The sequence below is a fragment of the Hermetia illucens genome, chromosome 5 (genome assembly GCF_905115235.1).
Source record: "Hermetia illucens chromosome 5, iHerIll2.2.curated.20191125, whole genome shotgun sequence".
Lineage (NCBI taxonomy): Eukaryota > Metazoa > Arthropoda > Insecta > Diptera > Stratiomyidae > Hermetia > Hermetia illucens.
The window spans coordinates 30,459,674-30,597,589 of NC_051853.1; the positions used below are offsets into that span (position 1 = coordinate 30,459,674).

General features: G+C 39.4%; 4 protein-coding genes and 2 long non-coding RNA genes across 8 annotated transcripts; 3 read left to right on the forward strand and 3 right to left on the reverse strand.

Annotated features, from left to right (window-relative positions):
* Positions 1-640: 640 nt before the first annotated feature.
* LOC119657084 lies at positions 641-11,986 on the reverse strand. Its single transcript, XR_005250117.1, has 4 exons — positions 11,960-11,986; positions 11,703-11,898; positions 1,176-1,233; positions 641-806 (listed from the first exon to the last, which is right to left on the reverse strand). It is a non-coding gene; the product is annotated as an uncharacterized LOC119657084 (long non-coding RNA).
* On the forward strand, positions 7,998-43,463 carry LOC119657082 (midnolin homolog). Its single transcript, XM_038063838.1, has 3 exons — positions 7,998-8,992; positions 30,189-30,276; positions 38,336-43,463. The coding sequence occupies exons 1-3, from the start codon at positions 8,712-8,714 to the stop codon at positions 40,622-40,624; spliced, it is 2,658 nt and encodes an 885-aa protein (XP_037919766.1). The 5' UTR covers positions 7,998-8,711; the 3' UTR covers positions 40,625-43,463.
* Positions 43,464-47,709: 4,246 nt separating this feature from the next.
* On the reverse strand, positions 47,710-51,771 carry LOC119656589. The gene is made up of 3 exons (XM_038062997.1): positions 51,612-51,771; positions 51,247-51,545; positions 47,710-47,999 (listed from the first exon to the last, which is right to left on the reverse strand). The coding sequence occupies exons 1-3, from the start codon at positions 51,667-51,669 to the stop codon at positions 47,919-47,921; spliced, it is 438 nt and encodes a 145-aa protein (XP_037918925.1). The 5' UTR covers positions 51,670-51,771; the 3' UTR covers positions 47,710-47,918.
* Positions 51,772-52,786: 1,015 nt separating this feature from the next.
* On the forward strand, positions 52,787-84,229 carry LOC119656588 (ATP-binding cassette sub-family D member 3). The gene is made up of 11 exons (XM_038062996.1): positions 52,787-52,929; positions 71,306-71,418; positions 78,857-79,047; positions 79,109-79,206; positions 79,267-79,447; positions 82,217-82,499; positions 82,563-82,657; positions 82,716-82,806; positions 82,870-83,089; positions 83,163-83,337; positions 83,400-84,229. The coding sequence occupies exons 1-11, from the start codon at positions 52,817-52,819 to the stop codon at positions 83,811-83,813; spliced, it is 1,974 nt and encodes a 657-aa protein (XP_037918924.1). The 5' UTR covers positions 52,787-52,816; the 3' UTR covers positions 83,814-84,229.
* An 11,045-nt stretch (positions 84,230-95,274) lies between these two features.
* On the reverse strand, positions 95,275-115,416 carry LOC119656723 (endoplasmic reticulum resident protein 44). 3 transcript variants are annotated; one of them, XM_038063251.1, is made up of 8 exons: positions 115,153-115,416; positions 114,662-114,737; positions 97,679-97,770; positions 97,230-97,623; positions 97,017-97,028; positions 96,696-96,962; positions 96,439-96,637; positions 95,275-96,347 (listed from the first exon to the last, which is right to left on the reverse strand). In XM_038063251.1, the coding sequence occupies exons 1-8, from the start codon at positions 115,198-115,200 to the stop codon at positions 96,197-96,199; spliced, it is 1,239 nt and encodes a 412-aa protein (XP_037919179.1). In that variant the 5' UTR covers positions 115,201-115,416; the 3' UTR covers positions 95,275-96,196. The 3 variants fall into 3 exon arrangements, with proteins under 3 accessions (XP_037919179.1, XP_037919178.1, XP_037919180.1); XM_038063250.1 differs by having other exon boundaries at positions 96,696-97,028; XM_038063252.1 differs by lacking the exon at positions 97,017-97,028 and having other exon boundaries at positions 115,153-115,414.
* LOC119656725 lies at positions 102,260-103,527 on the forward strand. Its single transcript, XR_005250085.1, has 2 exons — positions 102,260-102,378; positions 102,869-103,527. It is a non-coding gene; the product is annotated as an uncharacterized LOC119656725 (long non-coding RNA).
* Positions 115,417-137,916: the final 22,500 nt, after the last annotated feature.

Genomic DNA, 137,916 nt, shown 5'->3' on the forward strand with positions numbered 1-137,916 from the left:
ATCCGATGTTGAGTTGCTTCTAATTCCTACTGGCGACTACCGTAAGGCGCGCCTCTTGACCTGGGAGCCGATTTCTGACAGGATTTTGACTGCTAGATTCCAGTCCAGGTTAAGAAGAATCACTACTGCACAGTGCAATGCATACACCAACGGGGATTTTCGATATACTGGAAAATGATGCTTTCTATGAGCTATTATATACAGTTCAAGAGAGACTCCCTAGAGGTGACATTGTGATCCTGACGGGTGATTTGAACGCCAAGATGGGTTTGGCAGTATCTTTCTCGGACAAAAGATAGGAAAACATAGTTTTGGCGACGGTAACGATAATGATGGGAGTTTTGTGGAATTTTCCAACTTCCACCACCTTGCTGTTGGTAGCACATTATTCGAGCACAGAGCCTACCATAACTAAATAAATATCCGTAACAAAAAAGGCACTGGCATCGGCCTCACCATGTAATGTTCTCTTGCGTATTTTGTTGGGCGCTTCCCACAGGGCTAGTAGACTTGCAACCCCCCATTTCAACATCGACCGCTTATATGATCCAGCTGTCACTTGACAGTTATCGGACAGACACCTTGAGTAACTTACCTCAGAATATAGATAAGCACGTGGATGTCCTCAAAAATGTTTTTTCTTGGGTGCTAAGCAGGTTGTCGCCATAAGATCTTGCTAACAACGAAGTCGTTAGAACGGATCGTTGAACGTAAGGGGTTAAAGGCTCTATTGATCGTCGGGGGTGATAGCGAGCTCTGGAGCTCTGGTATCGTGCGAAATGCCAATAACTTCAACGTACTGTGCCCTGTAATAAAAGAGAACTTATTATTACGTTGGTCAAGGATGCAGAAGGTAGCGCAAATGGCAATGATTTCAAAACTGTATACCGCCTCAGGAAAGAGCCTGCATGTAGTGCATAGGACGTTAACGGTCGACTTTTCATCCATGGTGACCAGCACCTGAAGAGGTGGAAACTGGAAAGAATACCTCACCACGCTTCTTAACCATATCATATCCTTTAAAGTTCCGCATCTAAAGGATGAAATGGCTAGTTACCGTAACATGCGGATATGGACTGTTCCTCCAAACAGAAGAAAAATCATTTCAGCCATCAATGCACTCAAACAGAAAAAAAACCCTCTGGACTTAACGGTCTCCCCGCAGAGTTATTTACCTGCTGTCTCTATACATATGCTACTTCCACTCGTACGGAAATCCTGGGAATCCGCGACCTTTAACAAAGAGTCAAAAAAAGGATGATCATTAAAATTGAGATGAAAGCACCCATCTTGAGTGATATAACGGGAGAAGTGTTTGTCTGCTTCCTGCCGTTGAAAAGATAATAGCTAGAATAATCCTGGAGTGCATTAAGGAATATCACGAAAGCTTGATCGGCAGAGAACAGGTTGATTTCCGCTCTGGATCCTCCTGCATTTACCATATCAATACCCTACGGATCATTCTGCTTCACCTGCTGTTCATAGATTTCGAGAAGGCTTTCGATAACGTGAACATGCCATTATTATTTCAAGAATATTCACACCAAATTTCATAACGATCGGAACATTAGCTCCGCTATTGTAGTTATTTTTGACACGTTACCTCGCTCCAGCATAGCTGTGGATTAACTTTCAAATCTTCAACGCCATATATACTATATATTGCTTGTAGTTGCAATTGCAAAGGAAGATAGAATGGAATGTAGGTAGCGTCAAATCGATGTTTTGAAGTTTGTAGAAGGAATCCTGTATGATGATTCGATGTATAATAAGTAAATAATTTAATTTTAAAACTACAAATTTAAGACTTTGAAACCGTTTATCTCAGAATCTTGTACCATAGCAATGAAAAACTACTAGTCTAATCAACGCCAATTTTTTGCCACCTATTTATTATGATAACAACTAGTCGCTAAACGAAGGAAAATCGAAAATTTAACACCTGGAAAAAGTGAACACTTTGTTAAAACCTTCGGCAGTTTTTTTTCAAAATTAGATTTTTATAAATCTTTCGTTCAGTGGCATTCAGTACGTTATACCAACGAAATGTTTTTTGAAATTCTAATTTCGGATGAACCGTTATCGACTTATCGTGTCTACGGTACGCCATTCCCAAAAACACCCCTGGAAAGTGGCTGTAGATCCGGCATATTTAAATTTACAAGTGACCGCAATATGTACTAATCGATTTAGCAAAGATTTTATTAATAAAAATTTACTAAGTTGTTGAAAGAGTGTTCCTTTGACGTCATTGATTTCAGATTGATGTAAGTACAATGCTGATCATGCACTGAGGCTGGATGTAAAGCCCGCCTTCCGCGTTTAGTTCGGCCTGTCAGTTACGCGGAATGAGCCCGCAATACGCCCGGCCAACTCTGGACGTGAAAGACCTTGAGACGAGAGGTATTTTTGCGTGTGAGCATTTATCAAAAATGTTCGCCAGCCATAAAAATGCTCATAAAATTCTTGTTCATATCCTAAGCAAACAAGAAATCTTCGCTCACAGCTTCAGTTTCCAACACATTTTTTTAAAAAAGTGAATGAATTTTCTATTCATGCAAGCCAACTTCGGTGGTAAATCATTAAGATTTTAAAATCATTCCATGTTGCGCAGTTGGGAGTAATGATTTTGAAGTATAGAAACCGAATTTACATAAAATTCACTTAGCGAAAACGTTCCAAAATCTTCGCGGCAAAATAAACTCCTGTAAATAGTCCCATCATATGAAATGCTGTCCCAATATATATTCCAAGACATGAACACTTGGTACCCAATTTCACAACCCGGACCTGCACGTTTGAAAAAACGCTTCGGCCGTCATACAGTACGTCATGAACTATTCTTGGTATTTAATCAGCTGATTTGCGATTCCAATAAACAAATCGTCATAGCCTGGAGGGGAATGACAAAAAAGGGGTAACACCCCGAAGAGAGTCCAGAGCGAGAAGAGCGAATACGCCGCAAGAATGTAGGAGGGGTAATTGGAGTGAAATATAGTACAATGAACTGCATATAAAATTGTACCATCGGGAGAAGACGTTTTTGCTGAATGTGTTTAGTACCATAAAAGCCAACAGTTGAGGTGTAGCGGACAGAGTGCCATTTGGGATTCGTTGTATCTCGTTTTACCCAATCTCAACGAAATGGGAGAAACTTAAAATTCACAATATCTAATAACTTTTCTGGGACTGGAGTCATGATTTATCTATTTGAAACCAAACAAATTGACCCAGTTTAAAGGGTCAAATTCTACTGAAAAACCAAATTCAATAGACGGATACTGGTAGAGTTTAAGTTAAATCTCTATCAAAACAGCAAAACAGTAAGAGTTGTAGGGGAGTGTGTCTTCCCTTAAATTTATTCTTACAAAACTTATTTGAAGTTGATTAATTATGAATCTGGTGAAGAGAATACATTTTCTGACTATTTGTAGAAAGTAACTTAATTTAAATGGCGGTTCTATCCCATCTTTAGATTGATAATAGTTTAAAACCGCAAAATGATGTATCACTATACAACCAGGATTATTTGGCCAAAACTCATGACTCGCTAAAAGACCAAGCAGATGTCACTAAGGTCGCAGTGAACGCCTCCACATCCTGGTAACATGAAGTCACCATTAATAAGGATAAAAAGTGCCGCTGGTAAAAGTACACTTTGGATTTTCAATTCATCCGAGATTTTACATCAGGTCAGTGCGTGACGTTTTATGCCATCATATGTCGTTCTGATAATAGCAACTAATTTCTCTAAAGTGCCTTTCTTGAATAGAGTATTCCAAACCTTTGTTGACGCTATTAAAACCCCTCTCGGAATCGATGAAGAACAGATGAGGCTCGTCATCGATTTCGAGAAGGCTTTCAACACCTTGAACAGGGAGTGCATCAGGCGTGCTCTACGTATGGGGGGTATCATCAGAGTGACACACGATCCAGAAAATGTCAGAGGATTTTGAGGTCCAACGCGGAGTCTGCTAGGGTTGTATCTTGTTGCGATATTATTTCTTTTTGTTATCGGTGACGCATTTCTGGTATTTCCTCAAACACCTCGACTATGCGGATGACATCTGTTTGCTTTTTGACCAGGTGATGGACCTTCGTCAAATGGCTCTGAATCTGGAAAAGATTAGGAAACCTCTGCATCGAGATTTTGACTGAAAGGTATCCAACTGTGATTTGCGAAGAATCTTTGGTTTGACACTTTCCAGTTTTCCATCCTAAACGTCCCATTATCATTCGGTAGGATGATATCAGGGACCTCCTTCCAACCGCCATAATTTTCCGAGCTAGGGAAATGGAAAGTTGGTGTACTGCCCGGATTACACTGATAAGTTTGCATTGATAATAAAGTCAAAGAGAGACTCACTTCTTTCGTTAATTTCCGATTCCGATCCGTGCTGATAGCAATCCGCTAGCTCAGACTGTTTTGAACTTCCAAGTTAATGAAAAATGGCCTCAAGCGAAAAAATGATGTTTTAACATGCTAGACAGTGATTTGAAAATTTCTCGGCATTACACAGGCCAAGCTTTCGAGCAAGAGGAATGGTGATCCAAACAAACCGACTCTTCTACCGAACACTTAAAGCTAGAAAAGATTCACAACTGCGGCTGTTCTTCCTGCAAAAAACGGAATCATCTGACACGATTACCGTAGCATTTTTTTCCTGTGGTATTATGCCCAGCGGTTTTCAAATTTATTATTTTACCACTGTTTCCTTTGAAATTAACGACGAATAATAAATACCCTCCCTGTAGGAAGTAATTTTCTTTCAACATTATTAATCAACGCTTCATAAGTGTGACACGAGCATAAGTAGAAGGGAGCCCGAACCACTCACCGTTGCTGTTTCAAGAGCAATAAGTGGCCCTGATCGCTTTGTGTGGTAGCATCTATTTACAGCAGTGTATCTGGCACTCGAGTCGATTCACTCCGCGGCTATCACAGCGATGGTAATCGCTCTATATGGTAGTGCACTTAATTGTTGTACTTTTGAAGCCAGTTTTAGTTTTGGCATTTGTTCGGAAGACAAGGAGTGCAGGGCGTCGAAAATGATGATTTCTTTAACTGACCCATTCTCGGAAACTACCCAACCGAAAAATCTCAATAAATCATGAAGCTATCTCTATGTGGTATCCAGGCCTCAAAATACTCTCCATATTGATCTCTACTCAAATTAAGTTAATAATAGTATATTACTATGTTTTCAGGGAAATTGACTCTAAACCACTCTTAAGTTTATCCAAGAGCTACAAAAACTTGCAATAATATAGACTATAGTATAAACCATAAAATACTAAATATCAATATCACACTGAAGTGAGTAGTTTGACATATTGAATGTACATATACATTACGGGCTACGTACAAATGGGATATTTCTGCACTCAAATATACTTACATAAAAAACAAACAAAACCTTTCATACCTGAAGCGTCGTTTCAAGTTATTACTGGGAAAACCTATGGTAGTGAAAAACACACAATTTGGATTTGGTCATCGGGGATTAGAAATGTTTTTTTTTAGGCGTACAAACTGCCTTCAGCCAGTTTACGCAGGCGGCGCGAGATCTTAGGCTGCACATCAATGAAGGCAAGAAGAAGAAATATATGGTGACAATATCAGCACCAAAAATCAAACAACCAACAACATCAAATCTTACTGACTAAACAAGAATAATAAGGATAGGAGACTAAAACTTTGAGACCGTTGATGACTTCTCCTATCTAGAGTCGAAAATCATAAGCGATAACAGCCACGACGATGAAGTCCTCACACGATTGTTGGCAGCCAACAGAGCCTATTTCAACTTTCAAAAACTGCTCCGCTCAAAACGACTCACCATATGGTCAAAGCCCTTATTGTATAAGACAATGATCGTGCCAGTCCTCATGTATTCGTCGGAGGCTTGGGTTCGTAGCAGGAAATATTGCGAACTCTTGGCCGCGTTCGAGAGAAGAATCATCCGAAGAATTTTTATCTCCATACATGAGGGTGGACGATTCCGTGGCCTACATAACGAGAAAATCTATGAGCAATACCATGATCGAGTAGCTGTGGATAAAATCTGGCTCAATAGATTGCGATGGGCGGGTCACTTAATCTGAATGGATTCCAAGCTTAATTGATAATATACGGTTGCGTTAGAATTTTGTGTAGCTATTATTCAAATTCAAATCATGTCACAGAAGAGATATCGCAGAATATTCAAAGTGCCCACGGTTCAAATCCATTTTATTGCGCGCTATGAATCTTTCAGAAACGTACGTTTTATTGCCGTTTATGTGAAAATGTCAGAATTTGCTATATAGCTTGTTACCATTACTGCCAAAACGTAAAGTAACTTGCAACTCAGGCATTAATTTTCCACTTTCCTTTTAAAAACTGAATGATTATTTGAAAAGTAACAAATATTAAATCGGCTGCCTTCACGTAGATAAGATTTAAATCGCTCGATGGATGACGTCACCGCGTTTTCTTTTCCGCACTGTGAGAATTTAATTTTTAAACCATTATAATTAACAAATGAGCGTTCCGAATTGATTTTTTTAAATGATATGGTAGTTTGGCAGATGAAATTACTATTTCGGCGTAGAAAAACATATAGTCATTTTCTAACGTGGGGAGTCTATTTCCAAGCCATAACAAACAAAACTGACCGTTGATGTTAGAAACTCCAAAGTAGAGACAGCTATGGGTAGGTATTATTTCAATAGACAATTTTTTTGGCGCGATACGACCGGCTAGATATTCATTCTGTCCCGCGGTAACAACTTGACATTTGTCCGGTTTTTCCTTTGTATCTATGCAAACATTAAGTATTAGAATTTGCCACTTTGTGTGTATAATCTCAAATACATTAAGAATCGATTGACGCCAAAAAATTCGTAAAGCAAAGGAAAGTAAGGGAGCTTTTCACTCTCAGATTTTGTTCTTGCATTTTTTGTTTACTAATTCGATAGGATATAGTCTCAAGAATCATCCCTTCAAATCTCAAGTCTAACTCGCAGTAATTTCCTTTTGGTGAAAGTAAGTCAGGAAATTTCATACTAGACCGAATTAACAAGAAAACACAAAGCAGCACATTGCTCATACGAATTGTATTAGCACTATTTTATGACACCACGTTTTTCGGGGTATTCTTTAATATTGCTCGACGATTTATTATGCGATTTGCTTGATTCAGATCTGCTTTAACACTTAACAAGATTTTACATTTCAAATGGTCGTCAATATTTTCATTTTTCACAAGAACTACTGGATTTTAGAATTTTTTTTATCAAGATATACTCGTCTTTATAGTCCGAACTAGGATTTCCGAGTTTTGTTGGCGTTAAAACCCGCTTTTCAATATTTTAGACGAAAAAATGAGTGAGATTGTAAAATTTAATTTTTTATAAGTTGCCAAATTCTATTTTTCAATCAATCTTGTTAGTTCTAGTTCGGGCCATAACTACTTGCTCTAAACAAATCTGTATTTCCACTTTTTTCTTTGGGCTGACGGTTTGGTCAAAAACAAAAAATAAGTTGAGTCAAGTCCTGATAAAAAGTACAATTTCAACATCAAATACAAACCTGTGTACAAGACCCACCGGATATATTTTTTTTATTTTTCAATAAAAAAATCAAATTAATATGTTATTTCATTTCTGAGATATCACAGTTTTAAAAATACTCTTCTAATTGCGCCTTGAGTGTGGAAACTGCCCTTAAAGAGGAATCATTTTGAAAGTCCATCGTCATCGAGATATCATATCGTCTCCTAATCATACTAAAATTTTCCGTCATAAAATTGTACTGCTGCATATAAAATTGTACCACGGACGGAATTTGTCTCGCCGGGGAGCCAATCACATGTAATACGATCGTCTCTTTTATGTTGAAAGATTTTCGAATTCCCGTAGACTCAAAAAGGAGCTAGCTATTCAGTCGATATGCGCGTGAAGGGGATGGCAAGATACGCGGCGAAGTTAATCCCAATGGCGGCTCGCCGGGACCGATGCGAAGCTGCTCGGACTGTTCGCCATTGTCGCCGCAGTTGCTCATAATCAATCAGTTGACGAGCGCAGTGGGTTTGGAAAACGGAGCTGAGTGGCGGCGAGTAAGAAACGCTATTTGTACTGTATAAGTGCTGTGTGAAGTGAGTGAGAAACGCATTCGTGACGCCGTGTGAAAATGCTTGCACTTATATAACTCGCCCCGAGAAAAGCCCACGGAAATAGGAAAAGTCGCAGTGAAATTGGTGACTTTGCGTCCTCTTTGTAATCGCAGTGGAAATTTCGCGGACGACTCGGATTCGCGTGTACTTTGCAAGTGTAGCGTCAGCGGCTCGTGGGACTTCCCTGAGGAGCCGTACGGTAATTAACCCTCGAGTGCCCCGTGAGCGTGTGTGCATGTCGCAGGAGGGTAATCTGGAACGAGGCTCTAGTTTGTGATTTGGGCCGAGCCTCACGCTGGTCTTTTGTGCGGCGCTTTCGATCTCTCACCTTCTCCTGGCGTTTGTGCGTGGCTTTGTTCGGGCTGTGCGGTGCTGGTAACGGGTCGATCGATTTCGGCGATACTGAAGTTTTCGGTGCGTGCTGAAAAGAGGAGTTTCGAAAGGCACCGCGTCCACTTCCGCGTGGATTTTGTCCGGAGCGGCCGTTCGAACCCAGGTCGAGACGCTTGGGAGCTGACTGGTCCGTGCGAGCGTTTATCTCGAGATTCCAGGAAAATGGATAAATCGTCATCGTCGTCGACAGCCTCGTCGCCGGGGAGCAGCAGCAGTGGACGCGATATAAATGCTGCCCCTGGGTGTGGCTCCTCCGATTTAGGAACTATTCCGATGTCGACACCACCCCCTCCGCCCCCGATTAATCTGAATATCACAACAACAACCGGTGGAAGTTTCACAGTTCTCGTGGATGCACAAAACTCGGTGGAAAACCTGAAGAAGATCATCGCCAAGAAGCTGAAGGTGGCCAAGGACCGCATCTGCTTGCTACATCGCGAACGGTGCGTACATTAAACTTGCTAAGTAAATTCGCCTTTCCTCGTCCGTTTCCCAGGTGGATTTGTAAAATTCGAGAGGATTTGACTGAGGCCACATAGCCTCAAAACAGCCGTAGCTTGGGATAAGGGTGTATTTCGTGCAAACGTGTGACCACTGGTAGCGTCATAAGGTTATCATCTTTGTTGAAATGCCTGAATTCAAACGTAAAGTGCGGCCGCAAGTCGCATGGCGACGGCGAGCAGTAACTGTGGGAGCGATAGCGACGCCATAGCAGATTGCTACGTGGGTGCCAGTTCTGCCGTCTGCCTACTTGTGCCCGCTGCCATTTTTGTTCCGACGCTTTACTTTGCACACATCGTTGCGGCGGCGGCTTGTTGGCGCTTGGCGCTGGGTTGCAGACGACCCTACAACAGCTCCCACATCCGTGAACCTGCAGGAGTGGAGTAAACTCCCCTCAAGCCCGAAACCCTACAGTACCAACCCGTCACGTCATCCACATCCCTCTTCTGTTTATTTTTCCGAGCCGTGGCCAGCTGATTGGGGTGCAAGCTGGCTCGGCCATCTCCAAGTCCCCCAACAATGACGACATATCGATTCAAATCGCTCAAAAATTCCACACAGAACTCTACACGCTGAACAAAAAAATGACGACGACGAGTTCGATGATAGCAAAAAAGTCGATTTTGCGGTTGTCAAGTTACCAAGCTGCGAGCTCGGTAACAAGTTCCCGTGGTCTGTGCTGCTAACAAAGCAAATTTCGATGTGAGAAATGTCGAAAAAGCGAGTTGCTGCAGCCAGAGTTTATCAAATGAATTCGTCGATGCCTCCTCCGCGTGTCCATCAATTTCCGTCGCACAATATTCTTATCTCGATAATACAAGCAAGTGAAGTGGCCGCCTCATGTGAGAAATCCTCACGAAATGGCCGACGATCGAAATTCCAAGTTTCGAGGCGGAAATATTTGGAAAGTGCTCATTAGCGTTGGCGCTTCAGTAAAGTATGTGACGTCATTTGTTGATTTGTCGTCGCAGTTTGGAGAGTGGGCAATAATGGTTTGCAACGGCTTTGGTGAATGGTGCACGAGCCGCACGGTAGAAAACAAAAGACGGATCCGTGAAAATGGATAGTTGTCTATCTGCAGAGTAGATTCTTGCCAAACCGTGAAATCTTCAAGTCAGTGATTTTCACGCGCGTTGGGAAAAGCTGGCGCTGGTGAGTCACTGCTTCTTTGGGACGAATGGGATGGTTGCGCATTTGGGCTCCAATGTTGCTCATTTGTCTTCCGAAGTGCTTCATTATTTACCTTGAAAACGTGTTTTTCAGTGATTTCAATATCATTATCGTTCGTTAAAACCAAGGCAGTTTGCATAGGTAACATGCAGCCATGAGCCCTCCAGCTTACCCAAAAAGGTGTAGTGAAAGTGATTTGCTAAAACGGAAGTTCTCCATGATCCTGTAACTATGCGAGCCCTAGGATTGGTTCGAGATATGAGGGAAATGATCACTCATTGGGAAACAGGAGATCCACTTGTGGAATGCAACACAAATTGCTCTGGAACTTTACTCGTCGTGGGAAATTTGGGGGGAAACTTTAGGCAGTTGTAGACGAGATGTTTGCTTCTGTGAAATAATGCAAGCGTATGTGACGATTGGAGAAACAAGGAGCAATCAATGGACTGGAATCCCAATGAGATGGTCTTTCGCGCTTTATATTAAATTTGTAAAATTCAAAGTTCTTACTGTACAAGTTGCCAGTCCTCATGTATTCCTCGGTTCTTAGCAAGAAAAATTGCGAACTCTTGATCGTGTTGGAGAGAAAAATCCTCCAAAGAATTTTTGGCCCCCTGCATGAGGATGGACGATTCCGTAGCCTACATAACATCGAAACTTGTGAGCAATACCATGACCGTCAGGTTAGGATAAAATCAATAGGTTACGATGGGCGGCACTTAGTGCGTATGGATAAGGATGATTAAGCCCGGAAAGTCTATAAGGGCAATATCTATGGTAAAAAAGGAAGGCGAGGCAGACCTTTCCTGAGATGGAGCGATGGTGTAGGTCAGGACGCCAGAAAGCTTTTAGGGATATCGAATAAGTGGACCTCGGCACAAAGCCGGGATGTCTGGAGTTCCTTATTAAGGCAGGGTTAGACCGAAGCTCTTTTAGGCATAATTGATACTTATTTATCATCAGGTTCTGCACTCCACAACGTTCCAGTGTAGATTTTCCCCTTTTGTGAGACTGCTTCAGTTTCATTATCATCACGTTTAATTCTGTGCAAATGGTAGCCTACAGCAGCAAGTCAAGCACAAAAGTGGAAGACAAACGCATATGATGGCCGATAGAATAAAGTGGGGGGAAATGATAGATCTTTGAATTATTGGTTGAATATCTTTTCTCATGCTATAGCTGTTCCAGGGTACAACTGATCACATGCGCTAATAGAAACTTCCAGAATGTAAATAATTCGCACGTACTTATGTTTTAAGACTTTGTGTAGAATGTTAAAAATGTTAAAAATCGGTTGTTAGTGGAGAGCAATAATCAATTGGGGTTCCAAGGTGTGAACTTATTCAAGAGACTATTCACAGAAACTGTGAACACAGACCGAATCTCAAAGTTCAAACTTGACATCTTTTTTGTTGCCAGCTTTTGCCATTCACCTACTGATGGAAGATCCTTTTTCTAGGATTGTCATGGTCTTATGCTTACAATTAATTCGGAGAGCCAACAAAAGCAGCCCTTTTTCCTCGGTGCGCTGCCTATAAGTCCTACATTTTCGTATAATCCATCGGTGTAGGCATCTGATCTTCCCTCCGGAAACTTTGTTGGTCACATGTACCCCTTTTTATTCTCAGCTTTGATGCATATCTACCGCCTGCACGTGATTTAAACCTACGACAATCAGCTATTGCGAAGTTTTGAAAAGTTGTTAAAAGTAAGCGAAAGATTAAAAAAATTAAACTTACAAAAGTCACACTGGGTGAACTTCACACAATAATTTTTGACAGTGCATTTCCATCACAGGTTTGACGCATGTTTTGATGGTTTCCAAGCCATGTAAACTTATTAAGTTATAGAGGGTATCTCAGACTAACTAGGTTATTTTAAACAAATCAAATACTTTCTGAGGAGCTCTAAAGCCATTTTTCATGAAATTCACTCAATATGATCAAATATGGTTAACTCACCAGTTGTTGACAAGCTATATTCAACTCCCCAGTCTCAGCCAATTACATCGTCATGTATTATTCTCGTATACCCATCCACTCTCTCCCTTCGTCTATAAGTTTTGCTGATCTACTGCCAACTCCTAACAATAATCCTGCCATCTTTTCTGCACCTACATAACTTCCGTGTTTTCTTCCTTGACCACTTCATCCTCTACACCTCTTCTAACTGCAGACTGTTCCGAATCTCTGGCCATTCTTTTCCTTACGCCTACTTTGGTTTAGTTCCTCATTGGTAATCTTGACACCAATATCGGACCTGGCCCTGATGGGATTCGTAACCTCTTCCTTCTTAACTGTTGAAAACACATTTTCCTCCTCCTATATATAATTTACAACAAAAGTCTAGCTTCTTTGGAAAGGGCCCTTATCATCCATATCCTCAAGAGCGGAGACCATTCTCTTGCTGTGAACTATCATCCCATCTCTCTTCTTGCTCCAAAATCCTCGAAAGATACGTCAATGACTGGTTGACCGCGCAATTCGGTCACCAGATTGTCAAAAAGCAGCATTGTTCCGTGGAACATAGATTTACGGCTTCAAATTTTCTGGTCTTTACCAACTTCATTGCTAAATGTTTTAATTTACGACAGGAGGTACATGATATTTATACTGATTTCTCCAAAGCCTTTACGTTGGCTATAATATTCTCCTCTCCAAACTCTCTCTACTCAACTTCCCTCCTATCTCTCATACCGTTCCTGCAGAGTTTCTTTTCATGGTTACTTATCTCGTTCCTTCCTTCCTTCCTCTGGTGTTTCCCAAGGTTCTATACTTGGCTCCTATTTTTGCCGTTTTTTTTTAATCAACGACCTCGCCTCCATCCTCACGTGCCGATGTTTGCTTTGCGCAGACAATCTTAAATTATTATTGTAGTTCAATCTTGAAACTTTGGTCCGTTAGTGTCTAGTTAACAAGCTGGCATCGAATGTCAGCAAATGCCACTGGATGTGCTATTCGCTTAAACCCTCTCCAACAGCATTTTCCTATTCTCCTAGTGGACAACCCCTTTCACTACTGACCTTCCAATGCTTGGTGTAATTTTCGATGACAAACTTCGTTGACATCAATAGAGCTTCTAAAATGTCTGGCTTTATCCTACGTTTCTTCTCTTGCAAAATTAATAAATCTGAATACTCCATTTTTCTCTACAGAGATAACACAATATAAAATGTCAAAAGAACCACTTTCTATAAATTTCTATCAGGCCGAACCTAGAGCAAAAGCTTGAGTGAAAGTTCAAGCAAGTATATTGGTCACGTTAGTGGAAGTTTGAAATGCTCGTCGACAATATCCATTTCGCCTGGGAAGTTGTTGTATTTCCTGCATATATTTTAGATGCATTTTTCTCGTATTTATTAATTTTTATGAAGCCTGAGTAAAACCAATATCACCAACTTTTGGACAGATGTTTATTTGTCATGTTCCTTTTGTTACCTATAAGGTCTAAAGTGGTTTTAACTATAAATGGGTAATTTTAATATCAATAATAAAGTTTTGAAAGGCCGTTGACGAAGAACAATAAGCGCGAACGAAACCAAACGTAGAGGCAATTGATCTTCCTCGTCGAATGTTCTCAACAGGCAATTTCAATCCTGTCATAAAAGATAGCAAAGACTCAAATGTAATGAAAGGGTACTTATGAATTTGAAGCCAAAAAGAAAGTAATTTCTTGATCACACAATTAATTGAAACCAACAGATTGATTGAGGCTAACCCGGAAGGTGTGGACGAGAATATTTGCTGAATTGCGAAAGATTAATTCCATCGGGTGACACTTGGAAATGTCTGAGTAGCATTTCCATTTTTATGAAAATCTCGAAAGGTTCGTTGTATTGTTTCCTGTTTTAGGTTCTCTATTCCTGTTCCCTGATGGGTCCATGTTTTGTAAACCGAGAAGGCTTTTTAGAAGGAAGTTTGTAGATATATAACTGACTTAATAATCGTTGGCACTATCCAAATTTAATATAGACTTTCAAGCGTGCTATAACACTTCTTTTGAAGACCGTTCTGTTACACTAGGAAATAATGTGATCAGCATTGTCTTCTCTCAGGATTATTACTCTGGTTTGACTTAGGTCCATTTAGTCAGAAATTTGGCTGTCTTACTATAATTAACATTTGACTTGTTGTACTTTTAAGACTGATATCTATATACTAACAAAACTAAAGTAAAGTTAGTAAAGTGAATAGTCTAATACGAGTATGCTTCCAGTACGGAACTGCGAACAATTGGAACCACCGCATATTCACGAATCTTTAAATAAGACATGGTCCATATTCGTGATTTATTCAAAATTGTAGGTTGGTTTCATCTATCAAACAAAATTCGCCATTAAAACTTATTTTATCAAACATAGCTGCCAAATTTCAATATAATGGGAGGTGATTGCAATTTAAATATTTCCAGCGCGAATTCAGGTTGCCAATCGATTGACAACACTGCTAAAATGTTCCTACTTTTTCCCTCCATCTCAAATAGCTACGACTGATTTTCGCTCTGATCTCTGCTTTTCCATAAAGTGCATACCCTATGAAATTCAGTTCTCTGTTATCTCGATATATATATATAAGCCGTAAAAATTGAATGAATATGTGCATATACGAGCCTGTCTATGGATATCAGCAAATTTCGGATCCCATCTTATTTGAAAAGCCTTTTTAACAAAGGCACCGTAGTCAAAATCCTCACGGGACAGGTGTGTTGGTAACCTATTTCCTTTCGTTTGAAGATACAGTCGATTCTAATACGCATTCAATGCATATTCCTGTTCTTCAGAAAATCGTTCCTCTGAACATAACAATTGTGGGTTGCAGGTAAGGGTAAGGGTACATTCAGGTTAACGAATTAAGATTTTTCGTCTATTGTTCATTATATACGAAGATTTCTGATCGCCTATATCCTGATTTTCTTTTGGTGGACGCTGGCATTGAAGACATAGTTTAGAGCGTCCAAATATTTCAAATGTGGAAAATAGCTAGATTTGAGAAAAATATGTTCTATTTTAAGGAGTCAAGGGTGGATGCTTCCTTCCAGTGACAGTTTGGTCTTGATTCTTTAAAACTGGTTTCCCTGTTCTAACGTCAATCTGACAAATGTGTCCGATCGCGGTATTTCACAATCACCAGTTTGAACGCGTCAGACACATTTACAAAAATAAAAATATACAGATGTGCTGTTATAAGCAGAGCGTCGCAAACTCAAAGAATGGATATGATTACTTGCCATCCCCCTATCCACAGTTGCCAATAAGCTAACTTTTTTTCATTGGAGATATCAACCTTGAAATTTTTCGTCGATGAAAGTTTCCAAAAACAAATTGGAAAGCAACCGAAAGGAAGCATTAAAATCGAACAATTCCAGTTCCCGGATTCAATCTGAAAGTAGTATCTTGCGAAATGAAAGAAGTCAATAAAAAAGCATTTTCGCGAGCATTACTGAAGACATTAAACAAAGGGTCTTCTACTTATAGCGTCGCAGGAAGGGAGCGAGCGAGTCAAGTTTAATTTCAGAAAGTGTGAGCTGTGCAGCACTATCTATTCCGTATTCTTGTATGTTTTCCGTTTTCTTTTGGCCGTTCACAATCGTGCAAAATTAAACCAGACAAATTACACAAGAGCACACACAAACTCAACCAGTCAGTCTGCCAAAGTATCGCTAGCTTGCAATAAAAATTTCTCTCCGGGCTATGGTGGCTTCGGTACAGCTATCACTGCATAATTTGGCTGTTTTGTGTAGGAGTTGGTGGAAATGATTTGTCGTTAATGCTAACACGGTAAATAACGGCGTATTGTGAGTGCGGCATGGCGTGGCGAAGCGTTCCCTGCTGTTTCACACGCGCAAAATTCAGCAACAATTCATCTATTCATTCATCGAGCAGAGGGAAACGCAGCTATTGTATCTATTTCAGAGGTCCGTAAACTAACAGTCTCGGATTCTGGGTCATACTATGGATTAAGCTCTGGAAACAAGTTATCAGGCCGCAAATCTCCTAAAAGACTCCGATGACTGCGAGAAAGCAGACTGCGTTGCCACGAGAACTTCTACAGCTTCACTAATGATTTTCTCTAGGCAAATTATACGTGATGAAAGGTGAAGCGTTTTAGCACTTGAATGTTAAGAAACACTGCAATGTTCAGAGGAAAGCATGGTGGTCGACGTGTTTCGTAAGACCCTCAACCGCCTCAGTCGTTCAGAGTTAGCTAAGAAAAAGCTAAAGCTACTTTAACTGTGAGCCATCGTTGCAATTGGAAATGTGCGGCGGCAACAAATGATATGAAGTTGACGAAAGTGGGAAGAAGGAGAAAAATCAGTGAAAGCATTTTTTTTACGTTTTAATGTTCCGTTCGCTCGTAACGGTTATTAATCGTAGAGAGCAGACCAAGGTCCAGACCAGCTTGCCTAGCCAGTTCCAAGCCCATCACCCGCTCTTGGAGCCACCATTCCAAACTATATTTTTTACGACTGAAGTTAGATAATTGTTTTCCCGTTGCAGTATCGGCAGTTATTTTCTAGCTTTCTTTTAATCGAGTCTTCCTTTGGCGTCATTGATTCAAGATTGCCGTGAGCACAATGCTGATCACACGTATCACGGGATAAATCGATATAAATTTGCATTTTTGTGAGGAATCAAAGTCAACCCCGCGCTCTGTGAACAGCGGCAGAAAAATGCTTTTAACACAATGCGTATGCAATAAATCGTGCACGACTTAGCGACATTGTGGGCGAGATGTTTGTCGAACTGGTTACCACGGAGCGATGCCACCACTACGCGTGGAATCAAAGTCCACCAGTACATATCGAACGCCCGAAGCACACCAGTACTTAGAAGTATGCCCTCAATTACGTTGCATTTGGTAGAATCAGAAATTCTGGCCCCAGTGGTCAGCACAGCTTTTGAAAGTTGGCGAGCAATCTTGCAAAATTCATCGAAACATTCGAAGTAATTTCACGTATGAAAATCTTGATAAATTAATGTTTAATTATTCCGATAACTGGCGGTCGGGAGAAACGAAATTCCAGTAATTAATATGTAGATTTAGGCAATCTTCACCATAGCAGTCGCTATGTAAATGGTTCCAAGAGGGGTGATTACTCAGTTTTCTCCGAAGGTAGTCTTTCTCAATCAATATCAAATGATAAAATTTCCTATACATTCCGTGATGTTTTATAAACATGCGTATTTTTGGAATTATTCTCTGCGAAGCAAGTTCACAGTGGATTTTATCATTAGCTAAAGATTTGGATATTAGCATATTGATGTAAATGTAAATTTTAGCTATTCGATGAATATCGGCAATAAATACATTCAAATGGTGCAATTATTTTTGATTGTACAGTTTTCGGAATTCCATTTTGGGGAAAGCAATCTTTCTAGAGGGAAGTGTAAAAGGAAGGATTAATTAGCGTTTCTTCAATGTCTTCTATAAGGCTGTAAATTCCGCTATGCCATTGATAATGGAATTGCAACGCCTGTAACTTAACTGCGTCGTTGCATGGCGGAAAATTTTCTTCAAATTGCAAAGCAAAACCTTATTAAAATCGGTTCAATGTCTGCCTGTGTATCTGTTTTTTTTTTCAAGGAAGTGGAAATCTTCCAGAGAGAGATGGACCTGGTGTTATAAAAGTTCATCATTTCGGTTGCCAGGATGTCAATCGCCATCATTTTCGAGATGACGAACGCTGTATCGTCTGAGACGGTCCTAAAGGCAGAACACACCCTTAAGGCTGTTCCTCTGTAAACCGTACTCAGTTTATGTGCATTGCCTAAAACCTGCAGCGCTATTCACCGGACTGGGACTGCATACAGCATGATAGAACTCACCACCCTGGCAATGAGCAGCCTGTAAGTATGCCGCGGTCCTCCTACGTTCGGCATTATCCTTGCGAGAACCAAACTCGTGGATGCTTTTTCGCAAGTATGCTATATGTGCTGCATAAAATTGAGTTTTCCGTCTATCATCACTCCCAAGTATTTGATGGCCGGCTTGGAAGTGATGATACGATTCCCGATTCTAATGCAGAATTTCTTTTGCGGCCCTTATTGATGAAGACCGCTTCCGCCTTTCCTCCGCTAGTGCCAGTCCAGCACTCTCTAACTAAGCCTTAAGGGGGTCATCCCGTGTGAAGGCCGTTTTTTTTTATTACTTTTTTTAGAAATTTATAGAAATAGAACTGGAGATAGATACAAATACGAATTTTTCACCATATATTTATTAATATCTTAAGCATAGTAATTTTTCCAGCACTATCGCATAGTTCGTTATTGAAATACAGAGCAATTTATATACCCATCTCCAGAAAAATGTGTTTTTCTGCTGCTAGGCTAGAGGGCGCTGCGATCATTTTAAAGAAAAAAAGTAAACTGCATTTTAACGTACAGACTTAACTACAGTCCGCAAACTAGGATTATTAAAAAATATTAAAAGCTAAATTTTTGGTGCCTTGTTAAACTTTTTTTTTGAATTTTGGTGTTTTTTTTACCGCTTCTTCAATGAATAAAAAAAACTACTGAATGAATCGCAATTATCCTAGTTTGTGGACCGTAGAAATATGTTCTGAATAAGTCGTAAAAAATTCAAAAAATTTCGTTTGATAAATTTTGGGCTATGGTGGCAGCCGATTTTCAACATGCAGTTTCGAGAAAAACGCATTTATAAAGTAGAATGCGATTTTTAGCCATAAAACCTTAACTGACCATTAATATGCTATACTTAATCCATAAACCTTAGGTTTCTTGAAGAAAGACGTGTACAGCCTTGGTTTCAATTTTTGTCCTTTTAGCGAAGTCATTCGAACGTTATTCGGATCGATAAATACGAGCTTTATTAGGGCGATCGACATAAGTCTGGCATGTGAGCTATCACGTGTTTAACACTTTAATTTCCGAACGACTCCGAATATCAAAAAATCACTTTGCCCTTATATCCTACACTATATCTAGATACAGGGTGCGGCAGCATAACTTCCTTTTTTCAAAACTCAATAAAAACTATTGTATGCATCGGAAAATATTTATTTATTTTTTATAATGTAGGTACATGTCTAAAGTTTTTATTTACATTGTTTTGAAGATCAAATCTGTTAGGTGACGTCCCCCATTCTCCATACATTGCGTAAACCGATTTCTGGCGTTTGTCATGACTCTTGTTAGCAACATTGATGCTCTCACTGCTTCAATGTTCTTAGGTGATCTAACGGGCCGAGGGACTCCAGTTCTTCCTTTTGTCGCACTTGCAGTTTGTCTGAATGTAGTGACCCATGTAACAATTAATTTGCGATTCCGAAATGCACGCTGTGTTGCAATAACAGAACATCCGCTTGAAAAGTAAACCTCAACGGCAAAGGCACGTTCCTCACTATTCCAACACATGATGGCGACTGAACCGTGTCGGGACAAAACTTTACAGTATCCCCTCTTGAACGAGACCACTAGCGCTTCGCTATGACATCAACTAACTGAATGGCGCGCATTTTAAAAAAGGAAGTTATGCTGCCGCACCCTGTGCAATTGATGCAAAAAAAAAGTTTGGATTCCGCGGATCCGACACACGGGATGATCCCCTTAACAATACTGATGGCTTCGCTTGAGTACAACTCAGCATCCTCGAGATGCTTTGCGACCACAACCAGTGCTATATCATCGGCTTAACCCACCACAGTGGCCTCCTCCGGAACCGGAAGATTAAGTACATCATTATACATGATGTTCCACAGTAGTGCGTCCAGTACAGAGCCCTGTGGAACACCCGTGGAGACATCGTACTCATCGGTATGATAACAGAGTGTCCGCTCTTACAAGTAGCTATCGATGAGCGGCATTTTCGGCCAAGTCAGCAACCATTTTGATGGCATCAATGGTTGATCTGGCTTTACGGAACCCATACTGCCTATCTAAAAGGTCCCCTTGGCTCTCAACGACTGGGAGTAATCTATTATAAATAACCCACTCCAACATTTTCCCCATAGTGTCTAGAAGACAGGGGTCTATAGGAGGGCGGTTCCCCTTAGGCAGCAGCACCAGCTTCTGCCGCATCCATGGTGCAGGAAAGATACCCTCGGACATGCACGTTTCGAACAGCTCCGCGAACATATCCAGTCTACATTTGACGATATGCCGTCCAGACCCGGGGCTTTGTTGTCGCCTATTCCGCTAGATGGCGAGCTTGAAGTTCTTGCGAGCTTCCCTATAGGCATGCTCCTTTTGCCCATGATTGATCTTACCAATTGCCCTCTGAGCCGTTCGTCTGGCTCTGCGGCAAATCGATGGAAGGCTAGAAAGTTCAGTATTCCATCAATAATTGGGTCTTCCAGTGGGGAATGAGCATCTCTTAGGCGTCGATGCGTCACAAGCTTTAAAGATGTTTTGTGTAACATGGTGAGATTTATCCTTGGAGGTGCCTGCTTTGCTAAGCAGGTCTAGCGACACCTCCATGAATGTTTGCTCATCCATTGCTTTTGCAGTACGTCCTGGTGTTCTTTTGGATTTGGCTTCCGGGGTGCGGATCTCCTGCCTTGTAGCACCGTCGATAACATTTATCACATCGCCTTCGTTGGCCAGAATTACATCCAACTGGCCAAATGCTTCTAATAAGCACCGCCCGCTTGCGTTAGTCTCTTTGCTGCCCCACACGATAGCCCACGCATTAAAGTCGGATATCACCCTTGGACCTCGTTCCCTTGCGTCGTGAACAAGATCGTCTAACAGGTCGTCAAACTCAGGCAGTGTAAGGCTCGGTGGGGCGTAGCAGCTGTATACGAATATACCGCTTATTTTTCCCACACAAAGCCACTAGCCGCCTGTTCCATGCTATATTGTATGGCTTGACGACCGCACCGCCCGTATCAGCGCTCCACCGGTCGAATCTGTGACCCATACACTACCGTAGGGATTTCTGTACGGTTCACTAATGATAGCAATCTCCATCGCGGATTCGTTTGCGCAGGCAAATCTTATGCGACCCTGATTGAGGTTTAGTTAATGCCTTCCTAAATTCCGGGTATTTACCACTTCCGGCAATATGCCGGTTATCCCGTCCCTCCTTTCCTTCGCATAAAATGCATTTGAGGTCTGTATTGCACTCCTTGGCAATACGTCCTTTTTCCCCTAACCTTCGACACCAATCGGACCGATCGATGCAGCTAGTGCATGCCTTCGCGAAGTGTGCAAACATTTTTTAAAGTTTTCAAAGCGATCTGTTCCCTTAGTCGGCAAACAATCCCTCCAATCTGTCTGTCTGTCTATCTGTCACACGCACTTTTCTCAGGAACGGCTATACTAATTGACACGAAATTAGGTGGGAGCAGTGAACGCCCAGATATGCAGCGAGTGATATCCTTCTACGTTAATATTTAGGGAGGTCCCCATATCTGCTCAAATTAAATTAATAATAGTATATTACCATCTTTTTGGGGAAATTGTATGTATCATCAATGCTTGCCCTGGCTGCGTATTGGGTTAGCATTGAAGACAACGAAAATTGAAAGTATCCGTAAAAAATCTCGCAAAATTCAAGTCTCCACATCTTTGTGAATTTTTGTTTGTCGTTCATATTTTTATAAAGTCCTAGATCCTTAGAATAGAATGCTGCAATCTGCAACATAAATTTTCAAAGTCCCCACCGGTGTATCTGAATTAAATTGCACATGCGCCGTATCACGTAGTTACTTCAAGTATTAATTACTTAAGTTGATGGCAAGCGATCCAAAGGCCTGTGGAAACAACGATGGTTTGGTACGCTCGATGGTGATTTAGGGACCGTCGACCGTCCCGATCGAGCCTATGTTGACGCAAAATGGTGATCGTGACGAGTCGACCCCGCTTCTGAACGGGACGAAGGCTAAAGGTGATTCTGTATGGCGTATGGTATCTGTTGCTATTTTTTTTACAATGGAAAATAAATCATGCATTTTACTGACTATTGGAGAAAGTAGAAAAAATCTGTTGCGTCTAGCATCGTCCAAAACCAATCCAATGTTTTTGACAGAATATATTTCTCCTTGGGGAAAAATAAATTTCTGCGTGTTATTGCCATAAATTAAAATCATTAATTGTCATTACGATATTAAATATAATACTAAAAATATTTCAGTATATTATAAAATATATGGCAAGCTTAACGCCGTAGCTTTCCGATAAATCTTGGACATGAACAGAGACGCAGTTAAATGATTCTGATTTTTTTTTTCAATAAAAATGGATGAGAAATGATCAAAGACACAGCTAGGAAGGGGAAAGCTTCCCGTTCGGTTCGCTCTCAATGTTCGATCTTGCCGCTTGGTCTTCGCAATTTCTCAAAGTACAATAAGGAAAAAAAAAACTTGACTCCAGGCGGAAAAGTGAAACTCCCAAAGGGTGAAACATGTTTGTATAAAAGAAAAACATTTCAACTATCTAGTGTGCTCTATGATTGCTTCCATCTGAAAATTTAATTCAGATTTCGTTGCCATATGCAAATGTTTCCGCTTCTATTAATTTTTAGCTTGAGCTGTACATTGTTCCATGAGACGGTGAATGTCTCACGCCAACAGTAGTCGTCGTCACATGGAAAACCAACAAAGTTGAAAGCGGTAACAAAAGCCAAAGATACATCAGCGAGTAATACTATGAATATGTGAAGACCGACAATCGTTTTGGTTAGCTCGCCAGACCAGTTAGTTTTCCGTAAACTGGTTGTGTGATGGCATTGGGCGATTGGGGATCAGTTTTTTGGCCGCCATCGCATCACACCCAAACTATTTCCAGTTAAGTGAATGCGACAGATTCGAAAACTGAAGAAAGAAAATTTACTGAGAAATACAAGGAGGGCTCGGTGATAATTCTATAACGATTTAAGTCAAATGATGTCCTTTGGGAGGTGGAGGAGCAATTGAATGAATTCCGAGTTGAATTTTCTCCCCCGGACGTGAATGCTGCTGAATCGTGCGTGAATTATCAACACGGCTAACATAGAATTGCATTCTGGAGTAAACTTTTACCAAGTCTTGGGGAAGAGATCTCTTTAAATTGCATTCACAGAAACAAAGTCATACGCATGACGTTATAGCACTTCCGCCTTTTGCCAAGAGAGAGGTGTGTCAGGCGCCCTTACGCTTATGTAAACTGGAAAGTTATCCATGCGGCTCAAGCACTTGCCAGTGAGTGAGCCGAAAATTGTGAGTAATATTGATGACGGCGATGTGAATAGAAAATGACATTGCACTAAATAATAATAGTTGCTTAATACTTCGTCAATTACAACAGCACTTGGCGTTGAGTACCACATGTAAGTACGCGTTTGTGCACTCTGTGCGTTTGCAATTCACTCCCAATGTTATCCAACGTGATACAGTCGTGTGAGCAGACTAGACGCAATTCTCTGTACGTTCCCAACTCTATCTTTAGTTCAGCTGAAGCTAAGTATAGGCTATTGGGTTGATCGTTTCAAGTTACGTTGAGAATGGTGGAGAATTCACAAGTCATTTTAAATTTGTATTTTCGATTCTTTTGATTTAGTACTTTCGTTTTTAATACTTCAACCTAACAGTGGAAAATATGGAGCACTATTGCAAGCCAATGAAAAGTTATCACAAATGAATATTTCAGTAGTAAAATTTATTATTTTAAGTGTAAACACACGATAACTGCTGTTTTTCTTCAGCTGGAAGATACTTATGCATACTATCGTAGCAGAATACGCATAACATTAGTTTTGCTCTGCATAGATTCTATATAACAATTTACATATTCGACAATAAAGCATCCAAACAATCGCTTTCTACGTCTCTTCCATTTTGTACATTATTGTTAAGCGAACAAAAGAATACTCCTCTAGCTTGATTATAATCAACCCCTGCATCGCTTTTGTTCATTTTATTTATTCTGTGATTATTATAGATTATTGCGATTATTTCCCTGCTAAATAACTTTCTCCAATGAACAGGAGATTCTATTACGACATTCAAATTTTTGCATTCACTTGGAAACGTATATTTTTTGTCGTTTTGATCACTAAAATAGAGTGCTCGTGGAGCACTAGTTAAAGTAGAGAACTGTGTTTCTGTTTAAAAATAATGATGGTTTCATTATAGCCATGTTTGGACGTGTTTCCTACTTTCTCTGGTTTGTTAAAGTTTCTGCATCCGTCATAAAATGAGAAACGCAATCTATTTGTATATCACTACAGCAGCACTGCGTAACCATATATTACGAACGATGACACATTGAGAACTGGTAATCGACAGGATTGTATTATGGTTGATTGAAATTTTTAAAATCTAACAAATTATTGATTTTAAGATTTTGTTAGGAATCTGTTCACTCTTTTGTGGGATATAGGGTATCCACTCAGTCTCGGTTATAGTCATTATTATTTTCCGAATCGATTCTAAATAAGAATATGCTTCAGTTTCATAATCATCACATGTAATGCTGGTTAGGTTAGGTGTTTAGCCTAGAACAACGGGGCAGCACAAAGACAAACATCTATGACGGACCGAAATTAGAATCTGGGATAAAGAGGTTGAGAAGCAAACACTTAACTAACTCGGCCATCGTACCATATTTAGGAAAGAATGTACTTTATCGTTTTCACTATCCTGGTAATCTGCATTTCCAGGTTGCATTTTCATTTGAATTCTATATTCTTTTCGAGTAAGTTTATAATATTCCAATAACCTTATCAAAATCAACTTCACACGCTTTTTGGCTTCGTTTTTAGCAATTGAGATCAAATTTGGTAGGCAGGCGAGAACTGTGAAGGCACGCATTCAGTACGTGACATCATTGTACACGGAATTTGGGGGGTAGCACAGAATGTAGTCATGTTGGGTATCAAAGGAAAGGTCTCGATTAGTACTTTTTAAAACTTCCAGTTTCAGTTCTGACATTTAATGCACAAGGGGAAGGCCGGATGCTAAAAGTAGTCATTTCTTTCACGGATCCATTCTTAGGACCTACTCAATCGAAAAATTGGAAAAAAATCACAAAGCAGCCTGCTCTCCAAACCGATGTTTTTTCAAATAAAGTATAATAGTATATTATTATAATTTTCAGTAATTGCCTGTAAAACCCACCTTAAACTCACCCTAGAATCATTTTCGACGATATAGGCTACAATATAACATGGTCCTACCAAGTTTGGTGAAAATCGTACTACTATTAGCAAAATTATAACAGGTCAAAGTTGTGGTTTCAGCGCAAATTCTAAGACTTTGAATGTCAGCAGCACGCAAAAGTGAATATTCTGACAATAATATACGTTACCTGCTAGGTACTAATTGGATAAATGTTTTTATATAAGGAATACACAAAACCTTTCATACCTGAAGTGTCCAGCTTCTGGTTTCCCGACTTGTTTTGAAGTTCATCTTATTTTCTACGAATCTCTCTTACGATTTTCTAAATGACCGCGTTTGTCGCCTGTGTATTAATCTAATAATCATAGACAGTATTGAAATTCGTTTTTATTTGCACTCTTTTTTCATGCAAGCTTGGATCATCGATTTTCTTCTTTTACATTGCATCGAAAAATCTAAACGCTATTAGTTAAAATGTAATTTTCCTAGTCAAATTCATGATTATCTCTACCAAATTCGTAAATTATAAACTCCAAAATCCCCTCAACCTGATTTTTAGTCTCAATCTGACTGATCATCGCACTTCTCCTATTTGTATTAATATGAAAAATGGAGCGCGTCGAGCGACTTTCTTTCTAGATAGCGTTGTTTCTGCTGATGGTGACAGCGAACTTGATGTCGCTCGACGCATTACCAACGCTAAATCTGCCTTCGCTCATTTGTCCAAAATTAACTATCTCAACACCAACGTTAAATTGAGGCTGTTCTTTACCAAAGTTCTCTCTGTGTTGGTATATGGGAATAGCACATAGAAGGTGATCGCAACGGTTACTCGTAGCTTTCACATGGCTGCGTAGTGTCTTTAGGGTACTTCGGCTTGAGATAATAACAAATCGAGAATTTCGCCAGCATAAGAAACAAATGCGATCGGACGTATTGATAAGAAGATGAAACTGGTTGTAGATAGGCCATACATATGCAAAACTAACTCTTAACTTTGTTAAAATTCATCGAGAACAGTTTCAAACAAGTGTCAGTGTTACAAAAGATAAAACTCTGTGGCAAAGATGGTTTATTTCTCTAAAAATTCAACGTCGTATGACAAATTCTAGTTTAGAACTGTTTTGGCAAAAAATACGAATTTGATTAGCAAAAATAAAAATCTGCCTATGAATGATTTGTTTTATAATGGTGTCGTTTGAAAAAATGCTCATAACTTGTCTTCAACCACAGATACTTATTCAGCAGCTTAAATCAAGGCTCCAAGCAAACAGTGTTATTTTTTAAGTTTACATTGTTACACGGAATCAACGAGAAAACTCGTTAGCTACAATTAGCTTGAAGCCGGTGGGAAACGACTAAAAGTGTGACCGAAACGACAATTGTTTGATATATAACGCTATTCATTCACGTTCAGTTCGTTCTTTAAGTTATGCCGGATGAGCCCACAGTGTACCCGGTCTCCAGTGAACTGAAAGCACCATTCACGTATCGGCAAACCGCAACATCATTTGTTTAATTCTGGACGTGAAAGGCCTTAAGACACGATTTTTTTTTTTTGTGATTTTGCAGCATTTATCAAAAATGTTCACCATCGGGAAAGATGCCCATAAAATTCTCGTTAACATCCCAAACCAACATGAAATCCTCGCTCACACTCTAAACAAGCATGTTTGGCCGGTTGGTCAAATCATTTTTCATTCGATCACCGGCCGCCTAAACAATCAAAACTGACAGATCAATTGCATCCCATCCACGTTACGGGCGCCGGTTAAATGGGGATTCAGGCGTAACTAACAGGCCGAACTGAACGTGGATGACGGGCTTTATATGGCGATTTCAGAACCTTTCGATTCCATTCGAAGCAAGCCTATGAATGAAGAAAGTGGCGAACTCGATCTAAATGAGCCCATTTCGCTGTTTGGGATTTAAACATTTTCTGGAATTTTCTACATGCTGTGTTAAGTGTGTCCATCAGAGCGGCCTTTGATTTATTCATTACTTGGGAGCCAAATCAGGCAAATTTGGTGACAATCGAAAGAAGCGCGTTGTATGCATAGTCAAAAGTTCGCGGATAATGATAGCATTGTGCGAGGCTGCACTATTGTGGTGTAAACTCCATGAGTTTGTTCACCACAAATTTTTCCATTTTTGACGAATTACTTCATGCAAACCTCTTATAGCGCCCAAATAAGTCTCCTTGCTTGTCCTTATGCCAAAAATTCGTGATTCATAATATCTTTGCAATCGATGAAAATCGTGAATATCACTTTCTTTTAAGGCTAAACACCACATGAGTTTTCGGTGTCGGCGTTTGCAGTATGCCATTTATTGTGTGTTGTACTCATAAACCCCACGTCTTGAATTCAGTAATGACTAGTTTAATGAATGTGAGGTTTGATTCAGACATCAAAATCGTGTCTTCGTCTTGCAGAATTTAATTCAAACTAGTTCTGGCAAATTCAATTTAAATCGAAAAGATCCACATAAACACAGATGTATCGACCGCGACGTCACCTTCAAAATCACTGAAATACGGCCCTGAAATTTGGAGGGAATTTCAGTAAGATAGGTAGCAACCTAACAAAAAAGAAACTTAAATCGAACTAGTGTGGATTCCATGCGGTGGTATTCTGGAAAATTTTGATAGAGATGGTGTACTGCTTTATATCCTGTCAGATTATAGTAGGTACGATTTTTTATTTTTTGCATTCGAAGAAATGGCATTTTAGGGTTCTGGGATAATTCATGTTTGGCGAAATGATTTACGTTCATTCATATTTACTCTTCATCGAATCTTCCATTTCTTCGATTAGAATATAGTTTGTTTAGAATGCAATTGTATTTAAACAAAAAAAATTCTCAAAATCTGTTCATACTCTCTCACAACAATTTTGGTTCAGTTTGCTTTATTAGCCATCCCTCAAGTCATACATTGCACGAGCAATTGAAAGTGTAAATTATATAAATCACCAATTGTTGCTGCATACATGTCTATTATTTTATAAAATCTACTTGTGGATGCCAACATGGTGTGCACTGTGTAAACGAACACATCACACAAGAGCCGAGCGTGAAGAATAAATAAGCCCCAGATAAAGTTGCAAGTTAACACAACATGGTGCTGACGTCTTCATGAGGAATAGGCGAATGTCTGCTGATGAGCTTTTGTCGGGGAGAAAGAAACGAATTGGAGCAAAGAACAGTTTTTAATGGATTCTTAGCGGCTGGCATGGTAGCGCTTTTTGCGCACTCTTGCATCAGTGTCGCTCATTTACACATTCTACAACTATCTCGCAATTTATAGATTCATAGTAACCACATAGTATAGTGCGCTGATTTTCTCAAGAAAATTGCTGCAACGTATTTAGTATGATATAGCCTCATTCAATAAATTTGCAGTTGTAAATGACCTACCTTTCAGAAATGTCGCAAATTTCAAGTATATCGACCTTTCGTTAGTGCTTGGAATTGAACTAGTTATGGAAATTTGTTTGGTTGCAAATAGCGGTCATTCTAAATATTCTTAAAATTGGATCGCTTAGAACTCAGAATATATTTTTAAGCGGAGTTTATTTTTTCGAAATTTAGAAACAAGATCAAGCAAAGAATGGAATGTTTTTGAAGAAAATCTGTTACGTAATGCATATATACCTTGGAGGCTAATAAGTAGAGCAAGGTAAATATGCAGTGATGAATGCACTGACAGCTCCTTGGTTTTGGAACGCTGAAGTAAACTACGAACTCTTTTTCTAATACCGATAAAAGCTCGGGCTAGACCACGCTAATTCGTCTGATCCGAACCACCTATGTCTATTGCTCTCACTATCTTGAACTTATTTTACAACCTTATCTACTCACTATCTTGGCGCTACAAATAGATATGCACATTCTAAAAACACGTTCTATGGCAAACTATTTACCCTGAGATACTATAGAAATTTTTCGTTCCCAATTCGGTGTTTTCTAGCTCCTTCGTTCATCGAATTGCTTATAATTTTCACCTAATATAAGAACGTTTACGAGAAAACTTGTAACTAAGCTTGTCGATCACAATTTTCTAGGGGAATGATATTTAGGCAATTGGCAAGGTGAGTTTGATTGCGTAGACACAGCTAATAAAATTGCAATAAAATGTGCTTGTCGGCATTAGACAACCGTTCAAATGGAATTTGGAGAGGTGTCGTTTGCTTTTAAGGTTATTCTTGTTTTTCACTCGTTAAAACTTTCTGGTAAATCGAACTTGTTCAATTTTTTTTATGGTGATCTTGCTCAAGGCATGATTTTCGAATCAGTTTCTTCCCCTTCATTTTTCTTCAGGCTTTTGGATTTCTACTTTGACGAAAAATTATTTACATATATTTTTTATACTGCTTTGAGTTCGTTTCATCATTAGAATTTGAGGAGTTTGTATATTTTTTCTTCACTTTCCAGTGAAATCGTAAGGCGAGCATATGTTACGGTTTCGAATCGCGGATGTTTTAGAGTTCATCATTATTATCAACGGTGCAACAACTGGTATCCGGTCTAGGCCTGTCATAAAAAGGATCTCCAGACATCCCTGTTTTGCGCCGAGGTCCACCAATTCGATATCCCTAAAAGTTGTCTGGTGTCCTGACCTTCGCCATCGTTCCATCTCAGGCAAGGTCTGCCTCGTCTTCTTTTTCTACCATAGATATTGCCCTTATAGACTTTCCGGGTTGGATCATCCCCATCTATACGGATTAAGTGACCCGCCCACCGTAACCTATTGAACCGGATTTTATTCACAACCTGACGGTCATGATATCGCTCGTAGATTGCGTCGTTATGGAGGCTACGGAAATGTTTTAGAGATAGTTTGCTTAAATGTAGTTCAAACCCCAACAATTTTTATTAATTAATGATTCCATTATATTTGTTTTATTACAGCGAGCTTCATGTTGGCACTCTCAAAGATAACGGGCTTGCGGATGGATCAAAAATTATATTAATTCCTAATGTGGAAACTGGATTATTAGTAAGTATATTTTCTCCTTTTTATACAATCATACATATCTCACGAACCTACAAACAAGATATGATCAAATATGAGGAATATTTTTTTTCGAAAACAAAAATTTATAACGAATTTGAAATAAACTTCTTGGCTAGTAAAGCACTTAACCCAACGGTGCTTTCCTGAGCGAAAACATTTGTGAAACGCTTTCAGTTGCTCTGTTGTAGCCTTCTCAATGTTGGAAATGGTGTCAAAAAGTTTTTCTTCCAGCATGGAGAGCCAGAAGTCGTGTGGTGAATCCGGAAAATAAAGTAGATGTGGACATACAGGCTAAAAACTTGGGGATCAGAAGCTTTTCGCATACATTGCAGTAGGCTCTTGTAATATTCAGGGTTTTCAGTTGTTCCTTTTGGAAAGAACTCTGATCGCAAGAAAACAATGAACATGATCTGCACGCTCGACTGCGAATGAAGTGTTTTTTAGAGCAAAAAGAACCATTTGGTGTTCAATTGGGGACTCTTGAGTTTCCCTCTTAGGGTGACTTCCCTACAACAGCCTTTCATCTTCAGTTTCATTTTTTTCATGACGATCAGTTTTGCCACAAGATTGGTCGTTTCAAGCCTATGCAAACTGTCGATTTTCTTACTGTGAGCTGCTCAAAAATCTAGGAACAAATTTCATACTCGTTTCATTTACTCTATACAGACCTGTAAGAAATGTTGAATTGCTCGGCAAGCCCGCTTATAGTATATTTCCCGCTAGAAGGATTTTTTGCAGTTTGCACTATGTTCGATTGTTTTTAAGGTCGAAAGGAGTTCCAACTTTTGCTCGTTTTGAATCGACTCAGGCCACTAACCACTTCAAGTCGAAGTAACGAGGTAACGAGGTGTTCTGTAATAAAAATTTATTCATTGTATTTTTCTACCACAAACTCGCACTTCAAAGGTAAGGGGCAGTCAGTAGTAGGACTTCATGTCAAATGTCATTTTCACCCTGTCATATCCACATAGGAAATATCAAAATTCCCTATGCATGTCAAAGGTACGTAACTTTTTCCATACGCACAAATGGTGTCAAAGAAGCACAAAATTCAATGGAAAGGTCAACATTAAATTGTAATGTCAAAATTTTGGTCTAAGCAAGGAAAGAAATCCAAGCCAGGAAAGTAATCTTTGCAGTTTAGTTAGTTTACACCACGTTGATTTTATATATTGTTGTGATCAAAAAGTAAGGTGAATTTGTTTAGAAAATGTAAATTCTTTATCTATTCTTCCAAATCAATTTCATCCCCTTCGAAGTAATCCCCGTCCGATAAAACGCACTTTTGCCAACGGTTTTTCCAGTCCTGGCAACAGTGGGAATAGTCCTTTTCCGGTATAGCCTTCAAGATCTTCTTCGATTTGGTTTTTATCTTCTCAATCGTGTCAAAACGGAATCCCTGCGTTGACCTTTTGAATTTGCTGAATAGTCAGACGTCGCACGGAGTGAATCCAAGTCTCATCTCCAGCAATGATGCATTTCAAGTAGTCCTGATAGTCAGACAGCAAAGTTTCACACACATAAACGCGACGCTTTTTTTTCCAAAAAATTGTGCGATTTTGGCACCAATCGACACTTGACGCGTTTGAGACACAAAACATCCTTCACAATGGTTTGGGCTGAGCCAAATGATATTCCAACACTATTAACGAGGTCTCTAATTGTCAATCGACGGTTTTCAAGCACCAAATGTTTGATTTTTTGGACGTGGCCCTCGTCGGTAGACGTTGATGGTCGTCCAGAGCGCGGTTCGTCTTCAACGCGTTCTCGGCCCGCTTTGAACTCGTTGTACCACTTACAAACATTTTTTTGTTCGTTGTTTGATCACCAAAGGCCTTCCGCAATATTTTCAACGTGTCCGCAAGGACAATTGTATGATGTTGGGATAGTAGAGCGAAGCTAAAGAGATTTTCATGGATCGTGTTATTATGTTTTCGAGGAGTTATAGGGTTTTTAAACGCGTTTCTTTGGAAATCGTATTTTCTAAAATGACAAGCGGTAGAACTTGGAACAGTTTTCATTCGATCAATTTAAAAATTTAATTTTAATTTTTTCATTTGATTATCTAGTGAAGTACACACGATTTCAATAATTGAATGAGAAGCATTTTTTATTAATGAAAAATTCAAATCAATTTGTTTCGGATAACAGACTTCAGTAGAAGTCTTCATACCATTCAGCGTCTAAATCACATAAAAGCTTTTCATCGGTCGTACTCAGTAATCAAATATGAAACCTTTTTTTTTAACTATTCGTAATACCGTTCACTTATCTGAAAATCATCTGTTCTTAATTTTGGTCTAGAAGAATTTTGTTCCTTTTGCTTGAGATTTTTGACAAAAATTGTGGCGTCTGTTACATTCTATTAAAAATCAATGGTATAGACTTTCATTAATTTTAAGATTTAAAAGAAAACATTAATGTCGTCATTTTTCGTAATGTCGTGAATTGAAATGATCGAATCAGAGAAAGAACACTTCACTATGACCATTGAATGGAAAATTACTATTTCTAGTAGTAGTACCAGTACGAAAATTAGTAAAATTTAATTTTGTAAAATTCGTAACATGAAGGAAAATTGTTGATTTACACAGATCAAATTAATACAAATTACGAAACTTATCCAGTTAAATTTGTTACCTAATCATCTTACTTAAAATATACAGGTCCAAAAGAATATCAGTTGATTTCTTCCCTATCGGTTACAAAGTTTTATATTTCTTTCTGACTTGTTAACATATGAATATACAGATTTTTACAATTTGAATGATAATCCCAATTGAAACATTAGTGAATATCTTTAAACATGAAAAACAACAATTGTATCAATAAAGCTTGTTACGTACGTGCACATTTCCATGTTCATCACAAAATATTTTTCTCTAGTTGTTAGCAAGGTATTGGCATGAAATCTGGTTTTCATAAAAGTCCATACAATCAGTCAATCCATAGCAACTTATATATTTAGTTGAAGGACTGCTGGCACCCTCGTGCTGATAATGAGATGGCAAAAAGACAAAAGTACTCAGTCGAGACATTCTCTTAGCCACATTTTTTTTTCAATTATGATAATCGCTTGATAATTGAAGAGTGACGGTGAATAACAATCATAGTCCATTTTTGGACGGAATCAAGATAGTGGTGCCATCTTCCAGTTGTTTGCGGATCCAATTTTTGGAAAAGAAAGACGAAGAAGGATTAGGGTCCACGCATTAACAGCTAGAAAGAATATTGTAGAAATACCTTCAAGCATGAAGTATATTGTATTGATGCTAAACAAATCTGTTCTTACTGATGAGGGATATTATTTACTTTATTTGAACAGATATTAGTATGAAAGGTGTTTCGGAGCCCAGGCACCACATAGTGGCAGCCTTCAGATTTTTCGGTTGGGTAGTTTCTGAGAATGGCCCCTTAAAGAAATGATCACTTTCAACCCCCCCAACTCCCCACTTTTCTAACAAATGTATATTTGGTGAAAACAAATGTACACTCCCCTTTCGTATGTATGGGGAATATTCTTACTTAGAATGCGATAAAACTATATGCCTTGCGGATGTCAATTTTACCTGGGAATCATCGTTTCAAACCATCGCCATTCAAGGTAATAGTGGAGAAGAAGCCCATTTTTAGACATGAACTATCCCATTTTTATGTCTCAAAATAGGCCCAATAGAATTCCATAAAGAAAGCCACGTTATCTTTTACATGAAGCTATTTCGGTAGTTGATGGTCCCCCGCAAAGCCAGACAAGTGGAAGAAAAGTGAAAATTGAAGATTATTCCATTCAAAGAGTTGCATAATTGGCTATGTATTATTTATTAAATGTGCTATGTTGCAATATTCACTTCTTTCGGTGCTTGGTATATTTTGAGATTCAGTTTTTCTACCAAAGAATATGAAATTTATGCAGAGTCTACCCTTCAACTGAAGCATTCGCGTAGGGATCAGCGTCCAGCTACTTTGATTATTTTGATAAAAAAAAAAAACAAAGATTCATTTATTATAAAATATAGGAAATTTCAATTGTTATCGGAAAGTTCAATGCTCAATTAGGACCTAACGCGAAAAAGATTCTTTTCGAAGTAAAAACCAAAGTAGCATTGAATTCGAAATATAAAATCATCTCAACGTAAATTTTATGTCAAAAGCTTCAATGTCAAATTAGAAACACATCCCAATCGGGGTTTTACAGTTTTCATTCAGAAAAACGAATCATCTTTTTAATTCATAATATATTGAATCATTGCTGCATCTGTTTTCAAAGTCCCCGTATTGTAACCTTTAAAACTCGATAAAATTAGACTTTCAGATTAACGCATGGTGACCGCAATGAGTCTTCATTTGCGTAGCAGAAATATGGTGCGAATTTTCCCGCAAGCACGTGGTTGCCTTCGTATAAAATTTAAATATTTAAGTAGTGTTCGGCGCGGAAGATCACTAATCTTGAAACATTGAATGTTGTATCAATCTTCAATTAAAGTTAAGTTTAAAATGTTCCCTGTAAAGCTGTAATCGTCCCAATAATTGCAGATCTGCATACGTAAATCACTGTGTGAATACATATTACACTTCAAACAATCTCGGAAAAGTGAAAATAAAAACCACACACGGGTATTAATGGCTATGCACTACTGAAATATCCGAAATCGTAGAAAATTAATTTTATTCATTCCACATGAAATTGACAACTGATGTGTGAAAGATACATTTTTTTTATATTGAATCTTACCAAGTTCCGTTATTTAAAGCTTGAACTTGCAAAGAAAAGAAAAATGTTTATTTCTTTGGTGGTTGATTTTTTTCTGTTGTCAAGATTTATCCACCAATTCAGCTTCGTTCAGCATTCGTTAAACTAATTTGCATAACATGTTTCTTCTCTATGAGCGGTAATTTAATCGAAAAACCATTGACGTTGGACATAACTACAGAATTTTTAATGTGGCCTCTACTTTGCATGTTGGAAATTTAGATAATTCATCATGAATTTGTCAAAGGCAAAAAATGATAATGAAAATTTCGAACTGATCTTCTACTTTTTATCTGAAATGCGTATTAATTTATAATAGAAAGCAAACTGTAAGTTTTAATAGTAAGCAGCAGTAGCAGGGTCGACTCGTCTTGATCAACTACACCATTTTACTTAGTCATAGGCTATTTCAGGTGAAACTGAGAGGCTCTTAAATTGCCATCCACTCTATCAAGCTCACGATGTTCTGGTCGGTCTTTTGGTCGTTTTCCATCCACAACTTAGGTCAATCTTAGTAAGAAGTGAAGGAATTTTTAATGAAAGGGATATAATTCTATTATGAGGAAGTTGTGGGTCCTTTGAAAATATATACTAAGTATTATTATGTCTAATCCCTATGATGAACGGATATTTCAACTTAAAATTACGGTATATCGACGAAACGACGCTTTCAATGTTCTTAGAGGAGTAGATGTACGGCTCCATCAGGCCATAAATTACTGAATTTTAATTTGTACTCTATTTTACTTAGATTCATTCCTATTTTAACAAAATAGCACATTCAGATTCGAATATTACTGGAATATAGTGGAAAATACTTTTACAGTTGTTGCCTATTTGGCAGGTGAACGAAAATTTTGTAGGAGTATTTTTGACAAGGAGTTTGAACGGTGGGTCGACCCCTGTCCATTCCTTTGTCGAGGATTGGGTATATCCCCACATTCTGTTTCCTAATTTTTTCTATATTTTTCATTGCATTCATTATCACAATCAATGTTGTGCAAGTGATAAGCCTACAATAACGGGGCAAGACAGAAACACGGATCTACATTACCAACCGGGATTTTAACCCGGAGCAACGTCAATACGTATGCTTACTAACAAATATCCAGCTCCACGAATAATACTGAAATAATTGCCTTTCTATCCTTAATAGATAAAATTGCAGTTGTTCACATTTTGCTCCAAATCTGATACATTCAAGCCACTGCACATTTAAGCAGTCCAACAATCAATTAACAAATGACTCATAGTTTAAACGAGTAAGGACTGAGTAACGAGGGCGGGTATGGAAGCAAATCAGCTTTTCATTCATACAATGTAGTTTACGAGATAATAGTGGAATTGATATCTTGAAAAATAAAGGGGGTTTTTAAATGTTACAGTAAGGCAGCGTTTCAAGCTAAACTGATCTATAATTTTGTGCTTCACAATTTGTAAATGAAATGTTCTATCAATATACAGTCACTGTCACCCGAGCGTACCATTACAAAAATCTTTACGATAAATTGGACACTCGGAATGGCGAGAGAGATTTGTATCGCCAAAAGCCGTAATGAACGCACACAGGATATCGAAAACTTCTGTTGCGTTAATGGCAAGAACGGTACTTTGCTTAACAACCATCCAGCCACAACGGATAGATGGCGAGAATATTTCGAGCAGATTCCAACTGAAGAATTTGCTCAGCCTCCACTTCCACAACCATTGCCGACATTTGGTGTAGTTCCATCTGTCAGCCCAACTGGTGCTCAGAGGTGGCGGGGAGGAAGACAGGGCGGCAACCCTGTCGGCTGAACCAAAACCAAGTGGCCGAGGAGAACCTCCATAGTGGTGGCACCGGGAGACGCTGTATCTCATTGGCTTGCCGGCGGTAATGCAGTCGGCGAATACTCCAAAGGCCTAATTAGGGCGATCAGACCCGAGTCTGCAAGGGGACTCATTTGAAGTGGCAATACTCACGAAACCTTACCAGGGGTATACTGGTCCCACGGGACTCACATACTTCAAGAGAATTCCTGTCGTATATGCATTCAGCTCGGTTGTTTGCGGTTGGGCCTCTAGTGGGAGCTTCATTGTTGCGTGGTGTTGCGTTTCAACACCGGTGCCGTACTCCTTAGTTTGGTAGAGATTTTGTTAGGTCTTGCATTCACCAGTATGAATGCTGAGCCATGCATTCGGTATAGACTGGTATCGTTGTTGCTTGTCACAGGACCCTCGTGTCAGCGCAACTGAAGTCGAGGAAGCAATAAATCGAATGAAATCAGGGAAAGCCACAGGACCAGACCAACGATATCGCATCTGAGCTCTGGAAAACGGGATCCAACACTGTGGCCCAGTGAAGAACACCATCTGCCCGCAAGAAAATACCACTGTTTTAAACTGGAAAAAGAAAGGTAGTCCGGCTGAATGTTTAAATTACCGTCCGATTCGATTACTTTCCCGTACCCTGAAGATTTTTGACCGCATCCTTGACAATCGTATTCGCGAAATCGTTGAAATAACCGCGAATCAAGCCGGATTTGTCAAAAACTGCAATACGCACCACAGGATACAAGTGTTGACGACGAAATGGCAAATTATATCCCGATAACGATAACATTATACTGGGCTTTCTTGTAATTCCATATGCAATAGTCGACGAGATATAGTTTGTCGGTTTGTTATATAGTTTTTCTTGTCGGAATGTACATTGCAGCAACAATATGCGTTTTGAATCGTCAACATTTGCATCTTAGATGTACGGTATAATTTGTGTGTATAAAATCATGCGTACACCACTTATACTCGAAATCATTCACTTAACTCACAAATAATTTGACAAGCCACACATGAGATAAATGGTATTCTGCACAAGTATGGCATAGGGCAAAAAGTAAAATGCCATGATCTAGATTCTGGAGCATTCGTACAATCCTCACACGCTTTGAGAAGTTACGTGCGAGGCAAAGCTTACACTAATTGCAAAAATTCAAGGTGTTACACGTTCACAATTCGAAGTTGTTAAGGCGTTGGCATAGATTATTTGAAATTATATTGTAGTTGCTTCGTTTTTGGTTAGTTGACTGTGTTGTATAAGCGATTCGTTCATGCCTAAAACCTGTCGATATACAGAAATGTAAGGGGAAGTCTTAGCAATGGCTTATTTAACAGACTCACGATAATTCTTTCAAAGACAAATAACAAACCGCTAAGGAACGTAATTTCATAATATGTTGATAAAACTAAATCATTTCATACTTTTTCCTAAAAAAAATATGATTGCTAATTGTAATTTTTCCTTCATTTTAGGCACAACGTCCAGAAAATACTGTGATGCAGGCATTAGAATCTTTGAACGATGCACAGGTGAATGATTTCCTCAGCGGAAAAACACCATTAAATTTGAGTATGCGTCTCGGCGACCACATGATGTTAATTCAATTACAACTGAGCACTGTGAACCCATCGAGCCCTTCACATACAAATTCCAGATCTCGTTCAAGTCAAAGGAGTAGCAGCGGCAAATCCTCAACTTCATCAGCCTCAACCTCGAACTCCACCCCTGTGGGAAGCAACAATTTGATTTCTGGCAACCAACAGCACACAATTCGTAAATCAGAACCGGATGCGAATAATAGCCGCCATAATAATAGTAGTTCCTTAGGTTTAGAACATTTGACTTCTTCGCGATTAATAAATAGTAGTAATTCACAAGAGGGACCAGGGGAGACTACTTCTAGTCAAACTCCTAATAATGTATCTAGCGTCGCCAGGGGACTTTCGATTCCAATGCCATCGAGCAGCGTGAAGGAGGCTGGCTCTCCTTCTAGTGAGGAAAGACGGCCAATTCCGGAGTGTTGCTCATCTTCAAACAATTCATCATTTCCTAATGAATCTCTACTAGAACAGTCTCCAATCAAATCTCTTTCAAATTTGGTTTCAAGTCCTATTAAAACGACGTCAATCACGAACATTCCGACTATAACAAGTAATTTCAATCCAATTGATTCGAATAGCAACTCTAATGCAAATGACAACAGCAGACAGACTTTAGGAACAGTTGCATCGACCCCATCACCCTCGTGCTCCGATCCAATTTCAGCAAAATTAACGTCTTGTTTATGTAAACGTCTAAGCAGTAACAACAGGAATTGTGATTTAAGTCAATGTCAAACGCGTCAGGATACTTCGATGACGCCTGTGGGGTCATCGTGTAGTTACGCCAATAACGGCGAGATGTGCAGCCGTAGAATGATGGCGACGAGCACTCCGAACTCTTCACAAACAGCTGCAAAACAATCAGGCAATCCTGCTTTCCTTCACAAGACTGCTAATAATCCGATTGTAAGATCGAAACACCATCGTCACCATCATCACAGCCACCACCATCATCCACACCACCACTACGCTTCAAGTACTAGTAACATGTTGCGTAAAGCGGTGAGCCTTGAAAGAAATCGAACCTCGCCCGTTGAATCGCCTACTACTATTGCCTCGGCAACAGAAAATACAAGTTCAGATTCTCTTTATGATTTAGATGATTCGATGTCAACGATAAGTGCAACAGACAGTCGAGCCTTAGCAGAAGCTTCCCGAAATCTTACACAAACGCTTCGCAAGCTTTCCAAAGAGGTTTTCACGAGCAAAGTGGATCTAAGTGATGAAACTCCACGCAAAAGTGGCTCCGGAGCGGTTATAGAATCGATGAAAAATCATGGAAAGGGAATCTACTCAGGAACTTTCTCTGGAACATTGAATCCCGCTCTACAGGATCGTTACGGACGTCCAAAGCGAGACATATCCACTGTGATCCACATTCTAAACGATCTTCTTAGCGCAACCCCACAATATAGCAGAGGTGCACGAATCTGCTTTGAATCGCCCTCATCTAGTAAAAGTGGAAAAGTAAAAAGCTTAACTTCCAACGATGGTTGTAATAAATGCTATAGCGTTTCGAAATCCAGCAATTGTGTTTATGGTGAATGTAATGGTCATTATAGTGGTAGCAATACTGCATCTTCTTCAAATACTTGCCATCGTAGTTCTACAACTGGTGATAATTGTTCCTGCTGTGCGCAGGATTCGGGATTTTCATTCGAAACAAGCCAATCACTAATCTCGTCGTCAGAATGTTCCTCTTTAGTTAGTAATTCAGCAGACGTGAACTCTTCGAACAATACGTCCTCCTCTTGCACTTGCAGTTTTCTTCGCAGCAGTAAGAATACCAGTAGCGATAGCTTGAATGCCACATTGCAGGACATCAATACCAGCTCTAGTGCGGATAAAACCATATGCAGCAAATGTGTGGCCGAATTAGAAAACAACAAGACGAAATGCAAGCTAGATCAGTTGCGTTTGGTTATGCAGCAAAGTAAACAACGGCGCGAAGCAAGAAAATTGAAAGGAGCTCCGTATGGGGCTCGTGTTGTAAGTACAAGCACGAGTGCAACTAATGGATCCCCCACAACCTCGCCTAATGGACCCGCAGGAAATACCTCTACTTCATCCGCCGCCACGGGTAGCACGATAGCTCCACTTGCATCCCCAAGCGAGGTTTCACCCAATCACATTGTTGAAGAGGTGAATACACTTGCGTAATTGATATTTGGAAATTTCGTTCGATAATTAGGTATGCGAGTTGAATGCATTACCATATGCCATCACGCAATTAATGAGCATCGGTTAATTGTATTGTCTGTGAGAAATTTTCTTAAAGTACTGATCAAAAATTCTAACTTACACCGAACAGCATACGCAAATGCAGAAGCGTGCATTTTCGATTGCATTCTATCTTAGAGGGGGGTCAACCGGTGCAGATTGTTTTGTTGCTGGAAATAACACATTGAGAGCGAGAAAGCCATCTTTTCGAAGTGATCATATGAATAAGCAGCAACTAATCTTAAACCACACAAAATGTACAAATATATCGCATTTCGTTATAAACTACTATTTACTATAAATAAAGCATAATATAACTAATAAACGATGTAGCTTTTACCAGGCGTGTATATAACACAAGATTCGAGTAAAACCAGAATAAAAGATTATCATTTGTAGGACAATATATGATTTTGGACGTAGTAGTTTCCTCAATATTCCCATTGATGTTTGTTGAATATATGAATAATATGTGAAGTATTCTGTTTTGTTTGTAACTATAACTGTAATTGTTAGAGTGGACGAGTAAATATTTCTTAACTAATGCTTCGAGTTTGAAAAGTTTCATCCATGTAAGTTTCTTTATCGCTGAAGCTCACTCCCATGACAAGTAACAACAAAACAATTTTTGAAAACTGTTGTGGATTGATGTAGCATCAATTTGAAGAAAGTATCACAGAAACCGTACTTTTATTTTTGTTTGAACGAAATTTAAAAAGAAAATTTCCTTTGATGTTAAATTTGTTTCGAAAACCCTGAAAGCTAAGACACGGCAAAATGAGAAAAATCCCTAGATTGTAAGATTCCTTATACTATACTATTTGTATGGATATTGTAGAAAGAATTGTATGTATATGCGGAACAATAATTTGTCTGTGTAATTTTTGTTAATTTGTTATGATTCATGTATTTTCTTCAATCCTTAAATTTTCTTTATTTTTTTTTTTTGTTTGATAAAACGATTTGAAATTTATAAGAAAACTTATCAATTGTTTTTATTTCGCACTGGTCAAATGACGCATTGTTCCTTTCTTGTTTACTATTTACCGGTTAAATGTTTAGGAGTTGTTTTATGAAACAGGCGAATGGCTGCAAATATGATTCAGAAGTGGATTTTAAATATATCCAAACAGAAGATGTCCAAAATAAAATTTCCCTGCCAATGATACGGGTATGCCTTCTGAAGTTAGATTTTCGAGAGTTTAAATACTCCCACTATGAGCACTATGGAAGTCCTGTTCAGTTGTCACCGGTGTTGTTGAAACGATACGGCAAATTGTAATGGCAGACGGACAATATAAAAAAGTAGACACACTGATGACATTAGAATATGGAAGGCGTCTATGGTATTTGATAACAAACTGGACGAATAAAGCGAAAGTTAAAGCCATGGAGAAAGAGACTAGAGACGTATATCTAACGTGTTTCTAACGAAGTGATTCTAATAACATGAAAATCAATCGTTTGCTCACAATCTACTCTTTAACTCAATTATCAATTAAAAACGGCTGCCTATTGTTTTCACTAATTTCGTGCACAATTGGGGTGGACTATCTACAGCGTCATCGCGAAAGGGGTACTTACTACGTTGACAGTGAGGTCTGTTCGATATTGCAATTGAGGGCGTATTCCATGTGATAAGCTCAAAAAACGGGTATTCATAATGAAATTTTCTGTACCTCAAATATTGCAAATTTTTTTTATCTTTAAATTTTCCCTTACCCTTAACACTGTAGTCACAAAGACGGAAAATCGTTCGCACTTTTCATGATTTTATTCTAAACTTCAGTGACGCAAAGTTTTAGTGCGAATACCGCACAAGCCATATCAGCCTTTTTCGAGGATAGTAGCCACCGCTGCAATAGGGCCTGCTTGTCCGTAATACTGATGTACTAAGGTCTACCGTTCGACATGTGAAAATTCGTAGTAAGTGCTAGTGGAAACTTCATTCAAAGCTTATCGAGAGGGTTGAGTTTCGGGAACTTTCCCGCAAGTCGTTTGAATTTAATTTTTGACATTTTACCCCGCATTTTTACCACAAAATTTTTAAGCACTTCATTCGTCACTAACCTGTTTTTTTGCGTTATGCATTTTGACATTGCTGTACCCAAGGAAATTATTTCTCCAAAGTGAGAGTAAAGGATCTAATATGACACGACTCAACCATATTTGCGAAAATAACATTTTAATTTGCTCGTTCTGAAGTAAAAGTAAAAGAAAAACGAAGAGAGTAGAGTAGCAATATGTCGTATGTATGTTTTAGAAAATTAACTATATATGTATTATCATTATGCATAGAGGATCCTCAGTAATAAGTAATAGATTGAATAAATATAAACTATGTATAGGAAATTGCATAATTAAAATTGTTTATTTTATATATATATAAATTCGTAGAATTGAATAGAACTAGAAGTTAGTGTTTGTTTTTACTTCTGTATCATTAACAAAACAATATGGCTGACGAGATTAAATCTGAATATGAGAGAGGATAATTTTTATTGAAGTAGATAACGCAAATGATCTAAATATAAAATTTATAAACTTCAGAAATTGAATAAGAATGTATCTTTTTAGTCATATATAGCTTATTCTTGTATTTGTTCTCTTTTTGAAGAAGAAAAAAAAAGTCCTCCGTGCCGAGGGATCTCTTATGATTATCTAAACTTTCGAAATTTATTTAGTGAATAAATAAGTGAATATGAATCATTAAACGGTTTTAGTCTGTATAAGCTTTGTGGCGAAGTAAATACAATATTAAAAAATCACATTGTGCAAAGAAAAGTATTCTTTATTTGATCCAGAATCTTGTTTCATTCTTCTAGTAGAAATTGTCTGCCTACCCAATTTTAGCAGTATACCAAACACAATTTTTGTCTACAAACATATGGTAATTCGGACCCTTGTGTGCGGAGAGTAGCAAAGAAATTATCCCCAAGTGTTATCGACAATGATTTTCACTATTTGTTTCAATTACCTCCAAAACTTCACAAACGTTTTACACTCTTCAGTTCTTCTTCCTGTTTAAGCTTTTATACTTTAGTGCTTTTTGTATTTAATCATAATGTGATCCACTTGCTCATCAGCAGATCCAAATGTTAACTAAGATCTTGGTTCTAGGGGAATCCAAGAAGATGCAGTTTATCATCAACGGCGCAACAACCGGTATCCGGTCTAGGCATGCCTTAATAAGGAACTCCAGACATCCCGGTTTTGCGCCGAGGTCCACCAATTCGATATTCGTAAAAGCTGTCTTTCGTCGTCGCTCCATCTGGGTCTGCCTCGTCTTCTTTTTCTACCATAGATATTGCCATTACAGATTTTCCGAGCTGGATCACCCTCATCCATACGGATTAAGTGACCCGCCCACCGTAACCTATTGAGCCGGATTTTATCCATAACCTGACGGCCATGATATCGCTCATAGATTTCGTCGTTATGTAGGCCACGGAATCATGCATCCTCATGTAGGGGGCCAAAAATTCGTTGAAGGATTCTTCTCTTGAATGCAACGAAGAGTTCGCAATTTTTGCAATAAGAACCCAAGTCTCCGAGGAATACATGATGACTGACAAAATCATTGCAGTAAGAGCTTTGACCGTGCGGTGAGACATTTGGAACGGAACAGTTTTTGTAAGCTAAAATAGATTCTATTGGCTGCTCGGTTGTGATTTTCAACCCTAGATAGGAGAAATTATCAATGGTCTCAAAGTTATTCTTCCCATTTGACCAGTGCGGTTTGATGTTGGTTGGTTGGTTTTTGGTGCTGATTTTGCCACCATGTATTTTGCCTTGCCTTCATTGATGTGCACTCCAAAATCTCGCGCCGCCTGCTCAATCTGGATGAAGGCAGTTTGTACGCCTCGTGTCGTTCTTCCCATGATGTCAACATCGTCAGTATAAGCTAATAGTTGGGTGGACTTAAGGGGGTCATTCGCAGAATCGATTTTTTTTTTTGCATCAATTGTATCTAGATATAGTGTAGAATATATGGGCAAAGCAATTTTTTGATATTCGGAGTCGTTCGGAAATTATAGTGTTAAACACGTGATAAGTCACATGTCAGATTTATGTCGATCCCCGTAATAAAGCTCGTATTTATCGATCTGAATGACGTTCGAATGAATCGCTAGAAGGACAAAAATTGAAGCCAAGGCTGTACATGTGTTTCTTCAAGAAACCTAAGGTTTATGGATTAGGTATAGCAGATTAATGGTCAGTTAAGGTTTTATGGCTAAAGATCGCATTCTATTTTCAAATTCGTTTTTCTCGAAACCGCATGTTGAAAATCGGCTGCCACCATAGCCCAAAATCTATCCAACCAAATTCTTTGAAATTTTCAGGACTTATTCAGACCATATTTCTACGGTCCACAAATTAGGATAATTGCGATTCGTTCAGTAGTTTTTTTTTATTCATTGAAGAAGCCTTAAAAAATTAATGTGCACGCTTAAGATATTAATAAATCTATGGTAAAAAATTCGTATTTGTATCTTTATCCAGTTCTTCACAAAAAATTTCTAAATATAGCCGAAAAAAACGGGATGACCCCCTTAAACGAGGATCGTACCCCTCGCATTTAAAAAAGACGCGTGAATGGGCATCCCTTTGTCCTAGACCGTTGTTGACGTCGAATGGTATCGAGAGTGATCCTGAAACATGCAATCAGGGAAAAACAATCTAGATTCTAGCCTATTTGTAACTGTTCAAATAAGACCAAAAATCTCCCACTGGATTTACATCTGGTAACTAATTTTTGAAATCATTGCCTTCTCAAAAAACTAAATCTAGATTAAAAAAAATTGGCTTTGGCGGTTTCGATCGCAGGACATAGGCGATGTTATCAGACGCTACCTCAGCAATTTTTGAAAGTATTGGGCGCACGCCCAAGAAAAGAGTAGTCCATGTACTTAAAAGAAGAATTTGCTTCTCGAATAAGTGGTGCGGCCCGTCATTAAGTGGATGATGGGCTCAAGACAACTCATTCCCAAACAAAATTTTTGTTTCTAATTCAGATTACTTTTCTCATGTAACTTTTCAGCAAGCTTCAGGCATACCAGATTAATATGACTTTAACTATAAAGTTTACACACGTCTAATACTTTGATGCCGTAAATCTGGTCAGGGCCTTACGCCGACAAGCATTTATAATCATGAACCTTCGCAGGATGTTTGTTTTATGGTACGCTGGAGGAAGCTTTCACCGTCCTTATATCATATACGCTGTAAATACTTGAAAAGATAATCCATCTGTGAAAGTAATTTTGACCAAATGGCAATCGATATCCCCTTGGACCCCTTATAGTTTTTCTTCCACCTCTTCCTCTGTTTGCTTTCTGTTCACTACTTTTAAATGAAATTGCACTTCAGTTTCATTATCATAACTTAACTTATGGAAGTTGTAAGCTTATAGCAGCGGAGATAAGCACAAGGACGAACATAACACATCCCTGACGACCGGAATTCGAAAGTAGAGCAACGAGATCAAGAGGCTAACGCTCTACCTTCTCAACCAAAGATACTTTTCGGGTCATTTGGTATTCAGGAATTTAAACTTTTGTTTTATTCAGGAATTCAACTTTCGAATAAAATGTCTTTGGTTTGCCCCATCGTCATCAAGTTAAGGATCAACATCACCGCAATCTTTGCCTTGCACAATTTTACCCTATCTCGCATCTAGAGGCTGCTGACGACAGCTGCTTTCGCTTTGCAACCGTACATTTTGGATTTTATAGATGTTTGGTCAGGCATTATTCCTTGAATTCGACTTTTTTAAATTTATATATATATACATATCTATATGTTTTAGCCGATCATTAAAAGTAAATCAGTATAAATTTCCGTTTTTAGGGAGATCTGGAACTAAAGTAGTGAACAAATGATTCCCGAAATAATTTCTGAGCAATATTTCAATAAAAATATTTAGCCATTATTGGTTTACCAATTTCAAATTTTGCCCAAATATTTTTCTCGTTTAATTAAATTACTAATATCTTATATTCGATTTATATTTACAACCCAAAACATATTACTTTTTGCTGAAACTGGACTAACCCTGAAGGAAGATCTTGAGTCTTTTTTTAATATCCCCCGCCAAATGCTCCAAATAACTATTTGATTTTGGAACCTCGTGGTGACATCTATCCTGATTAAAATTCGTCAAATTAGTCTATACGGAATGTTTTGACCATTTTCATTATTCTCAACTAAGTTTTGAAAGCAATCTGGGCTGTTGCGATGACCGAGTAGGTGTCAGCTTGCACCGGCTACGGCCATAGATGTTTGTGATCACCTAGAGGGAAAATAGTACAATCGGCCTACTAAAGGTCTGAGTGCTATAGCTATGGTCCCATCTTTAAAAAATAAAACCTGACGGGATTTATTAGCGTATAACGGCAGTGCGTAGATCTGAACATTGTGTACTATCTCCCATCGTGATTATAACCTACCGAGTTAAATGATAACAATTTTCGATTAGGCGACAGAGAAGGGGGCAACTGAACCAATTTACATTTTTTGCTGCGGTTTTGCACCGAAGTCTACTAATTCGATATCCCTAGCAGTTACCTGGTGTTGCTACTTACGCCGTCGCTTCACCTGAGATAAAGTCTGCCACTTCTTTTTTCCTACCATAGTTATTGTCCACATAGACTTTCCCGGCCGAATCATTTACACTCGTGCAGATTAGGTAACATGTTGAGTCGGATTTTATCCACCATCATGCAGTCGCAATATCGCATTTAGATTTCTTCGTTTCTATTTCTTTCGTTTTTGTTCGAAGGATTCTCGCTCGTTAAAACCCAAGCTCCTGAGGAATGAATGGGGAGTGATAATATCATTGTCTTGTACAGTCGAAGTTTTAACCCCCTGGTGAGACATTTCGAACAGTTTTGGTAAGCTGAAATCCTTTTTGCTGGCTAAATATATATATATATATTTATTATATATATTATTATTATATTTCAAAACAAAATTTCACCTTGATGTTGAGCATTCAACCTTTTTCATTAAATAATAGAAGGCGCTTTTTCTAAAAACATTTATTTGCGCAATTGTATAAAAGTGGACGGAATGGTTTCAATTTGATTATACAAATCACATCGGTAGAGCGTCAAGTTACTCGAGATTCAACTACTTTAAAACAATATTTTCTATACAAATAAAAAATTGTGCTTACAACATAGCTTTGTTAAAATTACATTTTTTTTCTTAAGACTAGTGGAGGTTTCTGTCCCTACGCCATGGCAATTGTGCATCCAAAAATAAACAGTCCTATTGCAAGTAAGACGTTTGATTGCGAGTGTGACGATCCATTCTATAAAGAAAAACGTATGGTTATTAGTAATATAAAGATTAAAAGTTTGTTATTCTGTGGCCTCTGAAAATAATCGACTAGGTTTCTATAGTACATGGAAAAGTTCGTAACCTAAAATCTTAAAGAAAAAAACGGTTGAGCCATTTCAGTTGTGCTCCCTTGTAGGGTCGAAAAGTAAAGTAAGGTTACCCCTAAACGAGGCGTTTAAATATCGCAAGAAGAAAAGTTATCACTTAAAAAATACATTTTTTGGACATTGACGATGGATGTGATGGAGTCGTCTCAATGTATGACCTATCCGTTGCCATTTCCGCCAGCGAAGCTCTCTATTTGTTTATTTCAGGCCAGAATCCCCGATGGCATGAGTTGATCAACGTATGGAGCATTCATTTACTATTCCTATATAACAGCACAGAGAGAAAATTCTGGGGGGAAACCCCCTCAACATGATGCCAATGTTGAGATAATGGCATTTCCAAATTTTGAACATGATGCCAATGTTGAGATAACGGCATTTCCAAATTTTGGTCCAAACAGCGAAAGCGAACATTGCGCGACATCAAGTCCGGTGGCGATGTCCTGCCAAACAGAGTACCTGTTATTAGTCTTTATTTTCAACCTGACTCTACTTGCTTTGTTTTGAAAGATTAGATTTCTGACTCGCAGCATCATAAATATCACTGGGAAAGCACACATTTCAAAATCACATAATGCAGCAATTATCGATGCGCACACAGTCGCATATGTCATAATCGCACAAAGTGAACATATTCGGATCACCATCGAAAGTAGAACTCCACATTAAAATGGCTTATCGGATTGAAATGAGCAGCGGAATTCAATTGAAATATGAAGTCGTCGAAAAATCGAACGTCCAGACCAAAATCACAGATTGAATTGATTGTCGATGCGATATGTAATACCCCCTTAATTACTTAACCTAATTGCCTGGAATACGCTAGATGATGTTTAAATATTTTTAGGCTTTCTGCGGCGTCTAGTTTGTGGACTTTATGTATTTTTCGTATAATATCCACGTTCTCGCTGCTGACATGCCGTAATAGATTGTTTGCTGCTAGTTCCACTTCTTTGGTATGTTCTTCGAATCATATTTTTACCAACCACTTAATGTGACCTATATACTGGTGCATTCCGGGCATGTGATCCTATAGATCCCGCTCTCTTCCTCCTTAGACTTTGGGTCCTTTACACTCCTAAGTCGAGTTTTAAGTTGCGCATGGCTGCTTGTTGAGACAGCCTCTATTTTAAATATGAAAATATCGAACATGAAGTCTTCCCCGTTTCTAATTACTTTGATCTCCAGGAACGATATTTCTGCGACTTGTTCAGTCTCTATCCTTCAGCTTGTCGACCACCTGGAAGCTGTTTTACATCATATTTGCTACGATAGTCACCGATAGCGTTGACTTCTTGTACCAACCATTTCGCAGTATCGTAGGTGGGGGAATTAGTGTCCGCGATAATTTCCCGTGTTTCGTTACCATTTTTATGTACCTTGGGTTGTATTCTGATCCTAGGCAAAGAGAGATTAGACATGCATAACGCATCTTCTCTATCATTTCAGATGGAAAACACTATGTTCGGCTATCTAAAGGTAAAGTGTTTGACCAAAAGTACACCATTAAGACAGGAAAGCAGTCATGATTTAGAGTTGTTTTTCTGCTGTCGGTGCTAGTCTTCTCTGTTTGGTGGAAAAGAGAAAGTAAGTTGGAGACTACCTACATATCCTCTAAACAGTATCTTACATCGAGGAGGAAATGCCAATTAAGAGTTTCCGCACGACAATTATCCAGAATATTCAGCAAAGGTGGTAGCTTGGCTACAATCAATGAAAGTTCCACTTATGGAACAGCCCACCAATTTGAAGACCACAACATCGTGGAACACTTGTAGGTAAAAAAATAAGAGTGAATTAGTGGAATGGGTGCACGAATCATGATGCAGCAACCCTAATGAAACCTATGCTAAATATGTCGATTCGATGTCGCACCTACGTTTATTTAAAGCACTTTTTGACGTCTTCACCATCAAAAACCGCTGCTATGGACATGTCCTTCATGTTGTCCAGAAAACTCTCACTGCCGTGGTCGCAGGAGATGCAGCCATTCGACGAGATCTAGTTCTCGTCCATCTTCTCCCACCCATCCGAGTCAACCTCTTCCGCATCTTCGTCCTGTTGCATTGCCACGGGCTTGGACTGCACAATGCTCTTGCTGGTCAGCGTTACAATAAAGGGTCGATTCCTGGTAAGTTTCGATATCGAGAGCCATTTGTTGGGTTACGCGCTTGTTGAAGTCCTCAACTGTCATGGGTGGCAATTCTGCGACGCGTCGCTTCAGATTGTAGCGATGACAGTCGGTTTTGTAATGTTCACGTTGTATGTCGGGAATTTCACGTTGCAATCTATACACGTGTAAGATATTTTAATGGAAATGTATTGCACGAGAAACCGAAAATACTGCGAGATTTATCGCGCCGTTAGGTAGATGACACATGGGTTTTCCAACTGTCCACCCACGAACCGGTCCTTATCCCGCTACTATCGCCTTGATCGCATGTGCACGCGCCTAAGGATGCGGCAAATCATTCCCCTCTGTCAAGATCAATTCGCCCGAATGTATTCAATAATGTGCAATCTGCGGCGAAAGTAAACATAATTGCACATTATAGAATGCATAAGGCCACTTTTGATGACAACCGAGTGCTCATCAATATTCTCGGGCCGGTTGTTTGGGAGTTTGTGTCGTTCGCGCAACAAGAAAGTTTTGCTACGGCTGGACGACAGCCGAATCACCGAGGTGCCTCGTATTAAATTTGACTATGGACGCTCTACACCCCTGAGAACAGATGCACGCAGGTGAAGGTAAGTAACCAGCAGATGATGGTCATTTTCAAAGCCCATGTCACCACCCTTTTTGTTACGCAGATTGTACTGCTGATTGAGTCGTGGTCGATCTGATTAAATGCTCATTACCCGTAAGGCGAAACCCGATCGACTTAGTGGACAACGGTTGGTTCGGGGCTGGGATTGGGATATAGACACCCGAGTGGAAGTTGCAGTGAAGCGGGAACAAGGCGATATACAATGCAAGTTGAGGTATATTATCAGAAATCGACAGCAATATAACGACATCCCATAAGCACGGTTAACCCATTGCACTCTACTCTCCCATATACAGCTTCAATCAATGATTTACGAACGAAATAAGTGAGTTCCCATACTTACAATTATGTAGTAATTACACCGATCTCCTCTGCAGCACTCAGAGCAAGTCCAATCTTCATACCAAATATGCGTGCAATAAGGCATGTAGCGTTTTCGGGTTGCAGCGCATTCTGACTTCGTCGAGCATCTTTTCGAAACGTAGTACTGCTTAGGAGCTCCCTCCGACCAATAGGGCGTACTGCCCCAACGTATTTCTGTCAGACAGGTGTCTTCTCCCTGTTCGCAAGTTTTTATTGTGTTCAAACATTTCTCGACGTTATTACTTTGATTTGTGCACACATAGCATTCGAGGCCGGATACTAGAACGAGTTAATCATAATTTTGTCAATTAATTCGAAGCACTTTGTAAATTATTCATCTACTACCTTCATTGAATAAAAACCCAGACAGGAGAATAGTAAACAACAATTTTAAAGGATCCATCGCGTAGGGACGGAGGGATTAAACACAAATTAGGACGAAAACACAACTGACGGCAACCAATGATTGACACCACACCCTACGAGGTGAGTAAACAATTGTCAAACGACTTTTGATTAGTGCTGCCAATAAATGTCAGTTTCCTCCTGGCATATAGGAATAGGTGTAGAAGAGAATCCAGTTGGTTCAATTTAGGCTGTTCGCACATTTTTTTTCCGGGACTAGAGGCAATGTAGGACTGGTTACTTTAATTTAACCTTAACCTAAACAGAAATATAAAAATAAAATCAGCCTATTCGCATGAGATTATTGTCTCGGGAGCTGCCAAAGTAGCATGAATTATTCATGTAGGAAAATAGAGATTAACATCTTTGCATTCAAGATTGAGGTTTCTAATTATGCAATGTTCAATCATGTTAAAGGAGGACCTCAAATATCAATAGGGTGATTTAATGTCAAATAGGAATTTTCCTAATAGTCGTACTTGGTGTCAATTTTGACAGGGTCGATAATGCAGGTCCCCCAAATTCCATTCCCTACCATTCACTGTGGGATTTTTTTCACTTTTTACTATATTCGCTTTGCGCATGGTGAGTGGTCGAACAGTTGCGCGAGAAATGTCAACGGTGGAGGTGGTGTGAAGTGTCCGAGGCGTAGATTAGGAAAAGGTTGATTGTACTTTTAGTATTGGGAGTTTCGTCGCCAACTAATTTATTTTGCTTGCTTTCAAAATCGCGCTCGGATTTCTGCTTCCTAAAGTACCATTTCGTTGGCATTGTTTTCGCACGCAGAACGTCCTTATTCTTCCAGAAGTCGGCAATTTTGACTGCTGGATGGCTCCAATTATTGGCTAAGACGATTCTCATAGAGCAAGTTCGCGGCTGAGATAATCGAAGCTGTGACGAAAGATTATTCGGTCGTGAAGAAAAGAAAATTGTTCCTGAAAGTGGCTTTGCGTAATTTCCAAATTGAGCGAATTTGGTTTCGTCATTCCCCCGGTGGCACGGTTTGGCTCGTGGTTTGCTGAACACTGCGGCTTCCCGTTCGTTCATAGAAATCGATATTCAGTTCGCAATTGTTGGCGTTTCGACCAGGCCGGATAATTGTCGCTTTACTATCAATCGGTCGTGAACGATTTTAGTCAATCATCATGGCTCCGAATTTCAGTAAATTGGCAAAACATCAAAGTGCAATCGTTGGAGTAGCTGGAGTATCGGCGGCAGTGTGGATTATTGCCTATGGCAAGTTCTCCCATCGGAAAAGGTGAGCGGGTTCAAGTGTTCGTCGAATATTCCTTTGTCAGGTTCATGGCCTTTGCAGGTGATAATGAAAAGAACGAGCGGATAGAAACCTGTTTTAATGAGGGTATTTCCAAATCGCGTAGTTTTTAGTGGTCTTATTCCAATGTCTTGTTCATTTCTTCGCTGAGCGGTTCGAACCACTCAACAAGCTTGCCAAGCTCCTTCTTATCTACCACTTATGGCGCGGACTTTGGACAGACAGCCTAGACCCAATTTAATTCAACAATTCTTACGTTTCATGTCGGTTTTGCTGCTGTCACTATATAAAAAGCGAAATTTTATCTTCACTCACACTTCACACACTTGTTCACAGAGTTGGCTGGTAAATTTTATGCTATATAGACCAGGCGGTAGTATGTCAGACACTCAGTTGCTTTTGAGGAAACACAACAAAACTTCATAGACATGGCTCCAAAAAGAATCAGATGAAGGCTTCATCTTCTTCAATATACTTCGAAAATATCCTGTTGAATCTATGAAGCAGCCAAAGCCTTTGAATTACTACTAATATTAAGGGAGTCATCCCGTGCGAAGGCAGTTTTTTTTGTCTTTTTTTTTAAAATGTTTCATGAAAAACTGGATAAAGATACAAATACGAATTTTTCACCATATATTTATTAATATCTTGAGCATGCGTAGTAATTTTTCCAACACGATAGCTTAGTTCATTATTGAAATACAGAGCAATTTATACACCCATCTCCAGAAAAAATATGTTTTTCTGTTGCCACGCTAGAGGGCAATCATCTTAAAGAAAAAAAATAAATGGCAGTCCGCAAACTAGGATTATTAAAAAACATTAAAAGCTAAATTTTTGGTGCCTTGTTAAACTTTTTTTTGTGAATTTTGGTGTTTTTTCGAAGCTTTTTTCATGAATAAATAAAAAACTACTGAATGAATCGCAATTATCCTCGTTTGCGGACCGTAGAAATATTTTCTGAATAAGTCGTGAAAATTTCAAAGATTTTCGTTGGATAGATTCTGAGCTATGGTCTTCTTCTTTTTCTTCAGCCCTTGTCCCGTTCACAAGTGGGGTCGGCTCGTCGTGATCGGTTTCGCCATTTGGCTCTATCGAATGCCTGATCTGGGTGCAATGTCGAGGCTTTTAAACCCTCATCCAGCGTATGAAGTCACCGTTGTTTCGACCTGCGTTTTGGTCGCTTACCATCGATCTTCAGACCAATCTTGACAAGCGACACTCAGAACAATAGAGGGCGACAGGAAGGACGACATTGTGGTAAATTTTAGATTTGAGACGTTCGTTGATACGTCGATCGCAAAGAACACCAGTTGTGGAACGCGACTTCATCCAGGTTGCGTTAATGCGTGAAGCAATTTCATAACGCATTTCTCCATTGGTTGATAGCGTTGACTCAAGGTATTTAAATCGCTCAGTTCTGGGCAGACCACTGTCGCTGACAGTGATTGTGCCTGTTTCATGGAGAGCGCTCAAAATTCAGTTTTGTTTAGATTCAATCTGAGACCGTATTGCATGAGGCGATCATTCTATTTTTTGACAAGTTGCTCGAGATCATTTTTGCTATCAGGTGCTAGGAAAACATCATCTGCATAAAGCAGTGTGTAGGGCGCTGGACGTTGGATATCCCGTGTGACATTGTCCACAACAAGAACAAAGAGGAGTGGTGAGGGGGCGCTTCCTTGATGAACAACAGAGACACGAAACGGTTTTGATACACCCGCCATACTTCGAACTTTACTTTTCGGATCGTGGTAGAGCAATTGAGCCCAGCGTACGAGTTCTTTTGGCACTAAGTGCTGTCGTAAAGCATACCAGATGAGTTCGTGTGGCACACGGGCAAACGCTTTCTCTAGATCCAGAAAGGCAATATAAAGAGGGCGATGCTTTTCACGGTGTTTCTCCATGAGTAATCGCGCAGCGTGTATTGCGTCAGTAGTTCCGCAGTTTTTGACAAATCCGGCTTGATTCACAGTTATTTCAACGATTTCGCGAATACGGTTGTCAAGAATGCGTTCAAAAATCTTCATGGTATGGGAAAGTAACCGGATCGGACGGTAATTTGAACATTCTACTGGACTACCTTTCTTTTTTCATATTGGAACATTGGCACTTTCCAATCCGATTAAAGCATTAACTGAGCCACATTGTTGGGTCCCAGCTCTTCGCTTTCCAGAGCTCAGATGCGATGTCGTTAGGTCCTGTGGATTTCCCCGATGGTCCAAATGTCGGCAATGATTGTGGAAGCGGATGATGGGCAAATTCTTCAGTTGAAATCTGCTCGAAGTATTCTCGCTATCTATCCGTGATTTTGAGCTATGGTGGCAGTAGATTTTCAATATGCACTTTCGAGAAAAATACATTTAAAACGTAGGAGGTGGTTTTTAGCCATAAAATCTTAACTGACCATTAATCTGCTATACCTAGTCCATAAACCTTAGGTTTCGCCAAGAAACACATGTACAACCTTGACTTCAATTCTTGTCCTTTTAGCGAAGTCATTCGGACTGATAAATACACGCTTTATTATGGCGATCGACATAAATCTGGCATGTGACTTATTACGTGTTTAACGATATAATTTCCGAACGACTCCGAATATCAAAAAATCACTTTCCCCATATATTCTACACTACATCTGCATACAATTGATGCAAAAAAATACGATTCTGCGGATCCGACACACGGGATGCCCCCTTAAGTTAATGCCGGGAGTTACTGCAATTTTCGCAGAAACAACTGAGTGGTTGTAAATGTTGAATTCTGGTAGTTTTTCTTGGTGGAATCCCACAGAGCTATGTTTTCTGTATAGGGGTTATTAAGCAGCGTAATCTCAGGTTATGGACATAAGAAAATGTCTCAAGCTTACCGTTTGTCACCTTGCGCAACTGAAATGGGCAACTTCTAGTTGATTGAAGTTTCCAGTTTTTAGGGAAAAATCTTATTAAAACTAGTTTTTTTCTATCTGTCTGCCAGTTACATGTAATGCAATGAAAAAAATTTGAAATTATCGTTTCGAAATTCAGTGGAAAGAATGATTCTTTATTTTCTTCTGGACTCACCATTCATGCTGAGAACTGCTGGTTTTGTTTTTGTTATTGGTTGGAAAATCGAAACATTGGGAGGTTGAAAATATTATGTCCTTTGCAGCAAGCTTTTACATAAAATCGGGATCCAAAAGTACAAGTCGTCCCGATATCTATTAATTTATTTTCTTTTTGACTGATTTCGGTGAATTGACACTTCTGTAGTCGCAAATTGTAAGTTGTAGATCTTGTGGAATACATCTCAATACCATGAACAAAATTTTGCATGCATCTGCCACTAGAGTGCTGTTTTCTGCTGGCTCCAGGCACTAAAATATTAATAACTTCCTAATCAATTTCGAATCAGTCGTCTCATTAAAAAAAAACAAATCTAGAAAAAAATGATATTTGCATTTTCTTAATCTTGACAATTATTAATTGCAATAATTTATCAAAAAAATATATAAGTCGCGGCCAATGAAATGTGGGCAAGTTGAAAAATTTAAATTACATCGTTTTATGACCGAAACTTTCAGCCATATTTAAGAAGCAAGGCAATCATGGGAAACGCGAATTATTGCTCTTAAAATTTTTTTCTTGAAAATTGGCAGACTATCTACAAACAACAAAATTAGGTAAAATTAAAAAAAAATGTTAAAGATTTCCACCTGTTTATTAAAAGATACTTTGAAATACATTCTCAAATTTTACTTGTATTAAATTCCTTTAAACGTTTTGACATTTGATCTTTCAAGTGGTAATGTTGGTACATATTAAACGCACTTTTCAATATTTTGTTCAACCGCCTCTCGCTTTTATAACCGCCATAATTCGATGTGGCATTGAATTGATTAAATTTTTCAAGACTTCTGCTGGAATGCCTCCGTACCAAACCTTTTGGATTATTCTCTCTAACTCTCCTAAATTAGTCGGCCCCTCTTTCGCTATCTGCACTTTCATTATTGGGTTAAGATTCGGACTGTTGCCAGGGAATAAAATACAGGAAACGGAGTTCGCGTAAATAATTCTTTACCTGTTAAAAATTAGGACAGTTGAAATTGCCGACTATTGTTGAGGATGGAATAAGAATTAAGGGAAAAGTTATGCTTACCAATTGAGCTCGCTGACAAGGAGCAGTATCATCTTTGGAAATTATTTGATCCACACGCGAAAAATGCTCTTCGAGGACAGGTACCAAATTTTCTTCCAGGATGTTTTTATAATCAACAGCCTTGATCGTCCCTTCAAGAATAGCGAATCGTCCAATTTGGTGATACAAAAAGCATCCCCAAATCATTCTGCTCACTGGATGCCTTGATGTTCGCAGAATACACTCGTCGCTATGACGTTCTCCAGTCCTTCTGCGCACATACTGCATTCCATCATTGCAAGAAATATTGAGCTTCGTTTCATCTGAGAAGATCACACTCTTCCAATCATCAACAGTCCAGCTTTTGTGCTCCTTAGCCCACTCAAGGCGTTTCCGTTTCATTTGAGCGATCAAGCGCGGTTTCTTAGCGAGCCGGTGTGCACATATCCCAAACTGTTGTAGCCTTCGTCGTACAGTCCTTGTAGAAAATGTTGTCCAGCAAAATGCCTTCTTACGTCCTCAGCGGTCTCTAAGACTAATCCTCTTTAAGAGTCCATCTTCACTTGCAGAAGTCTTTCTGGGGGCTTCTGATCCTACTTTTTGCTCAGTAGACTCAGTCTCAGAATTTTTTTTAAAAAAGTTGCTACTGCAGACTTACTGCAGCCTGCCCTAGCCGAAATTTCTCGGCTCACAACACCAAAATCCTCCCTTTTGCATCTTCACTCATTTTCTTCACATTCAACATATTTTCCGTTTTTAAGGTTTTGTGTAAACACAAAACCTTATTAAAATCGATTTTTTGTCTGTCCGTCACACGCATTTTTCTCGGAGACGGTTATAGCGATTGACACCAAATTTGGTAGAAAGGTGGGAACTGTGAACGCTCACGCATACAGTGAATTACATCCTTTTACGTCGAATTTAAGGGGGGGTCCCCATACATGCAAAAGGGGGGTGTAAAATTTTTTTTCATCAAATATAGTCATGTGGGGTATCAAATTAAAGGTCTCGACTAGTAGTAGCCGATCTTAGTTTTGACATTCGTTGGAAGGGTGGGGAGCGCGGGGGGTTGAAAGTAATCACTTCTCTAAGGGGGCCATTCTCAGAAACTACCAAACCGAAAAATCTGAAAAAAATCAGGAGGCTACCACTATATGGTGCCTGGGCTCCGAAATACCTTCCATGCCGATATCTGTTTAAATAAAGTTAATAATAGTATATTACTACAATTTTTTGTAATTGGTTAGAAACCCCCCTTAAGTTTATCCTAGTACCATGGAATTTTGCAGTGATATAGGCTATAATATAGAGCATGATCTTACCTTCTTAGTTTGGTGGAAAACGCACTATTACTAACAAAGTTATAATACCTTAAATCTGTTGCTTCTTTGAAAATTGAAGACTATAAATGTCAATATCAACCGAAAGTTGATACTCTCACATAATATATGGATATATTACGTGCTACATACTAAGAAATACACATAACCTTTCGTACCTGAAGCGTCCAGCTTCTGGTTTCCCGACTTGTTTTTTTTTAACTGTTGTCTGTCGCGTTACACCATAAACACATTACTGATCTAAAATCTTCAAAGTCGCATCTATTTACGCTAAAAAATTTACCACCTGCAATATAAACTACTTGTGTTTCTATAAAAACGCTTTATTGAACTTTTATAGCTTGTCCACATTTCATTGGCCGCGACTGTATATTTTTAGCAATATCTTATAATATGTTCTGGATAAAGATCTTGCAATACCAGAAAGCTGCGTAGCCAAGCTTTCTTACATAAAAGAGCCAGAAAATCTGAAATTAATCTTTCAGGCTCAGGTTTTAGCCTTGATATTTATATTATTCTATGCATGACCACATATGTAGACCACTACTCAGGTATTTCAGGTAAGCACAATTTCAATATCTCCTTCCTGGGTAGTAAATAGGAACAAGTCCAAAAAAATTCAGTTTGATTTCTATAAGTTGGTTTGGATTTGTATGGGGGCCTATGGGGTAAGTTTAGCTTTTTAAAGAAAGCAAAAAGCATGCTGCTGCCTCCGATTTACTAAATTGGTACTTTAGCCAACCAACCACTACTCCCAAAAAATTTAAAAATTTTTCTGAATGGATAACTTTTTTTGGGGTTTTTGAAATGATTTTCGCTGATGAGACGGAACTCAGCTACTCGTGTTCTGATTATAGTTGACGCAGCCATAAGCAGAAAGTTGTAGGTGACGTTGTATGATCTTTACGGATTCATAGTGAAAACCAAGAAGACTAGACTATTATGTTGGCTAAATAGTCTTGATAGGCCCTGCACGCTACCCTTCTCATCGTAATGGAAAATCGAGCGGGTACAATCAGTATTAGTGGTGCATCTTGACTCCAAGCTTGGAAAAATCATTCAATATTCAGGAATAATATCAGAAATTCTGCAGGTTGCTCTGTCAGTGTAGGATTCCGGTAGGTATGTGTATTTTCACCCCAACGGATTCACTGGAGGTAAACATCCATAATACTGAACTGAACAGAAAGCTGTTATCACTCTGTGATCGCAGCTTTCGGTTCAGTTCAGCTTCGCCCACCAGACTATATTATGGCTAAGTGCCCTAAGTATCAATGGAATGATAAGAACTGTACAGACGCGGCATTCGAAGCTATCCTAAGTCTGTAACTCATTCATTTGAAGCGACACAGAAAGCAGTACTACTACTACCCAAATCAATGGAGAAATCTGAACTCTTGCCGCCAGGCGGAAATCTTTGTGAAAGAACTCGAGGTATCTAAAGCTTCGTTTTTACTGTCCCTTAAGAAGGGACACTACTCCTTAAACTACCGCATGGAAAAAACTAGGGTGATGCGTGTGGAAGTGTGGAAGATGGGAAGACGACCCTGTATCTCATATGCCGCTGGCCGACTTCCTCAGACCTTAGAAGAAGATAGCACGGAAAGAATCGGCACCCTGCTTCTGGAAAACGTTCTGAAATTCCCAGAAGTCTGTGAAGTCAATTCTTAAGTATGTTCCCAATTGGAATTGCGATTGACTATGATAAGTTGGTACACGTTCCCAAGTCCGCCTTTACCCGTGTCTGGCTCCAAAAGTGTAAGACTTCATGGTTAGCTCGCATGTAACGAAAGCGTCGAAGCAGGTGGAATAAAAACTAAAATAAGTTATGAAGTGGTTAACCAGCACGTGACCAACGCGTTCAAGCAAATTCAATAAAACTAATTAAGCCAAATTAATCGACGATAAAAAATTCGATATTAGTTCATAACTTTTATTAGGTTAACTATCATGTATGATGCGTAGAAAGTTTAGAATAGTGCTACTATCACTGCTCATTGTTCTTTTTATGGGCTCCCGAGTAAACAAATTTAAACGTTTGTTTACAAAGTAATTTTATGATTGCATAAAAGAAAGCGATTACTAGTAAGTTCGCTGGCCTGACTGACAACAGATTCGTGACAGTAGAAACTGGCAATGAATCAGGACAGTCATCAACGTTCTTGCATTTTTCCGCATTAATCAGAAGAAGTAATATGTAGCCATCAGCGATGTGCTTTGACTTTCTTCAGGATATTCCGAAAAAAGGCGCATGCTTCTGTTCTGCAGTTTTGCATTATGGTGGTAAGATGGTCCAGACTGACTCTGGTCAGCGTGGAAGTCCAGATCATAGCCGCACGATCATTAAATGGAGAGATGGTCTAGGCCAGGACGCAGACCATGCAGCTTCTAAGAATATCGAATTCGACTTTTGGATTGAATCTGGCAACCACTTTCGATGACTTTGCTCCCAGAACAAGGCGAGGCAGCCCCTGATAAGTCGTATCTGATTTGGAAGAAATCACCAGACGGTGGTTTAAACTTGCTTAATTAATCATTTTCGAGTTTGAGCTTGCTTATTTAGTCATTTTCGTTCTATGATGGCGAACTTATCGTTGGGCTGTTGATTAGATTAAAGTGGAAAATAACTCCTCTTTCTTCTGAAAGCTTTTTAAAACCTTAGATAACCCTTCATTCTCAAAACGAATCTTAGATAATAGTTTAGCTTTAAATGGAATAATATTAGGTTTCAAAAGAAAGACCATCTGAATCTATGGTTTAAAGTAATCTATTTGATTTCGCCTCGGTATAATTTTTTGTTTTAAAAAAATATTGAATTTGCATTCGCGTAGGAAGTGGGCTATTGTTCGGAAAAGGGCAACAGGATTGTGCAGGCTCTGGACTTTATGCCAAATGTGGAAAAAGTTTAATATCGTCGAGTTCTTAGATATTTTCTTTCATTTGCCTGGTGGTATTTGGTTGTGCTGGAGAAATACTCACTTTCGATTGACTAGTAAGGAGTATCATACATACGACTCAGTTGGATGTAATGCAGTTCGACTTTTAGTTCGGCCATTTGGAAAAATCCGGATGGCTCAAGTATCAAAGTAGAAGGTCGCGGTTCAAATCTCACTGGTGTCAGAGGGATTTGTATCGCGACTGGATGTCGAATACCAGTCAATTCAGCTCCGAATGAGTACCTGAGTCAAATCAGGGTAATAATCTCGGGCGAGCGCAATGCTCACCACATTTCCTCCTATAGTGTACTGTTGTGTATCGTTACGGTTTTCAATAAAGTGCTCTAACACATTTCAAGGTCCTGATTCAATATTGATTGTTGCGCTAACGATTATTATTATTATTTGGAAACAATTCGAAGGTAAAATACGCTCATGAAATGCCATCAAATGAAACGGTGGTCACAAGTTTTGTTAGTAGTTTTTGCAAATTGTCTGGTCCGATTTTCCGTTAAATTGTGAGGTAATTTTCGACAACTGTTGTTGATCCATCAAATGTCTGCAGATATCCAAAAACTTATGGGGACTGATAGTCTAGGAATGTTGGTTGATGGTTCCTTTTCAATAGCTTTAAGGATTTTTTCAAAATCAGTTGCTTACCTTCGAAATCCGTTTCGTCACCATTGAATTCCTTGTACCAAACTTGAGCCCCATAATGTTGCGATACCTTCCTGAAGTTCAAGCTTTGTTTCGGGTAGTAGCGCTGAAGAACACAAATTTCAAATTTTCTACCATTTTTCTGACAGAAAATTTAGACGTTTATAGAAATATGTAATACAATACTGAAAAAAAACGTTTTGCTTGTCATAAACCCGTATGTGGAATAGTGCGTCGATCTATGCGCCACCGTTGTCGGTTCCGGCAATCTGCTGCAGTTTCTTTCCTCCAGGAATTTCCGAGTTTGCTCTATTCTGCCAATGTTCTGCAACTTATTTGTCGCCTATAATAAGATAGTGCCTGGTATATCCAGCAATGGAGTTGTGTCTTTCCTCAATATGTGACATATTACTGTCACTTCCGATTTTTGATGAACACGTCCAGGGATATCTGGCCCCTACGCCTACGAAATTATTCATTATTGTCGCTGGCCAGAATATCTTGGGACTTTCGAGTAACAGTGATGTTTCTGTATATTATTTCCATATAGGACCATAGAGAGGACATGTGCTCGGAACAACGTTAGCTTAATATTGGTGTTGAGATAATTATTTTTTCAGATTTTTAACAAAACGGCGAAAGCGGATTTAGCGTTATTAGTATGTCTAGCGACATCAAGTTTGGTACCGCCGACGGCGGAAACAACGGCATCTGTCATCAACGGCGCAACAACCGGTATCCGGTCTAGGTCTGCCTTAATAAGGAACTCCAGACATCCTGGTTTTGCGCGGAGATCCACCAAATAGATATCTCTAAAAGTTGCCTGGCGTCCTGACCTACGCCATCGTTCCATCTCAGGCAGGGTCCGCCTCGTCTTCTTTTTCTGCCCTAGATATTGCCCTTATAGACTTTTCGGGCTGGATCATCCTCATCCATACGGATTAAGTGACTCGTACACCGCAACCTATTGAGCGGGATTTTATCCACAACCTAACTGTCATGGTATCGCTCATAGATTTCGTCGTTATGTAGGCTACGGAATCATCCATCCTCGTTCCTGTTCGATGACTTCGATATTCTAGCCACTAATGCAAGTAGGAAGAATGCGATGAAGAGTTAAACAAATGCAAAACCATTAGCTTAGGTTCAGGACTTAATCAGAGAGCAAGCAGATGTTATTATCGTAGTCGAGATTTTGAAGTAAAGCCGTTATCAGGGTGCAGTGAGGAAAAATTGCGCTCTTCAAGTAATAGGAGGCAAGCAAGATTTGATGTAAGAACCACTTCTGTTGGCTCCTTCGAGGATCAATTGGGATTACTCAAGAGTTTACAGCACAAACTTAACTGAATCAGACGAAGTGAACAAAGCTGGACAAAAATGAAACTGGAGTACCTGGAGAAATGGGCATGATTTGGAACACAAGGCAGATAGCGATGATTCTTATTCGGGACGAACAAGTTTAGGCGGTGGGCAGTGTGGGGAAAATCACTTTCGGAAAATTATGTGTGACGTCAATGTAAATCGTAGTAATAATAATTTGCCAAGACATCAGAATTATATAACAGTAGGGCGAATATTTAGTTAAGATAACTGCTAACAGATGACTCTAGTGCCTGTAAAGAGATCTAGTTAAAGCCGCAGATTAGTTTTTTAGTAATGTGTTACCATGCCTTTGTGGAATGTTCCGCGGGGCATAAAAGGGCCGGAGGTCCACCCACAGAGTTAGAACAGATCGTGTCGGTTATAAATACGCCTCGAATTGTACCAGTTGAAGGAATTGTTTAGTGTTAAATAATTGCTTATACAATATTAAAGTTATAGAACGGGGTTTTGTCCAGTGCTACGCAATCCAGTAGTACGAGTCTACGTAAAACAAGTAACGTAACAATACATTAAAGATTTACTCGGGGATGTTTACTGATGTATTTTGATGTGATATCACATGTACGACTCCGTAGCATATTTAACGTTGGAATTTATAGGCGATAACACTGCTCAATAAGTGACGGTGGACAACCTCACCGTATGGCTGAGGATGATCCAGCCCGGAAAGTCTATAAGGGTCTATAGTAGAAAAAGAAAACACTGCAGACCTTGCCTGAGATGGAACGATGGCGTAGGCCACACAGCTTTTGGGGATATCGAATTGATAGATTTTGGCACAACCGTTGATGATTATGATCACATCAACATGGATATTACAAAACATTACTTAGCACAAAAATAATATAATTTTTCTATTGGGTGGTGACGCGGGGATGTTGTGATGCTAAGCGATGTTGCACTCGATGATGGTATTGTGATGTTAGACTTTAAGATGATATCACTTTTGTGATGTTACATACATCACCTACCCATCTCTATCAGAGACTGCAGGAGTTACACGGAAATATTTTCTAGGGTCAAGGCCGGTGGCTTTAATCCGTTTGATCGCATTAATGGCAAACAACTTTATTCGACATTAGACCATTTAGATAAAAATGTATATACAAAATATGGGCAAACATTTTTAGAAATATTTTCCATTATGTGATGCGTCCTCGATACTTTTCGCCCTATTATCCTGAACTGTAAAGAGATAGAATCATTCAATATGGAAAAAATTTTCTCATCAATTTTATTGAAATTTCACTTTTCCAAAAAAGTACTCTATTATGAATTTTAATTGCATTCAATTTTCATTATTTTGTCGGAATGGCTTTTCGTCATTATGTACTGAACTTAAGCGTGTGAACGAACGTTTTCAAGAACCCAATGCTCTTAATACCATTAATCAAACAAATAATATGAATTAATAAAAACCAAAAAAATGTTGTTTCTTTTTCGTTGGTGTGGATATTTATTCTTGCAAATACCGATATTTCGGGAACCACTTGTTCCCTTCATCAGTGCTAACAAGTGGTTCCCACACCAACGAAAAAGAAACAACAAGTTTTTTGGTTTTTATTAAGTCATATAATATAATATAATCGTTGGAAACACCGCATAATTTCACTCAGAGAAACAAATAAGTCCTTTTCGACGTTAGAAAATCTTCACTCAATTCAAAGGGAATAAATATCAGAGGAAAACATCACAGATATACATACACCCTTGGAATTCCGCATATATTAGATACCAGACATAGCTAACGACATTTTATACTTATCTAGAAAAAATTCCACTCTTGTGTATTTCCTATTGGAACATTTTTATTTAATTTATGTGTTGTATAAATACTGGCACAGCAAGCTTTTCAGGTTTTTTTTATTTTTAAGATGAGCCAAATTTTACTAGCAATTAATCAAAATCTTAGAATATTTAGAGATTTACCATGTACTCGTTAATTGTTCTCATTGAAAAAGATTCTTGAAAATTTAAAACTGAAATTGTAACCAACGCAACAATTTCTATAAATGTAAACTTGTAGAACAAGATCATATTCTTACATATGTGGGATCTTTTTGTGGTAAAACAAGTAAGTTGGAAATGTTTATTGTGTTGTTGGAAATCTAGATACTCCCGTGGATATTTGTTTACATTGGACTGGTTCCCTTGGTTTTAATGAAATAAAATAAGTGTATGGTTATTATAAAAATACTCGTTTATTTCGAGCCGATAGCAGACGCCAAGTCCGGTTGCTACTACATAAGAATGAAAATAACTATTATACGCAATTTTTTATTACCTTAACTGTCATCGAAAAGTTGCAAGAGACTTGTGGACTATCTGGAATTTTACGTCATACTTACTTTGCATAAACTTCTAAATTTTACAAGTACTTCTTAAACACGGAACTTGCAAATTAGTTTATATATTATGGGAGAACTTGTACACAATCACTGCCATATTGATGGTTATTCCGTGCGACGATCAATGTTGTTCTTTTATAGAGGTGCCCGGGGCACCTTGACAACCTTTCGTAGGTGAGATTTGAGTTCAACCTTCGATGTCAAATCCAAGGTTTCTGCGGATGCCTCAATGAGAGAGCAAATGATTGCTATCTGCGGAATCGAGTTGCTTGAGTAAAAATGTAAAAGTCCATTAAATTCTTCAGTTAAGGCAGAGTACAGTACGCCACAGATTATAAGAACATATTGTTTTGGCAAAAGTAAGCAATAAGGTAAAACTTTCTTTAGTGCTAAGCATGGACGATCGATCTTCCAATTTCAGGTGGAACTTCCATCAACCATAAATATAAATAATGTGGGTGAATAATAAAGTATCAGGTGTCTTCCATTGCAAAAGGGAAGACAGATAAATTCGAAAATCTATGAGACATACTCTAGAAAAAGCCTAAGAAACAATGAATGCAGTATATTGTCTGAATATTATGTCACCTACGTAAATGATGTAACAAAATCACCAAAGAAATGATGGCACGTGACAAATCTCAAACATGCTTACTCATTGTATCTCTTATACTAATAAAATTATTTTTTTCCTTTCCTTACACTCTAAGTCCACATATGAGTATGGTACCCCCAACAAGCGCAAACGTGTATGCTTGCAAAGCGTGAAGTGTGCGCGAAGAAAGTTCGCTTCTTGATAGTTACACTTTGTTACAGGGTGTTATCAAATGACCCGAGATTAGCTAAGAAAACACAGAAATATTCCTCTCTTTGAGATGTGAACTTTTATCTGTTATTTAAATATAAGTGAGGTCATTTCTCTCCGTTACGCTATAGTTTGTATGAAATGCATATTTCTGGAGGTGTTATAAAGATATTACTCAAAAGTAAATGGATCATTTCGCATGTTTAGCTACTTTGGGAGTAACATGTATCTTCGAAAGTGCAATTGCTGACAGTGGTAATTTTTTTTCAAGGCTTCGCTTGAACCAACAGTTGAATTGTTGAAATTCATGCACCGTGGAAATCTCATGAAAACGCATTAATTCCATCTCTAAATTTAGTTTGAAATCATGAATTTGGAGAAATGTATAGTAAAGATTGCTGCGCGTTGTAAATATATTCAAGTTCGGTGAAGTTGTTGGACTAGGTGGTATACAACTGGTTATTACATCAATGGTAGACACGCAAACGACGTTTGTAGAGAGGTTAGGTAATATTATAGCTGGGTTCACTAAAATTATTACAGAAGAAATTTGTGTTTTGAAAATGATGATGGGTGAGTATAAGAGGCGACTTTTTAGTATCTTCTTTTCGAAGTTTTGTCTTCACTCAATTTTTTATGTATTTATATGGTTGCCATTAAAATTGTTTTTCAATAACATATGTTAGGTCTCAACTTCTGGCATTATGTTTTTGCTCAAAAAGGACTTTCCAAGAATCTTGCACTTTTCCTCTACTGTTGCGCGGCATGCGATCTAGAGCGACCCACTCGTCGGCAATCCTAAGAACGTGGATTCCTCTGCATGGCATAAGTCGCACTAGAATTTTCGGCTCGTTCTCACTATGTGACCTATTCACTGTCACTTTCGTGTACTTATCAATACATCTTCGTTAGCAAAAGAAGTTCTTCGTTTGAGATTGTCGCGTGTTAGAATATACAACGACACGACGGAGACAAATGTTAATGATTGTTCAAAAACTAACAGTGGTCATTACTTTCCATAAAGAGGACATTGGCGCAAGACAGCTTGCTGTTGTCTTTCGAGATAATTGTATTTCTAAAATTTTTAAGAAAGCAAAGGAGGCGAATCTAGCACTGCTAATTCGTCAAGCAACATTCACTCCGATGACGCCATCAGCAAAAGCAACGCTCCCTAGATATTGAAGCTGCTCGACGCCCTCGATATCCTACCTATTAATGCAATAATGAAGAGGGCAATTGCCTGTCAGATTGAGAAACCTAGGTTTCATTCCAATCCGATTCAGCTTGGGTCCTTGTGCAAATCCAGTGCAAGGTTCCTGACTTGATGAGAGAGAAATCAGATGTAACGAAACAAGATATGGTCCATTGAACCTGTACACGTCCTCCAGTCAAGACATCATAAAAGACGTCAACAATAACGAGTACAAGCATTCTCGGCGAGAGAATGCAATGCTAATGGACTTCATTTTGGACTTTAAATTCTTTCATGACGTTACTTTGATATAGTACTTAACATTTTGCGTCATCAGGTGTCCTTTTCGAATATGTCTAGTTAATTGCAAAACTGAATTAATGTGGCTGGTTTTGTTAGCGATACCAGCCCGGAAAGTCTAAAAGGGCAATATCTATGGTAGAAAAAGAAGACGAGGCAGACCCTGCTTGAGATGGAACGATGGCGTAGGTCAGGACGCCGGGCAGCTTTTGGGGATATCGAATTGGTGGACCTAGGTGCAAAACCAAGATGTCTGGAGTTCCTTTTTATCGGTTCAGTTTTGGTCCAATTTGAAAGAATAAAAGAAAACACAGAATAAAATTCGTTCCCCTTGGATTTATCACGGCTTTTATTCGCTTACTGGAATATGTTATCACTGTTTTTGTACTCTTTCCTAACGTATGGCTAAAGAAGGCGGCGGCGAAATGTTTTCTCTGTAAAGGGCTGCTTTAATTTAGGCTTTGACATTTTGATTTCGGTTAGGTAAGGGCTGCGAGCGGGCCATTCTAGGTTAAAACAAGTCGAAATACCGGAAGCTGGTGCTTCGGGTATAAAGGTTTTGTGTTCATCTTATGTGAGAAACTCTTTACGCACATTTATCCGTTCGTATATGGCTAAACCCCCCTCCCCTATACATTTCCGATTTACTTCTTGCATAAAAGTATACATGTGTAAAGATAAAGTGCGTATATTGAATACCGATTTTCAATGTACAAATATATTTCAGATTCACACTTACCCAAGTTCACGGTGAAAAGGAGATTCAACTGTCAATCATGAGGTCTAGGGACCTTCAACTGCAGTAGTGCTATAAGATATTCAGACTTATTACCAGGACGTAGAAAGTATTTTCACATCTTCATCGCTTCCGAAAAAAGGCAAACACTAATCATTGTCAACATTTGTTGTAAGGATTCCACGCAACAGTTAGACAACAGCAACCTTCGTTGTCGGTCAGCCCAACTGGCCTTTGGCAGCCCTGTGCTCGACCAATGTGCCGCGGGTGATGACGTGGTGAAAGTTTATATTATGTTGTACTTACAGAGAAAGTATTATGCCGAAAAATGACCCTATTGGTCAGTCCGACTTTGATGACCTTGTTTCAAAATTTGTTATGAATACCATGGTCCCCTTCTTGGTCGTTAATGACGCATCCTTTAAACCGATGTTTAAGTCATTGCAGGTTGCTTATCAAATTCCCTGTTTTAAGCAACTTCTTGGACACGGCACGGGGGTAAAAATAATTACTATAAACACCATTAGTCCGTGCCACGGTTTTGAATTCATTTCAAGATGGGACTTCTTTATTGACTTAGATTCTTCGCTGAGATACTTTCTCTTTCCACAAAATATTACTTGGTGCATTTGTGAGAAATACACTCACATTGGCAACCAAGGTTGTGCAACAGTTAACTAATTTATTAGTTACTTCATTATTTCACTAATATGGTAATCAATTTAGTGGTTAACTGCAATTAATTAGTGGAAGTCAGCGAGTAACTAACTATTTTTTTTTTCAATTTGTAACAATTATTTAAATTCTCTCTATTCAATCGCTAAAATAATTAAAAATGAATTAATTAAAAGTGGGAAAAATTACTTGGCTGACTACAATCAATCAATTGTTACTTGTTCCTTGCACTTAACAATTAACAGTTGAAGAAGAATCTTCTATTATTACCATTTTTAAAAAAGAAAGCATTTTTGAACATTATTCAACGTCTGTTTATTCATTACATTTATTGCAAAGCAGCGAAAATAGCAATATAGTATGTAGTCTATGGAGCTTTTTACAAGTAATCAAACCCTAGATTGTGTTTGCCGATGCTGAGAGGTTCTATGCCGGCTGTTCTTTTCGTTTGCAGATATTTGGGGCAGATAGTTGTCCTGAGAAAAAAGTATCCCAAGAAAAAAGTCATCTCAGTAAAGAAATCCTTCTTTCAAATAAACTTAAAATCGACCCCCTGACTATCTATAGAGGGGTACAGATACAGTTGCTTCCAATTAGTCAGGCATCATAGACAGACAAACAGATACTCAGTTGTTTTCAAAAATACTTTATCTTGTTGACAACACAAGGTCTTTAGCAGCAGCTCCAATTTTAATTTCCATAACTCTCGAACGCATGATTACATGATTATAATCAGAATCATGGCCTGTGATTATCATGTAATCACGAAGTCAAACGCATTTCTGATTATGATCGTAATTACAATCATGATTATGATTTTGTCACTCTGCTTTCAAACTAAAAACTGAATTTTTTACTGTTCGTTGTATCCTCTGGCTGTCCAAACCATGATGCCATCTTATGCTTGAAATTTTTTTTTCTGGAGAAATGGCAACCGAAACTTTCAGGTCTGTCGAGTTCAAATTTCTTTTCATCCTTAAAAATTACATGACACCATTTTTTCTTTCAATGTAAGTGGATTTCAATAAATGCCATTTGGACCATTTTATGCTCTTCTGTAAGAGACGAGTTTCTTTGCCCTTTACGGCGCTTAAGATGCTTTGCTTGTGCGGTAATGTTTCGAGTATTTCCAATGTTATTGTCAATGCCTGTCTTGACCGCGATTTGTCATGATTTTCTTGCCATAATTTCCAAGGTCCCGAATAAAGCTACGGATCGCATATCTTTTCCACAGCATAATCAGAGCAGTTTACGTTATGGCTTCCCTTCGACATGTATTTTTTTAGAATGTATGGACCTTGACAGCTAACTGCTGTTCTCTACCCATTATGAATTCGCTACACAAAATTATTTAGAAATTGCTTCGAAATACAGAAAAACAATTGTATAGATACTTTTGGTTTTTTAAGAGTACAAATGTTCACACCCGAATAGATATAGAAAGTTTTTTTCGGCAGCATCTTATTATTTTTACACACCTGGATTTCAATTTTTTTTAATTACACTTTGTGGAATTCTCTGCAAATGACACAGAAGAATGTAATGGAGTGCGGTAATCTCAGATACATATACACGTCCTGGAATTCGTTTTATTACTTTGGAATTCCTTGAAAAATGAAGGTGGCTTAACATTTTTACCTGCACTGTACACTACATTCAACGGGCATTGAAACAATGGAACAGTTGTGCCCTCCATTTTTTTTACAAAGGAAACTTAAAGAATCTTTCATATTTGAAGGGCTTCCGTTTTTCGATTTGCTTTTTCTTTTCAGCATTTTTACTCAACTTATGAAAATAATTATGGATAATATTTTTATAGAAACTAACTGCCATCTTTTCTAGTATTTAACATATTTTATTCTTATACTTTCAGAAAACCTCGGCCAGAAGATCAAATACAATATTTAATCAAGGAGAACAAAGAGAAAAGACCACAGAAAGCCCATGTGAATGCATTATTTTTCAAACAGCTACGCGTTTTACTCAGTAAGTAAAAATTTCCCCCAATATTTGATTTTAGTTGAGTGAAAATGTTTTATGATATTATACCTATTATCGGCTTACATATTTAGTTATAAAATTTTATTAGCATGGATAATTCCAAATAAATATGAAGATGTAATTTAACTTCACTTATGGGATATTTAATTGCTGCAAAGTATTATTTATGTTATATTCAGCACACATAAAGACTGTTAATAATCAGTTCCACTATGCAGTTGGCAATAAAGCATGCGATTATGATTACAGTAGTTTCCGCTCCATGGTGTTGCGAGTAGTAGGGCACACTCTAGCATTCGCACTCGACCCATGTAACCATAAATGGAAATCTGCCTATCTGGACTAATAAATTTCGGAAAAAAAGTCTAGGGTAAAGTTCCAAGGTTCTAATTGGTTAGCGATCCTATTCTACTTCACTAGAGGACAAAGGGGAGCTCAATGCGAACTGCCATCTTTACTCAAACCCCTTATTTATATTGGCTACGCCATCTTGATCTTGAGTCGTGGAAACTAATTGAAAGGTTGTATAAATACCCAACAAAATTAATTTGATTAGTCTTTAGTTTACTCCATAGGCGTGGCGCTCACATAGAAAATGTTCCGTGGATTCCGTTTCCTCATTACAGAATGGATACTTGTCATCTTGGTGAATCTCTATTCTAAACATATGCCCAGCTAGTGAATTATTGCCAGTCAGAATTTCCACAATATTTTTGCAAGTCTTCCTCCTTTTCGACACGACAGACTTTGCAGTATGTTTGTTTGGTTCTGACAGGGAAAGTTTGGTGTCTCTGGCAGCATTAAGGCTTTGCCATCTGTCAATATGGGATACACGGCATTAGTCGATGCTTCACTCCAAGTCCATGTCCAGGCATGCAGGAAATTCAACTCATTTTTGCTAAGGTATTCGGAATTTATTTCTCTCTATAGCACAGTGAACAAGTACCCAGAATAATTCCTGAACGATTTTTGACTGCTCAACAGCCTTAGTGCAGCAGAGAATTGGAAGGCATTACAAAAACTGGATTCAGTTCTTTCAATGCTCTATGCCCTTCACTTCTCTTGTTTCCCCATACATCTAAATGCATTAGAATCATTTCACCCGAGTACGTGCAGCCTTAGTCCATGGGCTGCCTTTAGTACAGTGTTCTAGGTCTAAGGGTTACTGATTAATACATACAGTTATTTGCAGTGAAAACTCTATACAAGTCTCCACACTACGGATGTCTATCAGACGTAAGTCCTCATGTCGAGACAAAGGTAATGCTGCACAGCCCATAAGTAGTAAGAGCTCGTTTCATCTTTACTTCTTCTTATCTTATTTTTATCGAGAATAACTCTCAAATATTTTATCATCTGCGGCGTAACAACCGGTATCCGTTCTAGGCCTGCCTTGATAAGGAACTCCAGACACCAATTCTATTTCTCTAGAAACTGTCGGACATCCTGACCTTCACCATCTCTCCTTCTGAGGTAGGGTCTTCCACGTCTTCTTTTCTTTACCACAGATATCCTTCTTATAGACTTTCCGAGCTGGATCATCCTCACCCATATGTATTAAGTGATCCGCCCATCGCAATATATTCAACCAGATTTTATACACAACCAAATGGTCGTGATATCACTCAGATTTTGTCGTTATATAGGCTAAGGAATCCTCTATCCTTTAGTGGCCGAAAATTCTTCGAAGGATTCTTCTCTTGAACCCATTCAGATATCTCGAGCAACAGCTAGCACAGCCAGGTCATCCGCATCAGCTTGGGCGTGTATTAGCAGATTTTTCAATTCGCAACTTACGAAAACTACCTCAACCTCCCGCCATAAGGTAGGCACGTACCCTAGAGCAAGACATGCTAGAAAAAATATTTCTTGCAAGTCGGTCTAGGTGCTCTACACCTAACAACGCCGGATGGTGTCATTCATGCCAGGTATTTTGAAGTGTTCAAAGGACATTATAGCAGGTCTCGCTTTTTCATTGGTAACCGCCGCTTATGCAATGTTCCAATTTTTCTTGGTACATTTTCTTGTTTGAAGGTTTGTAAAATCGCTTCGAACATTTTATCAGTCTAATTATTACTTTTACAAGCAGGATTCAGCAGTCGTCTAGTTGATTTCCTGAGTTTTTGCAGTTATCAGTTTCACCAGGGATAGCCTCTTCAAAGCACTCTAAATGTATCCGATTTTGAGTTTCCAATTTATCTTCTATCACCAAAGAAATTTTTAGTTGCCCAGGGAACTGCACTTTGTTGCTAAGAAATTCATTGAACTTTGTCCGATTCGTTTTTTCTAGGATTCCGTCCTTGTATTACAATCTGTTCGCCTGTAATAGTGAGGCTAAATTCTAAATAACGGTGATCTGAAAAGGAGATTTCGTCTAGCACTCGCTAGTCTTTCATCACTATAACAGGTGTGAAGTACAGATTGCTAGGGGTGTACCGTACGCGCAGCTTCTAATATAGAAACACAGTTGAAATCTTCAGAATTGGCGGATTCCATTTGATCTTAAATTTGGTATTTTAACTAGTATATTCATCTAGTCCGTCAATACAGAATTAGAAAATTGATTGGGATGAATTGCACCCGTGAACCTTTACTCTGTTTGAAAAAGCGCACAGCTAATATAATGTATTTTGTTGCGCTAATTAGTGTTTTATCTAAGCCGGATTACGAACGTTGGATGTGTTTTTCACTATCACAAATATCAAGTTCAATAAACGACACATGTACGGCAATAAGACTTTTGGACTTTGATTCGCATGTGGTGACAATTGTTCATAGAGTTTCATTTCGCCAGATGGGTGTAGTTATGTGTTTGTGAACTGATAACAAAATGACGTTACCTGAAAAATCGATTTACTTTGATAGGAATAACTAGTTGTATGTATTTCAGTTCTCATTAGTCATTTCCGACAAAATTTGAACTCTTCAACATTGACATCGTTCAGAAAACTACTCCAACTTTTCCAACCCTAAGTCCATACGCTATAGTGACACCCATGATTCAGATGCTAATCGCTTTATAATTTACAATAATATTCTACCTTTGCCTGTCTAATCTGTTTAGATACAATCGTCTGTTCTTCCAAAAGTCCATAAGCTCACTTCAGTTCTACATCGATTGAATGAACTTTGAAACTTAACATACGAAATGATTTGGCATTTTATTGAGAATCCGGTAATGATATTGCCCACAATTTTCCATTTTGTTTAATTTAAGTTCAATTGAACGCAAAAAACCATGAAAAAGTAATTATATGAATATATTTTTAGATCATGGAAAAAGATAAAAGATGCTTGAAATATTTATTGATAAGATTCAGACAACATAGACATAGACTGCGGAGGTAGAATCAAAATCGTAATTGATATTTGAAGCCACAATATCTTCCGTAATTATTTTTTTTTCTTTTACCAAAGAAACTTAATTCATAATTCAAACTCCAACAGCAGATGTATGTATACTCTACATATGTATTTCAAGTGTGTGCAAACGTGAGACTGTAGATTTGCATTATTCGATAGAATAAAAGCTTGAAATTTGCATGTGGGAGACGATATTGCCCATATTGCCAGTTGAACGGGATCAAGGGGCATATTAGAGCAATCAGAATTCTAGAGCGAAAAATTGTTCAGGGTTCAGCGGTCAATTCGTTTATTCTTTGCTGATACCACGGTTCATCAGAAAATAGTATTTGATTATTTCTTCTCAATAGGCTAGAAAAACAGCTCATTATGCCAATAATACCGGAATAAACTTCGGCCAGCAGAATGATAATGGGGAAAATTAACTAGCTTCATTTTGAATTCAAGAAACTGCAAAATGGAAACAAATTTATTGGAAGTTTTCCATATACTAAATATTTAAAGAATGAGTATAATATAAATAATGTATTCCCTGTTTATTGGCGCGTTGGCTTATAATAATTTATTCCTCTCCGTTGGCCAGATTAATTAAATATACCATTCCGGAATGTACACGTAGTTGCATTGAATTCACTTGATTAACCGCCAATTTGCCCTTTTGAGGTTGCAGTTATTGTGATTGCCTGTGTATATAAAGTTAATACGATGCAAACGAGGACATGGATAAAATAAAAGATAACGCTTAGCGTTTTTAATTGAAATTTTTGATTTTTGCCAACATCTGTCTAAAAAGCTTAATCTTCTTCTTTTTCTTCAGCCTTTGTCCCGTTCACAAGCGGGGTTGGGTCGTCGTGATCGGTTTCGGCATTTGGCCCTATCGAATGCCTGATCTGGGTGTAATCTCGAGGCTTCTAAATCCCCATTCAGCGTATCAAGCCACCGTTGTTTCGACCTGCCTTTTGGTCGTTTACCATCGACTTCGATGTTCAGACCAATCTTGGCAAGTGTATTCTCGTTAGCACGAATTGCATGACTATACCATCGAAGACGCTTCTCGCAATTTTTCCACGATCGGTGCAACCCCATAACGATCGCGGATATCCTCATTTCGGATGTGATCAAACATTTCGTCTCCATTACCGCAAGACGCCGTTCATTGCCTTTTATAGTTGGCCAACACTCAGAACCATAGAGGGCGCCAGGACGGACGACATTGTGGTAAATTTTAGATTTGAGACGTTCGTTGATACGCCGATCACAAAGAACACCAGTTGTGGAACGCCACTTTATCCAGGCCACTTTTTCAAGCACGGTTTAGAAGTCGCCTGGTTGATTTCTGGAGTTTTTACTAGTTCCCGGTTCCACCAAGGAACCATTTTCCCGCACTGTATGCACTATCCTCCGCGCGCAGCGTCATTGTGGGAAAGCGCACCGGTTGCGTTAATGCGTGAAGCAATTTCATAACGCAGTTCTCCATTGGCTGATAGAGTTGATCCGAGGTATTCAAATCGCTCAGTTCTGGGCAAATTACTGCCGCTGACAGTGATTGTGCCTGTTTTATGGGGATCGGTCGTCAAAAATTCAGTTTTGTTTAAATTCAATCTGAGACCGTGTTGCATGAGGCGATCATTCCATTTTTGAACAAGTTGCTCGAGATCATTTTTGCTATCAGATGGTAGGAAAACATCATCTGCATAAAGCAGTGTGTAGGGCGTTGGATGTTGAATATTCCGTGTGACGGTGTCCATAACATGAACAAAGAGGAGTGGTGAGAGGGCGTTTCCTCGATGAACACCAACAGAGACACGAAGCGGTTTTTATACATCCGCCACACTTCGAACTTTACTTTTCGGATCTTCTGGCACTCAGTGTTCCTCACGCTATTTTATCGGTGGCCTAATTCGCAGGACAGCAATCAACGGCCGATGTTGAAGTGCGATGGTCTCTTAGGGAACGGCTTTGCAATCAGTGACAGTGGTAAAATGTCGGCTTCTTATGAGAATACAGTCGATTTGCGTTTTACTGTTCCCACTATAAAATGTAGGAAAACGAGACAATCGTTTGATGAACCATGTATTCATAAGTACAAGGTCATGGGTGTCCGCAAAATCGATTATACGCTCGCCACTCTCATTGCGTGCTCCGAACCCCTTTCCCCTATGGCACCTATTACCGTCTGCCTTTTCACTCACATGACCATTAAGGTCGCCGGCAGGCACGTGACAAGTCTTTTCATCGAGAAGTTGCCAGAAGGCATCTTCCTCGGCATCAGCTCGACCTGTCTATGGTGCGTACGCGATTAAGAAGTGAATAGTGCGATCAGGTGATAAAATGGTGAGATTCATCAGCCGATCATCAAATCGTTCGACTTATTTAATGGCATCACGGAAACCCTCTGGCAATGCCAACACCATATTGAGTGTGTGAGTGTTCATTTTGTCCGCACTAACTTGCTTACGTCCTGACGCCGTCCATGCGTCAAGAACCGGGGCCCCTCCTGCCGCGTCGACTGAGATGGACTCTCTAGCATTTCTCCGAGGCTTGTGATTCAATCCGATCATCTTGTTTGTAACGACATTGTACGCATTTTCTTGGTCGGCTTGTCAGGTAGGATTTAGCATAGTGGAATAATTCCAACTATACTCTATTTATTTCTTTCCCTGATCTCAGCATTTCATTTTTAAGGTTTTGTGTGAAACAAAACCTTATTAGAATCGAGACGGTGTCTGTCTGTCCGTCTGTCCGTCTGTCTGTCTGTCTGTCTGTCATTCTGTCACAGCCGATTTATTCGGAAACGGCTAGACCGATTGTCACGAAAATTGGTGAGAGTATGTAATCTGGTGTTCCCTTTACATGCAGTAAGTGGCGCCATCTTGTGTTAAGTTTAAGGGGGGGCTCCTCGTACATGTGAATGGAGGGTGCAAATTTTTTTTTCACAGAATGTAGCCATGTAGGGTATCAAATGAAAGGTCTCAATTAGTACTTTTCGAATCTGGTTCAATATTTGATATTAGATGAAACATAGGGGAGTGAGGGTTCAAAATATGACCCACAAAAAGTGTAACAGGCCTCGTTCTCAGAACCTATCCAACCGAAAAATCTGAAAAAAATCACAGTGGTGCATCTTTACGGAATCTAGGCCTCAAAATATATCCGGTTCCGATATCTGCACAAATAAAGTTAATAATAGTATATTTCCACATTTTAGAAATTTACCCGGCACCCTTATTCCCTTATGTTCATCCCAGAAGTACAAAATTTGGCATGTGTCTAATGAAGAACATAATGCACAGTTTGGTCCAGTTTGACGAAAATCCAACCATTATTAACAAAGTTATAGGGGGTGAAACTTTACAATTTTTTGTGAATTTCGTGCACTCTACAACCTGCATGACGTCATCATCACATATCAATTCGTCAATACCACAACGAAATGAGTTCTTATGAATTGGGTCGCAAAGAATTAGTTTGTTTTAGTTTTTTAGTTATTTGTCAACCAGACATGTGTGCATGTAGGTATATGATATATGCGTGCTAATGAACTTTGCGGGTAGTGCCTAATTCAAATAGATATAAGAAGTAAATCCGAAATATGGGTACGATCAATTCATATACGTGCATATATGTGTACAGTATTCGGAAATAGACAGTTTGTTTGTTTAGGGTGAGTGGAATATCTATGGCTGTATGTACGTATGTCTCGTAGTTTGGTAAAATATGAAGGATTATGTTGGATTTGTAGCTATATACGGACAGAAAAATGTGTGCTGAAGTTTCTTACATAAGATAAACACAAAACCTTTATACCCGAAGCGCGAGCTTCCGGTATTCCGACTTGTTGTTTTATTGAGGACAGTACAGAATATGTTGCCTCAAACCCTCCTCCTTTACCTGGGCTTGGGACCAGCATACTATGTTAATAACTTCATACAAAGTAGAAAATTAACCTGAACGAATGTGTGAATTAATAAAATTAATTAAAATTTGGTTTGAGAATTGTTTTTTCTATTTAAAAGAAATTTCTTTTTACTTAGGAACAAAAATATCTTGACTTTTTCAGAAATTTTAATTCCTGGAGTATGGAGCGTAGAATCAGCACTTTTAGGTTTGGTAGCGTTGAGCTTGGTAGGCCGATCAGTCAGCGATATTTGGATGATACAAAATGCTACAGTTGTAGAAAGTACTATTATAACAATGAACAGGGAAAAGTTCAAGGAAGCGCTCGTCAAGTATCTAGCTGCTCTGCCTATGGTAAGTTTGAAATTTAAACAAATTTTACGGAAGTGCTGAATATAGAAATAAACCCTTCCAGATATCCGTCGTTACAAATATACTGAAATGGAGTTTGGGTGAATTGAAGCTACGATTTAGAACAAATTTAACGCATCATTTATACAACCAGTACCTGAAGTGAGTGTTGTTTTGGAGGGATTTTTTTGCCCCTTTTTACGTTTCTTATTTTCTTTGCAGAGGTTATACATATTACAAAATGTCCAATTTAGACAACAGAATAGCAAATGCTGATCAACTTCTAACTACAGACATTGACAAGTTTTGTGACAGCGTTACTGATTTGTATTCAAACATCAGTAAACCAGTCCTAGATATTTTCATATATGTTTACCAAGTAACGGTAAATCTCGGTGGTAAGGTAAGTTTAGTCATGGACTTTACTATTAGTTAATATTAAATATATTAACTTTTTCTTTAATTAGAGGTCTTATTTAAATTATCATATTCTATTGAAAAACTCTATACTTTGGAAATGTAAACAATTTAAAGTCAAACCTGATTCTTTCTTATCGTGGGAATAAATGCAAAGTGTTAAATACATAATAGTCTATTTACGAAAAATGTCAAATCAACTAAGATTAGAAATGTAGACGCATTTCATGTAAATCAAATATAATCAATTAGCCACATTCCGAAGAGACGCCGTGACTGCGGAAACATAGAAGCCTCTAATTGCCGCTGCAATTCAAGGAAAGTCCTTACGCTAGAGTTCCGGTACTGCAGCAACTCTCTGGAAGTATAGCGGAGCTTATGTTGTGATAAAAGAAAATTTACCTTTGCATTGAACAGGGAGGTAGAGCTACCGCAAATAAATGATTTCAGTACCGTATACCGTATTAAGAAAAACCTTGCAAATGATCGGAAATTTTGCAATGGTCCGGTGAAGGACATTAATGGTACGTTCCTTATCCATGATGGCAAACAGCTGAAGAGGTGTAAGGAGCGATGTGAAATATTATAGTCTTCAATCGGGTCTTATAAGATTGAGAAGCGTGATAAAATGTTACTTCTATTTCTTCAACTGAATGTAAGCTGAAGTTCCACCTTTTAGCTGCTGTAGTTTTTATATAACTGCTGCCTCTACTTATCTGAGAATTTGGGATATTTCCAAGAGGATAACCGTTAAGCTTCCAAAAAGTTAAAAAAAAAAAACCAAAAAAAAGACTGACGGTTTCGTCCAGGGAAGAGGTAGCTCATCAGACGCTGCCTCACCTCTGCCCTAGGAACACCGTGGCCGAGTGCCAAGAATAAATATCCACACCAACGAAAAAGAAACAAGTTTTTTATTATTTCAGAAATATTTGAATCTGGCTTTTAAGTACGTTAATAGCCAAATACCCACTTTCACTTCAGAAAATTACTATACGAGTCCACTCAGATAGTAACGTATGTATTGTCAAATAAGTTTTTCTGAATCTAAACTCTACTGGGAAAAAAGGTGAAGTTAAAGCCAAGTAAGAATAAAACAAAACGTAAGGTTCAATGGCTAAGAACGCCAAACAAGCATAATATGAGGAGGGACTAATGCAATATGGAAGACATGGATACTATCGCATATCTTGGACCCCATTTGGTGAAGGATGGCAAGGGAACGGACTATTCAATTCTCCTTATAATATTATAATTTTGCCTTAACAAAATCATAATACGATCCTTGCTATTAAGCGACTGCGAAACATGGGATTTGGCTCAAGCGTTCGAAAATTTCAGTCCAGCGGATCCTTTCAAAATAAAATGTTGTATGACTCATATCCTCGTGGAGGAAATGTATGTCTCCTGTTGACTCTTTGTGGAGTATAGTTCGTACACACAGACTCAATTTTGAATGACACGGCGCTTCACGCTGAGCAGATGGTAAGTCTGCAGTAGCGGTCACTGAATCGAAGTATTATAGTTAGGGGTAACTTATCCTGCAGGTCATTGTAGGCTGCGTCATGTAATGCAAAGGTGCTCGAAATCTACAAGGCACAGAACATTGACTCGCTAAGTTCTATGCAGGGGCTTATGGCAATCATATACTTTGGGGGTCAAGGTCCGAAATTAGAAATTTCAAAAAGTCATAATAAGGTGAACACATAATTTTCACCCCGCTAACGGATTTTTCCCTACGGCCCTGAAAAAAATAACAATAGAACAAAGAGACTGCGTCGATACCCTTTTTTCCATAAAGAAGCGATCAGCCTAGCGCTCTAACCACTAAGGCATTCGGATATATATACAATTGCTAAACCAAATATTATCAGTCAAAAACAAACAGCCATGAATAAAATGAAGATTCACAGCCAGCACACAAACTCAATTTATTAGATGCAATTACTTTGACCTAATATGTAACTTTTGTGATCGGTCCTGGAGTCATAGAAAACCAAAGGAATTCTATAATTCCTCTTGGCAAATATCGCCCCTGTAGGGATATGGATTATTAGTTGCACTTTATTTTCATTTCCATTCCGTACAAGGCTGTCGTTCGGAAGGTCGCGGTTGAGATTTGCTCACTGGTGGCAGTGGGGTTTGTATCGTGATTTGACGTCGGACACCAGTCGACTCAGCTGTGAATGATTACCTGAGTCAAATTGGGGTAATAATCTCGGGCGAGCGCAATGCTGACCATATTGCCTGTAGTGTACTGTAGTGTACCGTTACGGTCTTGAATGAAGTGCTCTAACACACTTCAAGGCTCTGATCCAATATGGATTGTCGCGCCAACGATTATTATTATTTCCATTGATGGGACTACTCTTCAACATTTTAACAATGTGGATTCATTGTGCTTAATTTCTCGGTCAGAAACAGTTGCACTTTCCGATAACTCATTGACGTAGCACAAATCCATTCATTTTAATAACAAAAGAGTTACTAAATATGTATGACGATCTTACCGAAGAATAAATTAACGCTTTAAAATGAATTGCGTTAGGGATTTTCAAGTAAGGCCGTTGACTTTCGATAAAAATTCGTTTTTTGCACTGAATTCTAAAATAAACTTTTCCTTCCAACACAAACACATTTCGCATAACTTCAAATCAAATATGAAACTTACAGAAGAATTGTAATTGTCTCTCTTAAGAAAGTAATTTCCTTGAAATGTTCATTATTTACACAACATGCTTCATTTTTATCATTTCAGACACCAACAATCCTTATGATTTATCTATTATGCGCAGGAGTGCTTCTCACACGTTTGAGACGCCCAACTGGACGTCTAACGGTTGAAGAGCAAAAACTTGAAGGAGAATTCCGATATGTAAATAGCCGTCTTATAACGAACTCAGAAGAAGTTGCCTTCTATCAGGGAAACAATCGTGAAAAATTAACACTGTTAGCCAGTTTCTCAAAATTGAGAGGACATTTAAGGAAGTTTTTGGAATTCCGAGTTGGAATGGGAATCATTGATAATATTATTGGAAAATGTGAGACAAATAAATATACCAAATGGCTTTTTGGGTAAAGTACTTACATAAATTGCATTGCAGATGTTGCGACAGTTGTTGGATTCTATGCGGTGTCAATTCCATTCTTCACAAAAAATCATCGGGTATTGTCTGGTGACAGTGGAGAAAGATTGAAGGTAAATCGATTTTCCTCAATGAGATTACTTGTTGAATAGTTTCACACTATATTTTTAGTCATACTATACGTTTGGACGGATGTTAGTAAAATTAGCTGAGGCCATTGGTAGATTGGTATTAGCAGGCCGTGAACTTTCTCGATTAGCAGGTACAATGCACGTCATTATTTGAAGCCTGACTTATATGCTAAAATCATTCTTTCCATTATAAGGCTTCACGGCGAGAATGTCAGAGTTGATGCACGTGTTGAGCGAATTGAACAAAGGCAACTATGAAAGAACGATGGTTAACAATGTTAGCAATGGAGAAGTAGATTTTGGACCAAATAAAGGACTTGTTGCATTCCAAGATAACATCATTAAGTTCGAAAAAGTTCCACTTGTTACCCCGAACGGTGATGTTCTAGTGAAGGAGTTATCATTTGAAGTGAGGTATGTTGTCGCGTTTTCCGCATTGTCATCAGCCAATCTGTAAATTTATGGTTTTACCCTTTCAAATCTACAGCTCAGGAATGAACGTTTTAGTTTGTGGTCCAAATGGCTGTGGTAAATCTAGCTTATTTAGAATATTGGGAGAATTGTGGCCCTCATGGGGAGGTAAAGTTACCAAACCGCCACGCGGAAAACTATTCTACATTCCACAGAGGCCATACATGACATTGGGAACGTTAAGAGACCAGGTAAGGAAATAGCTATAAAGTTTTATTGACCGATATCGTAGTAATATTGAAAATTTTCATAGATAATTTACCCTCATACACGCGATGAAATGATTCGTCGCGGCAAGAGCGACGCCGATTTGTTAAAATATCTAGAGGTCGTCCAACTTACCTACCTACAACTGCGTGATAATGGCTTAAATGCAATTGAAGATTGGATTGATGTTCTCTCCGGGGGTGAGAAGCAGAGAATCGCAATGGCGCGCCTTTTCTATCACAGTCCACAATTTGCCATACTTGACGAATGCACAAGTGCAGTATCCGTTGATGTGGAGGGAACAATGTATCAATATTGCCGTGAAGCAGGAATTGCATTATTCACAGTTTCACACCGAAAATCACTTTGGAAGCATCATGAATATTATCTACAATTCGATGGACGTGGTGGCTACGAATTTGGACCGATCGACGGTTCGAAAGAACAGTTTGGATCGTAAAACTAGTGAAGTCAGTAGATTATTATTTTTAAAATGGCAAACACATTTAATAATTTAAATTAAAATAAACAGTTTTATTAGTTGAATGAGTATCATGTGAATTGTAGTGCGTAAGAGCAATCAATCAATCACTTTTTATTGAACGATTATCATTTCATGATATGGTGCTGGATTTTGTAGTGAAAGCTGATAAGAGACAAGGTTATTCAGATCCTTGGTACTTCTTTTGTATTAAAAAAAATCATTAAAATTGTGAACATAGAATCCGATGTGTAATTTGGTTTTAAGCACAGAAGAAACTTTACGTAATGTATTTTCTTCTGTCGTTTTCATGTACGTGATTTCAATATATTATAATTTAGACTTAATTTTTGTTGTGAACAAATTTTCATGAAAATACACTTGAATAAAATTAATGTGGACTTTTTATTAAATATTCAGGATCAGATAATATTCTGTGCATAATGTATTATATGATAGCATCAAAAATCCGTAGCGATGACGGTAAGTGACCGCTCGGAAGAGCCTAATTAGCGCTGTGGCACGCCGTTTTGATGCCACAAACTTCTAATACCGTGACTGCTGTGATAAGAGCGGGGAGACGGGGTCCAGTCGGCTCAGATTTTCAGAGTCAGCCCGTACCATTCATGAACGAAAGCAGCGCTCCTAATCTGCAGCTAGACATCTCTATGAGGCCCTCAAAGAATGGTTTACATAGTGTCCGTAACACAGCTCTAGCTAGAGCTGGACAATCGCAAAGGAAGTGCCAGAGCGTTTCTTCCTCTTCTCCGCAGCTTCGGCAATCTCAAGGAATAGGGTATGCCAAGTCTGGCGGCATGGTTCCCTATAGGTGAGTGCCTGTGCAGATCGCCATAATCTTGTATGCATTTGCACACGTCTGGCACAAGAGCTGTCGTGATCCAGTTTTATTATAGGCGGGCCAAATCTTCCGGTCAAAAATAATGTGTCATAGCCTTGCAACACGCCACCGGTCTTTCACTCTGCCATGGTTAGAAAGACCACAGCACACAGTTTCACGTTCAGTTTACGTGTGGCGTAGTCCGCCGGGAAGAGTTTCCGAAGTACTTTGTTTGCGATGTTACTATGGGCGTAGGGCTTAACTGTCCAGCATCCGGACTTATGTAGTCTAACAGCACTGAACGCTACAACGTATTTAATGTGGGGTCTAGGGGGAGAAGGTGTAGGAGGACATTGACAGCATCTGCCGGGCAGGACTGCAGAGTCCCGGTAGCACCTAGGTAGGTAAGGTAGGTAAAGTTTCCTTGTTCTCCCCAGTAAAAGAGACAGGAAGACTGCAGTGAATTTCTAGACTAAGTACTTCATTTTTTTTGCCTTTATTTTCTTACTTTGCCACTTTTTTCCAATCTTGTAGTGGCCGCGGCTTCATGACGGGAGCGGGATTTAATTCGCCTTTTGGATAGCCAAAGTTTTTACCTATTAAGTCAGTGTCTAACCCAGGCACTGTTGACGTTTCGGTAACAACAAAATTTCGAAATTTGCACGTTGTTAACTCGCAAATTTTATATAACTTTTAATGACTTTTTACGACAAGTAAAGAATACTTTGAGTTGATTTTTAAACCCTAGCTTCGTGGGATATGGGTTTGAACTTCTTATTTGTTACATCGAAATTGTTGATTCTATTTTTATCATTTACCAGTGAGTTTAAATCCAATTGACCTATAAAAATTTTTGTGCACAAACAATGGTGACTGTAATTATAAAGTCAACCGTGATTTTTGATAAGATCTCTCCTTTCATGTTTATGCAGATCGGAAGTCTTTGTGTAACTGGCGTAGCGGATATCCAGGGTCGTGGAGAGCGAATCCGGGCCCGATGTACAAATTAAGCGGAAAAATGGGTCCGGGGTGAAAATTGCACTCATCTGGGGTGAAAATTATCCGGGCCCCATATTATCCCGTTTTGTCATTGAAATTTATATTCCTAACTTTCGAAACAACTCCGAACCCGGGGGAAACCTTCTTTACACTCCTCTCTCGTCAGGCCTGTTGATATTTTCTGGAAAATGATAAGTATCCATAATATGGGCTGTAATCCTGTTTTTCGATAATAAAATGCTAAACACATTGCCTCCTACAGTATGCTGTAGTGTATCGTTTCGGTCTTGAATGAAGTGCTCTAACACACTTCAAGGCCCTGATCCAATATGGATTGTTGCGCCAACGATTATTATTATTATTAAAATAAATGACACTGAGAACTAGATATGCACTTCTACTTTCAACATATTTTACACTTAAAGGCGGAGGTGCCAGAGTAACGACACAGGTATTAAGGCATATACGAATAGGACCCTTCAGATTTCCTGGTAAAACGGGAAACAATAATGAGAGTTGGACAAATAAAGTTACCATAGTATACACTTTAGAAAATTTATTCAAGTGCTAGTGGATTTTGTTGTAGTCAATATTGTAGTTTATTTATATGTGTTACTATAATGGATAAAATGTGATAGGATTCATATAATAGTTACAGGATAATTATATATTTGTGAGAAGAATAGACTTAATAAAGGTAAAAAGGAAAAAGTTTGAATTTTAATTGAATTCCAAGTATTTTCTCTGGTGAAAAGTTGAATAACGCTTGATCTAAAACTAGTTATCCGAAGTCTTCTACATTTCATACTGGAGCGGTGAAGGTAGGGGAAAGGGGTGATTCCTCCGGGCTCAAAGCTTTTTCGAGGACCCAGATTTTGCGCATAGTCTTTGCTCTGGGCACGGATTCTCCCTCTATGGCCTTGGAAGACACCAACTGGCATATGTGCGCTGAATATGCTGAGTAACAGATTAGAAGGATCCTCCTGTCTTTCCTGTCTTACCATTCATGGGTAAGTGGTCTCTGTTCGATTTCGATAAAGAGAGGGCAATATTCTTTCAGTTCCTTTTCATCATCGACATCGAAGTTCAAGTTATCTCCTCTGTTATTGTCACGTGCTTAGTGCCTCAATCTTCTGAATAAGAAGGTTATTTTTCAATCTCTGTTTGATTACAAAGTGTAGATCTCTCCTCATGCCACTTAATCGTACATTTTATTTATTTTATTTAGGACTTCATGCTTAACGGGGGTTCATGCTTAACCTATGGTAATTCTCACGTAGATAACTAGGGCCATAGGGAAAAATTATGCATGCTCCCCTCTGATTTTAAAATGAACTTAATTTTATTAGTATCTATATTCCCAGACCCCCTAAGAAAACTCCCGGTGGGTGGGATCGTCTTCTACCTCTTCCCTCTTTCGGCGGGCTTGCACATCATTGAGCCAAAGTGTTAAAACCCATGGGCGTTTAGTGAAAACTCCTGTGTCTGCGTCCAAATCTTAAGAGAAGCTTTAATCAACCTACGTATGTTGACGTTAACAATGTTTCAGATACTGTAGAGTGTATCTGGGAATAGTTTTTAATTACCTCTTTGTGGTTGCTACTAAGAACTCTATTATATAGATCAGGCGGGAAAATGTTGGAACGTTATTGAGGTTCAGGATGAGGAGGATCTGGGGCATGCCTTGTTTTAGGACTCATTGTTTGAAGTGTTTTCTAACAAGCACCTGCACTTCTATTGTATTTCAAACTTCATCTCTTAGAAAATAAAGTCCACCCCACGAAGCAAATGAAGCTATTAAGTCAAGCGACCCTCTCGATGGTTTTGCGATCAAAGAATATTTTCGGTTTTTAGTTCTTATTTTGTGAAAAATTGCTTTTCTTTCTGGAATGAACAGAGATTCGTTTTGCTCACTGGTGATCACATTTGGGTGATCTTGTTCTATCGCTTATACATATTTTTCTTCTGAAAATAAAGTGCTTTTTTTGAGGGATTAGTCCAGTCATTAAAGCTTTCAACCTCCGTATTCTTCCAGTCAAGATCGATTGACATGCAATTTGGGGTGGGGGTAGAGGGTGGTATAAAAAACAAAAGTTATATAGCGCCTCCCTCCAGAGGGGTGTGACAGCCCCTTCCCCGGGGTGCATTTTTTTCGAAATAATCACAGAAATCGATTAAATGGTCGATTCTAAGCAAAAAATGTTTAGTGAAAATTTTTGGTACAAGTAGTAGTTTTCGAGTTATTCATGTTCAAACATGTCGTTTTTTCACCGAAAGAACAAGCATATTAGATAACAGAAAGAATTTTCTTGTAGGTATAATAAGGACAGTAGTTTTTGGTGGAAATTGATCTAAAGCTCTTTTGAATTGCTTGAAAAGGCCTTTAAAATGAGGTATGATAGAAGTCCGTGAGATAAATAACAACGGAGCTATGATCTCCCGGAGGAGGGGGTGCCACACACCTCCGGGGGAGAGGCGCACATCGGCACTATATAATTTTTGTTTCCTATGCCACCCTCTACCCCCATTCCAAATTTCATGTCAATCGGAGGTCGCACCCGATTTTTCGCTTTAATGACTGGACTAAATCGGTGCCGAAGTTTCCACGGGAGCAGTGAATAGCGAATTCGTGAACCTCGGCCCAAAGGCGGGATGTTTGGAGTTCCTTACTAAGGCGGATCGGATACCGGTTTTACGCTGCCGATAATGAGTAAATAGCGACTTTATTGAAATAAAGGAATAGTAAGTGAGCCCGAATAATTTTTAACCCGTGGCTTGGATTCCCTCTAAGTGCTTTTTAAAAAAAAAGTCCTGCCCTGACTTCTTCCTTTTGTCTTTCGTGATATCCAAACTAAGGCTTATTTCAAACAGTGTTAGTCAAGATCTTTTTTATACTGCGCATGGTCAAATTCAAAGAAAAAGACAATGCCCTCAATACAGATTCTTTTTGAGCTATCGCGAAATCCACAACCAAAAATCTTTTACCTCAAATTCTTGCATTTCATATTGAATCATGCGTCATCTGGTTTGAAACACCAAATTTTATAGGAGACAAAGGTTCCATTCTTTCCCATATGATGCTTGTCATCAATGTGCACATCATGTCAAAAATACACCATCCGTTACTATCTTATTCAAACTGAATCTTATCTAATATCTTGATCACTCTTCACTATTTACAGTACAAATATGTTTGCTTTGTATAGCACAGGGTAACATACGCATAGTCATTTTTAGCTTTATGACACAATTTTGAATTTTTGATGTAGAAAATTAGACAGAATTAATAAAGATTGCAGCTTTTCTATTCTTTGAAAAGGGATAACGTTTGTTTTGATCGAAAGTTCAGTATACACTGAAATAAATTATTCAGTCGGAATTCGCAAAATTTGGTTTAAATTTTGTTTACAAGTTTGTAAAATCATATTTTTGGCAATAAGTGGAGTATTATCAGTTTCATATGATTCATATAATACAATTAATATCACTTTCCATAATAAATATTTATCTGGTGCAACAGTATCTTTTCACAATAGCAACCGACTGCTTAATATAAAGTCCATGCTAATAACGAATGCATCTATTATTATGCGTACTGGATTCCTCCGACAACTACACACTGCATCTGAGGGTTTTTTGTCACTATGGTCGGTAAATGTAGCACCTTTGGTTCTTTTTATAGAATACCTAAAAATATTCATATCGATCACTTATGCACTCAAAAACTAGACTTAGAATCTCAAACTCGCCTCATATTAAATTTATTTTATGGTTTGCTTCACGCCGCCTCTTTTGATGAGCTCCAAAGTATGTAGTTTGAAGTAATTGTTACAGAAGTACAATTGGGTCTATTCAGAACGAGCTCACGACAATAAATGGTAATTGTTATTAAAGCTCCCAAATCTGATTAAGTCGCAAGCACTGAATGAGGACACATTGTACTGAGTCTTCTCAAAGCTGAATGTTTCACCCATCACACAAACATTCCCATTCTTTTAGATGCTCATTTAACAGTCAAAATTAAAATTCTTACTCATGTGCGAAGGTAATTGCAAAAAGTTGCTAAATTTTGCTATTGGCTAAATAACTTTTGTTTTCACAGACATCACAGATATAACTTTAATCTTATTATGCATAATGAACATATTTGATAACCGTTGGAGAAATATTGCTTGACGGCCGGAAAGTGAATGGAGTAACTGGCCTGTAGCGAATTATTTTTTTTTAGCTTGTATTTGATCAACGTTTGTCCGGTAAATAAAACTTATATGTTTTTCGACGATTCACAGATAATTAGAATCGCTCCGCAAATTGGTCAAGTGCAGATGCTAAATGAAAGATTATGTTAAATAATACCACTACCGGCTATTAGCATGCGTATGATGTGCAGCTTGATATAGTGAATACTAATAAGGTATCTTCCGTTAATGATTCACGCTTTGTTTTTGCTCATTTTTTCAGCAGCTGCTACAATTAAAAGGTGGAGATGCGGTCTTGACTGAGTTATATTTTATTCATTATAAACCATTCATACTCATTGGAAAAATTTTGCTTTTTTAATACCAATTTTATATTTTTGATTAGGAGTTTTTAACATTCTTTATTTCGCCAAATACTTTAAGGTTTTGCGGAAAACAAAACCTAATTGAAATCAATGCATTGTCTGTCTTTTCTTATGGTTGGAAAGTGGGAAGGTTTAAAAACTACCGTTCCCTCCCCCCTCAATCGCTTATGTGAAATTATTAATCACTATCACTAATACCTCCTCCGAATCCTGCCACTCTCTCCGCGGGCGAAGCAATACGTCTCGCAGTGGTTCCCTTGCTTTCTTATTTTCTTCTGAATTCATCCCGTTGTCTTCCGCATGAACTCCACAAAGTTTTCAGATGCAAGCGTAGTAAACCCAGGGCAGTGAAATACAATAGGCTCTAGTCATTTTAAGGCATCTCGGACAGTATGGAATTGTCGTGACCAAATTGATAGAGGTACGCATCATAATATCCATATCTATTGACGAATTGTGATTAATTCCACCTGACTTTGTCCAATACAGATTTGAATATCCGGAATAATGTGGTATGCGCAACGTCCAGTTTCTGATTCGTTCCATTTTTTTTTCATTGTTAAGCACAAGAGACAGTCCGCTCCAGGGAATGATAACATACTTTATTCTTATGTAAACTGGCTGAATGAAAAAACCTAATTACACTTTCTGAGCGCGCTCAATGGAGCTTGGAGGGCTCTCCAACCACAACAAGGATGGAGGACAGCCAAGATTATTCCAATACGCAAAAACCACATTGATCTGAACAACACCATGAACTTCAGGCCTATCTCCCTAATAAACACTTTCGTCAAAATTCTTAACGGTATGGTGAAAGAAAGACTTTCCGTTTTCCAAGAAACTAAAAACGTGCTTGCGGAGCATTGCTATCTGTACAGAAAAGGGAGATCGACCACGACGTGCTTAAAAGACCTGTTGCTGAAAATAGATGTAGCCAAGAGTAAGGGTAGAGTCTTGAAAGCCGTGTATTTTGGCATCAGCAAATCGTACGAAAGAATGGACCTACTCCTTCTTACCGAAACTATAAGAGAGAAAAACGTGCCATCTGGCATATATTTTTGGGCCCTGCGCTTTCTGGGATACAAGGAACTGAAGCTGGATGAGTGATCATGTTCAGTAAACAGTCGCCTACTCCAAGGAAGGGTTCTAAGCTCGTTACTTTTCAATCTACACGCAAACTTGCTTCACTCCAAACTCAATGACTTAACTGATGACTTTATCATTGTTTTTATGAGAACAGGAGATGATCAGTGGATGGGCTACTAGAAAAACAGGTAGACCCTTTTGCGAGCAAATGTAACACCCTGAAACTCTCAGTGAACAGAGATAAGTCCAACGTGATTGGCAAACCATTTAAAATTTTAGTACATCAGTCCCCTCTAAAACAGGTATCGGAGATAACATTTCTGGATAAGACAATTACGAAAATCCTATCTCTCCTATCTCAATAATATAATCATAAAGGCGAAACAGGCTTCGAGGGTAGTAAACTTTGGCACAGATTTCTCATGGAAATTAAAGCCTGAGAGAACCGTAAAACTATTTAAACCATTGTGAGACCAGTGCTTGATTATGCAGCTGCTTCCATGCTCTATGCTCTTGATGCCCAAATACCTGGACTTGCTTGTTGCGAGTAAATTATTTATTCTCCAACTTTAATTTGCACTGCTGCCTTCTTTCTTCCCTTGCTGATGAGAACTACTTCTGCTTTATGATCAGCAAGTTATAGGTTTTTTAACCAGGAATTAATCTCTCATATCGCGTCGTTTGCATAAATCTCGAACTCGTCTAGGCATTTTTGCTACTATAGCTATCCCTACATAATCCGTAAAGCGAACGATTAGTGCTGTGGTGTGGCCTTAATATTCCATCGTACATAATTACCCACAGTAAAGGATCTAGGACCGAATCTTGTGACACATCATAAGTTGTCATTGTATATTTATCTATTGTATGTTATTCGTTTGGTGTTGAAAAGACATATCGGCCTAACTAGCATATTGCTAACAAAAATGAGGTCGACTACTGATTATAATTGTCCCCACTGGAAAGCGTTGACTTCTCTAGAGTCTGTAAGTACATTCAGGCATGAGAATCTTTCCAGTAATATCCACCCTCCAATATTGGACTAGCTGCTACCCAATTCTTTTGCCCATGTGGCTATACTTTTGAGTTGGTACCGGCTTGCATTGAACGATAGTTTCTTCATTAACGATATGGATTCCTCTAATCTCAGGCTCAGCGTTGCGAAACAGTTATGAATACCCCCTATTTTGGCATGAGGGAATCTGTCCATTAGATGTTGGACTTCCTTAATTCTATATTGTTATCTTGCTATTTTTGTCTGCTATTTTCATATACACTTCTATTCAGTTTTTTGTATTGATCAGAGACAGCAACTATATTGACACTGTTTCCGAACATGCTCTGAGAGAGCAGGTCAGGAAGACTGTATACAGGAGGAATCGATCCAGTGGCAAACAGGCACCGAACGTCATTGTGTGTCTTCGACCCATGTGGTTAATACATTGGTGTGCTGGTGTGTCGATGGAGTATAGATGATTTTCTTGGGTGTGTTTCCCCATTACATGTGACAAGCCATAAACAATGGCACATACCACAATCACGTGGGTGCACATCAATGCACTGCATCACATACACGGCACTAACGCCAGAGCTTATGTATGGAATTTCATCATCATCAACGGTGCAACAACCGGTGTCTGATCTAGACCTGCCTTAATAAGAAACTCCAGACATCCCGGTTTTGCGCCGAGATTCACCAATTCGATATCCCTAAAAGCTGTCGGGCGTCCTGACCTACGCCATCGCTCCATCTCAAGCAGGGTCTGCCTCGTCTTCTTTTTCTACCGCAGATATTGCCCTTATAGTCTTTCCGGGCTGGATCATCCTCATCCATACGGATTAAGTGACCCGCCCACCGTAACCTTAGGGGGCCAAAAATTCTTCGGAGGTTTCTTCTCTCGAACGCGGCCAAGAGTTCGCAATTTTTCTTGCTAAGAACCCAAGTCTCCGAGGAATACATGAGGACTGGCAAGATCATTGTCTTGTACAGTAAGAGCTTTCACCCTATAGTGAGATGTTTCGAGTGGAACAGTTTTTGTAAGCTGAAATAGGCTCTGTTGGCTGCTAACAAGCGTGCGCGGATTTCATCGTCGTAGCTATTATCAGGTTGTGGATAAAATCCGGCTCAATAGGTTACGGTGGGAGGGTCACTTAATCCGTATGGATGATGATGATCCAGCCCGGAAAGTCTATAAGGGCAATATCTATGGTAGAAAAAGAAAAGGAGGCAGACTCTGCCTGAGATGGAGCGATGGCGTAGGTCAGGACGCCAGATAGATTTTAGGGATATCGAATTGGTGGATCTCGGCGCAAAATCGGGATGTCTGGAGTTTCTTATTAAGGCAGGCTTAGACCGGATACCGGTTGCTGCACAGTTGATGAAGATGGCGAGTAGGTGTAGTTGACGTGCCTACCTTTCTTGATTTAATGATTAAAAAGTGTATTGTCCATAGTGATTGATGATTTGCCCACGCCAACGGAGTTCAATCCAGGTGTCTGCGGTATTAGGTTGAAAGAACTTCCTGATCCTTAAACTAACTTTTAATTGTTTTTGCCATATGTTTACCGTTATTGTCCTTTTGGAAAATTCTGTGGACTTTTTCACGTCGTTCAATATAAACTAGCGATCACTGGTACACTTCTTAACACTTTATACTTATGGCAGCGTGCCAGCGTTGTTTTAAGTTTATCGGTATATTGAACTTATAAACAGCTTCAGCTTCATACAAAAAATTTTAAACTTTAACATCCCATCGATTCGGCAGCTAATCAGGAGTTTATTGGAAGGTTGCTCTTCTCAGAGAGAGAGCCACACTGGCATATCGACGACTTTCGTTGGGACGATGAATAATGGTAAGAGAAGAACTGCTCCGTTCTCCTTGTGTAAGCGTGCAGCCTACGATTAAACCTCCAGAGTCACCAGCATGGTATATTTCTCCAATTATAATACATTACGATCATATCCTACCTGGATCTTCTCCAACACCGTTTTGTTGCCGGTCGTTGAAAGTTGGCTCACATTCCACGAAACCTTCATTCAGGAATGCGAGCTTTTCCGTCACCAAGTGCACTTCAACGAAAATCTTCCGATTCTCCGGACATCGGTCATATTATGTTAAAGATCGTTTGCAGATAGAAAAGTTAACAAAACAACCCCCTGGAAAAAATTGGGTTACACGGTAATTCATTTCGACTGTCTTCAATTATGACATTAAGGATTTGATACGTAATACATTCAAAGTATTTACGGCTTGTTGTTAAAGATGACTAGAAGTGACAGAAACTTATGAGGTAGTAGCCTAAATTTCCGAAATTATTTTCCTACCGAAACGTCAAAGGTAATAAGGACACGTTCCTCGAAAATGATATCGAGAGTCCATAGAAGGTTCGCTTCCTCCATCTTGAGCCACAATTCCGATGATATTGGCTGCACATTCTTTGGAGACCACGACTCTTCTTCTTGCACCACCTAGCTTTTGCACTCTGGAAAATCTAGTGGTACCACACACGTATTCGATTTTGTCAGCGAGCCGGCTACCCTAAGAAACCCTTTTATAACTGATTTTTGGCAGATTCTGGTCTAGGTTAAGGAACATAACAATTGTGTAGCGCTATACCTCAACGGAGATTTCCGATAAAGAGAAGGATTCTTCCTTTGAGCAGCTACACGCAGTCCATGAGAGGTTTCCTAAAGATGCGTGGTGCGTAATCGAAATGTTAAGCTGACAGCAGTTCACTCAGGCCTGTGGTGCAGAGGTATGGTGTTGGTGGCTGTAACAACATTGGTGAAAGGTTTTTAGATTTCCGCAACTTCCAACAACTCGTCACCGACGAGTGTTCGAGCACACTGTTCGGTTGGATTTCGAAAGACCGGACTTGTTTTTTATGTTATTTTTTGTTCATATTGATAAACAGTCCAGGGGCTGAAAACCGATATAATTAAACCAACCAAATTAATAATTCTTAAGAGTATATATTTCTAATTGAAGAAAAAAGCACTTTACAATATATTACAATCATTCATTTTTATGACTAAGAAATAAGTTCCATATTTATAATTATCAATAATTATCGCTTCATTTTACTTTTCTCTAAAGCAAATGTTCTAATTTGTCGACATATGTAATTGTGTTTTTAGATCTTTAAGTAAGTTTCCGTTGTAACGAAACAAACAACTTAGATAGAAAAAGGTGCACAAAGGATAGAAGTAAAGTGCGAGTTTCAAAAAAAGCTTTTATTCTCCCTTTACTGAATCGGGTGGAAATTAAACTACTAATTAACCGGGTATTTTGTGATCATGTTCTTGGTAAAAAATGTGCACTAAGCGTGAAACTGGGAAGGAATTAGAAATTTAGTTAATACTTAAAATAAGGGTTCCCTGCTGTACATTTTACGTGGTCTATGGACGATTTAAATACCTAGCATATAAAATGTGAATTCCAAATGTACAAAACCTTGTAAAAATTTAATGGGACCATGGGTTGTATCAAAATGTTTGGAATGCAATTTGGAGTATTAACACAATGTATTCATTCCAATACCAATTTTTGGAAGTAGCGAGCTATCAAACAATACATAGGATATAGTGAATGTTGCATATAATCATGCAAAATTTCAAGTTATACGGTTGGTGAAAGCAATTTGAGATACTTTCACTCGTTCAAATCCAATTTTAGCAATTTTTTAATTTATCTTTAAGTTCAATGTTGACAAAATAAGCGGGGGTTGACACTTTTATGCTTTTATGGTTTCATTTTACTCTTTACAAAAAAGTGAATTCATCGAAAATTTGTTACCCTTGAAAAATTGAACTAAGAACGAAAAAATAAAAAAAAATATTAAAAGAAACAACAATACATCATTTCAACAAATCAATTATAATTCGTCTCGCAGCAATGTGTAACGATTTTTCGATGGTGCCAATTTCTTAAATGTTGATTCAGGTGGTTTTGTAACTTGTACTGGTGCTTGGATATCATTCGAAACAACGGGCTCAGAAGGTGTATCCGGTCCATAATGGTACTCCCTTGAAAATTGGTTAATATAAGTTTAAAACAAATGTGCAATTATATAACGAAAACCAAGCAAAGATGTCATCAAATAAGTTGAGTACATACCTATGTAATTTGCCACTATATAAATCTTCTAAAAATTGCTTCAACTTCCCTGGTGTATACATATCCTTGAATTTCGGGAATAAGTACATGTGCCGGAAAGAGTCGATTGCAATCAATGGAAGGTCGCCTGCCGATTTGCCCAAATGATGTAGAGGATGTGCAAAGCGTTCACCGTCCGCGGTCAAAAAGTTAACATTTTCTGCAAAAAGAAAAGGAACAATAACTCTGATTCGGCAATTAGACAACATTATTTTTACGTTTTTCCGAAAGCAATTCTTTTTCGATAATCGCCTTGAAGTCTTTAATCGAATCTAGATCCTTTGGATTGTGGAATAAAATCAAGAACGGTAATCCTTCTTCAGTTAATTCCTCAGCATTTTCAAATGTTATTTCGCGGACAAGTGGTACGCATTTTTGTTGAACCCAGACATTGAGCTCATCAAAGTTTGTGAGGGTGCCTTGATATGTTTCATCATTTTCATGAGATACAGCTACATCTGGGCGAAAGACGATGATTGGTTGACCTGAAATTAGAACACCATAAATCGTTTGCTTTTTTGTATCATTCTCAGACAAACCATTTGTGTCACCTATCCGCATGCATGCGTTATATAAGAAAATAGATTGTATATATGAAAATAAGCACTGTACAAGTTATGATCTAGAGCACTACAGGAGTTTATGTTAATGGAAAAATTATGTATTTGATAAGTTTTACAAAGTAAAGCATTCTAAGCAACGAGTAAAAGATTAAGCGTCACATCTCTACTCGATCGAGCATAACTACTCACCTGGAGGATGCATTGCTTGCGACGCTTCACCAAAGCCTACGTGGAATTGGCAATCTTCTTTCAGATTTGTTGCAACTCGTCTGAACATTGAATATTCAGGCTGGTCTCGACGATCGAAGTAGCCGATTATAATACGCTTCTTTGTATCCAAATTCTGAAGATCTTTCAGCGATTGGAATTCTTTGATTGGATCTTCCAACTGCTTTTTAACGAATTCTACAAAAGCTTCTGTTGATCGTTGTCCACGGTATTCACGTTTAGTAGGTTGACCATTTCGTATGATTTTCAGTGTGGGATATTTTGTGATATGATATCTTGCGGCTATCGATGATTCGTGATCGCAATCGACCTTACCCATTACAACTTTTCCGGCTTCAGGGAATAGTTCTTTAACCTGCCAGATGCATTTTAAGAAATTGAAATCTCCATGTAATTTAGAAATGTGTTACCTTATCTGCAGCACCATCGAAAATAGGTTGGAGTAAATTACTGAATCGGCACCATTCCGCATAGAAATTTATGAAAACTAATTCATTAGATGCTAAAAAAAAAGATGTTTTCAGTGTTTGTTTTATAAAAAAATGTTTAGGATATCATACAAAATATAAATATATACATATAAGAAATGAACAGAGGATGGAAATAGGCAGGAGTTCCCGTCTAGTGTCTTTTTTTCCGGATTTTATCATCTCGTACGTTTTGCGGCAACACCCAGTGTCAGAGAATCTTATAGACTGGGTTACATTGCTATACCGTGGTCACGGTCATTATATCAGCATACATTGCTATACCATGATCAAGTTCGAAGTATCAAAACCGCTTCATGTCTCCGTCGATGCTCACTAATGAAGCCCTCCAGACCTCTTCTTTCTATTCTTGCCATAGACACTGTTATGCGGAACGTCAAACATCCACCGTGCTACATTTTGCTCTACGTAGATATTTTCCTAGCGTCTCACAATAAAACTGATCTCCAGTCAATTGTCCAAAAGTGGAATTATCGCCACATGGCTCAAAGTCTTCAATTGAATTTAAATAAAATAAGAGTTTGAATGCCGATCCTAATGAAAGAGGCACTATCACTGTCACTGACAGAAACCTGGCAAGGGCTGAGCGATTTAAGTATCTCAGATCAAGTGACGTTCTACAACTAGCGTTCTTCGCAATCGATGCATCAATGAACATTTCAAACCAAAACTCGTATCACAACGTCGTTCTATAGTTCTGAGTGGTGGTGTTGCGTTGGATCAGTGGAGTAACGCGCTATGATCACATCCAATATGATATTGCACTTATCGCAGAAAAAACCGCAGGAGAAACGTTTTCGATGATTATTCAACTGGCGCTAATGAGAATTCATTAATTAAGATTAGTTTGGGTATAGAAGTCGATTGGAAACAAACAAAGGGCCGACCGAAACAACGATGGTTTGATACGTTATATGGTGATTTCGAAGTCTTTTGACTCTAAATGACCTCGCTTTTGAACGCAATGTAACTTGATGGAGAAGATAAGCTATTTCGGTTCTTTCGTTTCACCAAACTCAAAACTACACAAATAATTTTTTGCCAAAATGTTGAAATCGATGTTAAAAAGAGGATCATCTCTAGCACAAATTCAGATTTGGTAGAATAACTGTCTATTTTTTGTAAGGCTAATAGGTTGCCACGTTCACCTCTTTAAAGGCGATCCTATACCTACCCTGACAATGCAGCAGTTGGTAAAAATTCGTCCTTCCCTTTCACCTCTTTAAACGCGATCCTTTACCCACTCTGATAACGGTATAAACTCGTCCTTCCCTGACCTTGCAACTTCAGATTTTCTTCTTTATTCCGCTCCTAGAATTAGGTACTAGCACTGAGAAAAGAGGCACGTGGTCTCCGAAACAATTGTATGCGGGGGGAAAAATATTTACAGGATAAGGAAAAACTCCCAGTTCTTTCCTCAACTTAATTTTAAATCCCCCCTTTGCATGTATGGGGAACCCCCTTTAAACTCCACCTAAATCTATGTCACTCGTTGTAGGCGTGGGATTTTATAGTTCCCATCTATCCACCAAATTTCGTTTGGATCGGTTTAGCCGTTTTGGAGAAAAGTGCGTGTGACAGACATAATTGTATTTGCTCAATATTTACAAAAGTCAGGAGATGAAAAGTTACTAGAAGGAATAATATAAATTGGTGATTTAAAAAAAAATATTGACAAAAAGTAAATCGCTTGCTTCATGGTAATCCAAATACTTGTAAAGAAATCAGACTGCTACAATAAATAAAAAAAGAATTCATGAAAAATGTTATTTGATTAAAACGAAAAATTCCCTTATTTACCCAGAATTTATAATTTATCAATTTAAAATCCATTATGAAGAGAATTAGTCTCTCGAGTTCATTACCCTGGATTCAAGTCTCAGTCGTCATGGATGTTTGTGTTCGGCTTTGCGTTTGGTTCACTATTGTAGGTTTATCATTTGCACAGCATTAAGTGTGATGATAATAAAGCTGAGGTAGTTTTACTGCAAATCAAGGGGAGGAGGGCAGTAGGATAACAATAAATGGGTCAGGATCGTATGGATCCTAGAAAGGAGATAGGTCCTAGTTAATAGTATAGGAACTCAATTCCTTTCTGGAATATTCTATTGAAACGCCAAGCAAATTGTGTGGAGAATGATTACTTAATCAGAATCAGATTAGGCTCTATTCACTGTTGTTTGGCTTTAAATTGCTTCGATGTGCTTCCCATTGATAAAAATTCCTAGGATTCCGTTGTGTATAGTCTCCAATATTAATGCCATTTCATTCGGTTACATTCGATAAGTAGTTTTCATCACCTTTATCCATCAGTTCATACAAAAAGCAATATTTATGGTTTCAGTACGAGAAGCTATTCCAGTTGGGTCTCTATTTACTACAATATGAGTCTTAAGTGTAGTTTATTCTTTTTTCCGAGGTCATTTATGCGAGTTATTGGGAGTGAATAATGACAAATGAGAGCAAATTCCACTCAAATAAATAAAAAACCTTTTCTGAAGTATGCATTGGTTGCTTTATTGACAAATATTGCTATCAGAGAAGAAATTTCATGAGGAAAACATCTAACAAATTAAATGTCGAATTCAAAAACACTTACAAAGTCAACAATCAAATTATTTGTGAGCCCCCCTGTTTCTCATCAAATCATTATGTAAATATTCCGGAAATAATTATGCGACTGATAACCCGAAATTTCCCGCGTTCAAAACTGTGGCTTGGAATTCATACATTAATTTTATTCCATTTAGTAATTTTCGTTATGTCGCTTGCAAGATTACATATCATCATTTCAAGCCGCCACGTCAATGTACTGAGTTACCTATTTCAGTGTGCAATTTTTTAATTGTTCGTCGCCATCGTTATCATCTTGTTGAATTTATCATTCGATGTGGTTTTAATTTTCTTAAGCTAAACTCTACCCAGATAAAAGTGATCGATATCAGAAGAAGGGGAAAATTTCTGGAAAATGTATTTTAATATGAGTGGGATCAAAACAAACAAATGTTGGCGAGATTATATGGTATGAAGCGGAATTAAACTGATTGATTTATAAATAGTACTTTTATATCTGTCTTTCTGTATTATGGCGATATGCAATTTCTGGTTGTTTTATAATAATAACAAAGATGGTAAAAAGATGCTTGGCATTGGGTGTAAATGACGTCAAATACACGTAAGCCCTCACACGGAAACTGCTGTGGAACGTATACGAATGAAAACATAAAATTGTATCCTTCTGCAGGCGTTTTATAGTCAACTTTAATTAGATATGACTATAAAATGCGCTATTGTACGGAAATTTACTTTTGCGTGAGAAATATTTGAAAAACCTATTATAGCAGGTGCAAGTTTTAAATTTTCGAAAGAAATTAAGTAAATGATTCCATGGCCAAGTTGAAATTAGAAAACTAGCTTAGTTCGCCACTTTGCAAAACGTACGTAAGAAGAAGTAATTAAAAAATAATTCTCGACTGGCCGGGTTTCGCTTTTCCACCGGCCTGCTCTCGACGGGCGCTTAGCATCTGCCACATATATAAATGTCTGTCTCGAATATTTGATGTTGATATACAAATAATAAAAAAAAAAGATAATAAGGGAAAACAAAATATTCCCAACTGCCGGGCCATTGATATAAGTTCACTTTATATATAATATAAGATTATTACGTCATACACGTCTTAGAGCGCAACAAATTCACGTGAAATAGAAAATTTGACTTTCTGCAACCTTAGTAATAATAGTCGGATTTTCTTCAAACTTCTAAGAATTATATTCCATATTATTTCTTATCCTGGTGAAAAAATTTGGTACTTCTAAGATGAACTCTCGGCTCTCCGGGTGAATTTCTACAATATGTAAATATATCAACTTTATTTGTGTAGAAAAATTTTGCACCCCTATCTTTCACTATAGTCTAACTTTGGTAATTCGAAATCATGGATAATTCGAATTTGTCCCTTGATCTCTTGAATTTTCTATATTAATGATATTAAAAAATCGTGGATCATTCGAGGGTTTTTCGGAAAAAAATCGATTCTGGCATGAATCATTTTTGTTAAGATTTCGTACGAAAAAGAAAAGGCCTATGTTTACTCTTTCATATTTAGGCTCTAACAGTTGGGCTGAAAAGCTCGTAAGCTAACACACAGGTGGCACTACTAGTATTAAATCTATATGATTTTTATTTAACCTCAACTTTCAAAAGACACGTGCCCAAATTTGACAGCTGTCGGACTATTAGTTTGAGTGAAGCAAATTTTGTTAGTTTGAAGAATGAAGGTGGCTTGATAAACATTATTTGGACTTTGCATCAGGATGATGCACGCAGTGGACACCCCAAAGAGACTGTTACTGACGAAAACATCGAAAAACCCCACAAAATAATTTAGGATGACCGCAAAGTTGATCGACATAACTGAGACTCTATAGATATCAAAGGAACGTGTTGGACATGCATGAATGTTTGGGTATGCGAAAGCTCTGTTCAACATGGGTGCCGTGCGAACTGACAATCGATTAAAAACAACGACCTGAGGATTCTAAGCACTGTTTGAAGTTCTTCCTCCATAGACAAATCGGAACATCGGAAGCTGGTCGCTTGGAGTAAAAAAGGAGTAAAAGTATGAGAAATTTCCTATTCACGTTTTCCCATTCGTATATACCTCCAATTAGAAATATTCTTTGATATATGACATTTCCAAACTCCAACAATTTGACATGACATATGTATTTCCAAACTCCAACTCCGCCGTTCATATGAGTTCACTTTATATGTTGATGACGTTATACACGTCTTAGAGTGTGATAAATTCATAAATACATAATTTTGACCTTCTATAACTTTGTTAATAATAGTTTGATTTTTATCAAACTAACAAAGTGCGAACTTTATGATTGATAAATCGGTTCCAAAAATATTTCAATAATTAGATACCTCATAAAGAGTGTGTGATAATTAAAGGATTATGAGATGCACTATGGAGGTCACTCAAAGAATATTCCTTGCAAACATGAGAAAGTTTTCTTCATATATATAAAATAGAACTAAGAACCTAAACTAAAATGCTGAACTTAAATTCTTTGTATATTTCCTGTTCATTTTTCGTGCAGTTTAACGATTATTTTTTGTTTCCGAGACTGCTTCACTTTTATTACCATCATACTTAATGCTGTGCAAGAAATAAGCCTACAGGGACAACACAAAACAAAACATCCATGACAAAATGAAATTTGAATTCGAGGTCAGGAGATCAAGAGGTAGACGTTCAACTAGCCTCACCATCGCACCGTCCATTCTTTGGTTAATAATTTTGTTACAAATTTTATATTATTTCGTTCTATATCTGATTGGTTCGAGATCTATTCTACAATGTCAACCAAAGCTAGTAATAGAAGCTTTTCTATGCTTTATGGCGCGATATATAGAGCTATAAAGTATCGATTTCATGGCGTTGCTTCTACCAGAACATTTGTTTATACACTATCCAGAATCATACATACACATTTGTTAGTTCGAAACTAGAGTACAAATCAATGTGAATTTTGAGAAATACTTCACTTATTCTTTAATTATTTGAAACGTGAAGTTTCGCGAAATCATTCTGCAACTGCCACGTTCTTATTTGCATTTATTATATCATTTCATTGCAGCCAGGTAACTGCTAATGTGGATTCCCCTCAGTGGAGCTGTTATTTTGCTGTTACCATATCACAATTAAAATCTCATTGTTCACGAAGTGTATGAATAAATGAATATTTTAACCTGGAAATTCATATTTGTTAAAGTTCAACATTTTTCTTTATATGTCGAATGCGTGAGTAGTGTTGCTTCCATATGACAAGTATGGTAGTTTTACAAAGAATTCAGGCCACTTTGTGATATTTTGTTTACATTATTGCACCTGATAATATGAAGGCGTTGCAGAACACTAATTTACTATCGTGTAAAAAGGTGTTAGATGTTCATGAAGGGTTTAAAGATTCTTTATTGACCGTTTTGAAGTCTTGAGAAAATTATATAGCCAATTCAAAACCATTGAAATGGATGATTGTATCAACAGCCCAATATCATTTAAGACTTCTGATTATAAGTGGAGGAATATGATGGAATATTAAAATTTCTTTTAAAAAAATGTAATTTTGTCTTTTTCAAAATAAAAATAATATGCCGAAAGTAATTTAATGGGAGACAGAGTTAAAATGAAATGGAAATTCATATTTTTCGTTCGACAGGGTTGTACATCTAAAGGGTATCACGCGAAGTTATGGTAGTTAGCCTTCAACTTCTATATTTGTTGCAAAAGCTTCATAAATATTGAGATGAGTGATTTCAGCGTCAATGCATCATCAGTATCTGCCTGGTGTCTGTTTACATTTGTGAACTTTGTTTGAAGTTTGGGTTATTAACAAAATTGCTGATGCATTGAAAATATGACAAAAAGCCTTTGGGGAGTCTGCTCTGTCGAAAACTCGGGCATACGAGTGGCCGTACAGTGGCAGGTTATTTACCTCGTTGTGAACGCCTATTTACGTCAAATACGTCAAAAATGTGAAAGAGATGGTACTCAAAAATTATCATGCTAGCCGAAGAGAATCTCTCTTTGGCTCTTTGAATTGGATGCATCAACATTGAAGGACATGATTTCTGGAACGAATAGTAACCCGATTTTCAAGAAACGCATAATTATTGGTGATGAGATGTGAGCCTACAAGTTTGACATGGAAATAAACCAAAAATCGTCTAAATGGTACCTCGAAGCCGAAAAAGCAGAATACGATGAGAGAGTTAAAGGCTATGTATCCCTTTGGAAGAAAATCCATAACTTTGATGGAATTGGACAATGCCTAAATGCTTCTATCAGCATTCAGTAAACCATACAATTCGATGTAAGGTGACAATTCCACGGTACTTTTTTCACTATGCTTATTTATGCGGAAATATTTTTTTTATATTTTTAATGCAAAATGCACATTTTTAAAGCAGTAAAAACATACTTTTATACACGGGATACTTTGACCAACTTCACCGGATATGGATAAGATATTCGTGGACGTGCTGATCGGAAGGGGCAGCATATACATTGCGGTTTTACGATGCCATAGAATCCACTACGCTAGAATGACTGACGAGTGGGTCAACCTAGAATTACATGCACAGAACAGTGGAAGAAACGTGCTAGCATCTCGAAAAATCGTGGTGGAGCTGAAGCACATCGCCAGGAAATGATGAAGATAGCACGTAGATTATGTCGATGCACTGCTCCCCATATAGGGGTTTATGAAAACATTATTATAAAAATTATTGATGCCTACACTATTGTGGCATACGATCTATGCTAATGCCAATATTGATCGACATTACAACAAACAAAAATTGTTAGCATGTACGATGTAGTATACATTCGAGAGCAGTGTACTGTTATGGTTTAGAAATGAAGGGAATCAACACACTTCAAGGCAAATTGAAGGTACAAATTGAACCGTTGCGCCATCGATTATTTTTACTATAGTATATATTTACAACGCCATGCAGTAGCGAAAGCAACTTTTCGTATAAACAGATCTAATACATACTTTTATTACTTCTATTAAAGTGGGCTATACGAGATTACTAGAGATTATAAACATTAACAGCCCTGGAATACATAGGACAGGAGCGGTTCGAGCTCTAAATGACGAGGATGACTGGGTATTTTATTTTTGCGTTCAACGTTAGTAATCAATGGCATAAGGCCATTTAACTTTCGTGCCAACTAATTTAAATTTCTTTTAATGTATATTTTTAAAAAAAAATCAATAGAATTCAGAAGCGTTGTAGATAATATTCACAAAAGAAGAACTCTTCACTTTCAAATAGAAAAAAATTCGAAATGTCGTTTATCTGCTTGATCAAATGACACTGAGTACAAGCCCAATTTATTGAATGTGGGAAATGCACCTTTCATATGTTCACATACATATGAGAAAATTGCAGTCAGAGAATATGGGAGGAAGTAGTCAAAACACACAAACCTTAAAAGGGTCCTTGGCAGTGTTTTCAGCAACTAAATAAAACATAAAATTTTAGAAATAAATATAAATTGCTTATTGCTTCTGAAAAAAATTAGGACGTGAAAGCTATTTCAATGTATACCTTTTTAAGGTTTTGTGTGTATTAAAATTGGTTTCCGTCTCGCCGTTCGTTCGTCCGTCTGTCTGTCGCACCTATCACCCCAGAAAAGGTTATTCTTATTGGTACGAAATTTGGTAGAAAGGTGGAACTTGTGAATTCGATTACATACAGTGAGTAACATATTTCCACGTTGAATTTAAGGGCGGCGGAGGTTCCCATACATACAAAAGGGGGCATACAATTTTCATTCATCGAATATGGTTGTGTGGAATATGAAATGAAAGAACTCGATCAGTACTTTCCGAGAAAGGTATTAGTTTCTGGTTGGACACGGGAGGAGTGCGGGGGTCCGAAAACGATCAGTTACTTCAAGAACCCGTTCTTAGAAACTACTCAACCCAAATATCTGGTGCTCCACGAACATGGTATCTAGGCCTCGAAATACTCTCCATACCGGTACCTCTTTAAATGAAGTTAATAACAGTATATATATATAAGTATATTTTTAATAAACTGACTGGGAACCTCTTTAAGTTTATCCTAGAACCATCAAGTTTTGTAGTAATAAAGGCTATACTATGCAGCAGAATACTACCAGGCTTGGTGAAAATTGCACTATTATTAACAGAGTTAAAAATAGATTAAAGTTGTCACTTTTGTGTAAATTTATTGCATCCTTCGATTTTAAACGTCAGCATCATACCAAAGTGAATTGTCTAACAAACTAAGTGCATGTACATTACGCGCTAGGTACAAATGGAGTAAATGCCCACTCAAAAATGCTTATATAAGTAATTAACAAAATCTTTCATACTTGAAGCGTTTTGATTCCAGTTTCCCGACTTGTTTAAGGGGGTCATCCCGTGTGTCGGATTCACGGAATCGAATTTTTTTTGGTATCAATTGTATCTAGATATAGTGTAGAATATATGAGCAAAGCAATTTTTTGATATTCGGAGTCGTTCGGAAATTATAGTGTTAAAAACGTGATAAGTCACTTGCCAGATTTATGTCGATCCCCGTAATAAAGCTCGTATTTATCGATCTGAATGACGTTCGAATGACTTCTCTAAAAGGACAAAAATTGAAGCCAAGACTGTACATGTGTTTCTTCAAGAAATCTAAGGGTTATGGACTCGGTATAGCAGATTAATGGTCAGTTAAGGTTTTATGGCTAAAGATCGCATTCTACTTTCAAATTCGTTTTTCTCGAAACCGCATATTGAAAATCGGCTGCCAGCATAGCCCAAAATCTATCTAACCAAATTCTTTGAAATTTTCAGGACTTATTCAGAACATATTTCTACGGTCTACAAACTAGGATAATTGCGATTCGTTCAGTAGTTTTTTTTATTCATTAAAGAAGCCTTAAAAAACACCAAAATTCACAAAAAAAGTTTAACACGGCACCAACAATTTAGCTTTTAATATTTTTTAATAATCCTAGTTTGCGGACTGTAGTTAAGTCTGCATGTTAAAATGCCGTTCACTTTTTTCTTGAAGATGATCGCAGCACCCTCTAGCGTCGCAGGAGAAAAGCTACTTTTTTTGGAGATAGATGTATAAATTGAAATACAGAGTATTTCAATAATAGTTCATTATCGAGCTGGGAAAATTATTACGCATGCTCAAGATATTAATAAATATATGATGAAAAATTCGTATTTGTATCTTTATCCAGTTCTTCACAAAAAATTTCTAAAGAAAGCGAAAAAATGGCCTTCATGCGGGATGACCTCCTTAAAATGACCGTAATGGTACACAATAGTACCTTGTAGGAGGCAATGTGGTCAGCATTGCGCAACTGCAATAGTTCTGCAACTACTTTGTTCAGACCAACTGCCAACAAACGGAATTCGTCAGCTTACTAAATTGTAATTTAACCTCTGAAAACTGCGTGAAAATGGTATCTTTGTCGATTCCTAATCATCGCCTGGTCAATGAGCATAAATACTAACCCACTTGATTGAAATGTTTGCGTGGAATTGCGGATATTTTGTTAAATAAAATAAACCTTGGGAGATTACACATTTTCGTTTTCCTAGGCTGATTATATGGGAGAACTAGAAAAAGGCCAGGGTGGTCGACATTTGCTCCAAGTACAAGTGGATACAAATGGAATACTGATTATCTTAACTGGACGATACATTTTCAATCAACGTCTGAAAAGTTTTTCGATAACTTCTAAGGAGGAAGCATGCAAAGAGAAGGTCATCTTAATCTATAACTAGATAAATAATAAAACCTTCTAACATATTTCAGATATCATCTATAGAACTATAATATGTTCCATTTTTGCTCGTTACGCTGAATCTGTGGTAAAAATCATCAAGAACTCTATTGAAATGTCGAACATTTTAATTATGTGCTTATCAGTTGGAACATATATTTTGACGAAGGCGTTCTGTAATGCTCACACTTTTATTGGCCTTTTCGCGTCACAGATAAGTGCGATGATGAATTTTTCTTGTTGAGACTTTCATTTTCTTAATATCAGACGGCGACTTAAGTCAAAGCGCTCACACCATGTAGGATGAAATGTAAACATGCACTTTTTTGTCTTAAGTTTATGTTTTCTAAATGTTTTCATTTTTTTGTCGCATTTCCACGTAACACTCTGCATAGGTTTCATATAGCGAGATAGGGAGAGGGTTAAAATACAATTTCCTGATATAATGAATAAATACGTTTTCAGGTAGGAGAACGAGAAAGTTTTGCGATCCAACGGAAGATAGCAATTGCACCTATAGTGTCATGCCGCTCTCGATAGCCTGATAAATTAAACAAGGAAGATCTGCATGCTAAATTGTCAGTCGGACAAAAAGCAGAAAAAAAGTGAAAACCAACTTCTGATATTAGATTTTAAACTAAATATATCATTGATAAGCTTTGTTATGTCGCTTGCGTCGAGCAATGCGAAAAATTTGATTGTTTTGAATCAAATCGATTTATATTATCAACTCTGCAACTAAAAAAAAACCTCGTTGCAAGGTTGATCTATCGCGATAAAGTTTCATCTGTGAAAATTGGCCGAATTAAATTAAATTCTTATTGTTTTCTGTGACGTTGTGACGAAAGGGAAACAAAAATAGTAGTGCCGTGGGCAAAAGTACGGTAATGCTTTTATTTTCTGTAGACCTTTCACGCACCTCGCAAATAAATATTATTATATTAAAAAAAATCTAAGTTATAGTTAATGTAAGGATGGTTTAGATGCAGTAAAACTTCGCCATGCTATTAACATAGTATGCTGATCCCAAGCCTGGGTAAAGGAGGTAAGGAAAGTTTGAGGCAACGTACTTTGTACTATCCTCAGTAAAACAAAAATAAAATACTGAGATCAGGGAAAGAGATAAATAGAGTATAGTTGGAGTTATTCCACTATGCTAAATCCTACCTAATCTCTCTTGGTGACAAGTCCCGCGACAGGCCGACCAAGAACCGACCATTCCTCTGGGACTTCCCAGTTTTCTCTACGCTTCAGAGTAATTTCATATCTTCTACATATATATGGGGACATGACAATCGGAACCCATTGTGAGAACTGAATTCAGTACTCCCAGTAACTCTTCCAATTCTCTGTGCCCTCCACATCTATTGTTTCCCCATAGTAAAGTCCCCATGTCGAGGCAAAGATCATCTGCATAGCCAATAAGCTGTGAAAGCTCGTTTCATCTTTGCCTTCATGTTTGTTCCAAAGAAGTTTTTATCTAGAGTGATTCCCAGATATTTCACTTCTACGGAGAGTTGAAGGGCAGTACCCCTCATCTCAAGGAGGCAAAGTCCATCCAGTTTTCGCGTTTTTGTGAATAATACCATTGTGGTTTTATTTGGTTTAACTGAAAGACCATGTCTGAGGCACTAACTGTCTATCAAATCAATGGCACGTTGTATATTTCTACACACCGTTCCGATCCCGATCAACATCAAGCACACCCACGTCATTAGCATGAGTTTGAGTGTGTATTGGTAAATTTTAAATTTCGCATAGTAGTGAATCGATCAGCAAACTCCACAGAAGTGGTGATAGCACACCTCTTTAGGGGCAGCCCTGCGTTACTTCTGCTATTAGGTAGCGATCGACACCCACTTCAGCGCACAGCAATCTCTGCGTTGGCATAGCATGGATTCACTTAATTAAACCATCATCAACACCATACGTTGTGGCGGCATCACAAAGTTTTTGAAAAGGCGCACCGTCAAACGCTCCTTCAATGTCCACGAACACCCCATCGCGTACTCATCATTCAAAGTTGCATCCTCTATCTATGTAACCAAAGAGCAGACTCACAGGACTTTCCACGCTGGTAAACATGTTGGTTTTCATTAAGTGGATGCGATCCAAATGCGTTTCCACGAATGTGACGCTCTACCAGTCTCTCCACACCTTTCAGCAAGAATGAAGTCAATCTGACCTGTCTGAGGTTCTTTGGATTTGAACAGTCATCTTTCCCAGGTTTCGGTATGAAAACTACCTTAAACGTTTGCCAAGAGGAAGGCACGTAGCTCAGAGCAAGACATCCTCGAAAAATATTCCTTAGAGGTTGCTCTAAGTGCTTCATACCCTCCTTTAGCATTTCTGGATAGATACCATCCATGCCAGGTGCTTTGAAATGTTCAAAGGACAGTGTGGCAGCTCTCACCTTTTCATAGGCAACAACCGCTTTCGCAGTATTGCAGTTCCCCTTGCAGCACTGGTGTGTTGAAGGGGTTGCAAGAACGTCAACTCTCACTCGTTCTTCCGGGTGCTGTATTTACAGGAGGGTCTGTACTGATTCTAGTCTCGAGCTCGTGAAAGTACCATCGGGTTTTCTAAGTGAGTCTGTGTCGCAGCAGGGATAGCAACATTCGAAATTTATTTCATCATAAAATACAAATCGGTCAACTTATCGCATATTTGATGGACGTTTTCATTCAAGTTGAATAGTTCTGGGATAATTCCTGCAAACTGAAAGAAACAATTATGAGAAGAACGAATATTAAGAGAGTGGCACAAAACTTTTAAATTGGTGACCCCCGTAACTGCAGCCAGTGTTTGTTTTTCCGTGCGAAAAGTGGAATTGGACCAATCGAAATGCTTCAAGGAGTTAGCAAATAGTGCAAAAGGATTACGACAAGTGTCTCATCACAGTCAAGTGCAGCGTACTCCGCATATGTTGATTCGTCGTTCGCACCTCTAACATCAATTCAATCGACGAGAGTCAACTTTCTGTTCCATTTCTTCAACAAGGGCAACGCTGTTTTGACCTCAACCAGTACTGCAACTGATTTCGGCAGTTCATATTTCGCCTATTCAGGATCAATATTCAGTGCAAGTGCTTTTACAAATGCAGCATCAGTATCCGACACAAAACCATTGTTTGGGGCAACAACTTCAAGTTAATCGCCTTCGGTACAGCCGAGAGCCGAAACAATTGAGATGTAAAAAGCGTAAAAAACAAACAAGAACCTACCAACTCCTCGTCTGACTAGATTTTAGTGCACTGCTACATAGTTGTTGTTGTTTTATCATTTTTATTATTATTATAAAATTAAAATAACATAGTTTCGCATTCGTACGTTAGATCAGAGAAGATGAAAATAAAGAAGTGTTTAAAACGTTAATAACAAAAGTTTCTAAATGGTAAAATTTGGTATTTCTTGTGAATTTCTTTTAATAATAATTATAGAAACGCCGCAAGAGACGGAGACGATATTTTTTAAAATTCGGCGACTTGGGAGTTTTTTATTTGTGGTCTGCGTTTCAAGCGTCCGCTCCGGGGTGCCTCGGCGGATTTTGCTAAAGTGTGTTTTTCTTTTGTCTTTCGTGCGGGCATTTGGGGGTGCGGTCTGCCGTCATCAAATTAGGGTCTGTTCAAATTCGGTACAGCCGCGTCCTCAACTCATCTTGCATTAACTTAGTTATTGTCATGTCTTTGGACAACAAAGACGCGGCAGGCCCATCGAACCCTCAAGTGACGTCAAAACGGCCTCCTACAATATACTAAAAACAGAGCTGATTAGCCTGTCGGTAAGTGAGTCAGCTAAACTGGCAGGTTTAACGTTGGGCGATCGAACTCCTAGCCAATTGCTCCGCGAAATGAGGCAATTGGGTGGGAACAAAATCGAAGATGATCTGTTGAAGTCGCTCTGGCTGCGACGACTTTCGGAGAGCACCCAGGCGGTCTTCGCGTGCGTCTCCGATTCTTTGGAGGCGCTGGCAGCTGCGGCTCACAAGGTGCATGAGGTGCACGCGCGTCCCATGGTAGCGGCCGTTCAGTAGCCTTCAGATGAATTGTGGTCAGCATGGCAGAGATGAGCTCGCCCGTTGTCTACTGCTCGAAAGGGCGATCGGGTAGCAGGTCGTCAGCACAACCTACGGACCCAAGCATTTGTTGGTACCATCGTAGATTCAGCGAAAAAGCTACCAGATGTACACTTCCAAGTAAACTCGCGCCTACCTAAAAAAAGTAGGTCCGCAGTGGGTCCTGGCGGCGGCCACCCAAAACGCAGTGGCACGTCGCCTAACAATTTATGACCCTCTCAGCAGGCGCTGTTATCTTGTTGATACTGGTGCAGAGGTTTCGGTTCTTCCCGTACCCCGGCAACATCGACTATTCCCCCAATCTTTAAAACTTGCGGCGCCAAATTCCTCGCATATTAACACCTACGGGTACAGGCAAGTGGACGTGAGTCTTTGCTTGTGTAGGACGTTCCCGTGGCGATTCATCCTGGCGGATGTCAGCTTCCCCATTTTAGGCCCAGAATTCTTGTGTCACTATGGGTTGCTCTCTAAACCAGTGAAGCACAATGTGCAGCACCACATTAACACCACGGGTTCCCCTATCTTCTCAAAGGTACATCCTCTACCACCCCAGAAGCTGGCTATTGCACGGAAAGAATTTGAGCAACTTATCTAACAGGGTATCTGCAGACCTTCAGACAGCTGTTGGTCTTCCCCAATCCATATGTTCCCTAAGTTAAACGGCGAATGGCGCCCTTGTGAGGATTATAGAAGGTTAAATGCACAGACTGTTCCTGACCGATATCACATTCCACTCATCCCTTTTAAGGACTCTGCACAGCCTTGAAGTCTCTCTTTCGCTTTGCAGTTCCTCACAGTACGCTCTAAAGGAGTCTCGTTTCGAACACCTAATAAGCCTCTTATATTCACATTGTGAGCTCCGGAAGTTTAACCAGTTTTCGTCCTTATTACTTTTGCAAGCATGATTCAGAAGTCGCCTGGTTGATTTCCTGAGTTTTTGCAGTTTTACCGCTTTGGCATTGGGAAATGGGACAAGCCTTTTCATAGCACTCTCAAAGTATGCAGTTCAGAGTTTCCAATTCATGAAGGATTACGTCCTTCTTTAGAAATATAGCAACATTTCTATTTAACGTAGTTGTACCCCAGCATTGAAGAAAAGTGAACAATAATAGTAACATTGGTGATCGGCGCTGTTGCAATTTGAACGGTAGTGACCGGGGAAAATCCACTTGATATTGGAATTTGTAAATATTTTGATCGGAATTCGCTTCCTGTCCGATAGTAGGTACGATTTTGGAGCAATTTCGAGTTCCAACGTTGGCGACGAAGCAAGTAATATACATTTTCTGATTTGTATTAAAATCAACTTTTAGTTGTTGAGTTCTACGAACTGAATCTGCATTTTTAAAGCCTGATACGGCACGACCTTAGTCCGGCGGGCATCGATGAGGTGGCAATATTTTTCTTGACTGAGGGAGATACGAACACAGAAAGCGAGTACTGTCCGCTAGGCAGCGGGGGACATAAACGAAGAAACTTTCAATGGCTTTTATTCTAAGAATTAAACTTTTTCAGACTTTTCCTTCTTTTTAATTAGGTGCACAAGGACTGGTAGACCAACATGATTCCAATAAATATTATTGCCAATTGGGTCAGGTCAAACGATGGCGCGAAAATCATTTCATTTCCTTGGAATGGATTAAGTTTAATGTGATTCACTACACATTGCACAATGAAGGTTTCTTCATATAAACTTTTATAAAATGTTGACGATCAGACCCGCTTACTGGGGCAGCCTTTATAAACTTGGCCCTTGTGCATTTTAAACCCTAAATTCACAAAATTTCCATCCAAGACCACCCATCCAGTTCTGGCCACCGGAAACTGTGTTTCGTAATTGTTAGGAAGTTCCCAGGAAGGAAACGATACTTTCATTTGCAAAGCATACGAGCGAACTATTAGTGAAGACTTTGCGGGATTTTCCATATATGTAAATCTTGCCACATCCATTCAGAGCTGAACCGGAGAATGACTGACTGAAAGAAACCTTGGTATGTAAATTTCACTGAAGATTATGCATGAAAAGAAAGTCTGAGAAGATCCAGAGAAACATTTCAAATTCGGCACGTGGCGGTAGCTGCTTGCAGACCCGAGATAGATTCAATGTTGATTATTTTCGGGGATTTCCATGCAATCAAAATGTTTGTTTTTATATGCGTCAGTGTACAATTCGGCTGTACTGACGCCCGTTAATAGCAAAAACAAAACGAGTTTGTAATTCCAGTAATTGTCGTTCAAGGACGATGCCTATTCATTCTACGGTCACCCTTTGCGTTTGCTTCGGTCACCGTTTACAATCATTTCGATGCGGCTCGACGCTGTCCAGTCATAAAACATTCGAGATAAGTTCAGATTCCGATTGATATGTAACCGACACGTAACCCATGCAGAGGCAGGCGCCCGCTCAGCTGTGAAGAAGCGTTACAAGTGCGTCGCCGGATGATTGCTGGAAGTAGAAGTGGGCGGTCGAGAGCGACCCTAGACTCACCTAATGTCATATCCAAATTCTGGCTGTTTAGCTGCACGGCCCCGCTGTCTGTGGGGTTGTAGAAAACATAGAAGATCTGAAAGAGAAATACAGACGCCTGTCAGAAACGTTCTCGCGGTGGAAGACACGGTGGACCGCAGAATCTTCGAGTGGCTGCGCTGCGACGACAATGTGACGAAAGTGAAAAATTCCACTTTGCGACTGTGGGCCCCGCGGCATTTCACTAATGAGTTTTCACTTGTCATTGAGAAATTTTCACAAAATTGTTTTCCCGATAGTAATGTGCCACCTTCCCGCTGGTGAATTCCTCAAAAAGCCGTAATTCGTGGCATCATATCTCGCCTAATTACCAAGCGACAATCTAGCATCAACGCGACAACTAGGTCCCGGTATCGTCGTCATCGAGCAGCAGCGCAGGTTTTTTCGTTCTTTCTTTGCGGCAACCGCATCTGAGCGGTGATGGGGCTCGGACGGTCGAGACGTCTACTTACCATAAATAAAGTGAAAAATGTCGAACGTCTTCTATCGAAGAGACTCATTTTGATGGGGATAACTCGAATTTTCTTAATGACCGATTCCGATTGGGATTTGTTTACACGACACGCCGACGATTTAATGCAAGTAAAAACCGCACATTTAGCTGACTAGGCGCCCACCGCGAATGCTAAAAAGTGCCCGGACGAGAAACGACAAAATTGACGGCAAAGTGACGGCGGATAAGAGACAGACCTCTTACGTGAAATGATTGGACTATGTGTGAGAGAGTGGGAAGGAGCTTAGTTGACAGCTAACAAAAAGTTTTGCCAACTGTGGCGAACAAAAGAAATGGGATCATGTTGAAATTAGTTCTAATTTGTCTCGATTTAGTGACACCTGCCGGCAATTTTTGCATAAGGATTGAGTGCGTACTATCGTAGGTTCTCGGTTGTGTAATAGAGTCATGACCTCATATGGGTTGGTTAAATTTGGACCATTCGTTACTGACATCTATTGGAGTGTTGGTGATTGATTTTATAAATGGACAGTTCCAGAGACGTGCATAATTTGGTGCATTTAAAAAGCTTAAATTGCATCCCATTTAAATTATTCGAAATGCAATTCCTGAAATAGAAAAGCGTGGCTGCCACTGTCCCTTCGGCATCGTTGAAACTTTATTTTTTTAGGTTTTGCCTTTGCTCACAGCCTAAACAAACACGTCTGGCTGGTGGGTCGAATAATTTTTAAGGTTTTTGTGCAAAACCTGTCCGTCTGGTCGTCTGTCTGTCACACACATTTTTCTCGGAGACGGTTATCGTAATTGACAGCTAATTCGGGGGAAAGGTGGAAACTGAGAAAGCTCACTCCAATTAAAGGTTGGGGGGGGGGGGGGGGTCCCAATACATGCAAAAGGGGGGCGGGGTGTAAGTTTCGTTTCAATTTTTCACCAAATATAGTCATGAGGAGTATCATGAAAGGTCTGGATTAGTAATTTCCGAAGCCGGTCTTAATTTTGACATTTGTCTGAAAGGTGGGGAGTGCGGGGGTTGAAAGCGATTACTTCTTTAACGCGGTCATCCCGTGTGAGATCTGTTTTTTTTTGGCTCTTTTAGAATTTTTTGTGAAGAACTGGATAAAGATACAAATACGAATTTTTCACCATAGATTTAGTAATATCTCGAGCCTGCATGGTTCATTATTCCTTCACTTCAAACCGATCTGGAAAATTACCCAACGGTGCATACGATCTGCTATGTTCAAATTCCAAGTATATCCTCCAAATTCTGTCGTGAAGAGTATGTTTGAAATGTATGCAGGATAGTCAAAGGGTAGTATAGGTTCCAGGGCGAAACGTGGACTTGTACCCGCGATGGAGCAAATCTGGGAAACATAGTGACCGCTGGGAGCCCACAATGGAACAAACCTGGGAAACGTAGTTAGCGCTGGGACCTCTTTCTTAACGAAAAGCTTGAGACGAATCTCCCATACCTAAAAATGGGAACTGCCAAGCAGTTAGCCTATACCCTGTCCCAATATAAGGCTGATGTAACAGCGTTGGAGGAGATGCGTTGGATAGGGACCGGTTTCCTGGAGAAGAGCCACTACACCATTAATAAATGGTGGCCACCCAGTAAATCATGTGCTCGGATTAGGTTTCTTAGTGAGCCAAAAAATGAAACCCGCTATTATCAGCTTTGAAAGCGAACGGCTATATACTCTGCGCTTGCGAGGTAAATCTAGAAATATGAGTCTTATTAACGTTCATGCCCTAACAGAGGAGACTGTAGAGTCGGAGAAGGATACCTTCTACGTGGCAGTAGAAAGAACCCTTGAACCCTGTTTCAGGTATGATATCAAAGTCATATTTGGAAATTTTCACAGTCAAATAGGAACTTCGTTGAACGGAGAAGTGACTTCACAGACAGAAAAAGGAAGCCTGGAGAACCAACAACTCGAAAAGTACAGGAATCAACCGCACCAGCTGCGGAAGTTTTAACAACAAGTCAGGAGGATGGAGTTTTATACACCTCGATCCTTAACCCTCCGAGACAAAGAGGAAAATCTCATTTCCGACAGAATGGGCAAATTGAAGCGAGAGGTTGAGTATTTTGATGAACTGCTCAACAACTAGAGCATCGGCGAGTTTGAGGTCTCGCCAACTGAAGACGACAGACAAATACTGCCACCACCAAGTATAGAAGAAACAGTCCCTGCAATCCATCGGCTTAAAAATGATAAGTCGCCAGGAGCCGATGGAATTATAGCCGAATTGGTTAAATATGTGGGCGACCAATTACACCAAACGATTCATCAACTTATGCTTAAGGTGTGGGACAGCGAATCAATGCTTGACGATTGGCAACGAGTCATTATCTGTCCCATAAATAAAAAAGGTGATATCACATCAGTCACGTTGCTGAGTACTATCTATTCTCCGCTATATTGCTAGGTCGGATAGCCCCATAAACCCAGAACATCATTGGTTCATACTGAAGAGGCTTCACTCCAGGCAAATCAGCAACAGATCAGATTTTCTCTGTGCGGCAAGTGATGGAAAAACTGTTGGAATATGGACATCAGTGGCACCATCTTTTCATCGACGTTAAGGCCGCCTATGATAGCATAGCCAGGGTAAAACTGTACACGGTCATTAGAGAATTTGGTATCCCGATGAAATTGATAAGTCTGACTAGATTGACCCCGTCCAATGTGTGAGATCAGATAAAAGCAGCAGGATCACCCTCGAGACCTTTCGACATCAACAATGGTCTAAGACAAGGGATACCGTGTCATGCGTCCTCTTTAACCTGGCCTTCGAAAAAGTGATCCGTGATGCTGAGGTAAATGCGAGGGGTACGGTCCTCTTTAAGTCCATCTAACTACTGGCCTATGCCGACGATATCGACATCTTGGGATGAACGACCCGAGAGGTACAGACTGCCTTCATCCAGATCGAGCGCGGTAATCGACGCGAGATCTTGGGCTGCACATCAATGAATGCAAGACAAAATATATGGTGGCAATGTCGACACCAAAAACCAGCCAGCCAACAACATCAAATCGCACCGGTCAAACGAGAAGAATAAAGATAGGAGACTACAACTTTGAGACCGTTGATAATTTCTCCTATCTAAGGTCGAAAACCACAACCGATAGCAGCTATGATGATGATTCCATAGCCTACATAATAACGAAATCTATGAGCGATACCACGACTGTTTGGTTGTGGATAACACCCGGCTCAATAGGTTGCGGTCCACGGGTCACTTAATCCGTATGGATGAGGATGATCCAGCCCGAAAAGTCTTCTAAGGGCTATATCTATGGTAGAAAAAGAAAACGAAGCAGACCCGCCTAAGATGGAGCGATGGCGTAGGCCGGGACGTCAGACAGCTTTAAGGGATACCGACTTGGTGGATCTCGGTGCAAAACTGGAGTGTCTGGAGTTTCTTGTTAAGGCAGGCCTAGACTGGACATCGATTGGTGCGCTATTGATGATGATGATCTAATATAGAAGCAACATTGAGCGGAAATAGGAGGAGAAGAAGATGAGCTATGAATCACTGTAAGCCACAGATTAAGCACCCAGGGAAGTTGATTTTAGCTATAGAATTCAAATAAGTTTTACATTTTTGAAAAGTTCCTTTTTGTAAATGAGAAAAGGGAAGCAAGCGCAATAACTTTCTAAGGAGGTTGGAGAGCTTTCGCCATATCCTTCGTAGACCTCTCTGCTGTGAGGTCAAAGAGGCTTCATTTTGAAATACCGTAACATTTTAAGTGGTGATGGACGCACATCAGAGTTAGAAAGGAGCAGCATCCTTTTCATTCCAAATTCCCTCCCCATATCTTCTGCTTGAAGGGTTGGGGTTGAAATGTCAAAATTCACAATGATGATATAGACAAATCCCATTTCGAGGTGCCGCAATTTTGAGAAGAGTTGGCCACCACGGGTTTCTATTGGTGTTGAAAGTGGAGTTCCTGGATGATGTGCTTTCAAAATAGATTAAATTGACTACCCCCACTGGGATGGAGGAACTATGAAGTTTATATGCAATCCAGTTTACATTAATTTCAACATTGGTTTCACGGGAGCTAATTTATCACGATCTGCTCTCGCTTTGATCATAGTTTCCTGCCTGATTTCTTTATCTAAAAAGCCACTTCCATTTGCATCTTTTTGTTAGTTCAATTCACGTTTATTCTACATTTACCGTTTCAATTACCGGGAACATATCGACGGTTTTCTATATCGCGGTCAACACTTCCATCTATCCATTTGCGAAATACGGTAGTTAAAAATATCTTTAAGTAAAGAAAGCTCACGGAATTCATTCATCTCATTCACTTTTTCGTCCCGAAAGGTTATCATCTCCGATCTTGACGATGAGTTCATTATTTCTTACATCGCTTCACAGGGGCACACAATTAAAAGTCTGAAAAGAGATTTTTCTCTGATGAATTGATTTTTTGGTCCATTCAATTTCGGCGCTTGGTGGCTGATTAAAGGCATAATCATTTGGAAAAGATCGCGATGAATGATGATAACAATCTTTTTGGTTGATTCGGGATGAGATGATGTCTAATAACATTTCATTGCAGGCTTCTGGGACCCGAGTGTGGGTCGTCTTCGTTCATTTCTAATTAGTGAGATGATGACCAAGTCCATTTTTGCGTAGACGAGAAATGTAGAGGATCAGTTGTGTTATGGCTAGTGGGTCAGAGATAGGACTAGTACAGGGTGTAAGTTTATCTTCTGCTGTTGATGTTCCCGTAGAACTTTCTCTAACGTGTTTAAGTATATGCACGGAGGATCATACCTACCTCTAAGTGGTGACGATTCTAAAGTTTTGTCCTTCACCTTCTCGGTATCGCTCGGTGCTGGGTACTTAGTCAAGCTCTCAGTAATCTTGCAGTGTGGCTCTAATAGGTTTCTCTGTACCCTGTACATCTGTACCCTGTACGATGTTACTATTCACGTTGGACACATCACATTGGTGTTGACTTAAGAGAGTCAGAAAAGTAAATTAAGTCTTCCCTGCCAAATAGGTAACAATGATATGAATACACATTATGTTACAGAAGCACAAAGATCGCAAGGTTACCCGAAAAGGAGTTCGACCAACATCAAACGCTGCAAAAGAGCAAAGTCATCATTTTTACAGACGATGTTTGATGTTCAATTTCCACGCTTCGGCATCTTTTTGCCATTCACGATCATCCCGACAAAAAATGGATCTTCGTTCTGAACCACATTGAAGATGTCCAGGACAAAAGAGATGCCGAAAAGCGAACATGAGACGATTATGCAATTTGCTTGGGAAAAGGACAGACAGGTTAAAAGCGGATCAATGGTAACCTCTGAAAGCAAGTGAATAAGGGCAAGGTTGTGATGTTCCTGAAGCAATTGAACCCGATACGCCAGCAAAAACACTTTTTGGAAACAAATTTTGCACAATGCCACAATTATCCTAGACATCAATAGCGAGGGTGAATCCATCTATGGAGGACGGAAAACGATGAAATTAGAAACGTTTCCAACCTGTCAGCACCATTAGATGCGAGATGGGATTAAGGACTGGGTGCTCTGAATGCCATTGACGATCGCGTAAACTGATCTTTTGAGTATGTGAGAAAATTAGCGAAATTCGATCTTTTGATCAGGATATGGAGCTGATGGTTCTTTGGGTGTATCAAGTGATATATGAGAGGCGAGATGAGACAAGTCGATGATTTGGTTATTAAAATTGAAGGCATACTAAGGAGCAGATGTAAGTATAACTAAGCATTAGCTGGTATATCGCGAGGGAATAGATTTTCACTTTGCAAGGTTTACTGATTTGTGTCAAGAAAACACGGCAATCTGGGCGAGGAGTAGATGTTTTAAACTATGAGTACCTGAATGACCTGAAGCTCCCGCGAATTGACAGCACCAAATAAATGGCTAAACAGACTCGAAACCAATGTGCATGGGAACCCAATACTCTGATAGCTGCTTAGCTGGATAGACTCTTGGCTCTAACCTAATTTCCTGTGCATTTTTTTGGCTTCCTTTTTTCCTTCATTAACAATATTGTTAAGGGGCACTGCACTGCGTCCTAAAAGAACAATTGGTCCCCTTACTTGTTATGCTATGCATATAAACTATTGCATGTCGTTTAAACCTATAAACGGCAGAAATTTTATTATGTTCCCTACTTCCAACTTGACATCTGGTATTAAGTTCTCTCTCAGGTGCCTCAACCTCTGTTCTGTCGCTCTGAAAGACCACCCGCAAGCTCGATGAACGGGAGCAGCCTGTTGTATATCACCCTCTCCAACATCTTCCCCATGGTGTCTAAGAGACAAGTAGGGCGATATGAAGAGGGCACGCCGGGTGGTTTTCGGGGCTTCGGTAGCAAGACCAGCTTCTGCCTCTTCCACTGGGCGGGAAACACTCCTTCCACCATGCACGATTCGAATGTGCTTGCGAACCACCTTGGTCTGGCCTTGACCGCCACCTTCAGAGCCCTGTTCGGAATTCCGTCCAATCTCGGAGCCTTGCTGTCCCCAATACGTCTGCAGATTTCCCAAAGTTCCTCTTCGGTAACATCAGGGATCGAGAAGACGTCCTGCTGAGCTGCCAGTTGGGGTTCTCTTTCGTCCTGCTCCTGCTGCGGGAAAAGAGTTGTAATTATTTGCAACAAGAGCCGTGGGCATGTCACCTGAGGTGATTTTCGCCCGCGGATCTTCTTCATTACAACTTGGTAGGCTGTACCCCACGGATTCGTATTAGCCTCCATGCAGAGCTTCTGGTAGCATTCCCGCTTGCTTCTCCGAATGGCCTTCTTAAGGTTGCTTCGCAGATCCCTGTATTCCTCCTCACGCTCCTGGTGCTCCGGCCTTCCCCTTGTCCTGTGGGAAAGTCTCCTCGCTCGGAGACAAGAGAGAGCGACAATATGGGTTTCGGCGAGCCCGTTCTACGGTCGATGCAGTAGCAAAGGTCGTGGAATTGGCTCGAAATGCAATGGCCATGGGCAAATGTTGTGTTCTGGTGACGCTGGACGTCAAAAATGCTTTTAACTCAGCCAACTGGGGCTGGATTAAGGGCGCTTTGGCCAAACTGGGTGTTCCTAGCTACTTGGCTCGGCTCATCGAGAGTTACTTTTCGGACAGACTTCTCTGGTACGAGATGGACGACGGGCCGAAGGAGTACATTGTGACAGCAGGTGTACCTCAAGGTTCTGTATTGGGACCGCTGCTGTGGAACATAATGTACGACGGAGTGCTTGGCCTTCGCGTGCCGGAGGAGACAACGCTGATTGGTTTTGCGGACGACTTGGCGGTAGTTGCAATTGCAAAGCATCCCGAGGACGTGGAGCTTTATGCAAATGAAGCCATTCATACCATCAAGTCATGGTTACGAATGGCCAAGCTGGACCTGGCGGACGAAAAGACGGAGGCGGTCCTCATTACCAACCGTAGGAAGAACAACACGGTTACCATCCAGGTTGGTAATCGTGAGGTCGTCTCAAAATCGGTTGTCAAATACCTGGGGGTGATGATCGATGCCAAGCTGAGTTTCAAGGGACACTTGGATTATGCGCGAGAGAAGGCAGCAAATGCCAGCTCATCCCTTGCAAGGATGATGCCTAACGTGGGAGGACCGAAGTATAGTCGCAGGCTACTCATCGCGGGAGTGGTGAGGTCGATCCTGCTATACGCGGCCCCTGTTTGGGCGGGAGCGTTGAACCACGCTGTCAACCGGAGGAAGATATGTTCGGCATACCGGCCAATTGCGCTAAGGGTGTGCAGCGCATTTAGGACGGCGTCGACGGAGGCAGTGTGTGTTATCGCAGGAATGATCCCTATAGATCTTCTAGCGAGCGAGGCACACTGGCTCTACGAAAAACGGAAGGCAAATCCAGCCGAGGTGAATGCGGATTTCCGAAAAGCCATCAGGAGAGAGTTGTGTGGCAGGTGGCAACAATGATGGGATAACTCCGACAAGGGCACGTGAACCCATACATTGATCCCGTGTTTCGAGAAATGGGTCAACAGAAAGCACGGAGAATTGAATTACCACCTGACACAGTTCCTTACGGGACACGGTGGCTATAGGAAGTACTTGCTTCGCTTCGAGTTGGACGAGTCTCCCAACTGTCCTGAATGCGATGCTACAGTCGAGGACCCGGAGCACGTTCTGTTCCATTGTCCCAGATTTCTGCAGCAGAAAAGGAGGTTGGACAGCATCTTAGGGGCGGACATCGAGCCCTCCAACCTGGTGGAAGAGATGTTGAAGTCGGAGGAAAACTGGATGGCGGTAAATGAGGCAGTAGCCGTGGTGCAGACAAAACTCCTGGAGTTGGATCGAGCTCGGAAGGCGGCGCGACGGAGACGTGACATGGACGAGCTGGTGTGGCGAACCAGAGCCTCCCCCGCGAAGTAATACTTCACGGTGGTCCCGCGGGGAGGGGCGGAAGAGTGGGGGTGGTTTTAGTGGGTGTGAATCCCACACACTGCTGCAACCTGGCGCAGCAGCGTCTTTCCAAGATTTCCACCTCCATCCATAAAAAAAAAGGCCTCAACCTACTTTGCACTAGCGCCGGATACTGTCCCAGAACATGTGTGGATGTCCGACTCCACAGAATGGCTCTAGTCCGTATAGCGGTGTCGCTGCTCCTTTCCTGGCCAGCTCATCCGGTGCTTCATTGCTTTCTAACCCAATATAGACTGGAACTCAGACTATCTAGATATTATCCGAGCTTGAAGGAGGCACATCTGTCGATGGACTATATTTTTACTCGAAATTTACTGGTATGCTTACCCACTTGTTCAAAATACCTTTTCCTTGGACTAATGACCCCGGTGCCTTCTCCCTCTGCTGTAAAGTCAGGTTAGGTCCGTCAGTGTATCAGGTAGTTAGTTGCTGGTTTAAGTCGTATGCCAATGGCTTTTCGTGTCAAACTTTCTGGTTGTCTTCAGTATTTGAATAAAACGACAGATTGTTTTTTAATTTCAAATTTCTTGTCGCAGTGAAAATTTGTTGTCATGTTATCCTTTAAAATCTGTAATTTAGGATGCCGCCTAGAAAGAATATCAATTTCCCCTCCCTGCCTTACTGGTGCTCCGGGATATTCTGAAGATTCCGTTCCTTATTTGCATCTGCATGTGCAGATGGAGAGGAGTAAGTCCCAGAAGGACTTCTAGGGCTGTCGTTGGTATTGTCCCCCCGAAATACATGCAAGCCAGTTTTTGAAATTTGTGAAATTCCTTGGCCGCTGTGCTGAGTTACTTTCTGTCTGCTCAGATTACCGGCCCATAGGTAATCATTGGCCTTAATATTGCAGTTTATACCCAGTGCAGCATTTTCGGGGTGCATCCCTAGTTTTTTCTTGCTAAGGACCTGTAGGTCATCAGAGCCTTTGTGGGTTTTCGATATATATTTTCTACATGTAGTCTAGTGTGATTCCCAAATATTTTACCTCTGTTACTCGCTTGACCTCCATACCATGTAATCTAATGGCTCTTAGGTGGTCAAGCTTGCATTTTCTAGTGAATGGTACTATACTGGCTTTGGCTGGATTTATGTGCAGCTCCACTTCGCTGCACAAGTTACTAGCGATTCATAGTCCGGTTTTTATTCAGTCAACTTGGGGATCGTCATACCCGCTCCGACAGATTAAAGCAATGTTATCTGCGTAACCCTAGACCTGTATTCCGGTGTATGTGAGTTCTCCTAGGAGGTCATCAACTACCATGCTATACATTAACTAGTGTTCATGACAATAGAATTTTTAACTGTCGGTATTTTTGTTTGCCTACTCTCTAACATTCTGCCAATGAACGATTAATGATTAATAGATTGTTTAAGATAACGTCGAACTCATAAAGGGCTAGCAACAACCACCTCAATCAACGCGAATATTCACTAGAGGTGAGTGATGCTATCAGCGTGGTGGGATCTCCAAGGCGTTTTGTATTTCAAAGATCAAGCGATTGATAAGGATGTTTTCTTTCGAGAGTTGGAAATTGAATGATGTAATTAGACGCGGTTCAGGAGAAGATTTCTAAAGGTGACATTGTGGTTATGATGGGTGATCTGGATGCCAAGGTGGGATGCGACAATACCTTGCTCGGGCATGCGGTGGGAAAGCACGCCTCGGCGACCGTAACTCCCACCGCCTCGTTATTGGTGGTTCAGTAGATTTATTTATTTGTTGGATGTTTGTAACAAGAGAGGCACTCACATCAGTCCCGAAAGGAATCACCATCTGATGGTCGCTTACGTTCGCTTATGTGTTGTGTGCGTTACTTCTTGCGGGGGTGAGGTGCTGAGACCCTGCATGTTCAACATAAATCGCTTGCACGGTCCAGCTGTCGCTCGACATTGGGAGAGCTATTTTGTTGATCGAGCGGCAGATCTACTGAGTAACGCGATTGAGAATATCGATGAGCATTGGGTCGCCATAAAAAATACTCTTTTCTCGGGGCGCCATAAGATCTGGCTGATTGCGGAATCGTGGAAGCGGATCGATGAACGGAAGAAACGGGCTATACTAACCGCTGTCGGTGATGGCGGGTGTGGCACGCTCGAACTCCTATATCGAACAAAATCTCGAGAAGTTCAGCGTAGTGTATACCGCGAAAAGAGAAAATTTGCTAATGCGCTGGTCAGGGAGGCAGAAAATGCCGCAGATCGTAATGATTTTGGAATTATATTCAGCATCACAAAAGACCTTGAATGTGGTTGCAAATCTATCCATGGTCCTGTGAAGGACGGCAACGGCCGACTTCTCATCCACGATGACGAACAACTGAATAGGTGGAAAGAACATTTCACCATGGTTCTTAACCATATTTGTGAGGTTCCTCCTTTGTGGATGAGACCTTTCCTAGAGAGGGGAAGAAGGAGATTATTCGCGATTCCAATAAAGACCGCACGTTTTGAGTGTGACAATTGCCATCGTAAGGATAATAGCTAAAATAATCCTGGAAGTCATCAATGAACATCTCGAAAGCTCGATCGACAGAGAACAGGCTGGTTTCCGTTCTGGATCCTCCTGCGTTGACCACCTTCTCTTCATCAATTTCGCGAAAGCTTTCGATAGCGTCATTAGGGAATATATCTGGAGTGCTCTACGTAGGAGGACCATCCCGGAAAAAGTAGTAGCTATCACGTGCTACACCGAAGTAAAATCTAGGAGCATTTTGAGGTGCAAAGCAGAGTTCGATAGGGTTGCATCCTGTCGCCGATATTTTTCTCCTTGTTGTCGGCGACGTTCTTCATGCTGCCTTGACCGGTGGACGTGGTGAAGTTCCATTAACGATGACCTTTTCCCACAAACACCTCGACTGCTGATCACATCTGTTTGGTCTCTCATCGGGTCATGGACTTTAGCTTCGTATTTAGAAGGAGTAGCAAGTAGAGTTGGACTGAAGATAAACACCAAGAAAACTAAGGTTTTCAGTCTGATAGGTCACCCTACTCTCCCTGCCTGCATTAATGGACAGAGCATCGAAGGCGTCTATCATTTTGTATATCTAGGCCTGGCACCTATGCGCACTGTGATTGGAAGGGGGAAGTGGCAATGGATAGGTCACTCATTAAAAAGGGGCGACACTGCATAGACCTCTTTTGCCGTTACTAGTGTCTGGGTTACCATAAAGCTCTTCTTAGTGAGTTGCTTGAGTAAAATGGTTAACTTTCTTCCCTTCACCTATGGCAGTCGGTGCTCTTCTCTCATGAGGAGGAGAACAGTAATCGACGGGCAACATTGATCTGAGATAGTTTCCGAAGCTACGGCTTTGCTGTTAGCGATGGCGTTCCATGAGAATATGGTCGATCAGCATCGTACTCGTGCCGCTATAAAATATAGGAAAATTTGAACGTCGGATAATAAACCATGTGCAATATTGACTAGTACTTATGAGACGAGGACGATCGGATAAACTAAGTTCCTGATGGGATTTGAATATAAATATGAGGAGCTAAACTTAACTCATCTCAGCAGCTCTAAAGATATCAGCAAAATTACAAAATTAAAACTATTTTTTGGTTTATTACTGTTTTTGTATTGAAGATTCTCTTTCAGAGACGAGGGTAGGGTTGTATCAAAAACCGAAAAAGTGGCGAAATTTGAATGCGCAGATTCGTACTAACTTAAGACCCGTGCGTGGCGTCAGAAAACTCGTGACAAGAAGTCCGCTATCTAGTAAGGAAGATTCTCGACAGATCATATCTTGATTTGGTGGTTTCTGTTATTTCAGGTTTCAATGAGGTGCGGCCTGTTGAATTTTGTCCTTGCTTCAACACCTTCTCGGCCGATCTTCGTGGGTCTTTCCTCCCTAAATGCGGCATTCGGGTTAGGAGTTTGATGGCGACAGAAAAAAAGGTTATGAAATAAAATATCATTCGATTAGCAACCGAGCTTTTTCACCCGTGCCCTCTCATTCACATTCTTTACGCCAATTTACACCATTTTCCTCCTTTGATTCGGGGTAAAATGGTGCATTCAAGTTGCATTAACCTCTTTTCCGAGAATTTCAGAATACTTCAAGTCCATTGCTATTATGTGTTGGGTAAGCCTGTAATTGTGGTTGAAATTCTCAGCGATTTTCTTGGAGTTAGGCAGCTATATTCCTTCGGTGTTATACTATCCTATGCATGTTGTAGCCTCATAGTACAAATTTGATCTCAAGGGTCTTGTCTATATTTGCAATGATCGTCTCATCCAATAAAGAAAGAAGGGGACAAAGTTCTTGGCGAATGCCTCTGATGAAGCTCACGTTCACTGTCAGAGACAGCTATCTACCTAGAGTCCCGACCAGTGCTCACATAGTGAATCAACCCATAAAATCATTCCATGGATTAAATGCGCTCCGCAACTGGTGTTCTTTAAATTAACGAACACCTTAAATTGAAGATCAATCTCAGTGTTAAGCCCGCCATCTACATACATTTCGGTCTGCCGGTTACGCCGGAAGAGCCCGAAATTACCCCCTCTCTACACTCTATACCTATGAGTGTTAGGTGGCTACCAAAAACAACGACCGAAATTTCGCGGTTAATAAGATGAAGATGTTGTACTGGATCAGCAGCGGAAATAGTAGGGCTTACGACTCAGATGCAGATACTCGCGGCCAACATGCTCTAGCCCCCAGTTTTGGGGTTATGTCATCCACATTCACAATAGTGGTAAGTTATAGATCAAGATTAGCCCGACCATTCATTGGAAAACAACCGAAAGGGCCTACGAAACAGCGGTGGTTTTTCTCCCTGAAAAGCCGGTCGACTCCATCTGACTGATTGAAGCGGCGAACCTGCCCCAGACGTCCAGAAGTAAGATCTAAAGCAGATCATCGAGAATACAAGAACGTATTAAACCTTGTATTCTGGATGATCCGTATTGAAATAAATAATGTGGTCTGATTAAACAGCACGAAATTGTTAATTGCAAATCGGATCCTCAGTCTCCTTAGCCCTCAACAACCTCATTAATTTTCCTAATCATTTTTGACCATTTGTGAACAATATTTTCAAAATATCTTAAAAATATAATTATTTTATTTCAGCAAAGATATACGAGTACAGTCTCTAAAATTCACGATTTGTGTCAAGATCAAAGTCGGCTTGGCTTTACGTTGTACCGAAAACTCTGCGTGATACCTTTCTTGACCTTTTCACCACTTAGTCACTTCAGCATGTCCTTTATCGGTGCAAACATGATCTCACTTTACATCCCAGCGCTCTGACACACGAAACTTTCAAATGATCTTGCCATATATCTCCGGTCGTGGTAACATGTGAGTGATCTATTATCGATTTCCAAAGCCGAATTGGACATGGAGCAAAAAATGGCATAGAGACGCCGAAAATATGTTCTACAAGAAGACAAGGTACGAAGACATTGGTAAGTAGAGGTTGATCGATGACCATTTGGCTGATATTTCCCAGACAGACGTTCAGTATTTTTCTACTTTTCACTTTCTGTTTGGGGTTTAGTTACACCCAGGACACTTTCACTTTTAGAGTTTATTGTTCAGCAAAGGAGGTTGCGTTTTATGTATATTTTTCTTCTCCTGAAAAGTAGAAATTTGAGACGATCGGACGCAAATATTGGGATGGCTTCATCTCGATTATATGGAAGCAAACTCTTATATGGTGAAAACATCTTCCATATTCCGGAAAATAGAGGATGACATTTGCATTATGGTGGCTCTGTGCCTCTTTCTTTTCTGGCTCGATTCTAATGGCTTGATTGCTCGCTGTTGCAACATCGACTTTCCTAACGATTATCATAAAACGGTAGTCAAAAGGGTGGATAATTTTTAAATAATTTCATGGTACTATAGTGTGTTCACTCAACGAACCTCTACTTTTAGAGGCTACTCTGGTGAACTGCACATGGAAGTTGAGCTGTTATTTATAGGGAGATATTCAATAAATATCCTTAAGATTAACCTTTAGTCCAAAAAGTAGAGTCCAATACTTTTTAGTGTGATGTCGACCATTATCCAATAAAAAATAAGGAATCAATGTCGATATCGTTCTATCACAACTTATCTCCTATATAATGCATGCTGTAGCTGTACAGGTTAGAGGCAAAGCTTTACTTTTTTAGGTTATGATCCGTCAGTTTGTTTCCTCAAAAATTCTCTGTACGTTGTTGGTATGGCATCCATATCACAGAACAATGGCTACCGGAACATGATAATATTTCATGAGATCCTTTTAACTATTCTGAATCTTTTCACTCAAAGGAGAGGAGATGAATAGGATACGAGATTCCGTTTCATTGTGTGATGATTGTGGAAGAATATCATTGTCAATTGAATTTTTTGGTTTGTTTCCAATGGCTGTAAATATTCAACAACTGCAGGGCCTCGGTAGCGGGAAACTAGCTACTGTGGTATTTAATATTACAAGCGCACGGAAGGAACTACAACTGATTCCAACGACGGAACCGTTCAGAAAAAGTTCAATTTTAGGCAGATCCAAACCTATACAGCCCGAGCCCACGCCATTGAAAGTGTCGTCCCCCAGGGGGAGTGTGTAGCAGGCGGATAAAGGGAGAAAATTGGCGCCAAATTTCCAAAAAAAGGAGAAGGTTAAGGACGATGATTGAAGCTGCTGGCTACGTGACAATGCCAGAGAAAGGGAGTGGATCTCAAAAGAAGGATGTGGAAGCCTGAAGAAAAGTGGCGCTAAGGAAAATGGAAGATCGGGGAAAGATAAGATTGGAGGTTGTCATCATATCTAAACGAGGTGCAGACTTGAAATTCTCAGGATAGTGAAGGCAGACTCCGAACTCACCAATTTGCAATTTTAAATTAGCTATATATTTCCTCCTTGCGGACCACGAATCTGCCCCTGGGCGTGTTCTAGAGCAACTGTTCCAATGTTGTCCTTAGAAATCGCGCTTGCGATTACTGCAGATGAAGTTTCTGCATGGTCAATTTTTACCTGCTGGCCTTTGGCTCCATCGATGTTTGGAAATCCTTTCCAATCCTCCCTACCGCATGTTGAAAGTCCTGCTCCATTCTAGCTTCAGAATGACAGAAATATGGTCCTCAGTCACTCCGTCGTCTCCTCTGTTGGACAGTCTACCAATATAAAATCGGTGTACACGGCCTTGGCACCCGATCCGTTTTACATCTGCTTGACGATAAAGTTTTCAATAATTGTTTGCTTCCCGCGAGCGAACATTTTCTCCAGAAATGATTTTGGTAGTATGGCCAGTGAGGCATCGTTTACCGCACTAGCGTAGCTAAAGCCAGGCCTTTTGGCTTCTACCTTCGTCTTTGATCTACGCAAAGTTTTCGCTTTCCTGCGTTCAGATTTGGGTTTCTCGGGACCCCTCTTGTGGGTTGATCTCTGCTTTTGTCCTCTTCTATGGTTCAGAGTGATCATGTATTGGTGTTGCTTCTTTCGAAGCAAACTACATCGATTCGCATAACACTCTGAAATCGGGGAGGTATTTTTCGACCCCCAAGTTTAGATTAGCAGTCTTTTGGTAGTAGTAGATCGACTTTGTACAGGGTGTGGGTATCACTATGCACCAACGAATTTAGTAACTGAGAGGCGTAGCTCCTGGAGAGCCATATATCAACTCCTGAAGAGTGATAGGATGGCCCTCACAGATTGCTTAGAATCAAATAAGAGATCGTCGAGCTTCCAATTTTCGATGTGTCTTGAAATTAACTTATTTTTAAGAGTCTTCGTTTATATTTTAGCTTAGATCAGGATTTTACGTTGAGTCTTGAATAGAAGTCTCCAAACTCTTCACAGACCCCAGGAGGATTGAGGGGAGAAAGTTTGGTCAAGTAATTAAGAACAAACTGTTCGGTGCGCAAATTGGCAAGATTGCTACGACAGACGAACTGGAGTCAAAAGCCGGGCTCTGGAAAAGGCAATCGATACCGTCTTTAAGGTAGCAGGGCAAGAAGCAAGAAGACACAGCCACCGTGGCGGAAAGAAAATCTCTTCAGCTTCAGGAAAATGACCACGGAAATCTTCAACATCTGCTACAGGCATAAATATTAGCAGCCATACAAGGGCTACCTGAAGAAGTGCAAATAGGCCATTAAGACCGCCAAGAGGCGGTATTGGTTGGACTGTTATCAGAGCATCGAAAACACCAGCGAATCCGCGAGGCTCAGTAAGATTTTGTCCAAAGAACATAAGAACCCATCCTTTCTTAAAAGGTCCGAAGGTTCCTGGACGGAATCTTCTGGTGAAAATTTTGAGCTACTGGTTCAGGCGCACTTTCCCGCCAGCGAGGAGGACTGTGAGTCAGAGCCTTGCTTGTAGGGTTTGTGGCCACCCAGCCGTGCGAGACTATCAAATTGGTAATTACTGAGGATAAGATGGGCTATAAACAGCTTCTCCGCATATAAATCTCCGGGCCCAGATGGCATAATGCCAGTCATCCTACAGAAGCAGCAGGAAAGCGTTGTGTCGTGGTTTGTTGAAATTTACTAGAGCTGTATCTCTTTAGGATACGTCTCACAGTCCTGGTTTTCATACCAAAAAACGGGCAGGCGCGGCCATGGGCCCGCGAAGGACTTTCGACCAAACAGCCTCATCTCTTTCGTCTTGAAGACTCTAGAGTGCGTCTTGGATATCCACTTAAGGGCAATTATGGAAAGAATGCTTTTGCCTAAGTCCCAGCACGCCTACCTTGAAGGCAAATCTACAGAAACCGCTCTCCGCGAGGTAATTGTCACGTTTGGATTGGAGGGGTATCTTACGCATTGGATTATAGCCATGCTAAGTACCAGTATAATCCAGTCGGATCTGGGAGGCAACCACTTGGCCAAAGCTGTAGACAGAGGCACGACCCAGGGTGGCGCAATCTCTCCGGTGCTCTGGTTAATAGCGATGGACGAAATTTTACGAATATTGGACAGTAGCGGGGTGAAGGTAGTGGCGTATGCTGACAACTTGGTGATATTAGTATCAGGAATGTTTCCGTCCATTATGAGCGACATCATGGAAAGAGCGTTAGGAAACGTGTGTCTGTCGGCCGCAAGATGCGAACTCGGTATAAACCCAACCAAAACGGTACTGATAGTATTCACCACCAGGCCAAGGTTACCTGAATTGCACCAAAGATTGTTTTTTTCCACCAATGTAAAGTATTTGGGTGTAAACCTTGATCCAAAACTTAATTGGAAATTGAACGGAGAACTGGGGGTTAAGAAGTAGTCTTCTATGCCTGCAACAGAACCTATGCAAATAAATGGGGTCTCCGGCCGAGGATGGTGCTCTGGATGCTCACCGTTGTGGTGCACCCAATGCTAACGTACAGATCTATTGTATGGTGCTAGGCTTTAAGAAAAAGTACAATAGAGCGAAGTTTAATAGGATTCAATGAACTGCGTGGGCTACTGGGGCTCTTCTGTCCTGCCCTGCAGATGCTCTCAATGTACTTCTGCATCTCCTCCCCCTAGACCTTCAGAATACGTGAATCTGGGTGCTGAACAGCAAAGCCCTATGGCAACAGTAACATCTGGGCATTCTTGACGCACTATACCACAAACAAGCTGAACTTTACGAGAAACTGTGCTGTGGAATTTCCAACCAGGGCAGAGTGGAAAACCGGCGGCGCGTTGCAAGGTTATGTCACAGTATTCTTTACCGATGAATCAAAGATGGCCTGTGGAGTCGGTGTGGGACTTTTCTCGAATACACTGGCTTTGACAGTGTATTTCGAGTGGAAGTACTCGCTATACTGGAAGTCTGTCGATGGCTGGAGAATGATCCGAGCCCCAAGCGTAACATAGCCATTCTGATCGACAGCCAAGCGGCCATCAAGGCCTCCAGGTGGGACAGTACAGAAACGCGCTCGATAGTCTGGGCGGCACGCTCAAGGTCACCCTCCTCTGGGTTTCCGTTCATAGGAACATTGAGAGAAATGAGCGGGCTGACGGATTGACCGGGCGTTGCTCTGCTCTTGGCAGTCCTTCGATGGGTGCAGTCGGTGTTTCACTGGCGACTGTCAAGAGCGGAATCTACTCGCACTACTTCGCAGCTGCGGCTTTGGATGACAAACCCTTACCACCTATGCCAAGGCAAGGTGGATGTGGCCCCCTTTCCTTCGTGGATGCTACGGGGCGACCCTGAAGATTTGAACCGGCTGGACTCTGCCGCCCTGCTCTCATAACTGTAGTCACGGTCTTAGGAGTTTGTGGTATCAAAACAGTGTACCACAGCGCTAATTGCGCTCCTCGGAGCGACCGCTGATACCTACCCACCCTTGAATATCTGCTTTTAGTTACTAACATCCTCTGTGTATTTTTTTTGTTGATATTAATTTATCAACTGGTATAGTTGTGTTTATGCAGGAGAAATTGCCTCCTTTCAGCACTCAATACTCATTAATTTGCTGGATAATATGCTTATTTTTTTTATCGAGGGTAAGAATAATTCCAATTATTGGAGCAGATTTTAAAATAAAAATTTATTAAATCTCTAAATCAATTGATAGACGTTTCCACAAATCTCGTAGGCATTTTAATGTATTTAGCGCCATAAATTTTTAATTTAAAGTTCCATGTAGGAAAATACATAAAAAAGGACCAGTTTGAAAAGAGTTGAGGAAATCTTTTGCAAATCCTTTCGAATCCAATTAAATCGATACATGTCGTGCTGAGACAAAAGTTTTCACAAACAAATGCTGACTCTTGTGAAAACACATAAGACAACCCATATGGAGACTCATCTAGGGACAATAACACCTATCCTCAGTTCAGCTACTTATACCTCCTTCAGATAATCTTTGACCAGACGAAAGTTGTTCTGTGAGTATTTCGGATAAACCGTTGTAAATTAGAGATTAGGATATAGACAAGAGATTACAGTTGATTGGATTTTGGGTAAATTGTAGAGTTGTGAAAGGTCATTGTAATCTGCTCACCCTCGTTTCCTCAGGAGAGTATGGATCCTTCCAGAAGGTCTGTATATTGTTATTTGTTGGGAATTTCGATTTAATCCTAAATATTTGTTAAGAAATATTTAGAGATTTGCGGAAATCAGGGAAAGCCTCATTATATTATAGCTAGGGACCATAGGAGAGGTACTTAGAGAAGAGGTTTATCTATGTATGTTGGGATGAATTTTGTGAAAGTTATTTCACTCTGATAAATTTCATATTTTCAGCCTTCATTTTATGTTGGAAAGCAAAAGATGAACTAATTGATTTTATTGATATCTAAATTTAGAACGTAAGCTGGAATTAAATTTAAATTTCTGTTATAAAAATAACAATTTGTGACTCCCACAGAACCCGTGGAATAAAACAATATTTAATTTCAAGGATAACTAAATCAATAACAAACTAATGACTAGGACTGTAAAATCAAAATCAGCCTCATATCCTCCTTCCCTTCGATAACCCATAATTTTTCCAAATTTCCCAAGTAAAATCCTCTAATATCTTCTTCTACCAGAAATTTTACAAAGATTTGACTATGCAAACTTATTTGATCAGTTTTACGACCCCCGCTAAAAAATCAAGTCAGCCCCGGTAAAAAACGAAAGTCATATTTGCCTAAAAAATAGACCTGTTACTCCTACCTTTTTACGAATTTCTAAGAAAAGTGCCTCATTTTCTTTCAAGAGGCAAAAAACTATCTACAGGATTAAAAAAATATTTGAAAAAGAGGTTGGTCCATTTTTTAGGGCAGTTAGAGGAAAAACCAATTTTGCATATGCATTTTATGAGGGTAATTCGCAATGTTCCTTGGGGTCTAGGTTGCACTACTAATTGTCGACTTTGTTACTAGGATTATACTGATATGCATACAATACAGGCCTCTATTTGTTCTTGTTTGCTGAAAACACCACCTTTCTTATGAAATCCCTATCCTAGGTTTTTATCCCTTCAGGTCCATGCTGATCTGTTTCAGGGTTAGCTTTGTAGCTAATTTGCAATGTCCTAATGAGAGCAAATTGAACGATGGGCATTTCGGATAGTTTATTATATTAAACACCGGAAAATTCCTGGGAACAGATTTATTAGTGGCTGGGATAGGCCTGTTTGTTTGAAAAAAATTGCCAACTGACTTGTCACCCTTCTGATGATCCTATCTCTCTGGAAGTATGGTAGCTGGTCTGGGGTTTGCAGAATAGAAGCTGAAGGTAAAACAATGCCCAGTTGAAATGACCTGGATGATCGTAAATCTGTGAATATTTCCAAAAACGGCCTGATTTCTAGTTGAATATCAGTCTCAACACTTTATGATTTTATAACTTAGACAGTATCTAATTGTTTTGTAAGGTATGGTCGAGGCATTACATTTCTGGCCAATGAAAAATTATTACTAACAAAGGAGTTTCTGAATTCTCAGCCTAGTTTTCCAATAATTTTACAAATGGAGAAAAATATTTGCATTTCATGGAAGTTTGGTGGGTATTTTGTTTTTTCTAAATGTCACTTCTCAGATAGTACAGTACATATTTTCATTTTGTCCAAGAAATCCTCAAGTTAATCGTTGACAGTTCTTTTCAGCCTTTTTCGCGCTGACTTGCCAAAGATATGTAAATATTTAAGGATTTCAATATTTACCATTGCATTTGTTTCGGCCTTTGTAAGAAACAGTTTCCCTTAGTTTCATCATTAGAAATGATGTCCATTCAATGGTACCAAATTGAATTCAACTTACATTTAAACGGTAATGCCCCGCTCCCTCGGAGGCCGCTCTATTTTATTTATTCATATACGAGTATAACAGAAAGTTAAGGAGTCCAAAGTAAACTTCTAGTTCGGAGTTATACTTCAAAGTATAAGAAGGGGATTGTTTTTCAATCAGGGACAACCTTAGTATATCTGAGGATACAATCTGATATTGTAAGCACTGAGAAAGGGAGCAACTGGCTCCCGAAATATAATTAATAAGCGATTAAATATACTTGGGTTGGCTCTAATTGAAAAACAATTTGCTTCTTTTAGTCGCAGACTCATCATCATCATCAACGGCGCAACAACCGGTATCCGGTCTAGACCTGCTTTAATAAGGAACTCCAGACATCCCGGTTTCGCGCCGAGGTCCACAAATTTGATATCCCTAAAATCTGTCTGGCGTCCTGGCCTACGCCATCGTTCCTTCTCAAGCAGGGTGCCTCGTCTTCTTTTTCTACCATAGATATTGCCCTTATAAACTTTCCGGGTGGGATCATCTTTATCCATACAGATTAAGTGACCCGCCCACCGCAACCTATTGAGCCGGATTTTAACCACAACCTGACAGTCATGGTATCGTTCATAGATTTTGTCGTTATGTAGGCTTCGGAATCGTTCATTTTCATGTAGGGGGCCAACAATTCTTCGGAGGATTCTTCTCGAACGCGGCCAAGGGTTCTCAATTTTTCTTGCTAAGGACTCAAGTCTCCGAGGAATGCATGAGGACTGGCGAGATCATAGTCTTATACAGTAAGAGCTTTGACCATATGGTGAGACGTTTCGAGCGGAACAGTTCTTGTAAGCTGAAATAGGCCCTGTTGGCTGCCAACAAACCGTGCGCGGATTTCATCGTCATAGTTATTAGCGGTTGTAATTTTCGACCCTAGATAGGAGAAATTATCAACGGTCTCAAAGTTGTAGTCTCCTATGTTCTTCCTTTTTGACCAGTGCGGTTTGGTGTTTGTTGGTTGGTTGGGTTTTGGTGCTGACGTTGCCACTATATATTTTGTCTTCACACACTCAGGACAACCAAAAAGTTCGATACCAAAAACCACGACCCCAAAATAGGTTTTCCGTTTTACTGAAAGTCTGACAAAATTCTGAGATCTACCCAATTAATTAACATGACGTTCTTAATTGCTTTGGAAAAAAACAGCAGTGTTATTTGCTAGCATATTGGTCACAAGCTCAGATAAAGAAGGAGGGGTTGAGGCAAAATACTTTGCACTATCCTCATTAAAACAAAAATAAAATGGTGAGATCAAGGAAAGGGATAAATAAAGTATAGTTGGAGTTACTCCACTATGCTGAATTCGCATTCGATGTCGTTAAAAAAATGATCGCGCCATTGACTATAAAGGCTCGAAGGAATGTTAGGGCGTTCACCTCAGTAGACGCAGTAGGACGGGCCCCGGTCCTATCGGGAAACCAGCAGAGGTTGATGCAAGAACGGCGTCAGAACGTATAGCCCATCATTTAAGTTTAGTTCGACCTGTCAGTTACGCTTGAAGCGTTAAGATTTGACCGGCGACCGTCACGTGGATGGGATACGATGGGTGTTCAGTTTTGACTGTTCAGGCGGTCGGCGATCGAATGAAAAATGAATTGGCCAACCGG

Coding starts and splice junctions, on each gene's coding strand:
- LOC119657082 (XM_038063838.1), top strand. CDS start 8,712: ATGGATAAATCGTCATCGTCGTCGACAGCCTCGTCGCCGGGGAGCAGC. Junction 8,993..30,188: donor TGCTTGCTACATCGCGAACG/GTGCGTACATTA, acceptor GTTTTATTACAG/CGAGCTTCATGTTGGCACTC. Junction 30,277..38,335: donor ATGTGGAAACTGGATTATTA/GTAAGTATATTT, acceptor CCTTCATTTTAG/GCACAACGTCCAGAAAATAC.
- LOC119656589 (XM_038062997.1), bottom strand. CDS start 51,669: ATGGATCCTTTAAAATTGTTGTTTACTATTCTCCTGTCTGGGTTTTTA. Junction 51,546..51,611: donor TGGGTTTTTATTCAATGAAG/GTAGTAGATGAA, acceptor AACTCGTTCTAG/TATCCGGCCTCGAATGCTAT. Junction 48,000..51,246: donor GGTGTAATTACTACATAATT/GTAAGTATGGGA, acceptor TTTTCTTTATAG/AATGGATCGTCACACTCGCA.
- LOC119656588 (XM_038062996.1), top strand. CDS start 52,817: ATGGCTCCGAATTTCAGTAAATTGGCAAAACATCAAAGTGCAATCGTT. Junction 79,448..82,216: donor CGGTAAATCTCGGTGGTAAG/GTAAGTTTAGTC, acceptor TTATCATTTCAG/ACACCAACAATCCTTATGAT. Junction 83,338..83,399: donor TGGGAACGTTAAGAGACCAG/GTAAGGAAATAG, acceptor AAATTTTCATAG/ATAATTTACCCTCATACACG.
- LOC119656723 (XM_038063250.1), bottom strand. CDS start 115,200: ATGAGTCTCTTCGATAGAAGACGTTCGACATTTTTCACTTTATTTATG. Junction 114,738..115,152: donor CATTTTTCACTTTATTTATG/GTAAGTAGACGT, acceptor TTTCTCTTTCAG/ATCTTCTATGTTTTCTACAA. Junction 96,348..96,438: donor TATAGTGGCAAATTACATAG/GTATGTACTCAA, acceptor CCAATTTTCAAG/GGAGTACCATTATGGACCGG.